The sequence below is a fragment of the Typopeltis vanoorti genome, chromosome 5 (assembly GCF_054136105.1).
Source record: "Typopeltis vanoorti isolate ZY-2024b chromosome 5, IOZ_Tvanoo_1.0, whole genome shotgun sequence".
Classification (NCBI taxonomy): Eukaryota; Metazoa; Arthropoda; class Arachnida; order Uropygi; family Thelyphonidae; genus Typopeltis; species Typopeltis vanoorti.
Window position 1 is genome coordinate 145,744,261 of NC_143553.1, and position 133,574 is coordinate 145,877,834.

Sequence of the window (133,574 nt, forward strand, 5' to 3'; positions counted from 1 at the left end):
TTGATACCAAAGTTACATGTTTTCCATATAGAAATAGTAAAATGGCGTATCACCATACCTTGGATCAGAAATAGTTGTACTAAGTTTTACTTCGTGGTTATAAAGTATATTATACTTGATAAGAAGTTGTATTTTTTTTAATCCTTTACCCAAGCATAAGCAAACAGTTTGCATGTGAAATATGTTTATGAATGGTCTACATTGTCAATCAGTGAAACACTTTCAGAAATGAGAAAGAGGTTGGAAGTTTATTTTGCACTTGGTTAGACTATAATAAATTTAGTTTAATCCTTTATCCAAGTGTGAGCAAACAAAGTTTCACCTGAAAATATCTTCGGGACTGTAGCAAGGATTATAGTCTAACCAAGTGCAAAATAAACTTCCAATATCTTTCTCTAAATCCAGAGTAATTTAATAATAAGGCGGTACACCGGTTGGCAACTCATATGGGTAAATATGACCTCTCCATTGCTTCTGCCTTAGTGTCACCACCTCTGGGTCTTCCTCCCACTGATGAGACTCAATAAAGGTCAAAACCGGTCTGGGTAGTGGCCCTTCCCTCAATGCATAGCAGCATTATACATGTCCGCAAGGACATGGGCTTTGCATGGTTGGGAGTTATTGAGACAAGAAATGATGAGAGCTTGGTCCACCTTTGCTCCAAGTTGCCAACAGTTGCACCACCTTGCTACAGTCCTGAAGATATTTTCAGGTACAAACTTTGTTTGCTCACACTTGGATAAAGGATTAAACTAAATTTATTATAAATGAGAAAGAAAACATTGTAATTTTCTGTATTACATAAGGAAATAGATAATCATTAATATAATCTCAATATAATGTACATGTGCCAAACATCAACTTTCTTTCTTTTTTTTATTTTTATAATTCATACTTAATAATATTGTTATATTTACGACTATTTTGCCTGTTTCTGTTTAGGAGTGCCCCTGTTTAAATGATCATTGGCTTTTTACTCACGGATTCATAGGGCATTGTAGATGTGTATTTACTAATAAATATATGTAGCATAAAGGAAGAGAAATTCACACATACCTTTTTCTGGGTGTTGTGGTTTTTTTTCTTTCTGTGATATGCAAATTACTGTGTGTGTGGGAGGGGTTTTGGTAATGTGGGATAATTAAAATAGAAATGGAAAAAACCCGGGTTTTTTGAATAATATATATATACATATATTTTATATTATTAGGGATGGGCGGAGCATTTTTTTATATTTATATAGGGTGGGAAAGGGTGAAAGGGGTTGAAAACAGCAACTGATTTTTAAGGGGTGGGGTGGGAAAGGGGGTTGACGGGGTGTGGTTCGTTTCGACTATGCTTGGTCGTCGTCTGAACACATGGAGGAAGTGGATGCTATGTCAGGTCGGTTAGGTGCTTCTGCTTTTGAAGTGTTTTTGTTATCGCCTATTGGTCAGGGTTGTGACCTCAATTTTATGTTGTGGAGCTTCCAAACCTCGGAGATTATGTAGGGCCTGTGGAAATTGATAGAGTTCGTGTCACATTTTATGGCTATTGTTTCTGATATTCTAAGCATTGTTTCATTGTCTTGTCTGTCTATGATGACCTTGTCGATCTGCGGGGTATGTTTTTGTTCAAGGGCGTGAACAGCTATTTCTGTTTTTCCTGTGCTTTGTATTCAATTTAGTGGGTTTTAGGAGATTTGTCAATAAAATAAATAAATAAATATAATAGTTTGTTAAGAGGAGTAACATGGGAGTTTTCCCAGAAATAATATCCTTAATAATATTGTTTATATTTGGGTATCTCTGTGGACTCCATAGATTCATCATGGGAGGCCCACTAACATTAACACTGTTATTTGCATAATACCTGTCTTATTTTGCTCTAAACTCATTCACAAACTCATTCACACTAGTCATGTACCAAAAAATTTCCTCGTACATGACTTTCCTCAGTCATGTACCAAAAAAATTTCCTCGTATCAATCTTATAAAAACCCTCTAAACAATTTATGTCTTATCATATCCCTCCCTCTTTTTCCTCCTACCCACCAGATCTGTGCAGTAGTCCAGATGGGACGATATGGCCTTATAAAAATTATAATAGCTTCTTTATCTCTGTTTATCAGTTTATTCTTCATTAATCAAGTGATGAGATTTATGAGATTTAGCCACTTTTGCAACATGATTTCTCAACTTCAACTTACAGTCCATTGGCACCCCTGAATTTCTTGCAGTTCAATTTCACCAATGTAGTAGCAACTGATTTGCAATATTAAACTGACAGACATTCTTCTTTGTCCATATAAATCATCCTGCAAGATCTCTACATCATCCTTATTAACTCAATATTTAGGTAAATATGAAGGTAAATATTGAGATAACTCAATATTTACCTTCAGATCATTTCCTATAGCATTAATGTACAAGTTAAATAGCAGTTGCCTGAGTGCAGATCCCTGTGGCACACCACTAGTTGCACATTTCCTGGCCTCTACTCTTCCATAAACTACTCTCTGATGTCTGTCCATTAGTCTTGATATGCTTATTACAGACAAATGCTTTACTGAAATACTTATTAGATACACATTAAGAAAGAATAAATAAAGAAACACTAATATGTGATTTTCTAAAATAATCTAATATTGTTTTTAATTTTTTTAAAACGTGTTTTATGTATTATTTACTATTGTTGATATCACTCAGTTGTAAGCAATACACAAAACAGATCTCTCACTTAATTTCTAATCTTATAATGGCTCTATTTTTCTGCTCTTTTATCAAAAAATTATTTAAATGTTCAGTTTTCATGTAAACCACTCGTTATCATACAAGTAAGGTTGCAGTTTATTTTATGAATAAAAGTTCATTTTAAAAGCAAAAAAATTTTGCAACCTTGAAGCTAATCTCTGCATTCCTTTTACATTAGTTTTGTGAATATCACTATAAAGGAAAATGAAGTACTGACACTGGGTAATTTTTTCCAAGAATGCAGTCAATGTTTATTCAAAGGCTTGTCCAAAATTTGGAAAGAAAAAATGAATTTCTTTAATGAATTTAATGGAATAGGGAGGAGGAAGAAGGGAACAGGAAAGTGCATAATCTCAGAATATTTTACCTTGATATGTTATATAAGGAATTAATTGAAATTATAATCATGACTGTTTTTTTTTTATATTATTATTATGATTCAGGCCTCCATGTGGAGTCACAAGACTCATTGTGGAAAGCCCATCCTAGAAATACAAAGTCTGTCATATCACTTCTTGAACTCATTGACCATTCATGCTCTCACCACTCTATCATATATAACTATGTGTAAGAAATATTTGACTTTATTACAGTTGATCTAAGCAAGTACACCTGCAAGAACATATGTAAAGCTTTCCTTGATTTGTCTTCCAAAAAAAAAAAAGAAAAGGAAATTCAAGTATAGTGGAACATAAAATTATTAAAATATTAATTATAGTGTGAGGAATATATAGAAAGATTATTATGTATCAGGAAAATTTTGGGAGTCATTCTTAATTAAATTAGGCTGAATCAGTCGTAATTTTATACAATCTTGCTAAGCAATGATGATTGGCTTTTATGTAGCACTTTAGCCTTTTCCCAATGGGCCCTATGTCTAGATGATATAACATTTGTCTGTATCACAGAATTAAGTACTGAATTAATTAAGTAATTATACACAGAATTAAGCTCTAAGTACTGTATATCACTTATGATGGTACACATAGAGTACTAGGATTACATTTTTATATTGGTATTAATTATCGTAATCTACTGCTTACATCTCAATCTTTCATTCTATAATCATGCTTGCTTTCCATATACCGAGAGTAGCTGAGTGCACTGTGAGGTTAACATAACAGATGATGATACTATGATCATCATCTGTTATGGTAGGATGATGATGATATATACTGTTCTGTTTTTGTGTACTGAAAGATTGCTTATGCTATCAAGTTAATCTGCAGTTGCTTCAATAATTTAGTGATGATATCCCAATAAAGATCAAAGCATATCCAACTTCTTAAATAACCTTTAATTGAAAAGTAATACATACTCTCGAGGGAAAATATTTTTCGCTTATAATACTAAGCCAGCTATTCTAAGTATATAACACAATGCTTAGTTAGAAGAAACACACGTATAAACCACAGTGAAAATTATTTAATTGTAAATATTTCATCCTAAGTATCTTAGGACATCATCAGTACAGTATTACTGTACTGATGATGTCCTAAGATACTTAGGATGAAATATTTACAATTAAATAATTTTCACTGTGGTTTATATGTGTGTTTCTTCTAATTATGAATGCACCACAGGTTTCGTTATTTAAAAAAAAAAAAAAAATAACACAATGCTGTTTTTAATCCTTGTATCTTAGAAATACCATTTTGCAACTATTTCAGTTTTTCTGAAGTTAGTTAAAATATGATTGTAATATGTTTTTATATATCAGTCTCATACACAATATAAAAGAAAGAGCCTGTATCATGTTATTGCTGTGGGCATGAAATATACTCACCGAGGTTCAGAATGCATTTTAAGTGGTAGCTTTTTAATATATATGCTTTTAGGAAGCCTGTTTTCCAGTTGTATTAAATACTAAGGCAAAGTGTACTTACATTAAGTAGTGTTTGGCTGTCTGCCTTGGTCTTTTCTAAAATCAAAGTATAGCTTCTCATTGCAAATCATCAAAATTTGCTTCTCACATAAGCACTACTGTACAAACTGCAAGGAAAACCCAGATACAGACAATGAGCCACATGCCATAGCAATAAATATGAAGCTTTCCCTTAAACTGTTTTAATAGTATTATTAAAACTAACATACTATGTGTACTAAAATGTATAATGTGCATTTTAGTAAATATAGTACTAAATGTACAAAAATCTAAAATACTGTATGTATTAAAACTAGTGTACTATATGTAAACATATAGTACATTTGGGGGAAGGGAGGTAGATAATTTAGTAATTCTTTGAGCTGTTTCAGCGTCTAATAAACAAGGTGGTGTGATCTTATACCAGGCAGGGAAATTCATTTATCAACTTTAAGACATTCAGAAATGCCCATGGTCACATCAGAATTGAAATATGCATCCTCCCAATTGAAGAGCAGTAACATTATCCAACCATCTTATCAGGCTGCATGTAATTGTATGTAAAATGCACTTTGAGGGCTGTTTTTTCAGATTCAAGAAGATGTAGATTAATGATACTAAATAATTTTGTTGTTCTTGATCAGCTTCACAAGCATTTTGCCACGATCATGATGTTTTTACTTGTATATAAGGTCAACAGTCCTTATATACAAGTACTTGTCACAAAGATACATCACACACACATAGTTGTATGCTTGGGTAAAGGATTGAACAAGAACTTAATTTCATGTCAAGTATAATATGCTTTTATAACCCAGCACAAAAAAAAAAAAAAAAAAAAAAAAAAAACTTTTTATAACTATAGTATGAACATTTGTTTCCTCTGCTGCTCAAAAATAGACTTAAGCTCAAGTCTACTTGCCAACTAGAGGAACTTTTTCTAAGCCTCTCTTTGACTGGTTCCCGAGTTGGTCAATTTGTAGCATGGGCGAGCAGGTTTTTTGTCCCATGAAGTCTAGAAAATTGACTGTAGAATCCACTAACATATCCTGTTAGTTAGGTATGAAGAGAATGGCAGCACTTGTTTGCCACTTATAATTAGTAATAGTCATGGGCTATCTATCGTTGATTGCTTACTGGTGGAGATTGAACTTCCCACTCAGTCTCCCAAAGCTAGGTAGGTTAAAAGTCCTCACTTACTCCCTGTAAGGGAATAAAAGGCATTAGTTGATTTTGATTTTTTGAGAGATTATAAAATTAGAAAAAAAATCTTACTATGACTTAAGTTGTAGCAGAATTGATATGAAGCATTTTTTTTTAAAAAAAAGAACCATTTTGATTATAATTATATTAATTATAGGATGCAAGATTTGTTACAATTCAATAAACTACTCAAATTTAATGTTTTTGAACAAAATTGGGTGTCATTTGTTAAAGGATCTATATATCATTTTGATATATAGATCCTTTGTGATATGATTTTAGTTCTCATTAGTGATTCATGGTCTGCATTGAAACAGTTTGTGGAGTAACGATATGCTATCTCTCTCTTGCTTGGAATCCCTTTATTTGAATTATTTCACATTCTGACATTTATCTTTCATCATTGTTTGTGAGCTTTTCTACACGTAAGCCTTGAAGTTTCTCATGATATGTAGCTTGTATTCTACTGGCAGTATGTAGTCCATTAGCTTTACTGTTACACTCACACTTATATACTCAGTACAACACAAGCTCTCTTAACTATGACATTTTTATATAATTCTGAAATATGTCCTTATTATTGCACTTATTGAAGTGAAGCTTTTAGTACTATATTAAATGACATTTTTATATAATTCTGAAAGATGTCCTTATTATCACATTTATTAAAGTGAAGTGAAGCTTTTAGTACTAACCCAATCATTATTTTATTTGACTATTTGGTGGACTTAATTACATAAATATATATATATATATATATATAAACGTTTTTTTTTCTCTGCTCTTTATTGTTCCACTCCACAAATATCAGACACGTGTTACTTCAAAGCTTATTAAAATTAACAGTGCTTTTTGTGTGTGTGACATAATCTTGTAATGGCAGAAATAGAAATTTGAGCAATAGGCATTGCATTAATGACATTGCTCTTTTATTTATTTTATTTATATTTGGTATTTTTGTAATATTACTTGCCACATACAGTCACATAGTTGTCAAAATATTTATAACAACAGAAATATGTTAAATGTGCCTGAGAATAAAAGCTAATTTCTGTATAAAATTATTGCTTTGTAAATACATTGTACTTATGTTTTTTTTTTTTTTTTTTGTACATTACAGAAAATTTTAATGTACAATTTTATTGATACTGTTTATATACAACTGTGGAATGCTACTGTAAAGATATGAACCATCTTATGTCATTTTGTTGACTTAAAAAAGAAATAACCAGAAGCTTGCAAATAATTATACAGTTGTTTTCCATGGTACTGTTAATGCATTTTAAATGTAAACAGTCTTCCTTAGAAAGATGAATGTATTATACTTGATGTAAACATAATGCAATTTTCTGATATTTTGTTGCTATTTACAAAATAAATTCACTTATTCAAATGATACTTAAATAAATTATTTTCTTTTAATATATCATTTGAAGGGTGCAGGGGAAAAACAACTTCAGTCCATGATATTGACTTCCAAAAAAAACGTAATTAAATTTTCCTTGTCAAAATGCAAGTAAACATAGCATAACAAAATAAAAAAATAATAGATATGGTACATTCATGTATATTAAGCATAATTAATTTAAATGGTACTTAAAAATTAAAAAAACAAATGGCAAATGGTTGAATTCACAAAAATCGGATTGAAGTTGTTTTTCCCCCTGTACCCTTCATTTGGTATCTATTCATGCACGCACAAATAGATGTGGTAATATGCACGTGCATTTATCTTATTTAGTTTTAAAAGAAAAATATTTTTTTTTAAATTATGTTGTTTAGGTAGTAAGTTGGCATTTTTTTTTTAAATTTTCAATTCCGAAAGTATTTTTATACCAACAAGGATAGATTAAGTATTATTAGAAAGGTTGTATGTGACACATTGTATAAAGTTCTTCGTGAAGAGGGAGGAAAATTATCTTGAATAAAATATTTTATGCTTTTATTTGTGTGGTGGCTTTTTTTTTTTTGGTTTTGTTTTGTTTTTGTTTATAATATCATCAGCATAAAATTTTTAAATATATAATATTGTCAGACGATAGGAATGTAAATTTTGAAAAAATTGTATTCTTAATGTAATAGGAATAAAAACATATGTTTTTAATGTCATATGGAGTAATAATTAAGTCCACTTGGTATGCATTCTGTAGCATTATGAGACCAATGATAAGTTATATCTAAACGTCAGTTGTATCTAAACAGGCGATACATAATGTTTTTTACTGTCTTTTAGCTAGAATTGTGGAAAGTGCAATAAGATGGTTTGATTGTGAAATTAGGAGTAAAACCAAGCTGCATTCTTGTTAATCAACTATATAGATTATTGCTTGAAGGAAAGCAGTATTAAATGTGATATCAAAATTGGAGATGATAATCTCAGCTCTTTACTTTATGCAGATGATGCTATATTCATAAATAAATCCAGTCCAAGTCTGCAGTGAAATAACTGTTGTAACACATTTGGTATGAAAATTAGTAATAAAAAGACAGCCCATGAAAATAGGTAGAAGCATTGAAAGTATTAACTTCATCATGATTTGGAAATCTGTTGAACAAGTAAAACATATCAGCTATTTAGGTACTTCTTTTTTTTTTTTTTAATTTGCCATTACCAACTAGAAATAGGCAATACTATAAGCAAAGCTGGTATGTGGTCAATTGTTGAACAAGTTTATATGGAATAAAAGAGAAATAAAATAGAAAAACACTAAAGTAGCTGTATACAAGATTTCAAACCAATTTTAATTTATGTATCAGAGAGCTGGGTAGAAATAAAACAGTTTCAAAGATTAGAGATCATATGAGAGTTTTGAGAAAAATTAGAGAAGTGAACAGATGACAACAATGGCAGAATCATATTAAAAATGACATTAGGAACTTTACATTGCCAACATTCAGTATGGGTAGAGCTAATCTAAGGCAGGTGGGTCACTTAAACAGAATAATAGAGAGGAAAGGTTAGCAAAACAGGTGTTTGATGTCAGGAAAAGACCCTCATGAAGACCACTATCTAGGTTGACTTGGCAACCTGCCTACAGCTTGCAAGCCACATACTGCTCTTTGAGAAATATTTGTGGTTCTTCAGAGATGGTTCAGTTTATTTTTTTAAATGAATTGGAGGATAATCTGTTATTTATTTTTATTAAAGCATTATTTCAAGGTAATTATGTTGACAGGATGCTAGTGATAATGTAGACCCTTTAATGTTTAATTTCATAGTATCCTGCACACACTCCGTGAGGTTACATGTCAGAAATTTGATGAGGAACATTTGATTATCTCTGGAGACAGTATCTGTTAACGTGTGTGTGATAATGGATGAAGCCAGATGGGGGATGGTAGCAGGAGCCATACACAACTGGTGAAAATATTTTGGAAATGTTGGACGATAAACATAAAACATCAAGTCATTGTCAGATATGTAGTCAGAACAATTGATGATAAAGCAGATAGATGAAGGATCATGAGGTCCATAGACAGTGCTGTCGACAGGGTGTAGCATAGAGGCAGTGTGCCTCACGGTGTGGCTTAATAAAGGCTCTCGTTCAGCCATATTGCATTGGGCCCTGTCGCTACGCTAACAATTCCTGTTAGCATAGCAAGTGCGGAAAGAAGTTTTTCCAAGCTTTAAACTGATTAAAAATTATTTGCAAACAGCAATGAACCAAGAAAGATTGGTTGGTCTGGCAACTATATCGATAGAGGCAGACATAGCTTATAATTTAAATTTAGAAGAGCTTATAAGCACTTTTATTGTGTGATATCCCTGTAGTGTAAACATTTAATTACTATTATTATGTAATCGTTTTGCATTAATGTTTCTCTTGTAATAAAAACAAAATAGTAATTGGAGATTTTCTTATATTTTTGTCTTATAATCCATCAGGGACGATATTTAATTGTTTGCCTCAGGGTGCGACCTAATCTGGCGACGGCCCTGTCCATAGATAATCTGCAGTTGGTCAGACCATGCAGAATAACCAGGGACTGAGTATCTGAATACACTGTGCATTGGATGCTATTCTGAATGGAGTATAACATCACTTAATCATCTAGGATACCATGGCTGTCAAGAAAAACAAGCAGAAAGATTGCGTGCGGTGATTAATCCTGGTTCCTGTGGATGGAAGGACAAGAATAGGATGAAACATTGAGGAGTCCATAACAACAAAGTCATGGACTTCATTTTTGATCAAAGTAACGTATTCCATAAGACTCTTGATACCATTACAAGAGTTGAATGGTGCAACCCACCTGGACATTGTTGACAACTGGGTGTGCTCTTATTCATTTACTCTATGTATCTGAAAGACATTTCCAACAGGATAAACTGCATGTTATGCTCGATGACCTTTCTAGTAAGAAAGTTATTACTTTCTTACCATTATATCATTCTAGCCAAAGGTTATTTAGCTTGTCTTATGGGATATCTCATATATATATATATATATATATATATATATATATCTTTGGGATAACAGTTAACAACTTGGGGTAATTAAGATCAAAAGTCACGCTTGATCTGCACACCAATACAACATTAATAGGGAAGAAAAACAGTAAAAACTGATCTTATCGAAAAGTCATCAGTGTTTCCATATGCTGTTGCAAGGTTGATCTGACATTTGCTCTTAAATTGTAAAGGCCGTCACATAGCCGAGCAATATCATGGTGTAACATTATCCAATTTACTTACCTGCCACTTTATTATAGAAAGTGAGTGAATTATTAAGAGAATGTATCCCTTTGACAAACAAGCAAAGTGTCTTGTCTTCTTCATTCTTAATTTTTGGCTTAACTTTTTCTCTGCTCAGATATTGACTAGTCTTTAGTTGCTACTTGAATTCCTCTCTTATAAATAATGGGACTATTGTTCCCCTTCCATTCACTTGGGAACCTGCATGAGCCAATTCTTTGTCTTCCTCTCTTATAATTTACAGAAATCTCATCTAATTCTGTTAGTGTTCATGATGAGATGTTGCGATATCCTGAGCTCCTCCAGTTTAGCTATACCCATTCTCATATTTCTTTCCATCACATCACATCAGTCACTGCATTATCCCCACCTTGATATAACTATATCAAGCTGGCCTGGTTGGCTGAGTGGTTAGTGTATCTGCTCTCCTGCCAAAAGGCTGTGGGTTCAAATCCCACTGAGGGCATGGATGTTTGCGATTGTCTGTGAAAATGCTAGTGGTGGTGGTCGGCGGTAAATGGTGTTGGTGTAGATGATGAAGGTAGTTGTAGTTGGTGGAGTGCTGGAGATGGAGAGTTGTAGAGTAGGTTCCCTCCCTCGATAAGTCTTTGGCCTCCCTGGAGGTGTTATATAATAATAAGAATAACATTATTATGCTGGCCTGGTTGGCTGAGTGGTTAGCGTATCTGCTCTCTAGCTAAAAGGCTGTGGGTTCGAATCCCGCTGTGGGTATGGATGTTTGTGATTGTCTGTGAAAATACTAGTGGTGGTGAGTGGTAGATGGCATTGGCGTAGATGATGATTGTAGTTGCGGTTTGTTGAAGTTGGTTGGTGAATTGAGTGGTATAGGCAGGGAGTTGTAGAGCGAGTACTCTCCCTCGATGAGTCATTGGACTCCCTGGAGGTATCATGTAATAATAATATATAACTTCACAAAGTGATTGCTGAATCATTCAGATATTTTTTCTGCTACTGTTACTTTCCTACCATATAATTGTTCTTCCCTTTGCTTAGCACATTACAAAAGGATTCTCTGGAATTTTCCTTTGCATGCTTGGTAAATTTCCCTTTATAATCTGATTTTGCAATTTTTGTTTGATTCTTCTTGTTTATGCTTTGTTCAGAGCTTTGCTCATTCATTACATTTGTATTTGACATTAATTCCACAAGATTTTTTTCTTGCAGCTCCCAATTAATGATGCTACTCATTAATTTAGTTCTCACTTGATTTTTTTTCCCAAACTCTGTTAATGTGGTCTGATGTTGCTTTCCTCAGACCACTTAAATGTTTCCCATACATAGCTACTGGAGGAGATTGAACTTCCTCAATCTGCAAAAATTAGATAGGGCTAAAACAGCATTTTATTCCTTCCTGTTATGAATAAATAAGATTTTATTTATAGCTATTTTCCCCTTGAAGTCTCTGTTACAGTTCTGAGCCATTTTAAGTTTGTGATATTCATTTGTTCTGTAGTTCCGAATATATCCTTAAGCAAGTTCTACATGCTTGGCTACTCTCTCTCAAGACTGCATGCATAATTGCTCTCCTTAGTCATTGACAAAATGGCTACTTTGATTATGGTCAAATCCAATGCTGCCACTCGATCCAGTCTTTACCCCAAATCTCTTTCATCACTTGCTATTGGAGGTAGTTGTTATCCATAACTAGCTACACAAATTTCATTTCTTTCCTTTCATGCTTTCTTCCAGTCTATCCCCATAGTTAGATTCTCCCATAATAAATACTCATCCTGTAATCATTCAGTTAATTTGATTCTTCATTTCATCAATATCTTTGGTTGAACCCTCAGGTTTTGATCTGCTGTTCTCTATCTCACCAGATGTGCTGTCTCTGACAACATTACCAAATTTTCATTTCTGTTGGTTTTAATTTTTATAACCATCAGCAGTGTCCCTTAATATTTCTCTTCTCCTCTCAATATTTTCTCCTCTGCCCTCAAAATACTATACCTCTTACATTCTATTCTGTGACCAAGATATAATGCAAGGGATATATTTTGATCTGTTGTCTTTTTTTTCTCACTAGATAGTCTCAACTTATCCTTCTCAGCCAACCAACTTTCACTAATGTTAAAATTTTTGTCCAAGTTGAGCTGACCATTTCCATAAACTGCTTTTCTTTATTCTTAATGCTTCTAGCATGGGTGTATATGTTCTGTAATGTTTCCTTAGGTCCAGAGGTATTCTTCCATCTTTTAATGACTTCCATTCAAACTAGAGACCTGAGAAATGTATTCTGCATTTTCAGTCACTGCCATTCACATGCAGAAGAATTATTGATCATGTTGGTTTGAATGAATGATTTATGAGACAGTGAGAATGTGGTGATATGGGATTGACGAGTGGTGATAAACAAGGAAGCAGGAGAGAGGGAGCTGCAAGTGTTGTTGAGATATGATAGGAACTGAGGAAAAGGGTAAAGATTATGATATTTTATGTGGCTCATTCATGAAAGGTAAACCTATGGTATATTAGTTACCTTTGGCAAGCTAACAGTGTTTTATTTTAAATATTGTTTTTGAGTATTTTAAATTTTTTATATTATCTGAAAATACAGCTCTAGAAACTGAACATCATTATTATTTATATGAGCATTCAATGGAGTCAAAGGACTCATCACAAGAGACCTGTGATAGTTTTTGGATTCCATGGGGAGACACGTTCTATCCATTAACACAATACCTATCATACATCTCCTTAAACCTATTCACTGTTGGGGTACTCACAACCATCTCTTGCAATCCATTCCACTCATAGATCACTCTTTAAGTAAAGAACCTCATCCACACACTCTTAGACAACTTCCAAGTGTAGCCCCTTGTTTTCCTCCACTCCCCATGTATTGAAAATTTTGTGTCAATCTTATAGAGTCCCTTTAGTAACTTATAGAGTTTCTATCATATCCCTTCTCTCCTTTGCCTGTCCTCATAGGGAACAATTCACACCTGTCACCAGCTTGGTCACTCGTCTCTGAATCCTCCCCACCACCTTCCAATCCCCAAGAAACACAGGTGACCAAATCTGTGCACAATAGTCAAATGTGGCTGAATCATAGTCTTATAAAGAGAAATAATAACCTCCCTATCTTTACTTGTCAATGAGTTCTTCAGCATCCAAGTAATCCTCTGAGCCACTTTTCCAAATCTTGCAATATGTCCTCTCAATTTCAAATCTCTATCAACCATCACCCCCAGTTCCCCAAGCTCATCAATTTCATGTAAACTAGTACCATCAATATGATACAAAGTGTGTAATCTTTTCATCGTGAACTGCATTACCTTACATTTTACAACATTGAATTGACAACTATTGTCCTTTGTCCACGTTGCCAATTTATTTAAATTATCCTTTAAGTCTACATCACCTTTATCAGCTATTGCTCTCCCTAATTTTACATAATCGCCAACAACTGAATATTCCCCTTCAAATCTGCTATATCATTAAGGTACAAATTAACATGGGACTTTTCCAAACAACTTCAGATCTCCAATAAGTAGATTAATGTTTGTAATATTAATTAAATTTTGTAATTCAGTAAGGAAGGCAGTGGTCACATACCATGTGATGAATGTAAATCTCTTACGTATTTAGGCTTAGGTGTTGGTTTCCACTCAATTAAATTTAATGAAATAAATACAATTAATCATTCCAATATTTTGTCTTTGTCACCGAGATATCTCCAGGAATACAATATCAAAATTTAATAACAAGTGGAAGAAATTAGATTATTTTAAACCTAAAGTCCTAGGACAGGTGCTCTATGGGTGTTGTTGGCTAGCCTTAGCTGTTGGGCAAGAGATCTAAGAATTAATGTTTTAAAATGTTGGGAAATTTCATTAACCATATTTATTTAGGCTTTTTTTTTTTTCTTTTGAAATGTGCTGCTTATTCTAAAAAGAGTCGTTTGTATTTGCTGCGATGAAGCATAGCATCCCTTGATATGTGGTTAATTAATCCTCGATGGACACTGCATATATCAAAACCGCATTATTCAATGTTATGAATTAATGGGAATAATTATAATGATTCCTGCAAAATATAAAAATTTAAACATCATTTATTTGTGAAGGTGACACATATTTATATATTTTATTTATACATATTTGTTACATAAAATCTTATCTAATGTAAATTGAACAGTGGTAGCTGTTTTTTTTCCCTCTCTCCTCCATGATTTTGTCATAACAATCAATTTGTTTATCTAAACCGTGACTAATGTTCATGCTTCTCTCTACATTTGGATCTATCTCTAGTATAAGTTCTTTTGCCTTCTCAATTCTTCAAGTTCGTTGATAGTGATTTCTTTAGATACATCTTCCATTTCTTCACTTTCCTTTTCTTCTTCCTCCTCATATGCCTGTTGATGTTCGATTCCAAGATCTTCGTTACTTGGGTCTTTCGAATGTGATTCCAATAATTCCCGAATATTTTCTGAATCGACATTCTCAAAGCCAAGAGCACTACCAATCAAAACAATATTATCGATAACTTCGTGATTAATAGAACTACCAAAATTATTTGCAGATTCAGGCAAAAGATTCAAAGATGCAGATGCCACTTTGCCTTGTTCGCGGTACTCAGTCGCTTTATTTAAAATGGCTCATATAGTTGATTCACCAAAGCCTAGAGCTCTTCCGATGTTTGCTTTGCTTTCTCCGTTATCAAACCTTTTAATAATGGCAAGTTTATAGTCACAATAATTTTTTGTGCACTAATCAAAACCGCATATATCAAGGGATATCTGTAGTTTTATTCCATCTGGTCCTATGCAAGGTATCCAAGGCATAATTAGCTAGACCTGACTGACTAACCATAGTAGTGACTGCGGATGTGTTTCTTGAGTTCACTAAGTCAGACGGTAGATCTTCCAGTTTGACTATAATATAAATTGCAAGAACAAGGAACATTGTAAACACCTGGAACAGAGAGGCGAGAAAGTAGCCATCTCTTGCATAAATTGGAACAATAGCTAGAATGTAGGGAAAAAAGCCTTCAGTATGAGGATGCATGGAATAAATTTGAAGATACAATAGCTGTTTGCTAGGGGTGGTTTACATTTGAGTGAGAGTGACAGTGTGAACCAGGGTAGATTGGTGTTGAGAAAAGTGCAGGCATCGAAATGACAGTGGGGTTTTCAATGTAACCTACTGGAATAGGTATGAGACAAATATAAGTATAGTGTGAATATATATAGGAATATAGGAATTTTGGGAAGAAAAGGGAGACCAGGTGCAAGCTATTGTGATTATACACGAATATAAGGGATAAAGGGAAAGAATTTATGGCACTGACTAAATTAGTCTGCAAATTCTTATGTAAGCTAGCCTTGGCCGACAGAAGATGATGAATAGATATAGCATTTTTCAGGAAGACTGAAAGGACAGAAAGAGTAAGGCATTACTGATGATCTCATAATAATTGTATCCCTCTTCAAGGAGGCAGTGATAATGACTTTGAGACGAGTTTGAGATGAGCACAACTTTTAGATATTTAGTGAAGTGTTGCTATAGGCCAGGTAATGTGGAAAGAGATGATTCTGAAATATTCATATGATAATATTAAGTGATTAAGCATCTCAGTAGAAGTGGTATGTGCTGTCTACTGCAATTGATCGCCCAAAGAAAGAGCATCGTGAGTTCAGTTGTAGTCGCCGACTAGTGAAACTTTTACTAACCCATTTTTAGACTAGTTCCGGAGTTAGTCGATCTCTGGCACGGGCAAGCTGAGTTTTTTCTCCCGGAAATTCAGGTTTTTTCGTCTCGTAAACTCAAGAAAATTGACCGTAGGTTCCCACACTATTTTCAGACAGTGAATGTAGTTTATAAAAATCAAGTAGATATTAAATCCAGCATTATTTCAAAGCCAAATACAGAAACTATAAAAGTTTCGTATGAAATTTGACCAGAGAGCTTACGGGAATACACTTGCTGATATTTAAGAGTTGCCCTAGCCAGACCTTATAGAAGGCATGCTCTCTATGACAGCGTTCATATATTCGCCTCCTATTGGTCCATTTTGATAAAGTTTCACTGGCCTGACAGTTGTTTCGAACTGGTTGGTTTTCGTCAGAGACTAGGCATTGTATAAGTAAAGGTCTCTAAAAATTAGGCGATCCTCTAGACAACTCAAAACGAGTGCCTGAGAGATCGTCAAACAGCGTTCCACTCAGTGACAGGCTCACCCCACTGAGAAGAACCGCTCATATTCCAGGGAAAAGCACCCACCAGCACGGCCCACATGGACCACGCCAGAAAGCATTCTCCCTGGAGACTCAAATTGCTCTCTCAGGCAAACCCCCTGAAATCCACCCTCCTCACTGGGAGCAGAATTCCGGAAGAAACCTAAGAGAGCAAAAATTCTCAGTACTAAGGAACTTTAACTTTACTGACCCCAAGTGTGAAGCAAGATGATTTTCATATTCACAGAGAAGGAAAAAGTTTGAGCAATATGCTCAACCTCTCAGGGCACCCTTTCAAAATGAAAAACGTTTTCCTAATATCAAGAAATAATGACGGCTTTAGGTCTTTTGTGTTTGTAGAGATCCGTTTCATTATAGTCAACAGCTTGTTGCACCAGTAGATTGGGATATGTAGATGTTTTTAAGAAGTACTTTGCTGGAGACTGAAGGAAAGAGTAGATATAAGGGATGTCGGTGTCCCGATGAAGTTGAATATTCCTGACAAACCATGGGGCATTCGGAATCATATGTAGGCACTTGTTTTGCACTCACTGCAGCTTGAGTATATTAGTATCGACAGGATGGCTCCATGCTGGCAAAGCATATGTGATTATGGGACGAATCATCAGTTTGTAGATGAGCAGTTTGATTCTGGTGTGTAATTTACTGTTTCTGTTAAGTAGCGGATAGAGCTGGGCGATGGCTTTTGATGCCTTTGCACATGAGTCCTTGATGTGGTGGTTGAAGGTTAGTCTTTTTGTCCATCAGTACACTAAGGTATCTGACTTCTGTTTTCCAAGGAATTTTGGTGTTAAACAGGAAAATGCCCCTTGTACGAGATACCGTTCTTTTGGAGAAAGGCACAACTATGCTCTACAAGGGGTTTACTTGTAATCTCCAACTGGAGAACCATTTTTCTAATATTTGCAGTGTTCTTGAAGTTTTTTGGTGACTAGGTGTGGGTGAAGAGAACTGGTTAGTATGGCTATGTCGTCAGCATAGAGGGCTAAGATAGATGACATTGGGTTGTGCGGAATATCTGCTATAAATATCGAGAACAGAATTGGGGCCAGTAAGGATCCAGCCGAACTCCAGCCAGAATACGGCGCTTGGTAGATATAGTTCCATTTATCTTGATCTGCATAAATTTGTTGTTGAGGTATGATTGTATCAACTGTACCGTCTGTAGCCGGATATGAAAGGCAATGAGCTTGTGGAGCAGACCGTAATTATCGAAGGCCTTGGCCATGTCCAGAAAGCAGCTCCGGTAAGTTGATGCCAATTGTAGCCTGTGGTAATATATTTAGTTAGTCTATAGATCTGTTGAGTGGTGCTGTGATGTTGACGGAAAATCCAAATTGTTCATTTGGAAGGATATTCAGCTGATTTACTGTCGATTGAAGCCTGGTGAGGATGACTTTTTCGGCAATCTTTCTCAGGTTTGAAATCAGGCTAATGGAATGATAATTTTGGGGCAGGTGTGGGTCTTTACCTGGTTTATGAATGGGGGTTATATAAGCAGTTTTCCACGGGGAAGGAAATATCGGAATCTAATGATCGCGTTGATTATGTTGGTAAGGTGCACAATGGCTCTGCGGGGTAGTAGTTTAATGACTTTATTGGTGATGCCATCAGGACCAGGAGCATATTTGTAGTTGACGTTCTTAATGAGCTCGAAGATTTCTGCTGGTGAAGTAGGACCGATTTGATTAGTACAGGCATCAGGAAGTTTGAGTACGTGTCTGACATGACGATGAATTTTATACAAGTGGTTAAAGGTTAGTATTAAGGAACTTCAAATATCGGAAAAGTGTATTTTTCGTAAGCGAACTCTCGGTCGGTGCGTAAAAGTACTTACTAAAATAAAGAGCCAAAAGGCTTCACTTCGGCGATGCAAAATTTATAAAAATCAATTGGATATTAAAACCAGTATTATTTCAAAGCCCAATACAGAAACTATAAAAATTTTATATGAAATTTGACCACAGAGCTTACGGGAATACACTCGCTGATTTTTATGAGTTACCCTAGCCGTACCTTATAGGAGTGTATTCTATAAGATACGGCTAGGGTAACTAGAGTGTATTCTCATAAGCTCTCTTGGTCAGCAGCCAGATCGGTTTGAAAGCACTAGTTCTCGCCTGGTTACTGAAATTAAGCAAACCTGAGCCCAGTTAGTACTTGGGAATGTGCCCACCTGGGAACCCTGGGTGCTGCTGACATTAATTACTTTTTAGAGCCTGTGTAGCTCAGTGAAAGTGAATATGGCATTTGCACACCACAGCACTTAACCGCATGAAGGAAAACTTGGTGTTTCTAATCTAGTCGGCCACTAGAGGAAATTTTTCTAAGCCTTTTTTCGACCGGTTCCCGAGTTAGTCGATCTCTGGCACGGGCAAGAAGTTTTCTCCCCTGAAACGCGGGTTTTTCTTTCCATAATCTCAAGAAAATCGACCTTAGAACCGACACTATTTCAGACATTAAATATATTGTGTTAGGGTTAGGGACCACCAGATGGCGATACTTTCTGAGCTGCCTAATCACTGCGTGCTGCTTAATTAGTGTTAGCCTTGGGCCAGCTATCTCTCATTGGGTACCAGTGGAGATTGAACTGCCCACTCAATCTCCAAAAGTTAGATAGGGCTAAAACGGCCTCACCTACTTGCGCTATGTGAATAAAAAGGCATTAGCTACTTTCTTTATTTTTATTACTTTTATTTTTTCTGTATCCGGCTTTGAAATAATGCTGGATTTAATATCCACTTGATTTTTATAAATTTTGCATCCACGAAGTGAAGCCTTTTGGCTTTTTATTATTATTATTATTATGACGTGACACCTCCAGGGAGTCCATAGACTCATCGAGGGCGAGTTTGCCAACAGTATCGAAGGATTAAATCCCTTCCAACTACTACCGCGCTCAAACTTGCTTAACTTTTTACGAGCCATTAGTATCAGAGGCTCTACCAATCGACCAACCTTTGCTGGCAAAGGTTGGTCGATTTTAGTTCATCGTGTTAGGATTAGGGAACACGAGATGACGTCACTTGTGATCCACCTTTCTTCATCGGATGCCATGTGTAATTAGTGATAGCCTTTGTCCAGTTATCTCTGATTGACTATCCGGCAGAGTTTGAATTCCCCCCCCCCTCACTTTCCAAAGTTACATGATAGAGGCAACACGTGGATGGATTTAGTAATGACATCTTGTGTTATGATAATAGATGCAATCACCATGATGCCACCAGTTAATGAAAGTGATCAACGCTGTTTTGAAATCGGAAGTAACTAAAGAGGTGCAAGCTTCACTGACAAAAGCGATGTGTGAAATTATAGTACAGAGACTGTGACAAACTAAGGAAACAGGTTGGTTACCTAACCATGGATATGATTAGCTGAGAAATCACTAGTGCCTGGGGATCTATCCAAGATTATTTACTAATGGCAAGGTTAAGTTGTATTTCTTGAGTTAGGAGAATACACAGGGTGGAGATAAGAAAGCTACAAAGGCCATGGGAACTGTGAAAGGAGAAGCTGACACATGAAGGATATTATATGTGCAGAAAAACGAAATGTAAGGAATTCTGCAGTTATGTAGCTTTTAGAAGAAATTGTGAATATAGAACACTGATTTTAGTTTGCTAGAGATGGAACAGGAGGCACGTGCATATGCTGAAGTTAAATGTCAGTATTAGACATTTAACTTCAGATGGCGGCACTAGCTTGCCGCCTTCTTCACTGCGTACCAATGAATCAGTGATAGCCTTGGGCCAGCTATCTCTCTGATTGGCTGCCAATGGAGATTGAACTGCCCACTCAGTCTCCAAAAGTTAGTAGGGTAAACGGCCCCGCCTAATCCCTATACGGAAACAACATAGGCGTTAGCTGATTTTATATCTCCGACAAACTACATTCACCAGATAGTCTCCGACAAACTACATTCACCAGATAGTCCTTTAATTAGCTCAAATTTGACGGAGGAGGCCTTTCTCCCGGGATCTATATTTCTAACATGTCCCATACGTTCTCAATAGCGTTCAGATCCGGACTTCGTGGCAGCCACGGAAGATAGTGGAAATCGTCGTCATGCTTGCTGAACAATTCTTGCGTGAATTCTTATAAAAGGTATTGAAATTTTTTGAGATCCTTAAGTGTCGGTTATCATTTAAATTAATAGATTAATTTTTAGATGGATGTATTTTACTGGGTTAATTTTTTACTTTTGGGGAATGTAAAGAATAGTGTAATTCAGTGACAACTTAGACTTGCAGCAAAAGGCTAAACAGCTTTGCCATTCTTTTGTTACATTGATTTAATTAACAAAATACGAATTATCTGCTTGCGTTATTAAAAAAAAAAAAAAACGGGGAAGGGGATGGGAATAGTGCAAAAAATATGCCCAACGTTGATGAGATAGGTTTTGCAATAAATACTGCACTGTTGTCACTCGATATATTTTTATTTTCTTCACCTTCCTAGGTCTTTCCAACAAAGGAGCTTCTTCGAAACCAACTGAACTATGGATACTTGGAAGTTATTATGTAGGAAGGAGAAAATCGGTTGCACATTGACACGGTAAAATCAGTGATAATTATAAAAACCTATTTCAAAGGTGTTGTGAGTTTGTGAGTAAAGGAAAAATAATATGAAAACAAACAAAAACATAGATGCTTCTGAAAAGTATATGAGGTCAGCTGCATCAGCCACAACTACAAAATTCTAAGAAACATAAACTCCTGGGATTTCAAACTGATAAATTTTGAGGTACTCCGATGTGTTTTGCTTTAAATTTAATTTTCTTACTATTAAGAAAAATACAACTTAATTTTCAGTTTTATTTACTATTTATCAAGTTTACTTATTACTACTTAATTAACAGCTACAAACACACAAGTCTTCTTCAATTCTATTCCGACCCATTCGACTCTTATGGAGGGTGAAGTCCCTGATTAGAGATTATTACCGTAAATTAATGCAGCTAATTTATTCAACGTAAATTAATTCAACTCTATGTGAACACATATATATGTGTTCACATAGAGTTGAATTGCCTATTTTTTGGGACGAAAATCTCGAGTATCCGGAAGGGGAAAAACCTCCATCTTCGTGTGACCAGCTAACTCACTATCTCATTAAAAAGACCTGATAAAGAATCCTCACGTCGCAGACGCGGTTCGAATGCTGGTCTTTCCAGCAAAAGGGCTTGTCGATACTAACTGAGCTATGGAAGCTCCTAAACACAGCTTACTTTACATTAAAAGATCGTAACAGGTGAAAAAGATGTCTTAAATATATAATTTTGTTCAATTTAGCATTAAGAATTTTTCATTCAAAATTGTGAATTTTACGTTGTTGAGAATATTTTATTTTATTATTTTTTTTTTCAGGAAATCTCGAATTTGATGTCCAGGTTTATTTTATTTTATTTATTTTAATTATGGGCACCCTAGTGTAAAGTCAGCTCACTTTACATAATGAATACTAGAAGATAAAATGAAAATAACAAATTGATATGAAAAAAGATTTTTCTCCATATCGTCTGTCTTACAATGGCTTGATTGAGAAATCACCAAGACGATAATAGTAATCAAAGATCAGGCACTGCCGATGATATCCAACGATAAAAAGAGTAGTCGTTTACCCCAATGAAAAATAAATAGTCTATCCTTTTCCTTTCCTGGCATCGTAGTTAGCAAAAGCTTTTTACAGTAGCACTCATTATGTTGGAGAGTGAAAGTCTGACAGTTCTTTTACATAAAAGAAATGGCGGATTTCTTTGTGGTAAGTATTAGAACAGTTCGCAGTATATTTTGCTTTAAGTTTATTTCAGAATTATAAGTTGTATTTTATTTATGTTATGCTTGGTTTAGCGGAATGTTTACATTTATCGTCTGTATTTTGGTTATTGTAACCAATTGTCTGTATAGTTTTAAGAAACAAACAGACGATTACCTTTAAGAAACAAGTACAAAAAATAATAATAACAATACTAATAATAAATGCATATTATCGTTATATTTCCCATCATTGCTGTTAAGGGATTATATTAGCTTCTAACTAAATACGATTTAATTATAAATTGGATGTATCGATAATAGCCCAAAGTAGAATTATGTTTTTAGTAGAGTTATCGTTGTTACATCAAACTGAAAATTAATTTGAGAGCGAATAGATTACGATACTTCCGTAGTTAGGCCACGTGGCATGCAATTTAATCGAAAGTTCAAGGTCAGTCTTATTCAGTTAAATTCACGTTCTTCAAATAGATTATGACAGATTTGCAGACCTAATGTTTTTTTTTCTTTCTTCATCACAATAAGATGAACATCAGGTATACTGTATGACTGATTTTCGTGGTTTTTCTTTTATTTATATTTCCTAATGAATAACACAAACCTTTCGCATGAGACTGTCTAGCTTACCTTCAAGCTCAAAGTCCTGATAAAGGTTCTTCACGTGCAGACGGGATTCCGACACAAACCTTTTCAACAAACAGATGAAGGCCGTATTCATGGGTGCGAACTGTGAGGTGGCACAGGGCCCCGCAAAAAATTGAAAAAAAGAAAATCAATTTTTTAAAATTATTATATAAATTAATATTATAATTATTATATAAAAATATTATATAGAAAAATATATGTATATAATTTTACAACCAACTATTGTTGTTATAGTAAGCGAAATAAGATCGTAGCGCTAGAGCGGTACGATCTTATTGAAACTTCTCTAAGATATATAACAATATCGTACAACATATAGGGAAAAGTGGAAAAGTGGAAAAAATAGGGAAAAGTGCATTGTAAAACAGGTGTTTTTAATAATTTTAAGGAGTTTTTTTTATTTTAGTTTATGATTTTATGAACAAGTAAGTATATACACGTACTCTCATGGCAATTTTTTATGTGACATTACTTGCAAAAACATCTTTAAAAATACATTTTGTAAACTGGTTTTTGGTTATCCGACATCAGAATTTTTCTTCAATAGCAGTTTTCAATCTACATTAGATTTATTTATTTTCTAATATTATCTATTTTAGATATATTTTATTTATCAGGTAATTTTGTTTTAATTTATTAACTTATTTTACAATTAAATCTATCGTATTTAATTCTAGACTATGACTAGTCGTGAGAGAGATTATTATGGAAGAAAATACCCAAGCGGGCATGAAAAATGAAAGCGAAAACAAGAAAAAGAAGCTGCTGAGGAACGTCAAAGAAATTCACTGTTTAAATTTATGAAGTTGAACTCATATATTTGTTCAGATATATCAGTTGATAACGGGAGTTTTGAAATAACTACAAACAGTTCTTCGGCTTCAACATTAATTAATAATGAGAGTTCTGAAATACTCATAGGAAGCGGAGAGCATGACGCGTTTGGTCAAACAATGAGTATTGAAGATCCTAAAACTGAGACACCAGAGGAAGGTGAACTATTTACTATTGATGATCCAGCAACATGGCCTAAAATTTTGGACAATGCAACACTAACGCAAATTGTACAACGTGTTCCACCTTCTCCTCTGACTGAAAATGATTTTCCAAAAGATGAAAACAAGAGTTGTTTTTCCACAACTCACTATGTTAAGACAATTGGAAACGGAGAGAAGCAAAACAGAAGATGGCTTGTATATTCAAACTCTTCCAACTCTATTTTTTGTTTTTGTTGCAAATTATTTTCTTCTGATGATAATTTTTTTTTCTAATAATGGCTTTTCTGACTGGCGACATGTAAGTGAAAGATTAAAGTAGCACGAACGAAATCCAGTGCACATGAAATGCATGTATTCATGGACTTTTAAAAGATAATTTAATGCGATGTTCGGGAAAAAAAAATTATATGTAAGAAACAAAATTCGTATCTATCACCCATTGTGCAAAATGAATTAATTGTTGACATGGGAACCAAAATTCAACAAAATATTGTAAATATGATACAACAGGCAAATTACTATTCAATAATTCTCGATTGTACTCCTGATGTTAGTCATCAGGAGCAAATTTCAGTAATTTTTAGATTTTTACATATATTTGAAGCAGATATTGAAATTCGTGAACACTTTTTAACAATTACTGGTAAAGGTATATATGAAAATATAAAATCACTTTTGAATAAATTAAATCTTAAATTGTCAGATTGTAGAGGGCAAGGGTATGATAATGGAGCGAATATGAAAAGAGTATATAAGGAGTCTGTGCTTACATTTTAAATGAAAACAAAAAGGCATTTTATACTCCTTGCACCTGTCAAAATTTAAATTTGATTTTAGGGGATGTCGCAAAATCATCAATTATAGCAATAATTTTTTTTAATGTTATACAAAAAATATATACATTATTTGCTGCCTCAACTTGATGTTGGGACATATTAAAGAAAGTTGTTAAACAATTAACTCCAAAACCGTTATGTGATACAAGTTGGGAATGTAGAATAGAATCAGTTAGAGTTGTACGTTTTCAAATTCCAGAATTTTTTAAAACTGCATCAGATAATACTATCAAAGAAGAAGTGGTTTGAATATATGAACAAATAGATTCATTTGAGTTTATACTAAGCCTTGTAATTATTTCGTATGAGCTTTTGTCAAGAGTTAATTTAGTAAGTAAAGTATTACAAAATGCAAAAATTCCCATAGACGTAGCAACTAAGCTTATTAAAGAGTTAGTGCAGTACTTTGAAGAGCAGAATATCAGGATTTGATAGCTGTTTTGGGATTGCTAAAGAACTGTCCAATCTATTAGAAATAAAAATTTAATTTAAAGAAAGTCGAGTACGTCGAAGAAAAGTATTTTTTTATTATGAAACGCCTGATGAATCACACATAGGTGATAAAAAGATAATTTTAGGATAAATTTCTTTTTTGTAATTTGAGATACTGCTCTACAATCTGTCAAAAAAAAGATTTGAATTGTATAAAATTCACCAAAAAATCATTTGGATTTCTTTATGATATGAAATCAATAAGAAAAATGACAAAAAATGAATTAAAATTTTGCTGCAAACAGCTGTATCAAAAATTGAATATAGATATTGATGAATCTGAATTTTACAATGAATTAATTATTTTTAGAAATATTGTTCCAGAAGATGCACCCATTAATATTTTAAAATTCATAATTGTAAATAATTTGTCGGATATTTATCCAAATATTACTACGACATTTAAAATATTATTGACCAGTGCAGTTACGGTCGCATAAGCAGAAAGGTCATTTTTCAAATTAAAATTAATAAAAACCTATTTGCGATCTTCTATGTCTCAAGAACGTTTGTCGTCCCTGGCAATAATATCTATAGAGCATGAAATTGTAAAAAATTTGAATTTTGATAGCGTTATAATTGATTTTATTGATAAGCGCATTAGGTGAAATAAAATTTAATACATTAAGATTTCTTTAAAATCTTATTAGTTGTTATACACATATTTCATTCTTTATAGTAAAAATGGATATTTTTTTCATATTTTTATATTATTAAATAAATCATTGTTCTGGCGTATTTATATGATAATGTGTACTTACATAATAAAATAATATATCATGTACATACAAACACATTTATTTTTTAACTAATTTTTTTCCTTTACTTAATTTGATGCTAAAGAGCATATTGTTTATTTATGTGCATAAATATTTTTCATATTTGATTTAATTAATTAATTAACAAGATATTCTTCCATTTAAAATTTCCATAAAAGTTAGAACTTTCAGGGGCCCCGCTTTTCCATTTCGCACAGGGCCTCGCAAAATGTAGAAACGGCCCTGAAACAGATTTGTCGAGACCTACTGATCTATGGAGGTTCTCAATATGGTATCACATCCCCAAAGTTTCTTGGGGATGTGATACCATTTTGCACGATTAACCAATGGAATTAATTTGATTTTTCTCGAATATCATACTTTTACATTCAAGATTATAAATAGTTTAAAATGTTTTCTAAAATTCTGAAAATTCATCAGAATCATAATTTTATATTATAAAACCATCTCAACTATTAATATACTATGCATTAAAATTATATATTAAAATAATAACACAATTTTAATTTTGTCCGAAATGTTCTTCTGATAATAAGGTTTCTTACATAAGAATTACAGAACATATTCTTAAATAATTAACTAAACATTTCAAACTACTTTTTTTAATGTCGAAAATATTTCTCGACGAATTTTTTTTTAATTCGTTACAATATAAGAATATGAATTAGTAACATACAATAAATTGGTTAATAGAGAACGAAAATAAAATATTTCTGCTGTATACTATATTTACTATATTGTTCCGTAGAAATGGAAACTCCATTTTTTTTTTTTTTTTGCTTTTAAAGCATCTAAATAGTGTACGTATAAATTATTTCTAATACCGATGTATTTAAACTACACTCCTTGGAAAGAAGCCAGCATCCATGGAGTCCACCTTAATAAGATGTAGGACTCCTTTTGCTGCGATCATTGCTGCAATCTAACCAGGGCCGACTCAGAAGTCGGTTTTACATGCCTCATACCGAGGTCCCCTTATTCAGAGGGTCCCCGCACTTTCAAATTTCTAAGAAAATTTGATAATAGAATTTTTGATGTTTCAGAGATGTATTGATATGGCAAAATATTTTAGAGGTCCTATAGAAGGTGGTCCTAGATAGAAGGTGGCTAGCAAGTGCCGCCATCTCGTGGTCCCTAACCCTAACAGAATATTTTTAATGTCTGAAAATGGTGTGGGTTCCAAGGTGGATTTTCTTGAGTAAAATAAGTTTAATAAAATTATATGATTTTTCGATAAAAAATTCTTTTTTTTGGCAAATATTTTGGGTCCCCACTTATAACTTTTTACCGAGGTTCCACAAAACCTCCAGCCGGCCCTGAATCCATCGGGACATACTTTTCACCAGCGTACGATAGCGATCAATGGGAATTGTGGACCATTCTTTCTGTAGGAATGTAATAAGATCCAAAACTGTTGTAGAGTAGACGTCCCTTGACCTCACTCGGTACTCCAGTTCATCCCACAGATGTTCAATAGGGTTTAGAACAGGGCTCTGTGGATTAGTCAAGTGTGGTGATGTTCATGTCCACAAACCATGCAGTTACAGCAGCAGCCTCATGACACAGTACACTGTATTGCTGAGATAATGGGCAGTTCCGTAGAAACGTCACAAAGTAGGAAACATTGCATTATCCAGAATGTTCAGATACCTCTCAGAGTTCAATTTTCGTGGCACCACAAACAGGTCACAAACAAAACCAGGAAAAACATACCATCACACCGCCACCTCCGAATTTCATAGTTGTGGTTACGCACTCTGGTAAGAGACGTTCATTGGGCCGTTCAGTTGTCCACTGCGGGGTATTTGCAGTTGACTCCCTGCGCTCCCATCTCAGTATAGTATCATTGATGGTTGACCTGGGATGGCCCAATTTGTCAACAATCTGCCGAACAGATAAGTTTGCAATATAGCATCCTATCACAACGCCTCTTTCAAACTCCGTCAGTTCCTTGAGACAACATGTACAAATACATCACTGATCTATTATTCTAGATCTCAGAAACTGATTTTAAATCATTAGTTATTTATAAATTTGTATTATCTGTCTCAGAGAATAGTATGGTCTGTGTTCTTTGTTTCGTGTATGTGCTGAAATACAAAGAGAAAAAGAGTGTAGAAAATTCGGCGCCTTGGAGAGTTCTTCCATTTCGGGACTTCCCGCTTCGAGTTTGCCTTTGCACCCTAGGTTTGCTTAGAATTTCCACTTCATTAGGAATAGAGGAAAGCGAATTGAAAAGAACAATAACACTGCTGATACTCAAATAAACGGAAGAACAAACTGTGAGCTTACGTTGATCTATTTTGCAAATGATGGCCTGATCACACCACTGTTCTACAAATCCTGGTATGCTTAAACGAACTTTTTCCAAGATGAGGAAGTTGAAAAGAGCGTGAGAAAACTTTCCAATAATAGCACTATATAATGATCCTCTACGGAAGTTATATGCTTCCGTAGGTGCTCAGATATGTCCCTTTGCCTCGTCTTCCAAACATGATACTTTAATTCTTTAATGAGGAACATGTAAAGTTTGGTTTCCTTGTTCGTCGAAAGAGGGAAAAAAGGAATAACACCTCATCGATCGTGAAGGTTGGAATTTGTAAAGCCTTGTCTACATTTATCTGTTACGCTAGTGGACAGTCATAAACGGAATGCCTGATCGTTTCTATAGAACCACAAACAACAAATGAGTTTGTTTGCTTTTATGTGTTTCCATTGAACTGGTATTTTTCCATGACTGATTCTCCAAGACAGGTCTTTTCTAAATAGATATCAACGCACTCAAGCCAGATTTTCGAAGAAAATATCAAGTTTAGCTCCTTGATCAGATAGTTGGTGATTATCCAGTATCCGTCTTTTTCTTTGGCAGAGATGTTGATACCTCATATTCCTGCAATTTATACTGGCTACAAAAGCGTGACTCGTTACATGGCACGATGCACCTTGCCAATGGGGGTGGGGGGGGGGTGTCCGTTGACTTCTTTCCAAGCTGTGTAGATTGTTTCTTCTGATGGAATTTCTTAAGGAAAAATTCTAGATTATTTGAATCTTTTTTTTTAGAGATTATTTTAATCAAGTTATTTGTTTGCATTAAAAACAGATTGCATCCCTGCTCGATTTCTTCTTACGTTTCTTCTCTTTTGCGGACTTCTTTTCGTCTATTGCTTACGAGTGAACTTGAGCGTTGCGATGATTGCGATGGTTAACAATTCAGCTGTCGAAAATCACAAAGATCATCATCATAATCCGAAATGCCAGGAATTAAAATTTAATTCTTCTAAAGAATACAATTTTGAAAAGGTAAGTAAAGCTGGAATATCATTAGGCAATTAAACGTATACTGAAATAAAAATAAATAATCTTGCTTGTTTTCGAATCTGTACCAAACTTTGACGAAAATTCACTTTTATAAATCGGACAATTTTTTAATGACGAAATTTGCCATAACGTTTCGAAACAATAACTTCGCTCTTGCCGGATAGAATTTAATAAATATTTATTATAATATTTATTGCATTGAATAAAATTTGTCGAGTTCTCTCAATTTTGATTTGGAATGGACGATATTTAAAGTCATAATTAAGCAGACGATAAGTAAAATAACTGCGTTTTGAGGAGAATATACTCGCTGCGAAAATTTGCAGCGAGTTGATTACTTTCTACGACAAAGACCATTCAGTGTGTGCATTACTCATACTGATAACGAAAGAAGAATAAAACGTATGAGGGAGGTTAAAATCTCTTTAAAAAGAGATATTTTAAGAATGCAGGATGTACATATATATAATCTCTTTCGTCTACTAATAAATTATAAATAAATTATTTTAAACTCAATTTTAAATTGATAAATCGAGTGCGTGTTTACGTTTCTATTTATTTATTTATTATTATTACTGTTGTTTTTTTATTTTATTGTTTATTTATTTTCTAGGATGGCGATTTTACGTGGGATCCTTATACTCAAAGTATCATACTTGGAGCTTTCTATTATGGCTACGTTATCACTCAGCTTCCTGGAGGATGGCTTGCACAGCGGTATGGAGGAAAGTGGTTATTTGGAATTGGCGTTGCAAGTACATCGGCTTTAACTCTGCTAATTCCTCTCGCAGCTTGGTTGCATGTCTCGGCACTGATTGCGGTTCGGGTGTTGAAAGGTCTAGGTGAGGTTAGTTTTTTGCATTTTATTTATTTAAATTATGTGTAATTTCAAGCGAAGCGGAAAACAATTAGTATTTTCAGATAATTTTGAATTTGGTATTTTTCTTGAAATTTATAAAAATGTGTATTGTGAATTGAGTAAAAGAAAACTTCATATCGCTTCATATAAATTTATTTGATATCCTGAGAACTTCAATGTTTCCATGACAACAGGTTGTGCTTAACAACCTGTTGTCATGGAAACATTGAAGTTCTTAACTGAGCGAATGAATCCTACTACTTCTAAATGTTCTGTATTCAAATTCAACGTACATGAAATTTATATATTTTTGAACTTTTTATTATTATTATTATTATTTTAGAGCTCCATACGTGCCAAAGGATATTTTTTATTTGTTTGCTAATATGTAATGAATTCGAACAACCAGTTACTTCCATTGATGTCTAATTGTATTTTTACAAACTAATCCTCTGAAAAATGAAAAAAAAAGAAATAAAAAATCTGGTCAGGTCACCAGTACATTGCACTTGTTCAGTCAAGTATGGCCTCAGCCGTAACAACAGTTGCTGTACAGACTATTATTTACCAGCATCTACACCGAGTAATATTGGAATGATGGCCACATATAATAAAGCTGAAAATCTAAGGGAAAGCGTGGGTGAATTAAGCGCAGAAGACCACTTGGAAGATATCTTTAGCCACTTCAGCAAGTATCACTTCATCTTGAATAAAATAAGTAACTGAAAAGTATCAGCTATTACTTCTAAAATTTTAGCTTCAAATTGTTATTTTTAACTCCTTTTTAGCTCTTTTCTAGCTTTTTTTTTTTTTTTTAAGATTTAGCTGTTTTCAGTAATTTTCATTTGACAACAGTTGTAAATGGATTAATCCACCTCAAATTGTATTGGGAAAACCTGTGTTCCAAAAGTGTGTGTGTGTGTGTGTGTGTGTGTGTGTGTGTGTGTGTGTGTGTGTGTGTGTGTGTGTGTGTGTGTGTGTGTGTGTGTGTGTGTGTGTGTGTGTGTGTGTGTGTGTGTGTGTGTGTGTGTGTGTGTGTGTGTGTGTGTGAATGCGAGAGAGAGACAAAGACAAAAGGAAGAAACGATTGATGAATACAGAAGTAACCAGCCGTTTATTTATTTTCATACAAAAACCTTGAAATCGTTCACGCAGCATTTCCCAAGAATGAAATCAATTCATTTTTCAAATTCGAGTGCTTTCTTTACAGGGGGTTACTTATCCAGCTATGTACGCTATGTTCTCTAGATGGACGCCCCTAAAAGAACGCAGTTTGCTAATAGCCATAGCATCAATCGGTGCTAATTTGGGTACAATTATTGGAATGCCAGCGTCAGCAATCCTGTGCGAATTTGGATTTCACGGTGGTTGGCCTTCAGTATTTTACGTTTTCGGTGAGTTCCAAACTTACTACTAGATTTATTGTATATCAATGGTTTGTGTTTATGACTTTCTGTATGCACACCTGATGCTCACATATATAAATTACTTCCAAGCATTCAGACACATATAATTTATAATACCATATAGGTAGTCTTGGCTGTGGATGGTTTCTGTTTTGGGTTCTATTGGTGTACAGCACTCCTAGTAGGCATCCTAGAATATCAAGAAAGGAGTTAATCTACTTGAAAATAACCAGAGAACCACCTAAAGAGGTAATATATTATTATAATATCTTTTTTTTATATGCAAAACAGTGAATAGCAAAGCACATGTTAATGTTCTTTGCTATTCACTGGGTTAATTTCGTCATTCCGAGGCGGATATATATATAGAGAGAGGGTGGCCCGTAAGTTATGGAACATGCATAGAAAGGCCCCTCTTTGTGAAGCTACTGAATAAGTTTTTTAACATCACCAGATTTTTTTTTTTTTTTTTTTTTTTTTAATTATGAAACACCACATCACGTAAATGCCTTCTATTTTCGGCTTCACAAAGATGAGCCCTTTCTACGGAATGTTCCATGACTTATGGGCTACCTTGTAGGTAGTCTTGGCTGTGAATGATTTCTGTTTTGGCGTACAGCACTGCTGTAGGCATCCTAGAATATCAAGAAAGGAGCTGATCTACTTCCATTAAACAAAGAAACTTAAAAAAAAGTAATCAGTACTAGGTTGATATTGTGTCATAATTATTTCAAACTGAGATCTTGGCATCAAAATTAATTCTCATATAATTTATGCTTCAGTTACTTTGAGATCAAATAACGCATAATTGTATAATTATAGAAATAATAAAAATGTATTTTAATTTAATATTAAATTAAAATACATTTTTAATTTTAACCACTTTTAGGTTCCTCCAACTCCATGGAAGAAGATCTTGACTTCAGTGCCAGTGTGGGCGGCAGCTATAACAAGATTTGCCGGGTTTTGGGGATATTTCACTCTTATTGCTGAACTGCCTTCATTTCTTGAGAAAGCTCTCTATCTCAATATGACCCAGGTAATTGAAGTACGATGAACTATCAAGGAAGACTCAGATTTTAAATCACGAAATGTTTTAATTTTTAATAATTGAAATTTTAATTTTTAATATTTTGTATTATTTTGGGGTGATAAAATAAATTTAATATGAAGTGCGTTTATATTCTCATATGACACGATTAAACCGCTTTCGGCAGGAAAAATTGTAGATGTCTACAAACTACGGCATTAACAGTACTTCACCAATATTCATATCTCCTAAGATTAAGTCATCTTCCTGCAGAATTTAGAAATACATTCAATTAATTATTTCTACTGTTGGTTATTATTTGGTATTTAGATGTATAACTATCAGCAAATCGGATTTTCATTTTTGGCAGATTGATATAATTGTTTTTTAATTTAATTTTTTTAAAACATTATTTTGCTCTAGAGCCCAAACATGGAAATTTTTTTCAAGCCACTTCAGGTCTCCATTAAGCTGGGCAGTGATTTCACAGACGACAAAATTCATCTCCCGTCTAAAGATAATCACAAACTTCCATGTCCCAGCCAGAATTCGAACCCGCAAGCCAGATAATTAATGCTGGTTATACTTAATAAACAAGATGCACAAGACCCAAAGGAGCAATTAAAAGTACGTCCATCAAGGATAACACCACTACATGCACCTCTAGTGCAGCGAAACATATATTTTGATCCTCATGTAAAGTAACAGTTATTACTGTCTAATTTTAACACTGGAATTAAAATTGCGCTAGAACATTTTTTCATACTGTTTTAAATATTTCTGGATGGAGAAACACGATTTTGACGACGATTGGTGCTGTCTCTTCCGAAAGCGCCTACAAACTGCACACACCATTGCACAGAAATGGAGAAGAAATCATCTCTTGATTGATGACTAAGCAAAAAATTGTCCGGCAGTTCAGCTCAATTGAACACGACTGGAGATAAAAGCAGTTTATAGTCTTTCAATTCATCAGCATCAAACAACATTAGATACATAAGAATACTCACTTTTAGTGTGAAATGTTTAGTGCACGCTAAAGGCAACCCAAAAGAATTTTATCGCTATGCTGCAATAAAAGAAAAATGAATACGGAAGAATAACTTTAGTGAATGCAGACCGTACGCTTGTGGTAGAAGCAGATGAAATTGTTCATATAATGAGTGCTCACCTTGCTAAGATTTATCAACCAGGTGTATGTAATACCTGGCAAAATGCTACCACTGCGCTGAATAAATAAATACGAGTGCACAATAATGAGGTTCAAGAGCTGTTGCATAACCTGGATGTCAATTCAGCAATTGGGTCAGATGCTCGGCTCGTAAAAGAAAGTATGATAATTTCGTTGTACAAGGATGGTGCAAAAACTGATGTGTCCAACTAACAAGCTGCCAGTATATCTGGAGTAGTGGTGAAGTTGATAAGCACTCGTATACTGAAATGGGTGGACAAACAAGATGTACTTTGCAAGGAATAGCATGGGTTTACTAAAGGGAACTCATGCCTGGGAAATTTGTTCATATTTTATAACAATGTTATGACTGTATTGGAAGAAGGAAATGGATACACTATGATACTATTAGTTTTTGCTAAGGCATTTGATAGGATACGAAACGAAAGGCTGTTGCATAAACTGGAGAATATGGGATTGGAATATAAACTATTGACTTGGATGAGTGAATGGTTGACAGATAGATATCAGAAAGTGTTAAAGAAGCTGTGAAAAGGGTGCAAAGAAGAGGTACAAAGATGATATTGGATTTATGGAATGTAGATTACGAGAATAGATTGAGACTGCAGACACTGTTAAACAGGAGAAAGCCAAGTAATATGATAGAGGTCTATGAACTTCTGAAAAGGTTATCAACAAGTGAAATTTTTGTTTTATGGAAGGCGGGGAGAAGACAAGGAGCATCCGTATACGTTAAGGTTGAGTGAGTTAAGAAAGGGATGAGAGCTAGATTTTTTCTGGAAAACAAAACAATGAGTGAGTAGATAACTTTGTCTACTGAAGTGCTGAGTGCGTCTGGCATGAATGAGTTTCGAAAAAGGTATGACAACTGTTGTAGGGGATGATCTATGACTTTAGAATACAGAACTTGTATAAATTATTATATATTCAAAAAAGAAATATAAAGTTCCTTCAAGGGCAAGCAACATCCAATTTTTCTCCACTAAGCTGCTTAGCTAAAGTTAGAAAGTGATATAATCTCTCTGAGTAGGCACAATGCATTTTAATGCAATTTACTTATAGTATGTGTTTCTTTCCTTGAATGACTTTAAGCGAAATATGTATTATTATTATTATTATTATTATTATTATTATTATTATTATTATTATTATTATTATTATTATTATTATTATTATTATTATTATTATTATTATTATTATATGACACATCCAAGGAGTTCAAGGATTCATCGTGGGAGGGCACTGAGTGCACTTCCACTGCGCTACACACATCTCATCGTCTCATCTACTACTTGATTCTTCAACTACCATCAGCGCCATCTACCGCTCATGACCACCACTAACAGTATTTTTTGTCTGTAAATTGCATGTGTTTATATTTATTTCTTATATTCCTTATTTATCCCCTGTAATGACTAATAGCATTACAGGGGATAAATATTTTTTGCTTACCGATTTTTGAAATTGCATTACGCAAATAAAGGTGATAAATTTCCATGTTTTTATTGAAAATATCATTATAATTAATGTAAAATAGATAATTAAAATAGTTTCCTTGCTTTTAATATAGAAATGCATTTTTTTTTTTTTTTCGTGTCATAGAATGGGATTGCCAATGCCATCATATTCGCATCACAGAGTTTGGGAATGATTCTTGGAGGATATTTTTCTGATCTTCTACGGTTTAAAACTAACCTTAATATCAATCTAATCCGGAAGATGTTTGAACTAATAGGTAAGAAAGCGGCCAGGTGCTTTGTTGTGTTTGTATCCTGAATACTGGTTTAGTAATTTTTTTTTTTTTGCAAGTTACCACTGCATATATATATATATATATATCATGTTCTTTTTTCAAATAATCCTAATGATGACCAACAAAGCCACTCCGTTTGCTGGAATAGATCAGAAAATATCTTTCGCTGTGATGATGAGTTTGAGAGGAAAATTGTAGATATGTATATATATATATATATATATATATATATATATATATATATATATATATATGGTGATCAGCTTTTACTCGGTTGTTGTACATTTGAAAAAAATATAGATTTAATGAGTTTAACTAGTTTAACTAATTCTGCTTCGGAACCTCGAACAAGCTGATGCTACAGTCTCCCTGGGAAGGGCCGCAAAAACTGTTTTAATTTTATCCATTAACTGGGCTTTTGTATTACTGGAAGTGCGATTGGTGTCTTTTTCAACTGCGCCCCATACGAAATAATCCATGGGGTTAAGGTCTGGGGAGTTTGGAAGCCAAACATTTGGACTGGTGAAGTCGTAGAAATTTTCAGACAAACATTTTTGACTTTTCCCAGAGGTGTGGCAAGGGGCCGAATCCTGCTGCCATACATACGGCCTACCATTGGCTACCCTTGTTATCCAGGGCTTGACTACAGTTAGCAACTCCACGAACAAAGCCCGAATTCCAATGCCAGGGTTCTTCAACACCTGTTCCTGCAGATTTGCGAGGAATTCTGCTGTACGAACGCAATCAGATCGTCTGCTAGGGATCTTTCTTCTTGCTACATCCTCGTAGTCACCATTGCAAGTCTCTAGTTCATGCCTGATTGTTTTTACTGTATTCAGGGAGCATTGGGCAGCAGTCGTAATATCCTTATTTTGATGGCGGGCACGAATCATCATGATACAAGTTATTCTCTTCCATGATTCAGGTGGGTTCCAGCTATCCATCCTTTCTGACATCTTGTATATGAATGAAGAAGGGTCCAAACTTTTAAATGAAGAGAAGTGTGTGTTAATACATGTAACTTAGGGAAAACTATAATTAATTATAAATATGTCAAATTTATCCCGAACACCCTGTATATATATATGGTGATCAGCTTTTACTCGGTTGTTGTACATTTGAAAAAAATATAGATTTAATGAGTTTAACTAGTTTCGGCATATAGCAGCCTTCTTCAGGTATTTATAAAGGAATACTAATAAACATTGAATTATCTAAACAAACTGGAAATTACAGGTACAAATTGCCTCACATAATCGATACATAAAAACGTTGTATTTTTTCAAGTTGTTCCAACTGGCGTGCCATTGTTTATTGCAATTGTGCGTGCAGGTTCACGTGAACGCCAATATTGAATAACTGCAACATGGCTATCTGGGATGTTATAACTTAAATTGTTGTTTAAGTGGACCGGGTTCAGCAGGATTTCCCTTGATTCTACAATTTTCCTCTCAAACTCATCATCACAGCGAAAGATATTTTCTGATCTATTCCAGCAAACGGAGTGGCTTTGTTGGTCATCATTAGGATTATTTGAAAAAAGAACATGATTGGATAACGCAGTTGCATGAGATCTTTTATAAGAGATGTCTCTCTTATGCTCTTCTATCCGTTGTTCAATAGATTTGTTTGTTTGACCAAAGTATGGGATATTGCAATCGCACCACAATTTATATACTCCAGGGTACTTAAGGTTGTGATGAGTAGGTTTTGGATGGCTGATTAGAGAACGGATTTTAGGAAGTGTGGTGAAGAAGGTCCTGATATTATATTTTTTAATGACTTTAGCTATTTTTTTGGAGACTGTGCTTATGTATGGAATGGAGATGCTATCTTTAAAATTAATAGTCTCTGTTGTGCACTGCCTAGGAGGATCCAGAAGAAATTTCTTAATTGTTTTTTCAGAGTATCCATTTTGTTTAAAAATAAGAGTGAGGTGATTCATTTCTTTTTGTAGTTCATCTTGATCATTTAAGAGAGAACGTGCTCTGTCCTAAGGTAGATATAGTTCCAAGTTTTTGTGGTGGAAAATGATGAGAAAGATTATGAAAATATCTATTGGTATGCGTAGGTTTTCTGTACATAGAGATTTTTAATCTTTCCAGTTTGTTTAGATAATTCAATGTTTATTAGTATTCCTTTATAAATACCTGAAGAAGGCTGCTATATGCCGAAACTAGTAGTATTTATCATTAAAATCTTTATATGTTATCTCGGTTTTATAGTCATTAAATCTATATTTTTTTCAAATATATATATATATATATATATGTTTATATTTATTTCTTATATTCCTTATTTATCCCCTGTAATGACTTTTGTTTTGTTTGGCTTATAAAAATAAGCCAAACAAACAAAAAAAAGCAGCTACTTTACTGATATTATTTGAAATAATTAGTGATATTATTGGTGTAGCTGTTACCGCTTGCTACTATGAATACTGCTCGAATTTCACAGGGCAAGTTTACATTCTCAGCAATTAAAACAATAATGGCAGACGAAATAGCAGATTCTAAAATGGAACCAATACGTGCTTCCTCAGTACTTTGCTCGCGTTTTAATATGAATGTGCTTTTTTATTTTGCAGATATAATTTAGTTTTTTAGGTTATGTAAGTAGGCAAACATGGAAATTAGTTGAGCGATTTTAACGCTAGGTACTTTCTTCTCCATTTTATTCTCCCACCTCTATAGTACTACCCTCTAATTTCATCTAATTGTACAGAATTTGTCAAAGTATCCTTGGCAATATAAAAAACAAATATATTCCTAATTTCATTAAAAAATAGTTGAAAGATCCAACTTATAGACTTATCTGCAGAGCAAGAGAACCTCAATTTTGTTCGATTGGGCTGGGTACTTTATGAAAAAATCAGCTAACGCCTTTTATTCCCGTCCAATCTAGCTTTTGGAGACTGAGGAGGGAAGTTCACTCTCCACTGGTTGCCAATCAGAGATAGCTAGCCCAAGACTATCACTAATTTTACATGGCTTCCGGAAAAGAGAGGCGACTGAGAACCGCGCCATCTTCTGGTTCCTAATCATAACACTATGTTTATTGTCTGAAAAGAGTATAGGTTCTACGATCGATTTTCTTGAGTTTCTAGTAGAAAAAATCATCTGCTTGCCCGTGCCAGAAATCGACAAACTTCGGAATCGGTCAAAAAAAAAAAAAAAGCTTAGTAAAAGTTCCTCTAATCGACGACTAGAACAGAGCTTACAGCACTCTTTCTTCGGGCGATCTTGCACCATGGACGGCACACTCCACATCCACTAAGCTTTTATTTGTATAATCAACATGCTATGTACATTCGGAACTATATACAAATATTTACAATCTATACAATATTTACATAGCATGGTTGTTGTTGTTTACATATTATTCTGATATGTTGACAATATCAGTTTGCAAGTATATTTTTTTCTCCTTTTTTTACACATAATATTTTAGATATATATATTTTCATATATGTTACTAACCAATTACATTAGTTCTATATTTCTTTCTTTTTTCTTTTTTTTTTTTTTTTTGTATTTGCATGTTATTTTTACTCTTTACATCATTCATTTCTATTCCCACAGCTATACTGGTGGGTTACATATTTACATCTGCATTCGAATATGCAGGCATTAATTTTATACCTTTAATATACATTGCGTCATTGTAACAAATCTTTGCTAATGGCACATTTAATAATATATCCTTACCATATATATTTATATACATACATATACATACCCATATATACATATATACATTGTTTTACATCAGCCACATCCACTAAGCTATGCAGGCTACTTTATGCTATGTCACAAACATCTGTATTTTAAATTTGATCGAAATGAATTGAACAATGCGGTTTGTAGAGTTGTCTACGAAGGACCCCCTCTCCCCATGCCTCGGATACAGCTCTTCTACCCCGGCAGCGGCTTAATAATTTAATACTTCAATACTGCAATATAACTAGTGATAATACCGAAAAACCGATAATAAAAAAGAAGTTGCGACAATTAATATATGGAACTTTCAAATAACAGCACGATAAATCAGTCATCTACGTTTTTTAAGTATTATTCTTACTTATTTATTAGACCCTATTATTATTGTTATTATTTTGCTTTCTCCTTTTGTCCTTCTTTCTATTGTATATTAATGGAAATTCCACAATAAAGATGACGTCATTCATGTAGTGCTATTGTTTCTCTCACCAAGACAGCCTCCGTAATCTAAGAATTAGCTTCTAAACTCTGGTCATTAGTGATACATGAATAAGAAAGAGCAAAGTGTCTTCCCAACTGGAAAGGACTTTAATTTATGATTTATTATACTTGAAGTTGTACAGCTGTTCTCCGTTGTTCAGAATACAGCCACTGGATGGCGCTCGTGTAATATATAAACAAAGATTGTAAGAATTAATGATAATTACGAAGAATTATAAAAATTAAAGTCCACAACATGCGTTCAGGAAAATTTCAGTGTAATATTTGAAAAGGAACTTCCTAAAACACACTTTTTACTCGTGGCATGCACTCAACATTTACAGAAATAAATAAATAAACTTGTCTAGAAATATCTGACAGAAAGCAGTTTTGTGTTAAGTAGTGCTACCTAGCTATGCAGATAATATGATAAACGACATTTTTTGCAGTTATTGTTTTAGATTACATCAAAGCAATTAAGGTTTGCTATGTTTATTTGTTTTGTCTTTGTAGAATTCATTTCAGCCGAAACAACTAAGACTATGAGGACAGCATTATATCTCGCGTGTGTTTTCCCAGGCCATTTTGCATGTTTACAGACAAAAAACCCGAATTTTCGGGCTGAAAAAAAAATTCTGTAATCTCTTTATGAGACTTGCCAACTTTCCTTCCGTTGAACCGTTGAAACAACTAACAATATGAAGTTACTGTATTATTATTATTATTATTATTATTATTATTATTATTATTATTATTATTATTAGTATTAGTAGTAGTAGTAGTAGTAGTAGTAGTAGTAGTAAAGTAAAACACTTATGCCATTACACAGTTATGCTAAAACACTATTTCAGTCCAAACGACAGAATAACCAGAACAACATCAGATAACAAGACAACACTCAACGAACTGCATATCACATAAGATATACAGGGTGATTCAGAACCTCTTGGGCCAAACTTTAAGGCGTGATAGAACACACCTAAACAAGCACTTTTCGTCATACAATGCATGGTCCGAACTCAAGCGATGAAGCACTAGAGGGCGCTTTCCAGTGAACACTTATAATCGCTGGTTTTTGCAGTCGTCGTTATTTCTACCGTAGAGTGCAAAAAGGATGGATTCTTTCACAAATCAGGAGAAGGCTGCAATGCATTTCATTTACGGAGCTGTGGACGGCAATGTGAGCGAAGCCCAAAGACTGTACCGAGAGCGCTTTCCGACCAGACGTATGCCTGATCATAAAACTTTTCAGCGATTGTACCGGTGTCTGCGCGAAATGGGCTCCTTTGTCAGCGGCATGCAGGATACTGGGCGTGCAAGGAGTGTGAGAATGCCACGTGTTACAGAAGAAATTCTACGTAGGGTTGCAAATCGTCCCGAATGTAGCACGCGAGCAATTTCTCATGCCGTACATGTGCCCCAATCGACGGTGTGGCGAGTTCTACGAGACGAACGATTACACCCCTACGATGCACAAAGGGTGCACGCCTTGACACCTGCAGATTACCAGCCTCGTATGGATTTTGCACAGTGGTTCCTGCAACAGACTGCAGTGCACATGTCTTATTCACTGACGAATGCACCTTTACACGTGAGGGCATTTTTAACACCCACGATTATCATGTGTGGGCTAGCAGAAATCCGCACGCCACACGTCCACATTCATACCAGTGGCGTTTCTCCATAAATGTTTGGGCTGGAATCCTACATGACCATTTGATTGGCACATGCCTTCTGCCAGCACGACTGAATGGGAGAACGTGCCTCGTATTTTTACAAGAGGTCTTGCAGAATTACTGAACCCTGCTCCAGAAAACATTCAAACACGTATGTAGTTCCAACATGACGGAGCGCCACCCCATTTCAGCGTGGATGTGCGGAACACCTTGGATGCAACATTTCCAGGACGATGGATTGGTCGGGTGGTCCCATCGCTTGGCCGCCACGATCGCCCGATCTCTCATGCCTGGACATTTTCCTATGGGGCTATATGAAAAGCCTGATCTACGATAGCCCCATCGATTCCAATGTGGACCTTATTGCCAGGATTTATATTTCCGCTGCCGCTGTACGAGAAATGCCTGGTGTTTTTGCCAATGTACGCCAATCACTGCGTCGAAGGTGTGAAGCCTGTATTAATGTTGGCGGTCGCTCTTTTGAGCAGTTTGTTCAATTTGTTCAATAAAATCCTGTAATTTTTTCAATAAAATTTTTTAATTTATGTTCTGTAATTTCTGCAAATGTTTCAAATCTCCTCTGTCATTCTTGTGTTGCTTCATTTCCTGACACAGTAGTTACTAAGCCCTAGCGCTTCACCGCTTGAGTTCGGACCATGCATTGTATGACAAAAGTGCTTGTTAAGGTGTGTTCTATCACCCCTTACAATTTGGCCCAAGAGTTCTGAATCACCCTGTATAACATAAGATACTCATATGCATAACAGTGTGTACTATGGCTAGTTATTATTATTATTATTATTATTATTATTCGTGACACCTTCAAAGAGTCCGAAGTCTTAATGTTATGAGAAAAGAAGAATTAAAAGTTCTGAGATTAAAAAAAAAAATTACTACTGGCTAACTCATTTTGTTGGAAAAGCCTTCGCAAATGTTCCTTTCTTTACTACTACTACTACGGGAATCGAACCCAGGTATTTCTGGCCAATGGACGTTTTATCATATTTGAGCTAAGATACTTTAAAAATCAGAATTTTCGCGAAAAAAAAAGACTTGGTAGAATTTCTATGTCAGTGTGAAGTTCATATACTGTTTCTTTGGAACAATCATGTCCACATGGTTAGCGTAGTGGCTATGCGCTTCGCAACCATATGCCTGGGGGAAGGAGTGTCCTTGGTTCGATTCCCGCCTTCAACGGCGTGAGGAGCGCAAGGATCTTTCTCAGCCATAGCCAAGTTAGCTGGTCTTGGGCGTGAGTAGTAGGGGAGCCACTTCTGACCAGATCAAGATCAAGATAAGATAAGGAAAGTGGGCGTGGCTTCCTGACGTCATTGTGAGTGACGTCATGAGTTTGGAATTTCCATGTGGGCAAGTGTGTGAATGGCTTCAGTTCTTGTGTTTTGGTTCGCGTATGGGATTATGGGGGATTTTTTTGGTTCGCCTATGGAATTATGGGTGATGATAGAGATAAGGATTCGTGTTGTGATTGGTGGGACAGTTTAAACCAAATGCTTCCGGTGTGCGTGGCTTCCTGAGTCAGGAATTTCCCTGGGAGCATATGTGGTCACTGGCTTCAGTTCTTGTGTTTTGGTTCGCGTATGGAATTATGGGTGATGGTAGAGATAAGGATTCGTGTTGTGGGTGTGTGTTGTTTTCAGATGTAGATAAGTGACGTCATTTGTTATTTGTAAATAAGTGACGTTGTTGTTTTGAATGGAAAGGATGATATTAGTGGATAAGAAATCGTGTCGTGATTGGTGGGACACTTTACACCAGATCAAGATCAAGATAAGATAAGGAAATGTGACGTGAATATTTGTTGTTAGTTGTAAATAAGTGACGTTATTGTTTTGAATGGGAAGGATGATTTTAGTGGTTAAGTAATCGTCTCGTGATTGGTGGGACACTTCTGACAAGATCAAGATCAAGATAACATTAGGATTCGTGACGTGAATGTTTGTTGTTATTGAGTTTGGAATGATAATTTAATTTAACTATATTCTATGTCACACAAACATACAGTTTTTTTTTTCTTCTCTAGATGGTTGTACTAATTTTCCAATACATTTTGGGTATTTCTTTCCTGTTAAAGTGTGGGAATTCTTAGAGAAAGTCGTGATGGCTCTCGTGTTTCGATCTTTTCTGAATAATTAATTATATACTTAAAGTACCTGTCCTTAAACACACACACACACACACATACACATTAGACATAAAAAATCGCTAATGTGTCCATGTTGATACTCTAATATATAACCTATGATTATTCTTATGGAAAAAAAAAAAAACTATTCAGTATTAGAATTACGCTTACCAAACAACATGCGATCAGTTATGTTTAAGTTAAAAAAGTACTTACAGCTTTCCAGATGACTCTTCGAAATTCGATTATTCCAAAATAGTTCAATTTTATATCCACAACACAACACAAACACAAAAACCACAAAGAATGAAATTTCTGTAAATACTGTAACCTGAACTAGTTACTTCGTCCTTTAGATTACGGAGCGTAGATGGTGAGGTTTCGTCATTGCAATATCCCCCAGCGAGCGCTTTTCTTCAAAGGGGATGACATGAGTCACATCCGTAAATTGGGAATTTATTTTCCAACACTGAATATTTCTCATTAAGTCTTTTACAGTAGGTTTTCTGAATATTCCAATTGTTGATTAACATGTATTCACAGAACACAAACACAAATCTGAAAAGAACATTTCACTTTTTCATTATAGCTTACTGTGGCTAACATATATTCACACCACAAAACACACAAAACATAGGAGTTGATAGATATTTCTGTAAATAACCAGAAAAGCTAGTGGACTACTTAATTTACTTTAGTATCCGTTTGGTTCTCTGTATTAATCTTTCCCACGGGTGTCCATCCTCGGTAGGAAGCTCTATGCGCTGTTTTGTTTAGGGTAAGTGTTATTTCCGGTTTCGAATTCCGATTGCTGTTAGAGTATGGAATTCAGACAAGTGAAATTATTATTATTTTTTTCAAATTGATTGGTTATTTTCTGTATTTTACTTTTAAAAGTCATATTCTAACAGAATAACTGAGTAGAATTAATAAATATATAAAGTATATGTGAATTTATTTTCCAACACTGAATATTTCTCATTAAGTTTTTTCTTAAAGTTCCCCAAGCTTAGTGGGAAAGTCTATGCGCCGTTTTGTTTAGGGTAAGTGTTATTTCCGCTTTCGAATTCCGATTGCTGTTAGAGTATGGAATTCAGACAAGTGAAATTTTTATTTATTTTTTTTTTTTCAAATTGATTGGTTATTTTCTGTATTTTACTTTTACAGGTCATATTCTAACAGAATAACTGAGCAGAATTAATAAATATATAAAGTATATGAGAATTTATTTTCCAACACTGTATATTTCTCATTAAGCCTTATCCGGTCGCCTTTTGTTGTATGTAGGTGAGAAGTCGTGTGTTTTGTTTCGAACTTTTGGTTTCCGCTGGGAAATTACCAATATAACTATTAATTTTACCTTCGATTCCTTGTGCTCTTAACCTATTTCTGTAAGTAGAATTTATTTATGAATTATTTTCCCACACTGTTAGTTTTCATTCATTAACCTTGTTTGTAGATAACGAACAAATAAGACTTTTAATTCAATGAATCAAAAAAAAAAATTCTCTGGTTACTTTGTGGCATGAAATTTCACAAGGAAAAAAAAAAAAAAAAATGTTATCTTCCTTCTTAAATTTGTATAACACATCTACGGCACCCAATTTGTTCATTTAATTTACACATTTTATTGAACGAAATATTATTTACAAATTGTATTTACTGAATCTAACAATACAGAAAATAAATAAATTGAAAAATACATCAAAGGTTCTTCCATGGTTGTGGAATTGCCATCGTATGGTTTTGACAATGTGATTCTCATCTGAAAGTTAATTTTCATTTGGTGTTTGTTTGTTGGGAATTTATTACTGTAGTAGTAAAATTAAGGGTTGCATATTTATATTTTCGAATCCAATACGTATACTTCAGAGAATTATTAAAAGCACAGAATCTTTCGTTATGTTTCCAAAAGCATTTAAAAGTACACATTATGTTTTCACGTTTTGGGCATCCAATTTCATTTAAATCAAGAACAGGCCTCCCTATTAACTTCGTTAATGTTTTTGATTTTTCTCTTCCTTTGGCAAGTAATATATGATATTTGCATGTTGATTCTATCATCCAATCTCTTAGTTTGTCCAAAGCTAGTGAACCAATTTCCCACTTCAGCTGATGGTTATATTTTATTAACCAAGAATTCTGTTTTTTAACTCTTTCAGGTAATTCTTTCCAACTACAAGGTGATTTTGTCACTGCATATCTTACACTAAATCCATCAGAAATACAAATTTCTTTAGGAAATAAATTTGAACTCGTATTCAACAAAAATTGTACATCAATTATCCCAATGATAACTGAAAATTCGTATTTTTCACCCACTGTCGATTTTTCATAATCGTTTTCCTTCATTCTTCTTCTTCGATTACTTCATATGGCACCACAAATAAATAGTTATTTATTATTATTTCACTGATTATTAGCTCTGATCGTATACTTTATGGTAACTTTCGTTTACAAAATTCTAAACAATTAGAACTTTTCACAAAGAAACTTTCAATGAATTTGTGGCTCACCCATTATTTTTGCATTACCAAACACAAATCACAAAACAGCAGCTGCAGTGGATGAACTAAAAAAACGCGTTTTTTTATTTTTTTTCCAAAAAAAGTTTTCATAAAAAATGCGTTTTTTCCTAAAAAGTTATCATAAAAAACCAGTTTTTTAAATTTTTTTTTCCCAAAAAAGTTATCAGTATCAATTGGAGGTGACATCACTAAAAGATATCCGCAAACGATGAGCTCACTCATCTCCACTAGGCTGAGCAGACATCTTCTGGAGGAGAGGGGATGGTGAGAGACTAGGGTGATGGGGTTAGGTTGGGGGAGCATTGCAGGGAAGACATCTGTCACCCTCTGTGATATCACAGTATGAGAGACATATGTTCCCCAGAAATATCCAAACACATAACGACATTGTTGTCATGTTTTGTTTGGCTATGGAATTGTGGGTGATGTTTTTGAGATAAGATATCTTGGAATTTTCCCAGGGTGACATACATCCGTCATTGTCGTCATGGTTTATCCAACACCATGTAGAAACATGTCCGTGAATCATCTGCGCAAAAGTTTCATTTTGGAAGGAACGGTCAGGGTTAAGGGTCAGGTAAACAGTACTATAAGGAAAAATAAACGAGTCAAGTGTCTTTGCAGTTACGACAATTCGTTCATCCTGTGAAGTTATCGTATTGTGTTGTGGTGATTGGTATCCAGGAAAGTAAAGTAAAGTAAAATAATGGGTGAGCCACAAAAGTCATTGAAATTTTCTTTCTTCAGGAAAATAGCACGAGACAAAACTCTTCACCTAGCTCTAAAAGGATGGAAACCGATTATTATTTTAGAAGACACGTACATTGTGATGTATTTATCCCGGACCACTTGGGAAAAATTACGCAGGAAGTGGTCTGATATCCTCGGCTACTTGCAAAGAAGAGTTGACTACGAAATGGACCTCGGTGATTGTTATATTCTGAAATGCCAAGATGGGGAACTAATACTTGATGATACAGGAGCTGATGGAAGTAAGGTTTTTTCTATTAGTTGTGAAGAAGCTGAGAGATTTTCAACAAAAATGTACGACATTGATAATCATTTACTATTTTTGGAAACTGAATTACCATCTGTCAGATTAATGGGAAAAATTATCGCTCAACATTTAAATTCATCAATGGTAAAATTAGACTTTCAAGATTTTATCCAATTCGATAAAGATTCTTTATTTTGGGACATTTACGAACATTTTACAAAAACTGTTTGTGTATATTTGCTGACAAAAGAATACACAGAATGTTTAGCGAGGCATGGTGTCATTTCCAGACTGACACAATATCAAACGTATGGAAGTGTGGTTACCATGGTATCTGATTTAAAAATTCTTTTGCGTGACCAGCTATTTTGATGTAATGTAACCAAGAAACAGTGAGTAACAAAAATTTTATTCATTGAACTCTTTGGAAAATGTTAAGAGTCTAAACTAAATATTGTGAAATATTTTTAGGTAATTACATGTTTCGAATTTTTCTCAGTGAATATACTTGTAAATAGTATTTCAGCAAAATAAAATGTGCATTTGTAAACTTAAATGAACAAAGATGTGTGTTTTTGTTGTTGTGTTTTTCCACAGTGAATTTTTACTCAGTTATTCTGATTAGATCTTGATATTTAAATCCACAACTTTATATCTTAATGCAATTCTGTTTAATTATTTAAAAAAAATCACAACTGTGAAATTAATGCCAGGACAGGGGAAAAAAAAGTGTTGAAAACGAAAATCCATGTATTGATTATTTTAGAAATTGTCTAATGCTATCTATTGACATTATTTGAGTTATCTGAAAACAAATCGTTCACATAATCGAAAATCCGAACTGTTAGAATTTGGTTATTTTACAGAGAGAGAAAGAGAGAAGCATCTAATTAAACCAACAAAACGTGACTTTAACACTTCTTTAAAGTTTGGCATAGAGAAAATGTTTGTACTCTACAGATAACACATATACAAATTTTACCTTTCCCTACACAAAGTAAGATAAAAACACACCAACAGTATATCCAACAGCATGTGAAAACATGTCGTTGAGTCATCTGCGCAAAGGTTCATTTTTGAAGGAACAGTCAGGGTAGGGGATGGTAAGTGTAAACAGTACTATAAGAAAATACCAGAGAGTCGAGTGAGTTTGGACTTAAGGTAATCGTTCATCCACTGCAGCTGCTGTTTTGTGATTTGTGTTTGGTAATGCAAAAATAATGGGTGAGCCACAAATTCATTGAAAGTTTCTTTGTGAAAAGTTCTAATTGTTTAGAATTTTGTAAACGAAAGTTACCATAAAGTATACGATCAGAGCTAATAATCAGTGAAATAATAATAAATAACTATTTATTTGTGGTGCCATATGAAGTAATCGAAGAAGAAGAATGAAGGAAAACGATTATGAAAAATCGACAGTGGGTGAAAAATACGAATTTTCACTTATCATTGGGATAATTGATGTACAATTTTTGTTGAATAACAGTTCAAATTTATTTCCTAAAGAAATTTGTATTTCTGATGGATTTAGTGTAAGATATGCAGTGACAAAATCACCTTGTAGTTGGAAAGAATTACCTGAAAGAGTTAAAAAACAGAATTCTTGGTTAATAAAATATAACCATCAGCTGAAGTGGGAAATTGGTTCACTAGCTTTGGACAAACTAAGAGATTGGATGATAGAATCAACATGCAAATATCATATATTACTTGCCAAAGGAAGAGAAAAATCAAAAACATTAACGAAGTTAATAGGGAGGCCTGTTCTTGATTTAAATGAAATTGGATGCCCAAAACGTGAAAACATAATGTGTACTTTTAAATGCTTTTGGAAACATAACGAAAGATTCTGTGCTTTTAATAATTCTCTGAAGTATACGTATTGGATTCGAAAATATAAATATGCAACCCTTAATTTTACTACTACAGTAATAAATTCCCAACAAACAAACACCAAATGAAAATTAACTTTCAGATGAGAATCACATTGTCAAAACCATACGATGGCAATTCCACAACCATGGAAGAACCTTTGATGTATTTTTCAATTTATTTATTTTCTGTATTGTTAGATTCAGTAAATACAATTTGTAAATAATATTTCGTTCAATAAAATGTGTAAATTAAATGAACAAATTGGGTGTCGTAGATGTGTTATACAAATTTAAGAAGGAAGATAACACTTTTTTTTTCCTTGTGAAATTTCATGCCACAAAGTAACCAGAGAATTTTTTTTTTTGATTCATTGAATTAAAAGTCTTATTTGTTCGTTATCTACAAACAAGGTTAATGAATGAAAACTAACAGTGTGGGAAAATAATTCATAAATAAATTCTACTTACAGAAATAGGTTAAGAGCACAAGGAATCGAAGGTAAAATTAATAGTTATATTGGTAATTTCCCAGCGGAAACCAAAAGTTCGAAACAAAACACACGATTTCTCACCTACGTACAACAAAAGGCGACCAGATAAGGCTTAATGAGAAATATACAGTGTTGGAAAATAAATTCTCATATACTTTATATATTTATTAATTCTGCTCAGTTATTCTGTTAGAATATGACCTGTAAAAGTAAAATACAGAAAATAACCAATCAATTTGAAAAAAAAATAAAAAAATAAAAATTTCACTTGTCTGAATTCCATACTCTAACAGCAATCGGAATTCGAAAGCGGAAATAACACTTACCCTAAACAAAACGGCGCATAGACTTTCCCACTAAGCTTGGGGAACTTTAAGAAAAAACTTAATGAGAAATATTCAGTGTTGGAAAATAAATTCACATATACTTTATATATTTATTAATTCTACTCAGTTATTCTGTTAGAATATGACTTTTAAAAGTAAAATACAGAAAATAACCAATCAATTTGAAAAAAAAATAATAATTTCACTTGTCTGAATTCCATACTCTAACAGCAATCGGAATTCGAAACCGGAAATAACACTTACCCTAAACAAAACAGCGCATAGAGCTTCCTACCGAGGATGGACACCCGTGGGAAAGATTAATACAGAGAACCAAACGGATACTAAAGTAAATTAAGTAGTCCACTAGCTTTTCTGGTTATTTACAGAAATATCTATCAACTCCTATGTTTTGTGTGTTTTGTGGTGTGAATATATGTTAGCCACAGTAAGCTATAATGAAAAAGTGAAATGTTCTTTTCAGATTTGTGTTTGTGTTCTGTGAATACATGATAATCAACAATATGAATATTCAGAAAACCTACTGTAAAAGACTTAATGAGAAATATTCAGTGTTGGAAAATAAATTCCCAATTTACGGATGTGACTCATGTCATCCCCTTTGAAGAAAAGCGCTCGCTGGGGGATATTGCAATGACGAAACCTCACCATCTACGCTCCGTAATCTAAAGGACGAAGTAACTAGTTCAGGTTACAGTATTTACAGAAATTTCATTCTTTGTGGTTTTTGTGTTTGTGTTGTGTTGTGGATATAAAATTGAACTATTTTGGAATAATCGAATTTCGAAGAGTCATCTGGAGAGCTGTAAGTACTTTTTTAACTTAAACATAACTGATCGCATGTTGTTTGGTAAGCGTAATTCTAATACTGAATAGTTTTTTTTTTTTCCATAAGAATAATCATAGGTTATATATTAGAGTATCAACATGGACACATTAGCGATTTTTTATGTCTAATGTGTATGTGTGTGTGTGTGTGTGTGTTTAAGGACAGGTACTTTAAGTATATAATTAATTATTCAGAAAAGATCGAAACACGAGAGCCATCACGACTTTCTCTAAGAATTCCCACACTTTAACAGGAAAGAAATACCCAAAATGTATTGGAAAATTAGTACAACCATCTAGAGAAGAAAAAAAAACTGTATGTTTGTGTGACATAGAATATAGTTAAATTAAATTATCATTCCAAACTCAATAACAACAAACATTCACGTCACGAATCCTAATGTTATCTTGATCTTGATCTTGTCAGAAGTGTCCCACCAATCACGAGACGATTACTTAACCACTAAAATCATCCTTCCCATTCAAAACAATAACGTCACTTATTTACAACTAACAACAAATATTCACGTCACATTTCCTTATCTTATCTTGATCTTGATCTGGTTTAAAGTGTCCCACCAATCACGACACGATTTCTTATCCACTAATATCATCCTTTCCATTCAAAACAACAACGTCACTTATTTACAAATAACAAATGACGTCACTTATCTACATCTGAAAACAACACACACCCACAACACGAATCCTTATCTCTACCATCACCCATAATTCCATACGCGAACCAAAACACAAGAACTGAAGCCAGTGACCACATATGCTCCCAGGGAAATTCCTGACTCAGGAAGCCACGCACACCGGAAGCATTTGGTTTAAACTGTCCCACCAATCACAACACGAATCCTTATCTCTATCATCACCCATAATTCCATAGGCGAACCAAAAAAATCCCCCATAATCCCATACGCGAACCAAAACACAAGAACTGAAGCCATTCACACACTTGCCCACATGGAAATTCCAAACTCATGACGTCACTCACAATGACGTCAGGAAGCCACGCCCACTTTCCTTATCTTATCTTGATCTTGATCTGGTCAGAAGTGACTCCCCTACTACTGGCGTGGACAGGTTTTTTTCCCATTTTATCCTGGGGTTTTTGATCCCGCAAAGCAGGCAAACGGCCTTGAGAACTACAGATATAGGATACACTGGGAAGTAGGGCTGACCATCTTATCCTGTGAACGGCTTGAGGTCCGATGATTAATAAACTCTCGACACCGCAAGATTAAAGAGGGAAAGGAAGATGAGATGAGATGGAATAATCATACCTCATGAATAATACGATTTGATTGTTTTGAAGCGTAATATTTTGGACAAGAAAAAAAAATCTTAATTTTTTGGATGTTGAGGAAGCGCTATCTGAAACATGTTTGTGCCAAGAAACATTGGAGTTGGGGTTATTCTAAAAATCTCATCTGACTAGTGATGTGGGTACTGTCAAAAATAAGCAGGAAGAATCGATTAATTTTTGCGAGAAATAAGACAAGATTGCCATAAAAATGTCAAATCACACCCAGCAGTTCAGAGTAAACAAAATAAAAATAAGGAGCCAAGGTTGGGTCTTCGTGATCGAGAATACACTCCCGATCCCATCAGTGATTTTCATTTGTACCAAATGGCTGTCTGCGCACGAAACATGCCATCGATTCGTTATTGTTGAGGAAGTCAAGACGACGTAAACAGTGTTCTACTCCAAGAACTGGGAAGTTATCGTAAAGGGATCAAACTAATTGCGGTGTGAATCATCATGACCGTAGAATATAACGGCTTAAAAAAATAAATTGGGAAATAAAACCAATGCATTTTTATTTCCCAAAGGGAGTAGGAGAAAAGCTTGCAGAATAATCCATGGAAGGCAGCATTCATAACTGCACACGAGAAATGGTTCTTTTCATACTATTGAATATGTTAGACTGTGAGAAATCTTTGTTTGTAGTTGTGCTTCCAAAGAAGCTAAGTTACTTGGCCGTGACAGGCCAAAAGAGGGAGGATGAGATGGGAATGCTTCTATGATTTCTTGGGAAATAAATTTAGGTTCAGATTCCATATTATATGCAGCAGAAATTGGCAATCATTTTTAGGCAAGCAACTCTCTGCTATCAGAGAGTTGCTTGACAGTTGCTCTACATCATAACTTAGGAGAGAATCTAGGTCAGGGGTGGCCAACCTTTTACGTTCCATGCACTAATTTTTTCACGCACGAGTTCAGATGTACTATACAGCTCTTGTATCCTTAAAAGCTCCCTGTAAAAATATGTTAATATAGACATGATATATTTACTTGTATTTAATAGAATCTACTTGTTGATTTTCTAGGCCATGATTTTACTTTCTAAAATATGTCCGATTCTCTTGTTTTTCCATGAAGTGATTCAAGACCAATAAGTTCTTCAAAAACGTTGAAATTATTATCAGAATTCCTCTTATAAAATTGTTTAACTGGGCTACATGACATGTCAGCAGATTCGTCCAAAGCTAAAGAAAAGAAAGAACAAGCGCGGACAAGGCCTTTGAGTTGCTCAGATCATGTCTTTTATTAGGTGAGAAAGTGTTTTCCCAAGCAATGCACAACGGTTTTCCTGACGGATTCGCTATAAATAGAAAAATTCATTTTCCCACTGTTCATTGAATTCACGCTTACTATCACCTTCTGTTTTTCTTTTACTCATTTTCTTTTGTACTGTGATGGGTAACTGAATGTAAAAACAAGGCTTAATTTTCAAAAAAGACTGACAAAAAACCTGTGACGTATCGCTGTTGCTAATACTTGGCTCAGGATCAAACAAGTGAATGTGCCAAAGATGTGCAAGAAACAATAAAATCGCTAAAAATAATTAGTAATTTTTTTTTTTTTTTTAACGAATCGGTTTTTGGTTATTATTGTGTCCAATGCGCCACGTTTGGCGCATCCGCCATAGGTTGACCATCCCTGATCTAGGTAGATTAGATGCTAAATGGAAACTAAGTAGAGAATTAGACTAGCCTGTTATTGATTCAAACGGCATTGAAATTATGAATTTTGAATACCTCTTGATTGCAAAATACGAAAAATGGCTCCAGAATGAATCCAATAACGTTTCATTGCCGTGTAGCTTAGCTGTAACCTTAAAATAGCCAACCAATCAGCTAACGTACTTAAAGTATTCAAATAATTACAATGGCATTCATTCTTTCTTGGTATTCGAAGGTGCTTTTAGCGAAGAAGCAATGGCATTTGATATTTCAGGTATCATCAGAGGCTTTGCAAGATTTTTTTTTCCTGCATGGCTCACAATAAAATATAAGATTTTTTTTTAAAAAAATTATTCCTATGTTTATCAGTTAAGAAAACTTATCATAGCTCCCCACTTAACCAGCAGATAATGTTGAATTTTATTATTATTATTATTATTATTATTGATCAGTTGTATCGGAATACTACGTTAGGTCATACACTTCAAGAAAGTTTAGATGAATTAATCCAGTGTGGACAAATAACTCCACAGTTAGCGCTCAAAGTTCTACTGCAGTTTGATAAAGCAATAAACAACGCCCTTGCAAATCGAGTGAAGACGAGGCTTACGTTTAAAGCTGGCCACTTAAGTACGCACAGATTCTGCGATAATGTATGGACTTTTGTTTTAAAAGATGTAGAATTTCGAGAAGTTCAGGAACTAGTAAAAGTTGAAAAAGTTAAAATTGTAGCACGTGATGGAAAAGGCACAACAAAAGACGAAAAGGAATGATGGTGACCGTTCCAAAACTATTTGAGCAGCAATCATCAGATGTCGCTGTCAAGTGAGAAGTACAGCACCTGTGTTGGTCAGTTAAGTATGACATTTAGGTTCTGTTTGTTACTTTGTAAGGCTAAGATGAGAAAGCGTAATTTTGCATTGTGTACATATAATAGGCTATTTGGTGTCATTATTTACATACATTGAATATTGCTTGTCATGTGGCAATTTTAATCGTTGTTTGTATACCAAGATATATTTGGTTTGATTATGAATTAAAAAAAGAAAAAATGTTTTCATTTGTTTTAGTCTTGCATAAGTATTAAGGCTACTTATAGTAATAGACAAAATATTATATTCATCATTGTAATTACATATCAGTTAAATGAACTTAAAGTTTACTACTTATGAAAAGTATTCAGTTATTTGAACTAATCATATCAGGGGGCCCTGTGTATCATCTCATTATATATAATAAATGCTGCGCATTCCTTATGAATATAAGTTGTTTGACAGTGGTGGTATTTATAGCTGAGCATTACATGTATTCTTGATAGTTTTGTTATATCAAACGTGCTGATTTAATTTATACCAATTGCTTCATACCTATAGGCAGCACGTGTTATGATTATCCTTAAACTTATGAAAATGCTTTTTTTTTTTCATTCATTGTATTTGTTTGAACTATATTCAATTGCAAGTATAGATTACACTACTATTGCTGTAGCTGCCTTTGCAAATTCATAATTGATTTAACTCCAAGTATATAATGTTTTGGATAATATATATATGTACCATGAAAACAATTAAAAAGTGACCACTGAATTGGAAATATCTGTAAGAAAATCATACGAAGTTCGCATATGGGAAATAAATATTTCACAGTAATTTTCAAATGACATATTTTTTTAAAAAATAGCGTTATTATGCTATATTAGCAAGGGTCCTTCAACAACTTGCATCATTTCATATTAATAAAAATTTGTAACTGAGTTAAGATCCAGATAACCTGTTGGCAGTTAAAACAGTAATATAAATGCTGTTAACACTAGATTGTATGCAATTTATCTTATAAACAGCTAATTCAGTGATGTATTAAATGTAACAGCAATAATAAATAATTTAAGTTATTAATTTCTTGTTTAAAAAAAAAAAAAAAAAAAAAATATATATATATATATATATAAGTGGATGTTAGATCCAGCATTATTTCAAAGCCGAATGTAGAAACTATGAAAGTTTTGTAATAGTTTCTACATTCGGCTTTGAAATAATGCTGGATCTAATATCCACTTTACTTATGTAATTTTGCATCGCCGAACTGAAGCTTTTGGCTCTTTATTTTAGTAATTTATTATTATTATTATTATTTTATTTTATTTATTTATTTTATTTTTATTATTTAGTAAAACTATCCTGTCGGCGTATAGTTCATTTATTAAATATTTTGCAGCTTCATTAGGCCCCGCAGCTTGTTTAGCTGCTATACCGTTTGCTGGATGTGACTGGAAGTTAGTAGTAGCGTTATTAACTATGTCTCAAGGCTTTTATGGCTTTAATTCAGGTGGTAGCTTACCTGCTATAGTGGATATGTCTCCTGTCTACGCAGGTGAGGTTATATATCATGTAAATAATAATTACTTTATAATCTTTTAAACTCTTTTTAGTCAATTCTGAAACAGAAGTTAGCCAATAACTAAATAAAGCAACGATGATTTAGATTTATGGAAAAGTAAAAATTAATTTAACATATTCAGGTTTTTTTTTTATATGAATGCAACCCATGAAGGTTGTAAACCTGCAATAAATTACGTGGGTCAGCTAGTGTCGATCGGGAAATAAATTCTGCTGTAGGAACCAAATACTGAGCTTTACTTTATAAGCCAATTCACGCCTCCAGTAAATAAAGTGGGTGTTCATATCAGGTGATGTCGTTTACCACCCTAAAAATATTACGGGTTTCTCACCTATGATATTAATTATGCAAAGTCCTAAACGAACTGAGAGATAAATCAATGGATATCAAAGCCAAATTCTTCTATTTGTAGTTTTCTAAGCTTTATTTCTGAAATATACTAATTGTAGTACGATCATTAAGATAACGGCAACTAACTACGTTATTATGTAACTTTAAATAGTGTTGGTAATTTGTGTAACAGTCAGAAAGGTTACCAAAACTTCTTTATTTATTTATCCATAGGGACCATAACGGGGTTTGTGTTTACTGTTGGCTGTTGTTCGGGATTCATTGGACCAATGACTGCTGGAAAGCTAATGCAAGGGGTAAGTATCCTCACATGAAAATTGTTATAAATAGTAATATAATATAATATAATATAATAATAAGGAAACACGCTTTTATTTATTTATTTTTTAATCTCTATTTTTTTTTTTTTTTTTTTGTCAAATCTGTTGTTTCCATTCTTAATCACCACCGAATTTGCGTTCCTGGCTATTGAAGATTTTCAAGACTCCGAGGCTATTCAGACAGTTACTGCATCTCGTGATCGTAAGCTCACTATTACTCTCTATATTAGTGAGCTTCTATAGTCGACTTTTCTGAGTTAGGGAGTTGAAATCTTGATATTTTGGATAAATGAAAACTCCTTCTAGTCTGTTCTCAGGATCCACTAGCTCGGAAACTAACTGAAGGGAAGACTAAACAAAAACAAAAGAAGGCTCCTGCTAGTTCGTAGAAGCTAACCTATAACAGTCTTTCTTCTGGCAGCTTCAATAGCCATTATGGAAAAGGTAACGTTTCCCACAAGGCTACACAAACCTGTCTTATAGTTGAAAGAAATTCACTAACGCCTTTTATTCTCGAAAGGAAGTAGCCAAACCGTTTTAGCACTAAATATTTTATTTATTTATTTTTTTATCAGCAATACCCACTAAACCCCAATCAACAGCTATCAAATCTTTAGCCCCCAGTGATATCTAGCCACAGACTATTAATGATCCAAAGACATTTAGGAAGGGGAGTACAGCAGATAACTGATGTCATCTTGTTGTCCTTCCCCTGACTTAAACACAATAGAGGATCCTTATATATGACAAATCAATCTGTAAAAAAACTTTAAAAATGTAATTTAGTGATAGTTAATATACACTAAGAGTCATTCGTTTATTTTATTGTAGTTTAACAATTTTTTTCCGTCACCAATTTAATGAAAAACCTGAGGGCAATGCGTTATTTATGGACCATTTCATGTTTTCTGACAAAGCAACATTTCACATTCGTGGTAAGGTCAATTGACATAACTGTTTTGTATTTGAAAACCATAAGAAGTTGAAGAACATGAAAGAGATTCTTCAGGAAAAGACCGCATAATTAGGCCATTCTTTTTTTGAAGGATGAGTTGTTATTAGTGAGAGTTACTGTAACGGTATTTGGACATGCTGCAGAGTTCCTTTATTCCCGAACTAATGCATTTAATAAGGTGATGCAGTGTGTTTCATCAGGATGGATTTACTTTATCACTTTGCTCTCTGTGTTATGCAATTTCTAAATGAAAAATTTCCTAACGCGCGGATGAGAAGTGGACCGATCTCTTGGTTACCACGTTCACCAGATTCGAGCAAAATAGATTTTTTTTCTATGGGAAAGGTTACGGCTATCGTTTTTTCACTTTAGACGATCTGAGAGGATAACTAATGTGATTCGGTTGTATTACTGAAAGCCGACTGCAAAACGTATTTAGAGTACATCAGAACGGCATCTCGGTTTGTATACATAATGGTGAATCACAATAATAAATGTATGTAAAACTGTCATAAATTCTTTCACTTACCCTTTTTTCAGATTGATTTTTTCGTGCACAGAATGAAAGTTATGAAAATTTAAAACTGCACAAGGACTTTATGTTGACTATGTATGTCAGTGTCTGAAAGAGCGTGAGTTCTGCAGTCGATTTTTAGCTATAGGGTTAAAAACTCCGAGTTTTTAACCCCATAGTTCTCAGACCATGGCCCAAGGACCGTGGAAACTACAAGGTCCTTGGGATTTCCATATTATACATATTCATACATATATTACACAGCATTATATAATATAATATAATATAATATAATATAATATAATATAATATAATATATATTATACAGCATTATACATATTCTTTGGATTTTGTCGATGTGAAGGTGTATTTGTCAAAGTAGAGGATAACACATATTTTATTTAACAGTTTGTTAGCTTGATTTATAACTTTTAAATATTTAGACTTATGGCATGTTGCCCTCTATTTATACTCTTCCTAGGATCCAGCAAATGTTAGGGGGCAGCCTTCTGAACATAGGTGTCATTCTCAACGATTAGCAAACGTAAGCAGACATGACACGTTGACAGAAAATTGAGCATACCAATAGCACATCAAGTAGCAAAATTGCAGTCAGCTGTCTCGTATCAGGAGTCGTGGCCGTGACTATTAAGTAAAGTAGCAGGTTACTAACTACTCTTATTACAAAATCCATTAGTGCCAAACACTCGACCTGCTGTAAGTTTATAACTCTCATTCTGAGTCGAATATTATCGATTTGTCACTTTTATCCCACAGGCATGTGGGGCGGATCTATAAATATAAATGACTAGAAAACATTCAGATGCCAAAAAAAAAAAAGGTTGATTTAAAAAAAAAATTCTTTTTTTTTACTCCTTGTTTTCCTAGACATCTCTACAGGTGTGTTGTTCACATGATTTTGACTAAATTCGGACCTCTATCAATTCTCTATTTTCCATCCAGTGTTTCACAGTATAGTACATTTTGCATTCCGTAGTTAACTTATGTCTGATGGACTCGTCCTTTGGTTTCTAGCTGTTGTGTAGTGTTTACATAATCTTGTTTGCATATGATATCTTTAACATGCACTTTTATACGTGGATGATCGATTGTTTTTATACATTAAACAGGATAAGGAATACAAATTATCAAATCCTGTATACATCCAGGTATTTCAGCTGAAGATTTATTGTTCTTATCTTAGCAGCAATTACAACGTAGACGAAGTTGGTTGAGATCTTGAAACGTCCAAGGATTGTATAATATTTTGAAAAAAGTAACTTTATAACTTTTTATGAAACGCTGATTTCCATTTGAATGTCTTTTCTTTTGGTATGCATCTCTGGATATTAAAGTAAGGATATTCTATTGTTCTTTTGCTAAAGCCATTGTCTTGGACTACCGAGAAGAGGGACTTTAAGTGTCCTTAAAAAAAGTCCTCGTTATCGGTGATACGACGACCTTGATGGTTCCAGGATAAAGAGGATGACAAGTTTTGTGACCTATAGTGAAGCAGTCGAGCATTCACTAGCGATTATGTGAGTTTTATTTTTTGTTTTAATATCACCGAGTGCGGGTGAGAGGGTAAAAAAGAAAGAAAGGATTTATGACGTTTTTTGAATAGTTGAACGGTGAGGAAGGCTGTTCCAGAGGACTGAGGCTCTGTTGAAATGAAACAGGAGGGGGGGAGAAGTTGTTCGTTAAGTTTGAAGGTGGATGGTAAATGGATATTAACTAGCTGATGCTCTTGTTCTTACAATTATTGAAGAATGAAGAAAGTAAAGGAATTATAATGGCCAATTCAGCAGAGCATTGGTCGTGAATGCACCTGAGGCAGAAACAGCATCTGTGAGAGAAAAACTGGAGTAATTCTGTGGGATAGGAGAGTCATAGATTAATCTGATTACCTTCTCCTAAATAGTATCAACTAATGCTAGAGGCTTTCGGCGCACCATCCGAAATGTGTGCGAGTAGTTGCATGTTTCAGCGAATTTAGAATTTATACAGTCTTAGCAGTTGTATAGGTGAAAATTAGCGCCTTGTGCAGAAAAATACATCGAGTGTTTTTTCATGAGTTTGTGATGTGATGTACAAGTCAGTCTAACAAGAGAAAGAAATCTAATCGTGTCCGATGTTACGAGAAATAAGAGAAGGATTTAAGGCTTCTAATGATTGGGTACTACAAGGTTTGTCAAATGAGAGGGAAATAGTAGAGTGTGTTAACTTCAACGTAGCTATCGATAATAATTGAAGTCATCAGGAAGAGCATTTCTTTTATGTACAGGAAGAGAATGAGTATTCGTGCATCGTAAAAGGTTGAAGACAAACCATAGAATGATAGTAGCTGATCAGACTTCTGTGCCAAAGTCGATCAAATGTCTTAGAAATGAAAACTCTGCTTCCTGCTGTCTTTGTTGTGGTGATATCTCAGAAGGGTAGGGTAGGGTACCAGTAATCTCATCTTCAATAGCGAATTGCATATAAGAATGTTGGCTATTGAGATGGTTGAAAAATTCTATAAGTGAATTGGGACAGTTTCACCATATAAAGGTGATCATAAATATATATTTTCCAAACTCGGGATTCTAAAATCTCTGTTCAAACGACTCAGGATAAAGACTGGATATAGTTAGCGACTGTTTGTGAGCAGAAATTAATACTGCAATAACAGATTTTAACTTTAAGGATTTCATCATTTTGTTAAGTCAATATGTTGTACTGTATTCTTCCTTCGTTTCTGGCATAAAATTAACTTCTTTTTGTCCGTTCCTGGCAATTCCATACACGATGAACCTGTTCAACTGATAGTATATAAATACTGCTGATGAGAAAAAAAAAATTGAGGGAGAAAAATTGCGATATTTCAGACAAGAAAAGTGTCATGTTTTATATCTTGTAAAGAAGATTTTTATTTCCACGTTACTTGAATGTGGAAATAAAAAGACCAACTGATATCTGTATCTTTATTTTTCTAATAGCAAAATTATCATGCATTTAACAGGTAAGAAAGCATTCGGACATACATTATAAATAAATTAGTCAAGCATAAAATAAGCAATAAAGTAATAATTATAATAAATACTAAATAAATATAATATTTATAAATTCAGTTGTAATCTTATCAAGTGATATTTCCAGGTTGCAGAAAACCAATGGGATTACATCTTCTACATTACTTCAGGAATGTACATTTTGAACGCCTTAGTATTTGTAGCCTTTGGATCTGCTGAATTGCAACCATGGGGTGATCCAGAGAATGCAAGTTTTTATCAACGAACATCTGAAGCGTCCACGGAATCGTCACTATCTCTTGAACCTCGATATTCTTTCTCAAGGAAGGAGTCATGTTTATCGGACATTATACCATCTGTATATGTTATTGATTCTAAACCAACGTGAAATGGCATTTGTACATGTATAGGACTTTTACTTCATGACCAACAAACAGACTTCTTGATCTGCTACTTTATTGTAATACTGTTTAATCTGAACACTGTTACAATATTGTAATATCCATAGCTACTACGCTAGGAATCCATTCCGAATAACAGCAGGATAAAACCAATTACGTGTTATTATCATGTACTTTCCTCTCGATTTTTAAAACCAATAAAGTTGAGATACGTTCTCATTACTATTACTATGCCACTAATATTTTTGACTCTACAGATAAAGCATTTTAAAGGGTTATTGCCTAGCTTTCGCAATTTGTGCCGTCTTTGTATAATCAGCTTGTGTATTGCGTGATCATCATGTCAATATTGTGCGATCATGTCAGCTGTACGAATTCCGAATTAGTAACAAGCTAATTACTGAAAGATTGGAAAGAATTAGTCATTATTCGATGTCCTCATAATCAGAGATAACAACACACGAACAAAATAATTAAAATATGAACAAGATAATTCATTTATCAGTGTGTCATATCCACGTGTCCGTTTACACAGTTTTATTTATTTTCTTTACATATTGCGTAAGCACATTCTCGGAATGTTTTTAATATTTCCATGGAGAGAGAGACTGCAAACAGTGTTTCTTGGTAATACTAAATTTATCGTTCTAATAGAAATCTCTGTCGCCGTTAGAGGGCACTATAATATATATATATATATAATTACTTACAATACTTTGGAGAAAGAAATGCTTACTTTATAAACAATTATGAAAGGTTTAACGAGGTTTATAAATTAATTTATTAATTAATAGCAATATAACGACACATATCATTTCTTTATTACTATTAACATTCTATTAATATTAATATTTTATTGTGCGTAATTGGGAAATGGGAAAAAAAATAAATATAAGCTTTTCTACCATACGAGGGCGTCACGATCGACTTTGTAAGACTTAAAAAATGTGAAATAAATTTAATCCGTGCAACAGAATTAGATATTTCATGTAGAGTTCGAAAGTTATATATTGAATAGCATTTGTAGAAAACATTTTCTTAACAAAATTATGAGTCACATTATAAGTTTCAAAGGTGCCTTAGCTGCTTATTTTTATGTTAGTGATTTCCTGTTTCTAGGGATGAAGAGAAATAGCAAAGTGCAAACACTCTTAACTCCAGTTTTAATTATTTTAATTTTAAACTATAGTTTTTTTTATTTATTTATTTAATTTTAGGCCATTATTGTTTACAAGATAGATGTAACTGTTCGATAACAGGCATTATTTAAATCGCAAATTCTGACTTCACTTTTAAGACTATTTAACGTATCCTCTGCTAATCACAAACTACCATAATGATCATATAAATGTACTAAAAGTTTTTATGAAGAGGAGAGGCAAAATAGTCTACGTATACAGCATAATGGCGATTAAAATATTGTTTCGATTCGATCATTCAAAATAATTTTGGGAACTCACTCAATCTAAATACTGATATCCCCCCCCCCGAAAAAAAAAGAATCCTTTTTACACTTTCATATTCATTCGCTGGTTAAAACATAAAAATGTAAAAATCAGATGCGAAGCTTTTTACTAAAGTAATTTACAATTATAATAAAATGTATTTAATGTTCTTTTTTAATTAATTTTGCTGGGTAAATAGACCTGACGATAATCAGTATTGTAATTATTTCTTGAGTTTCAGTTCTCAGTTAAAAATCAAATACGCGTATTTGATTTTTAAAGCTAGACAAAGACGGTGCTGTTTATATTTCAAAACAGCAAAAGTAAAACGAAAACCTAAACTTTGATTTAAAACAACGACATGTCGTCTGCTTTCGTAGTTTCCTATCTTCCGCATTCTATTGCCCTTGAATCTCATGACGTAATAGTTATCTGGCTTAAGTAAAGCACGTGTTATCTGTCCACTGATATACTGATAGCTGGTATTACAGTAAGAATGCTATTAGCTCATTTTTCTGCGATAATGCCAACATTTCTGTAAGAAAATATTTATTTATGGCTAGCGTTAGGCACGCTTCAAAATAACACTGTCAGCTGCAAGAATTAAAATAATAATAATTACTGAAGTGTTGTTTGTGAGTGATTCTTCTTTTTATTTATTTATTTTTTCTTAATTTTTAATAAGAGGAACGAACTGCAATGTACAACGAACTGTAATTCAAAACAACTTAACAAACACTGCCATTAAGTCAAACACACTGGAAGAACTTTCATCGGGGCGTTTGGAATGAACCCGAGTTAGCCGGTTATAGTGTTGGCAATTTTTTTTTTCTTCTGGAAATTGGAGGTTTTCATTTAGAAATACAGACAAATCTGTCGGAAGAATACATACATAGACTATTAACTCCATAGCTTTTAATTTCTTCAACCATAACTCCAAATAACTCAAGAAATGAAGAACATAATTAAGTAATATAATCAAATCTATTGATAAGTTCCTCGGTAGTATAGTGGTTAGTATCCCCGCCTGTCACGCGGGAGACCGGGGTTCGATTCCCCGCCGGGGAGGTCTATGTTTTGAGCTATTTCATTTCATGATTTTGCATTTTGTAAAATAAAAATCATGATGTAATTCTAAAAGAATTTTGTTCAAAATTAATTTAATAAAACTATTAATAACGAGTCGTTATCAGCATAAGTACGTCATCAAATGCATTATTTTGATAATAATACAGTCTTCTTGTTTTACACTGTTGAAAAAAAAAGTAAATAATCACATTATTCAAATTAAGGGGATATTAAATCCCACATTGTTTGAAAACCGAATAAGAAACTCAAAGATTGGAATCAGAGAGTTTCATGCCGAATGTAAAGTATCGGCGAATTACTAGCGTGAGCTAATGCAAGTAGTCCTAGTACGTAGTAAAATCTCGGGCAACTCGTTGCAAAGGTGGGGGAAGTTCAGATCGCTATTCTTAGGTATTTCCCCCACCTTGCAACGAGTTGTACTACGTACTAGCACTACTTGCATTAGCTCACGCTAGTAATTCGCCGATACTTTATAGTTTACTATATTCGGCATGAAACTCTCTGATTCCAATCTTTGTTTTAAAATTGGAATCTGATTCCAATCTGATTCCAATTTTAAAACAATATGGGATTTAATATCCCCTTAATTTAAATAATGTTTATATCGCCGAAATGAAGCCTATTGGCTCTTTATACGTAAATAATCACATATTTCATGTTGTATATTAAGGCTAAATGCTTCCAAACCGAGTTATGAAATCGTATACCATCTAATAAATAGATGGTAAATTCCTTTCAGAAGACATTATCTGCGTTTGAAGTTTGTATGATGAACAATTACAATGACCACTCCCGACAGAAAAAAACATGCCATGTCAGAGAGCATTTGCCGTCCAGGAATAATGAAAAGAACATTATAATAATGAGTTACCTTAATTACCTTAATGAATCAATCCAGTGCTCACATTTGAGATATGGTACAACGATACGTTTGTGAATGGACCCATTTCCAGCAAATATAATGAACTCCTGAGTTCCTGGAGTAAGAAACCTGTTTCGAAACCGACTCGAGTCGATTCCGCATATCGAGGGCGTTCTGAAAACTACATGGTGGCCTAACATATGTGTTTGACCTTTATGTAGCTCTGATATACTTGTCATTCGGTGTAGAACTTCGTAAAGTAATCATTTTTATTGACATATCATATTACAGTAATACTCACTGATAGGAATAACAAACAAGTGGATGTAAAAATAAAGTTTAATTAAAAATAAAAATAAAATTCTTATGGTTTGATGAAATCTCCCGCATATTGAAAAATCAGAAATCTGCAGTATCTCTAGCATATTGAAAAACACACAGTCGAATTTTAAGCATAAAATGACATTTTGTTTTTTAAAAACAAAATAAGTAGTTTTAAGCAATGATTATCTTCTTTAAATCCTTTTTCTCGTTGGTAAGCTTTGGATTCGAAATCATTTTAATATCATAATTTAAATAAGGGTTACTTGACCCCTCTCCAGTTTTTAAGAGATCATTCAAAAGCGATACGACAGAAAAAATAAAATAAAAATAAAAGGAAGGAAATCCTAACAGCTGTTGTAATATTAATCTGACAGTCTATTGGGCATCATATTATTGTTGAACTCTTAGTTCTCTACTGTGTTTAAACTGTCATGTGTTACTTAATTCCTTTACAAAACTGCATATAGTTTCTGAAATATTTCAGAAAAACATTTTTCTGAATTTTTTTTAATTGTAAATCTACATGTTTTGTTATTTCGACTAAATTAGTAAAAATAGATAATTGTAGTATGCAAGTTTTCAGAGAACGACAGCATTGATATATTGTGAATAAGCATGAAATATATAATCAGAAAAAAATGAAAAGAAAATATCGAAATTATGGGAAATAAAATTCAGCACTTCCAGCGATTTTTGATTATTAAAATAAGTCCATTTCCGGATTATTTGACATTTTAACTTAATCCAAAACAAACAAAAACGCTTTTAAATATGCATTATTTTACTGTTGGAGTCTGTTTCGTTGTTGTAGCTGGCAATTTTACTGTGAATGCTGCTATTTAAACAATAATCATAAAAAAAAATAAATAAATAAAAAAGCTGTGTTTTTACCTTTTGATGTGAAGGATGTATTGCTAAAGCCAGGGATAATGTCTTCTAATCCGAAATGTCACATTACTGTAGAGGTCAAGGTAGGCATCAGATTACCGGTGCATTCTCAAGTTAAATCTTAAGTGTATATAAATTACATTTCCAAGATCATAATTCTGTCACTTTTCTCCCCATGTTCTCCCCCCCCCCCCAACATTATGATATTAAAGACACGAGAAAGAAATGTACGGATTTCACTATCTTTGGTTGTATAAGCATAAAGCATAATATGGAGAACATGAGGAGAAGAACGCTTTCCAACACTCCTGAAGCAGAACAAAAATTATCTAAACTGGGGATCAAGGTGATCGTGCAAGAACCGGAAGAGGAAAAGCAATCATTACGGGGTGAGTTCGAACCATTTATAATATTCAGCAATAGTAATGAAAGAAAAAAAAAACCAAGCCAGACATATTAAGAATTCACACCGATTCATTAGAAGGGAATCCATTCGCTGGCCAATCCATTTATTGGTTAGCTCTGCTATCCATTAGCAAGTGAATAGCTAGTAAGTGGATAGCAGATTGACTTTCTGGTTACCAGAGTAAAGCCAACCATAGCCATTCAGTATATCCGCATAACGAACCAAAGCCATCAAAAACAAGGCTTGGATGCGAATCCTAGTTGCAGCATAGATTATTTAACCCTTAACAGTTCCCTATTAATATCTATCTATAAGTACTATGCCATCCACGAAATATTTATTTACAGCTTTTCTTAGGTGGGATTCACATAAAAGAATAAAGCAACAGCATTGGTTGGTCACTAAAGACAAATTAATCAAAGGAATCACAGGAGGCAGCCCTCAAAATTACCTTTACCGGGATGAAACATTACCGTTATCTACCGGTCCCCCACCTCCTTCAATAACTTAGTTTCGAACTGTGACTTTGGTTTGGGAATGGTTTTCCTCTGGGCGCAACGGTTTTCCGCCTCACAGACAAAATCGACCTTGGACACATTATTAGAAGTTACGCGTACACCCAAGTGTAAATATAAATGTCGTCATTAGTGGAATTCACTGCCGACCTAGATGGACTCTTCCAAGTTTCAAGTGGAAGAGTGGTAATAATAATAATAATAATAATAATAATAATAATAATAATAATAATAATAATAATAATAATAATATGTATTATTATTATTATAAATATAATAATAATAATAATAATAAATATTATTATTATAATGTTTATTATTAAAAGACACCGAACTTTTCGAAAATAGGAGAAACTAGCGGTGCCACCAGTTGTATCTTTTTCTTGTCGGCAACCTTCATTGGTGTTGTGTCAACTGTTTATGATATTTTTCATTAGAAACCGAGTTATAGTGCAAGAATGACAGTGTGTTTTGACGAACGGTCAGTCGTCACGATATTCATGCCGTACGCGACGAATTTTCGCTATCAATCGCTTCAAAACTTCGAGATAAAACTCACCGTTTGGCCAAGCGGAACGAATTCTTTGTGGATAATGCCCTTGGAATCATAGAAACAAATCAGCATTGTCTTTAATTTTGACTTCTCCAAGCGACTTTTTTTTCGGATGTCTTTCTTCTGGTGGTCAGCACTGAGCACTCTTGCGCTTTGTTTCGGGCTCATAATCAAAATACCACGTTTCGTCACCAGTAACGATCGTTTCAAGGATATTTGAGTCATCACGAGTTGTTTTAATGAGGTCCTTGCAGTGTTCAATTCGATACATTTTTTGGGCGTCGGTCAACTTATGGGGGAAAAATTGCGACTTCAGTTTACGAAGGGCCAAACTCTCGGTCGAAATGTTGTACACAGTTGATTTTGGAATCCCCAATTCATCTTCAATCATGCACTTTTGGATGTTAACTTCGCTCAGTCCAGTTTTTGGACCACCCAGCTTTTCGTCGTCCTCAAGCGTCTCACGACCACTTTGAAATCGCTTAAACCACTCGTAAACTTGAGTACGGGATAAGCATTCATCACCGTATGCTTTTTGAAGCATTTGATGCGTTTTGGTAAACCTTCTACCAAGTTTAACACAAAAGTCAATCGCAGCTCTCTGTTTGAAACTCATTTTCCGACCATTCGTCAAAACACACCGTCTCTCTTGGCACTATAATTCGTCACCTAATGAAACAAATGTCATAAACAGTTGACACAACACTAATGAGGTTGCCGCTTTCGACAACAAAAAGATACAACAGGTGGCGCGAGTAGTTTCTTCTATTTTCGAAAAGTTCGGTTCTTTTGGGACAGAGGGCGTATTCAGCATTTCATAACTATTTATTATATCTGATATGATATTTTGTACTTGGTTAAATATAATATCTGATTAAAGCAAGACTCTTCATACTTTTAATATTAGAAATATTTATATCATATCGATATTGAAATGAAAGCGATCAAATTACGTAATACTAAATTGTGCAAGAAGATATTAAAAGGCGATATCCTAGAGTTCTTCTCATATTGCACCCACAAAATTAGGCCAAAATATTCCGAGGAAATTTCTCGGATTAGTATATCTTGAGCCACTATGGTTTACTCAACATTATATTAAGTAATTACCAAGTACTAGCAAGTACTTATTTTATGTAATTTCGTGTGCTCTCCGGCTGGTTGGCGTTTAAGGATAAGAAAAGATCTTAGTTTCAGAGAGCTAAAAATCTCCTTATCTCTATGAGAATGTGTCCAACCTACTTTCAATTAAAACAAATATATTATAAAGGTTTTTCTCGTCATGAAGATTTGAATCCGAGACTTTGGCAATAAGATCAAATGCCCTTACGATTAGGCTGTGGTTGACGTGGAAGTCAGATGAATCAATTGATTAAATTTCATATAGAAACATTTTATTACATAAACTTATATAGCACTTGTTCGAGTTCGTCAGAAAAAAATAATATTGCAATTTCGAACACGATTCTTGCTTTAAAAAAAATGGCTCCTAAAAAATAACAAAGATTCATTAACTTACGTTTTAAAGAGCTTTTATTAAATAAATTCCAAGAAGCTCTTATAAGACCTATTTTCAATGTCTACAAATTATTTAGTTTTTTTCTTTTGTAATGGTAATTCCAAATGTTATTCTATTTAATATTTCAGGAATACTAGGTTGAACTGTTGTTATTCTTAAACTATTGACTATCGAAGGTAATTTTTCCCTAATATTTCTGTATAAGTAGTTTCTGATTTCTCATCTCCTTTCAAAAGACGAATTCTTCACCTCTGTAAGTTGATAAATAAGTTGATGATAATTGATAAATCAACTTGACTATGAAAATATTGCGAAGGTCCAAACAATGCCAAATTTCACATTAACCTTTTTTTCAATCAAACCTGCATTTTCTGTAACTTGTGAGTTTGTAATCAAGATAGAGAAATAAATATTTTATTCCAATATATTTGTTTTTTTTTGTTGCTGTATTACAATATTTGTTGTATTAAAATAATTAAAAGTGAGCTCAATGGAAGTGGCGCTTGCGTCTTCTGTGCTTGGTTGCTTGAAGTCAGACTTAAGTTCAAGTCTAATCGCCGACTGGAGGAACTTTTTCTAAGCCTTTCTTCGACCGATTCCCGAGTTAGTCGATCTCTGGCATGGGCAAGCGGGTTTTTCCTCCCGGAAACTCGGTTTTTTATCCCGTAAACTCAAGAAAATCGACCGTAGTAACCACATTATTTCAGACAGTAAAATATCTTACCAAGAGATGGCAGCACTTGTTTGCCAGCCTCTTCATCGGCGGCTGCTATAATTAGTGATAGACATGGGCTAGCTATCTCTGATTGGCTACCGATGGAGATTGAACTGCCCACTCAGTCTCCGAAAGCTAGATAGGATATAAAGGCCTCGCCTACTCCCTATAAAGGGAATAAAAGGCGTTAGCTGATTTTTTTTTGATGATACACAAATACAGTTTTTATTTGTGTATTTTTTTTAGTTGTTTATTTTTAGTTGTTTATTTGTGCATAATCAGATATCAGGTTGGGGGAACGTGATCTATATAAGAGAGTAGACTGCCGAATAACTTTTATAGAAAAGTAGCTCACATAGTAAAAAAGGTTGAACACCACTCTCATATGCTATTACGTTGGATGGTATATGTCATATGTGCTTTTAGCATAACATTTATTAGAATATCATCTCAGATACAAGGGATTTTAAGATAATTTCTAGGTTGCCAGGTTTAGGATTTTTCTTCTCATAGGATGGCAGGATTTTCTCTTTTCGGAAACTTGGTTTTTCATTCGACAAACAAACGGACCAAATAGTCTCATAGCTTGAGTTGTCTCTGCTGTAATTCCCACCCACTCAACCCAACCTTAAAGCTTTTGACCTAACTGCCTTAAAAAACTTTGGGCAGGGTTATTAACTTGTCTTGCTTAGCCATTTAAATAAGTTAGCAGCTGCAGATTAGTCGATCTATTTAACCATAATCTTTTATGACGAAGCTTTATCAACTTTTTTGTATATGATTCACTCGGCACTCACACGAGACCCTCATTATTGGTAAAGCCTTGATAGACAATATCAAGGAGATCTGTATACATGGTGTACTTCGTTACATTTTTACAGTTAATATCACTGGAAAAGCACGGGTTTTGAATTTGATTAGCTTCACTACCAATTTCATAAAACCTCTGTGCAGCATGGTATATATCGTCATTTTAGTCGATGCCAGTCTATGAGGATATTTACTGCTGAAGGACCTTATCATTTCGAAAACGATCTCCCAAAAGAATAGTTTCCAAGTCTAAAGAGCCTACATAAATAAGGTAGGTTCATTTTAGTTTTAAAGGACTCTAAAAGGACACCCAATAGCATATTACGCTCAGGAGCATAATGAACAATTTTATCTCTCCTTTGATCCATATTTCATTGTATCTTGCGGGTTGTTGATATGAATATTAAGTTGTTAACATGTTAATATGAAAACAACGATGCTTGGCTATAAATGTGTGATCCTGTATTTTATGGAGTAATATATAATGCAACAACGAATGTTTTCCAAGTCGAATTCTTTACATCACTGAACTTCTCCTCTGCTTTCCTCAAGATCCTTGGATCTCAAATTGTACATCACAGATGTATAGGAAGCAGATCAGATTCGTTCAAATGTTTAAATATTTCCTTAGATTTGCTATTATTGTAAGCGAATTGGGAGGGGAGGTTATGTAAACGCTAGAGTAAAGAGAAAACAGGTGCATTACATTACTTTCAATGTCAGCATCTCATGTATCGATCTTTAGTTTGCAGTTTTCTCAGTTGGTTTGCTTATGGCCGGTTTAATGCCATCCATAGTATGCTAAAGTACATTGTTGCTTTTCTTTTTATGTTCATAGAAGATCATTACATAATATGTATAAATTACTTTAATTTTTATGCATGATGATTTTATTTAAATACCCCTGTATTATTCTTATTTATTGCACCTATATAACGATGTAAAATGAATATATATCAAATCAGGATGTGCTAGGTTACCCGAAGGAAGACTTAAGTTCTAGTCTAGTCGCCAACTAGAGAAACTTTTTCTAAGCCTTTCTTTGACAGGTTCCAGTGTTAACCGATTTCTGGTGTTGGATTCTGAATATATAGAGATTGGAGTAATTATTATTTGTTTCAGAATCCAACATGATCTTCCATCACATAGGATAGACTTGTAAATATTATTTAATGTAATTCACTTGTTTATAATTTAATATTCATATAACTACTTTAATTTTATCTAACATTTAATTATTTAATCAAAGATATATGTATTAATAATGAAAAGACTGTATTAAATATTATTAAACTATTTTATTTATTACTATGTTAATATTATAAGAATTTGTATTCAATATTTTAACTGCGCATTAATTGAAATGTTAATATTTTCTATTTATTCCTACTTGTAGAGTTTAGCGTTATGCAATAGCTCAATTTTATTATATTTTGTTTTGTTGTCATGGAAACGTATGTAAGTAAGCGAGCGCGAGAATTGGAACACAACGTGAGGAGAAGAGTTATCGAAAAGAGTTTTAGATCACGAGAACAATTTAGGCGGGAAAAACAGATATATAAGCGACGAACGCTTGAATTATGAATTTGGGCCTGATTTTATTAAAGTTTGTTTTGTGACGAATTCTGAGTTTTGGGATGATTTTGTATAACAAGCGATCTACTATAACCAGTCGCGAGGGATTGTATTAATATATGTATATATAGCTAATGCTCAGTTGTTGATAGGGCATTCAACAGGTTCAAAAAATCAACTTAGTAGGTAAGTCAACCTTTTTTCAAAACAACGGCGATACGCTAGGCCTACTGCCATCAGCATCGCCATTGTTTCATTGCGTCAACTACTGCATTAGAAACTGTCTATTATTACAATACTGTGGAAAAGGAAAGTCATGTCCTGTTCCACAGAACAAAACGTGGGTCCAACCATAGATGCTCCGTATGAGGAACTCAACTTTAAACAGTTCCTGGCAATTTTCAAGCATATTGGAAATCTGCTTCACACAAAATGGCCAGGTAAGGTAGTAGTTCATGAAATACAAAAAGCTGATACAGACGATGCTCAACTTTTAGAACTACTTCAAGACAGCGCTACTGAAAAAGCAACAACGGCTGAAGATCATTCCCTTACTGACCCCACTGATTATCAGGAGGTTTGCGCACGCAAAACTGCCACCTCCGAACCACCAAATGTGGATGTAATGGAAGAAGATGGCTCTCTCCCAGACTCTCCTACCTCCTCAAAGGAAAAGATCCCCCCGATTATTCTGCGTGAAAAGAATAAATGGATGTCACTAAGGAATACAATGAACAACTTAAAGATCTCTTACACAATGCAAAGAATGTCACAGATGGTGTTAAAATTCACCCCAAGACTCTTATGGATTATCGTCGGTTAACATCTGAATTAAATACCAGAGGAATTCAGTATCATACATTCTCACTTGGTTCTGAAAAAAACCTCAAGGTAGTGATCAGAGGTGTACCTGAGGATGTATACACAGACGAAATCACTACAGATCTGCACCTGAATGATTTACCACCAATAAAAAGGTCAGCAGAATGACCAGGAGGGACAAGACTCCAATGCCACTAGTGTTGATTGAGATTAGTCAAACCTACAAACACATATATGACTTGACGACCATCTGTGGATTGAAAATCTCTGTAGAACCGTTAAGGAAGAGAGCTTCTACTGGGCGGTGCCATAGATATCAAAAGTTTGATATCTATGGCACCGCCATAGATATCAAACTACACATTTTTCTACACATTTTCTGGGCATGCCCAGAAAATGTGTAGAGCCGAATTCAAATGCTTGAAGTGTGGGGTCGGTCACCCAACCAACACATGCTTTGAACCAAAATCTACCCCGGTCAAATGTGCCAACTGTGGCGGTCCTCACACTGCCAACTACAGAGGATGTTTGCATAATCCACATAATAGGAAATCTGAAGAAGGAACATTCTCCTCTTCAATTAGCTCACCTACATCAGCGGCTACTTCACAGCCTCCTAAAGTTCAGAATAAAGACTCAGAAGCCCATCTGCTGAAAACGGAGGCTCCCCAAAAAACAACTCAAAAACAGCAGTGTTTTTGAGTTGTTTTTTGGGGAGACATCAGCCAGATGTCCTTTTACTAAATGAAACGCACCTAAGACCGGCTGACAATCCCAAAATTTATGGATATCAATCGTACAAAACTGACAGATCAACCCACAGAGGTGGAGGCACGGCAATTTTCATCAAGAATTTTATCTCTCATCACTCCACAAACATCCCTCCTACCTCCAATCTTGAGGTCACTGGCATTGAGATTCTCACGAGTTCAGTAGGCAAAATTAAAAATTTTTGCAGCATACCATCCCCCACAAAAATCATTATTATTTTCGGACTTGAACGCCTTATTTGATACTGGAGAGCCTACCATTGTGGCAGGTGATTTAAATGCCAAGCATTCTACCTGGAATAGCCATTCCACCAACAAAAATGGACAGATACTACAGAACTATGCTGATTTCAACAACCTTCATGTAATAGGTCCTGGTGATCCCACACATCACAGTACTTATGGTAGGGCTGATGTATTGGACATAGCCATACTGCAGCACATCAGACTCCAATACAGTTTAATGACAATCAATGATTTATCATCAGATCATAACCGAATACGGTTAAAATTAGGAAATCATGAAAAATTATCCCCCCTCACTCATTTATTCCTTGGGAAAGGCTCTTCAAGGTGCTTCCAAAATATATTGGTCCTGTTCCCGTCATTAAATCAAAAGAGGAAATTGAAACAGCTGTCAAAAATCTAACAGAGCAGATTACAGCAGCCTGTGCAGCAGTTGCTATCCCTGCAACTACCCACAAATCCAACCACTTACCTGAAGATATTATGAATCTGATTAGGGAAAAAAATAAGGCTAGAAAAAGATACCACAACACCAGGGCACCACAAGACAAGCGGATTTTAAACAGATTCAATTCTGCAGTGAGAGACGCACTCGCAGCTCATAGAACTCAACTCTGGGAAGAAAAACTGACCTCCATCTCCACTGACAATCACTCTGTATGGAATCTTATCCGAAAGATTAAAAACAGAAATAAACCTCTTCCCCCTCTTCAAACAGATTCAGGTCTCATCCACACTGATGCTGATAAAGCTGAGGCAATAGCAAATCATCTTAAAAAACAATGCAAACCTGCATACGACCACCTTGATATTAGTTATATCTACAAGATCCACCGTAACGTCAGATATTCGCTCAATTCAGCTCTCACACATTCCACTGAAATTGCATCCACCTCACCTGCTGAAATATATGCTATTATTCAGAAATTCAAGAATAAAAAGGCTCCCGGACCCGATGGTATCTCCAACAAAGTTATAAAACTTCTACCTCGTAAAGCTATTGTCCATCTAACAAATATAATTAACTCCATTCTTCACTACAAATATTTTCCTTCCTACTGGAAATTGGCCTACATAATACCAATTCATAAACCTGGAAAAGATCCCACTTTGCCTCAAAATTACAGACCAATCAGTCTCATCTCTAATCTCGGAAAAATTGCTGAGAAGGTAATTCTTACTAGACTTCAAGATTCTGTACTCCGATTAAATATCCTGCCTGAGGAGCAGTTTGGCTTCCGACAGTTGCATAGCACCACACAACAAATACACAGATTGGTGGAGCACATCATCACAGGTTTTAACTGGCGTCAATGCACTGGGGCTGTTTTTCTAGACTTTGCCAGTGCATTTGACAAGGTTTGGCATTATGGTTTACTATATAAACTAATATCATCCGGTGTACCAATCGGAATCATTCAACTCATCAAGGTATACCTCTACGATAGGCGCATGCAAGTGAGATTAAGTGGAGTAGTCTCTACACAAAAAACACATCTTGGCTGGAGTTCCACAAGGGTCCTTACTAGCACCAATCCTATTCTCCTTATACTTGCATGATATACCACACAACCCATTATCTTTAATTAAAGCTCTTTACGCTGATGACACAGCGATATTGGCCAGATCATTAAAGCTAGCCATCAAGAAACTGCAAGAAAACCTACTGCAAATTGAACAATATTTTGCCAAATGGCGACTCCTGGTGAATCCTCTGAAGAGTGTAGCCACCCTATTCTCTAGAAGATCAGTGCTTCCTAAAGGAGAGATTCTCCTATTTAACACAAAAATTCAGTGGAAAAAAGAAATCAAATATCTTGGTGTAGTACTGGACAGAAAACTGACTTTCAACTCCCATATCAAGACTCTCTGTGCAAACACATCAAAAACCTTATCCCAGCTTTATCCGTTAATTAACAGAAACAGTAAACTGAGCACCAGAATCAAACTTCTCATATACAAACTGATGGTTTGTCCAATACTCACCTACACTTCACCGGCCTGGAGCCATACTTCAAACTCGAATATTATGAAATTACAACGCATTCAGAACAAGTGTCTTAGAATGATCCTGGGCGCCCCATGGTTCATCCGAACTGTCCAACTGCACCGGGACACGGAGGTCCCCTATATTTATACTTTCATGCAGACTATAGCAACCAAATTCTTCTCAAAAGCAACTGTGCACCCTAACAGACTGATCCAACTGGCTGCTGACTATGATGCAATGGACTATTCTAAGCACAAAAGACCTAAAGCCATCCTCAACCCCAACACTGAGGATTAATCTCCTAGCCCACTCAGGGCGAGCAATTGGCTCATAAACTCTCTCAACTCACAGTTACTATTAAGATAGCCGGGAATATGTAAAGCTTTTGTTTCACCCGTTAAGCCAGTAATGTTACTAGTTACTATTATGAATTAGTTAGGAGATTAGAGATTTATTAGAGAGAGATTGGCATTAAGTTGGAATCGGGCAGTCGGGAATCACAGTGCGATAATAGCGAGTCGGCAAGTCACTCAAGCAGCTAAATAAAGTCTACTAGTCGAAAGGCGGTTAGCTAATAAGTTGTAGAATAACAATTATAGCTACGGAAGACAGCTGAGTGTCTACTAAATAGACTAGCGATATTTGTATTGAGTTTCAATTTCAGGGCCGACCTTTCAAGGACATACAGAACCTTGGAGCAAAGCACGAAGTTACTAAAGTATAGTAGAGGCTGTAAAATTGAGGTTTACCGTTAGCTGTGCTTAGAAATATATTGCCTAAAGAATTAATTGAATGCTGGAGGAATGAACAACTGTGCATATAAAACCCCAAGTTAAGAATTATTGTGTTCAGTAGTGATCAGTAGTGCTTCATACAAGAACGTCTGATTATATGTATTGTGCCCATGAATTAATTCAGTTAATGCTTAGAGGATTTATTTTAATGAGTGCTGCTTATTGTTAAGTGTTTACGGTTATAAAAAGTGTTTGTGTAAAAGTAGATGAAGATAAAGGATTATCGGTAAGATTATTCCAACCTTAATATTTCTGTACAGAGAAGTGTGTGAGTTTCATCCTAGAATTTCCTTATGTTAACAGTAACTATCGCGAAGATTAACTGAAGTGAAAATTTAAAAGTGTTTGCTTGTAAAGCGATGTTACTGCGATTTTATTGTATTTTGGAACTTAAGGAACTGTGAGAAGACTGTAAAGTAGAGATAGCAGAATTACCATTGTCTGAGTTTGCATGACTGTATTGCCAGGAAGGTTGAAGTGTTTCTAATAACTTAATTAGTGATTTGAAGTGAAGTGTAAAATTTGCGATTTTAAAATTAAATGTTTGTTTTGTTAATCTAAAGTTGTATTTTGCCTGAATCTCTTTTACTACACCATTCATAAAATATTCGAACAAAAGCGGGTAAATTAAGTAAGTCAAATATACTCGGCCAGTATATATTTTAAGTAGTAATAGTTAAGGGTTGATTTATCTTCAATTCTTGAACTAATCCAGATATAGAGTGGCACAGTCTATAAATATAAATTTTCTCTATATTTGAATTAGAAATCAACTCACAACTTATCAATTAGTTAAGAACATCGTAATTGTAATCATGTCGCATCCAAGGTATAGATTAAGAACAAGTAGGATCCAATACTGGCATAGGAAGCAGGTTTTTTTCTCCTGTAAACTCAAGAAAATCGACCGTAGAATCTACACTACTTTAGACAATAACATATTGTGTTAGAGTTATAGACTACGTGATGGTGACACATGACAATCGTCTCTTCATCGGATACCGCTTATAATTAGTGATAGCTTGGGAGACAACCCATCTCTGATTGGCTACCGGTGGAGATTGAACTGTTCATTCAATCTCCAAAAGTTAGGGCTAAAATGGCCTCGCCTACTCCCTATAAGAGAATAAAAGGCATTAGCTGATTTTTTATTTTATTTTATTTATTGATTTATTTTTAATAAATGGAAAGAGCAACTGCTGTAAAAGCTAATGCGGTCATAACAGAAAGTAGCATAAAAGCAGACCTTTCTTTACGATAGATATGATTGATATAAGCAGGCCCATTCTGTGGTGCAATGAACCCGGGCGGCACAATCGAACAGGTTCATAAAAAATAGGGAGTAAATAATACACTGAACTGTTTGTGGAAGGGGGGGGGCACAAAAATTTTGCACCCAGGCTGCGCAAAATCACGGAACGGTCCTGTATATAAGTTAATGATAAACTTAGGTCGAGTGTATTTTCAAAAATAGCCGATTATTTTTAGAATTTGAAAAATGTAGTATGCTCTACGAAATCCGTAGATAATAGCACAATTTTAACATCGTAATAACAAGCTAGTAATAATGAAAAAAGTGGCTTATCTTACCCTGTTTACAACACTTTTAAAATCGTACTGATTACTGATTTTTCTCTGCAGATCGCATTCCTGCTCGTTATGTACTTACATTGCTCACCTTCTTGGGTCTCGGTATTCAGTACACTCAGAGAGTTAATTTGAATGTTTGCATGGTGGCCATGGTAAATTCGACAGCTATAGAAGAATTCGTAAACGACACGACACTTGACGAATGCCCGGATGACTACTTTGTGGAAAACGACACAGAGACTCGATATGACGAGGTAATATGTATAAAATAAAAGTGAAATTTTGAATGTGAAGTAAAGATATGTGACAACTACGTTTTCTTTTTATATTTCACGTAACTTATTTGATATTGGGAAACAGAAAATTTAAAGCGCAAAGGCAGAAATTACAACAAAATTGATATTTTTCCCAATGATAATATGTTGAATCAATCGATAACACCTTATATACGTGATTATATTTTGAAATTGCTTATGTGAATTTGACTAATTTTAGTCGCTTATTTCTTCCATGTAGAAAGAAGTGCATATTCTTATCTTTTCAATATTAGAGCGAGTGGAGTAGTATGGTTAAAGCAAATGTGCTTTTGAATTCCGTTGAATTAACATAGTTTTGTCTCTCTCTCTCTCTCTCTCTCTGCTGTTTACATTTGGGATTCATTATAAATCTTTAGTAGACTTGGCTGCGCTATTCTTTGAACTACAACTCTTGATTTCGCGGTACGGTAATTAGCCATTCCTAAAACACATTTTCCTACACGGGATTTGAACCCAAGTTTTTATCCAAGTAATGCCTGCGAAAACCATCAGTCAGTGAAGCTTGATTGGTTGTGTTAACATAAATTATAACGTATCCTAGTGGATCCAAACTTAATCTGAGTAAATCCTAATTTGCGGAATCAATAGCAAACAAATTAGCCCACCTAACATAATGTTAATTAAATATTTCAAAAATATATTATTAAATATTATTAATGTTCAAAACAAAACCATTGTTTAACAAATCAGATCATAAATTAGCCTAATCTAACTATTTTAAAGAGCTCTCATTGGTTGATGCACAATAACACAAGGATTGCATGTGGCAGACTATCACACAATCGAAGAAAAAGTAGTGGAAACACGATTTTTAAAAATTTATTTATATTAAAGTAATGCCAGTTAATATCATATATTAATAATATATCAATATCACTTTAAATTATAAAGTTATTCTATAGCTACACACACACACACACACACACCGAGAGAGAGAGAGAGAGAGAGAGAGAGAGGCTTTTATTATGAGACTCTACATTCCATACAATACAAGGGATGCTTTGTCAGCATGGAACACATATTTTGTGGCATCATCAGACAAATAGTCGTAACAAAGCTCCGTAAAATATATTCTCCTAACAGTAAAATATATATTCCTAAAACGAAGAATAACCAGAAAAAAAAAAAGTTGCTCGACAACCTTCTACACTCTAATTATCCCAGATGATACAGAACTTACTGATCGTGTAATAATAATATTATTGTTATTACATGATACCTCCAGGAAGTCAAAAGACTCATCGAGGGAGGGCACCTTCTATACAACGCTTTGTCTCAATCAACTAACGCCATCTACCGCCCACCACAACCACTAGCATTTCCACAGAAAATCTCAAACATACATGCCCATTGCGGGATTCGAACCCGCAGCCTTTTGGCTGGAGAGCGGATACGCTAACTATGCTGGCAAAAAAATATACAAGTACTTCTCTTTTTTACCCACTGATTTCACAGGCCAGTAGTTTCTTCGGCATATTTAAATTCGCATCTCACTACGACTTACACAATATTCCAGCTCATTTTAATTCAAATCATGCTAAGTGCTTGGAAAAAGTTAATTATAAGAATAAATCGGATATCATACGGCAAGCTATGTATGTTAAATGATAATTTTGTAAGAATGATATAAAGTCGCTTATTAGACTGATGTGAAATGGTGGACTATTTATGATTCTATGCATCAAATGATTACACAGAGGATTAAAATTATCCTAATTAAAATTAATTAAAAAGTAATGTGTTTATAATTATTCTAATTAGTTTTCGCAATCTTGGAGTTTAAATAATTAAATATAACATTTATTTTAAAACTTGCGTTTTAAAACTTGTATATATATATATATATATATATAGCGCCATTTGTGCGGTAAAGTGTTGCCAACGAGAAAAAAAAAAATGACAGCGTGACAGCTGACAGTTCAGGGTTATTAAAAATGGAGCGCCACACAAAAGAACAACACTTGAATGGATTATGGAACAAGAAGTGGATGCTTATTTTTCGAACAAAATCATCTTCAGCGATGAGGCTCATTTTCATCTTCATGGCTTCGTTAATCGACAAAATTGTCGCATTTGGGGTTCAGAAAATCCACGAGTGATTGTTGAGAAACAAATGCATCCACAATGTCACTGTTTGGTGCGGATTTTGGGCTGAAGGCATCATCGGTCCATTCTTCTTCGAAAATGCGGCTGGTAAGGCAATAACAGTTAATGGTGCTCCCTATCGCGACATGATAATCCCGTTTTTTGTGCCTAAATTGCAATATATGGATGTGGATGACATGTGGTTTCAACAAGACGGTGCCTCATGCCATACAACTTGAGAAACAATTCAATTACTGCATGAGTCATTTCCTGGTCGTGTAATTTCCCGTTTTGGTGATCAGAATTGGCCTCCCAGATCACGTGACTTAACGTCGTTGGACTTTTTTGAAGTCTAAGGTTTATGCCAACAAGCCCACGACCACCCACACCTTGAAGGAGGAAATTGAGCGCTGTATCAACGAAATTCAGCCACATTTATGCAAAACGGTCATGGAAAATTTCGACAAAAGAGTGCGTATGTGCAGCAAAGCCGTGGAGGCCATTTACCCGATATGCTATTCCATGCATAACCCTATACTGTATACTTTATGAATCAATAAGAAATTACAATTTTTAATTAAAAACCTGTGTTTTCTATCAAAATTACTTCTTGCGTGAATTTTGGGACACCCTGTATATATATATATATATATATATATATATATGTACTAGGGGGATCCTCCCCCCTAGCGCCTAAGGCGTCCACCCCCCCCGAGTTCTGGGCTGGTGAGTCAGTAAGCTGGTAAGACAAAAACCTGACATAAAAACGTTTCAAATTTCGGCTTATCTTTTTATATATAGAGAGTAGATATCATTGGCGTCGCGTGCTCATTTCGGTTGGGTGTGCTGTCATGTGGGTTATGCAACCCACGCTTTAACATATATACTGTATATATATATATATATATATGTATGTATGCCCCCGATCGGAGTTCATTATATGACAAGGATCTTGATTGATGAGTTTACTTTTTGTTAAATCGTGGCATATCTGACAGGTACATATTATAGTTATTGTACAGTAAATATGGTATATGAAAAAGCTTCTTTCAGAAATTGATGTTCCATTAGTCTTCAAGTATTGTTATTTATCATTTGAATAGGGAATTTATATGTGGAGTCCTTCAACTCAAGGGGTGATATTAGGAGCATTTTATTATGGTTATATATGCACACCATTACTTGGAGGTCGTCTTTCCGAGCTGGTGGGAGCGAAGTGGCTACTAGGAGGAGGAATTTTATGTACTTCTGTACTTACTTTACTCACCCCTCTTGCAGCTGAACTTGGCGTTGCAGTCATGGTTGCTTTAAGAGTAATGATAGGGCTTGGGCAGGTAAGTTTAAGATCTTTGTGATATAACCAGAACTGAATATTTAGAATTCTTTAAGTAAAATTATTTGTTATTTAAAATATTTTTTCTGCGATTAAAAGTGTAAAAAATGTGGTTTAAACGTTCGAATAAAATGTCATTGTTTCTGCAGTATAGTGTGCTTTAACTTAAATTAGTAATGTACTCGCGGGATCTCCAAAGCACAACATTCATACTTACCCAGTCCATAAAGCTCTTTTTTGAGGAGTCGTAAATAAACGGGAGAAGAGTTTTGCAGAGAAATAAATGCAGTCGAGTTTGCACTGTTGTACCTTCTGTACATGTTTTTTATTTCTAGTATAAATTTAAGATGAAGATTCAGTACAGCGGAGACAAAATATTTTTATTACATATAGTTTTACAAATCAACACCTAATTATTAAAAAAAAAAAAAAAAACGTTAACCCTACCTATTTGTCAGACAAGATTCCATCGTTCTTAAAAACAAGAACTAAATATGTAATATGCTTTCGTCTGCTTTTTTTTTTAGTGTGTAAGGAGCTATTACAGTTGCTCTAATAGCTGGTATCCAATAGCAACGATTAGATTTCGACTCAAACCGAAATCCTTGACAATTTGATTTTAATATATAAATAAGATCCACAAATTTATTTAAAAATAAAAAACACAGAAACTGTGTGGAATGCAAGTAACTTATAGACATTTAAAATAGCAAGGAAAATATGTTATTCAAAGAAGCTCACAGTATTGCAAGTAGTACCTACAATAAATATTTCACTTAAAAGTGAAATATTAATCATATCAATAATAATTAGGAAACTTAAAAGAATTAAAAAGCATCAGGGCTCATTTAAATTTTGTAACGTCTTCAAAAAGTAGAGTTTTAATTAAATTTATTTATTTATTATTTTGTAGTACATCGTAATACATGAAGGAATGCCAAATAGAAAATAATACAATAATTCCTTGTTCAAATTTCTTTCGCACACTTAGTTTGAAGACTTATAAGTAAAATCCACTAGTACACACTTTGATGTTCAACACTAACTTTGTTAACGTAACCACAGTAATCGTGTTGCTATTATATAAGTGCTAGCCTTTCAAAGATTTTATTTAACTGTCCACTTATTCATATTTCAGGGTGTTAACTCAGCTTCCATGTATGCCATGTTCTCTCGATGGGCACCCGCTCAAGAACGTAGTAGGCTGTTATCTTTTTGTACCGTTGGAACGCATATGGGCACAATTATTACTATGCCTGTTACAGGTCTTCTCATTCATTACAATGTGGCTGGAGGATGGCCATCTGGATTTTATGTTTTCGGTAAGTACAGTTGAAGAGTGGTGAAGCATATTTTAATCCATAGGTAGAGATTTGTCATTAATATTCCTTAAAAGATATATATCTGCTTATTTAATATGACGAAGATCTTCCTTGTGCCTGAATACACATTGCTTACACTCTATACTTTTCACAAATCAGCGACATTTTTCAGTTTAAATATACCATAATGTCTACTTATAATATCTTAGATTTATCATCTAAGATATCAAAGTGACTACTCTCTGTTTTTGTTACGGTATTTTCTGCATCATATTTTGATGGAATTACTGGACAGGTACAAACAGTTGTATTTTTGAGAAGATCGATGTTATTTTGCATGTTTCTTTGTTTCTTTTCCGTATTTTGTACTTTTTTACTTATATGCCAGTACAATGAACATAATTTTATTTACATTTTTTTTTTTTTTTTTACTTTGAGAAATAACGACGCTTACGTTATTAGAATTTTGGAAGATAATGTAATTTATGTATACAAGTGGACTTTATTTTAGGAGCAGTTGGCTGCGTTTGGTTCCTGTTCTGGGCATACTTTGTGCACAATAGTCCTGCCGAACATCCTCGCATATCCAAAAAGGAACTCATCTATATCCAACAGAATGTTCCCGAAGTAGGAGGAGAACGAACGGTAATTAAATAAGTCATAGCTAATGCTCTTATTTTTATCCAGGATGTTTTCATTTACACTGATTTACTAACCATAGAATGTTTAGCTAGAAAATGAAATGTTCTGTCTCATTTGCATCAAAGTGTACACTTTAAAGGAAACCTAATGAGAAATCACCTGCAATGGTCAAATGTCACTTTAAGTTGTGAAATATATGTTGTAAGCTATGGATAAACCAACATAGCATTTCAAGTTCACAACATGATGAACTCAGACTTCAAGAAAGGCCTTATTACCAGTGACCCACAAGCAGGGTGTCTTGTATCTATTCATGAGTTTCTGTATCCTGCTACAGTGTTCCTCTAATAATGAACCTGTTGAGATTTTTGTATTTTTCATCTTTCCCCGTAAAAAATTAGGCCAAGTTAATATCCCGTAACATCAAAATAGCTTGGCTTCATGTAAATATAAATATATATGCTAGATTGGCTGTTATCTTTTTTTTTACGTAATATGTTTTACAAAAGAAAGTACTTAGCCAGTACCGTATTATGAGACCGGCTGACTCTCCCTAAACTGAAAGGTTGTTACAGCAGTTCTGGTGTCCTAGACGAAATTCGCACTCGGGTCCCTCCAAAGAGCCTAGTCGCTTGAATTATGGAGGTTCTGGGTGTATATGTTTTACTTATAAATGCCTAACTTCAGTGGATTATTATTTTTTTTAAATATTATTTATCCTGTCACAAGAGGAATTTGGCATTTTACTAGAAAGAACAGTGTAGATCACATGTGAGGGGGGGGGGAAGAAAAAAATCTCAAATTATTACTAAATGACTGTCTATAAATTAGAAAACAAGCTTTAAATTTCAATTTTATTGTATCAAACGAAACCAGCTTTCCAATATAAACATTAATGTCTGTTCCAGAATGCCATTGTTCAGTAGATATTTTGTTCACTCATTACAATTTCTGCTACTAGAAATATAACTATGTTGCTTTATTGGAGTGGTGCGGCTGGAAGAATGACCCAACATATGTCCTTCAGTTATAAAAAACCTGCAGTCAATTTTCTTCGTGAAGAAAATGAATAAATTTATTTTTGTTTGTTAATGAGTGTGTGGTCAGAGACCACACACTCCTTGACAAACAAAAATAAATTTATTGCCTCCCATTATCATTCAGGGATCCAATGAATGCATCATGCAATAACCTTGTAATAATCTTGTTCAAAAATAAGCATATAATCAAACTCATTTAATATTTTAATACAACATATATGCAACCAACGTTTTTCCTTCCGATCTTGTCGTCATCATGCCACAAAATTCTCAACTTAATAATGCTTAAGTGAACTAAAGTGAAATGAAACAAGATTAAAGGCGGCTTACATTCAAGTAAATAATACCCGTAAATTAAACCCTAGGACATAAAAAAAAAAAAATTAAACCCCTACACAATACTGCAAATCACCTTAGTTCACATGTTCACACCACTTTTCACTAGAATTATACTCCAAGATATCGGATTGGTCCATCGCTCTGTTATCTGTTCGCAAACTTGTGAACGTTACATAACGTGCATAAAACAAAACATTTCACTGGAATATTATGAAACTCAACTGTTCTATTTATACGGGGAAAAAAACGCAAGCATAGTGACAATAGTCACAAAATACCTCCAACGGTACACCGAAAACGCATTCAAATAAGAACAAAATTTTAGTTTGCAGATGTTTTCATTGCGCAGTGTTAGATCACTGTCCCCTTAAATGTTCGAAAAATGAGTTCTATATTTGTTTTTTAGAGATGGGTTTTCGGCTTAACTGGAGGTTAAGTAGTATGGAAACTCTTAGGCAACACGGAGCTTCATGTCAAAACATCAGTTATGCAACATTGGTTATGAGTTACCCAAGGAGGATCATTGTCTACAATGGAGTAGGTTGAAGAGCTCGAAAGAAGAAACAACTCGTGAAGGAATTAATGATCGTCTTCGCATCTGAATGACCTGAAATGGAAACTCAAGTCTTTTCATCATTTAACTCAGACTGAATCAGACACTCTGATTCATTCATCAAGAACTCAGTGCATTTTGTTATAAAATTGTCAAATAGGTTAGGTCTTGTGGTCTGATATATTGGTATAGATATAGACTGTCTGTGTACTGGTGTAGATGAAGTATTGATTTTATTGAAGAACTCTACTCACCAGATGTCGCAAGATATTTGAAAGGTTGCCTTGAGTCCAATTTCTTCAAATGGAATAATTGTCTTTACAAACAACTTTTCGGGCTTAGCGAAAAGTTGTTTGTAAAGACACGAGAAAAAAACGGGAAAGCCCATTTTTTTCTCGTGACGATCTCTTCAGAGACCTTTAAAAAAAAAGAAAAGAAAAGAGAAAACATTCTTCACCCAGGTCAAAACCTTCCATATTTGATGAATATATGTTGACATTTTTATTATCGGAGATACTGTTATTTAGGATTTAAATAATTTTTCTGTGTGTAAACTCTTCATCCAAAATTTTAGTTCATATTAGAATTATGGAAAGAAATCAAATTACCTTTCTTGATGTCTTGCTCTAAAAAAAAAAAATGGTATGATGAACTGTGTGTCATAGTGGAACCTCCTACGATGAGTCTCTTGACTCCATGAAGACCTGGTAATAATAATAAATCACACCTTAAAAACGAGCGGTTTCTATTTAAAAGACGAAGATTATTATTTCGTGACACGTCCAGGGAGTCTAAAGACTCCTCGAGGGATGGCACCTACTTTACAACTCTGTCTCTACCACTCAATCAACCAACTACAACTAACCGCAGCTACACCAACGCCATCTACTTCCCACCACCACTAGTATTTCCAGAGATAATCACAAACATCCATGCTTACGGCAGGATTCGAACCCGCAGTCTTTTGTCTAAATTGCGGAAGCGCTAACCGCTCGGCCAAGTCTCTGGATTAACCATTTTGTTCCCTGAAGGGTATTCAAGAAGCACGTCCCGAAAGATATAATTTTATAATCCTCCTCCACATCAAAATCCTGATATTTGTTATGTAGACTCCATTTTCATTCCATATACCTAAAATCTTCTGTTAAAATTGCTTGTCTACTTAAAATTCTTAATAATTTTAAGAATCAGAGTTAATTTCAAGGTATCAGAGTTACCTATAAGTAACCATCCATTCTGACCAATTTTGGAGATCTTATTTGATCTCCAAAACAAAGTCACCCCTTGCTACACAAATCCGGGTCTCTTCAGAATTCCTCGATCCTGTGGTCTTCCATAGCTCCGACTTCTTGCAGAAGTTTTCAATGAAAAGAAATAATATCTCAGCGACATGGCATACAAATGACAAGTAAAATTTGAATTTGCTTATAATTCCTCCAAAACGAATCACGTCGTCCATTAACATAAAGCCTCCATATCCTAGCTTTAAGAAAACTTCCTTTTCCTTCATATCAAAGAATCTAAAACTCATCAAAGAAAACTAGGGACTTATCTTAAGCGATATCTGGATATCATTGGTTAAATTACTCAAAATTACGGAGTTTAACTTTTCTAACAGTTATCACCGAGAAAACCTAATGCCACACATCACTCGCTCCTGGTTTTTCGATTGTTAATACTCAAGTGGTTTAGCTGAGTTTTTAAAATTTTTGTATTTAATTTATGTTTACTTCATTTACCACCATGAAGAAGCTGGTTGGCTGAGTGATTAGCATATCTGATCTTCAGCCAAGAGGCTGAGGGTTCGAATCCCGCCATGGGTATGGTACGATGTTTGTGATTGTCTATACTAGCGGTGATGGTGGTGGGCGGTAGATGACGTTGGCGTAGATGAGATTGCAATTGGAGAATTGGGTGGAGACAGAGTTGTAGAGTAGGTATCCCTCCCTCGATGAGTCTTTGGACTCCCTGGACGTGTTACGTAATAATTATAGTAATAATAATAATAATAATAATAATAATAATAATATGGACTGGATCACCATGGGAGTAGTAGACCTGAAACCTCCCACAAAGGGGGTATTGAGTATTAACAAGCCTTCACCCTGCAGTGGGTAGAAAAAAGGTTGTTAATTTTTTTAAAATATATATATATGCCCATATTGATTTTATAACTAATTAATGTGTTTTATTTGTTGATGATGTTTACGAATTAAGATTTGAATAGTAATTAAAAAAAATTGTATTTCTTCCTCTTATAGAACCGTTCAATTCCATGGGGAAAAATTCTCACATGTAAAGCCGTTTGGGCCATAATAGCAGCGAAATTTGCTGGACTATGGGGTTTTACATCGTTGTTGACTAAATTGCCGGCTTATTTGGCCGATGTACTACATTTCCCTATTAAAAAGGTTAGTATCTAAAGGTGTGTGTGTGTGTGTGTGTGTGTGTGTGTGTGTGTGTGTGTGTGTGTGTGTGTGTGTGTGTGTGTGTGTGTGTGTGCGTGCGTGCGTGCGTGCGTGCGTGCGCGCGCGCATATATATTCGAATCTTAGTTATGATGTTATCTCTTGCACCGGTGAAAGGACTGATTCTTTGTGTTACTTCAAAATTTGTGACATGATCAGTGTGTCGTATCTTTTACGAGTTGTCTATAGCACCTCATTTCGAACGCCAGTAACCTCTTCTTATCTTCTTTTAGAAGGATCCAAGTTTCATTTCCATATAGAAGTACTGAATTAATTAGTGTGTTAGGCGTAATCTAAATGTAATTATAAGTTTGTTATCTGTCCATAATGGTTTTAGTTTTTCGAATGTTGTTTGTTAGTTTTTATGATTTTATCCCTCTTGATCTTCCATCTTTATTAAAGATATTGACTACATATTTAAACTGATCAACTTCTTCTTTAGGTGTATCCTCAAGTAAGATTTTTTCAGTTTCTACCTCAGCACTTCCTTTTTAGTCAGAAATACAGATATTTATATAGATTTTGAAAAAGCTTTTGACTTTGTAAAATGGATAAGATGGTGGAAGTAATTGAAAAGATTGCTATAGATTGGAAAGACAGAAGGCTACTTTTTCACTCCATATGGGACAAACTGCCATGGTGAGAGACATACGGTACAACAGAACCATGTATCATTGGATGAGGCTGTTCTCTGTCACCAATTTTGTTTATCGTGTATTCTGAAGCAATGTTAAAAGAAGCACTGGAGAATTCGGAAGAAGGAATAAAGATTGGAGGTAGACAGATATTTGCAATAAGATACGCAGATGACAAACCATTACTATCATATACTGAAACAGGACTACAACATCTGTTGAACAGTTTACTGGAATCCTGTATCAATTATGGAATGAAAATTAACATAAGAAAAACAAAAGTAATGAAAATAACAAGGAAAGAAGCAAATACGGATATCAGAATAAATGGGGAAAATTGAATCAAGTAAAGACATTTAAATATCTAGGAAGTGTTATCAGCAGTGGTGGAAGATGTAAAAGTGACATAAAAGCAAGAATAGCGATGGGAAGGGATGCCTTTAATAGAAAATGGAATTTATTCAGAAGTAAAATGGATAGAAACCTAAAGAAAAGACTAATAAAATGTTATGTGTGGAGTGTTGCCCTCTATGCAGCTGAAACTTGGACATTAAAGAAAGAAGAAATTAAGATTTTGAAAAGCTTTGAGATGTAGATTTAGAGAAGGATGGAAAAATCAAATGGACAGATAAAATAACTAATGAAGAGGTCTTAAAAAGAGTAGAAGAAGAAAGAAGTCTGTTATGGAGGATAAAAAGAAGCAAGGGAAACTGGATCGGACATATTCTAAGAGGGAATGGAATCATCAGAGATGCCATCGAAGGAAAAATAGACGAAAAAGACCCAGAGGAAGAGTAAGGAAAACAATGCTAGATGACATGCTGAATGGAGACAGGCACGCAACCTTGAAAGAGAAGGCTCAGAACAGAAGAAAGTGGAAGAAACGTTTTTGGTACTAAGAGAACCTGCTCAACTGCAGAATACTCAAGAAGAAGAAGACAGATATTTGTCATTGTTTTTGATTTTCGCATACCTATAGTTAAGACATATTTTTTAAGAGTAAGCTAACTTTGTGGTGATTTCCCGAAGATCTGATTGCTTTCTGCTGGGAAATTAATATCATTAGATAACTTTAGATGGTTCATTCTTCTTCATCCTATAGTCGCTCCAATATCGCAGTTCTCCAGGGCCTCATTTACAACATATACGAGGAAACAGTTAAATAACAATGGTGAAAATTTACACCATTGATTTACTCAACACTCTATTTTAAAAGGGAGTGCTATAATTCCCCTTGATTTCATACATCATTTCAGAAGATGAGTACAGGGATTTAATCAGTCGTATTATTTTGCTATCTATTTTATAATTTGCAGAATTTTCCAAAGAGCATTATGCCATATTGAATCGAAAGTTTCCTGTAGGTCAATAAAACGGGCATATTACTTTGAAGTGTAAATACATGGTCAATTATTCTTTCCAAATTCAGGCCAGAAGATTGAAAAATGGGATTCCATTTTTGTTTAGTATTTGGGAGTAAGAGGTCCAAAATATTTTGCTCGGATGGCTGATGAGATAATTGTCCTAAAATTCGTTCACGTTTTATGCTTCCTATTTTTCTTTCTTTCTTTCTTTTTTTTTTTTTGAATGGGAATAAGAATAACTGTGCACTGATCTTTTGGGATCTCAGTGTTCCACATCTTCTAGCAATATCCCATCAAAACTACAAGAAAGTTCTCCTCTTCTTTAAATATTTCTGATGGAAAACAGCAAAACCGCAATTCCTCCAGTTTTTCCTGTTTTTGAGTCACTGGATGTTATCACTAGGATAATTTTCTCTAAATTTTGTTGGTCAAGCTATCATCATACATGATTATACGTCATACATCTATTATCATCATTAACATTGCTAATTATAATCCCTCATTAGCATTGTCAAGGAGACATTAAATGAATTCTAATACTTGCACGGCGAACTATTTATTCTGTGGCATGCAGACATTAATTATGTGTATTTTATTCCTGCTGAGAGTTATAATTAGTAAGTAAAATTACAGACTCTGAAGGAATCATTGATTTGGACTCCCAGCGATCGTTTATTGTGGATTCCATTTGTAACTTCTGATCCATGCAGTTGTATGTCAAGACAGTTTTGAATTGTATATTGTATGTGCGTTCATCAGTGAGTTTTTTTTTATTATTCTTATTTTTTTTTATGGCTGTAGATATTTGTTTCCTATAGCATAAGCATTTCTAGACAAGCCTGTTATGCAGTGGTGAGGTGTAGCGTATTCTCTAGCATTTAATGTTAGAATTGTTACTAGCTCAGGATTTGTTGTTTTATATTTTGGGTGACACAGAACATTAATCAGGACTTTTTGGTTATCAGGCTACCTGGATTTAAGTCAGTGGGTTAGCGCATACATTCTCTTTCTGAGATTAACGGTTTCTCTTTCTTCCCCCACCCCCTAGTTGGTTCCTTATTTCTTCTAGCTAAGTGATCAGACCGCTGATATCGACGGTGCAATCATATTCTCTGAGCAGATTTTTGATAAACCTCGTACTCTCTCTCTCTCTCTCTCTCTTGAGTAAGCTCTAAGCTGATTAGCTGTTAGCGAGCCTTCTGTATGAAGTAGGCCTGCATTTCCGTTTCCTTTTCGTAACCAGAGAGCACAAGAAGCTTGAGAATCTTATCTCACACTACAGGCTGTTTGGAGAGATCCGGCATGATTGGAGACTGGGGGTCTCTCGTGGAACTTTGATGGTTAAGGTTTGGGTGTTTTAGAAAGCTATCTAGCAGCACTTCCTGTTTTTTTTTGTTTGTTTCTTTTCGCTGTTCAATTGCTTTACTTCGTGCGATTGTTTGTAATTGCTTTTAGATTGACAGATGATGAAGGCAGAGGTACTTCCAAGGATTATACTGATTTTGAACCTAAGGTATTTGGCGGAATGGTTTGCACTTTAGAGGTTTGCCTTCTCCAGGGAAAAGTAGTTTTTTTGTTTGTGTTTTTGAGGTGTCCGGTTTGTTGATGTTGCGGAGTATTGTCAGCTAGTTTCTCGTTCTTCGGAATATGTGAGGCGTGCTTTTATATGACTCTCTTTGTGGCATTAGGAACAATATATATAATTTGGGATGGAGCCGTTTCTGCCAAAGCTCATCAAAGTTTGTCTTCTGAAGCCTTTGATGGGAAAATTCAGGCCTAGTGGCAGTATTTGGACAGCAACCCACAGAAGCATTTCGTGGCTTATTTCCAGTGTGATATTTGAAAAAAAAAATGAAAAACTAATCACCTTTGTCTGTTACTTTGGACCAGGCCGTGACTAACATCTTTTTAGTGATTGGAAGTTCATATGACCTTTGATCAACTCCTTCCGTGGCAGCGCAAATGGTTATTGGAGGTTGTTGGAATAATCTCTCTTCGTCGGCTGCAATCAATTGCAGGGAACATAGAAAAACCATCTGAGACCCAAATGAATTATTTTACGGTGACAAACGAGTTTTGAAATATGATTAATAATTTATTATTGCTATGGTATAGTCGAAACCAACTTAAGTGCTCAGCCAATTTTACCATTTTTTAAAATAATGCTTAAATCTAATTGATCTTAAAAACAGAACTAAAATAATGTTTATTTAGGAGTGACCTAAGGGAAGACCATCAAATTAGGAATATTAAAGCATAAAATAGGACTAAAGCAAATTGATAAAGATGACAGAAAGGATCTCGGAATCACTTTCTGCTACATGAAGCACAATTGACTTCTCTAATTCAGTTTTTCTTTCCTGAAGAACTACATAAATTACAATTGTCTTCTTTAGTTCTTTCCTTGTGATAGTGATATTTAAATTGATAGCAGTAGTATGGGTGACGGTTTGAACCAAATGCTTCCGGTGGGCGTGGCTTCATGGTTTTGGAATATCAGAAATTTCCCTGGGGGCACATGTGTCAATGACTTCAGTTCTTGTGTTTTGGTTCGCGTATGGAATTGTGGGCGATTTTTTTTTTTTTTGAATTATGGGTGATGGTAGAGATAAGGATTTGTGTTGTGATTGGTGGGACACTGAACCAGATGAAGATCAAGATAAGATAAGGAATCGTGACGTGAATGTTTGTTGTTATGAGATGTAGATAAGTGACGTCATTTGTTATTTGTAAATAAGTGATGTCATCTGTTAGTTGTAAATAAGTGACGTTGTTGTTTTGAATGGAAAAGAGAGATATATTAGAGATAAGGAATCGTGTCGTGATTGGTGGACATTTTAAACCAGATCAAAATCAAGATAAGATAAGGAATTGTGACGTGAACGTTTGTTGTTGTCAGATGAATATCAGTGACGTCATTGTTAGTTGTAAATAAGTGATGTTATTGTTTGAATGGAAAGGAAGATATATTAGAGATAAGGAATCGTGTCGTGATTGGTGGGACACTACTGACCAGATCAAGATCAAGATAAGATAAGGAATCGTTATATGAATGTTTGTTGTTATTGATTTTGGAATTTCGCTGGAGCCCTCGTTTGTCGGGGACATCACGTGAATAATTTAATTATATATACTAATGTAACTCAAATACACTTTTTTTTTCTTCTATAAATGATTGTACTAATTTTCCAATACATTTTTGGGGTATTTCTTTAATATTAAAGGGTGGGAATTCTTAGAGTACGTCGTGATGGTCATTGTGATTAGGTTTTCTGAATAATTAATTATACTTGTGTCCTTTAAAAGTAAAATACAGAAAATAACCAATCAATTAGGGGGAAAAATAATAATAATTTCACTTGTCAGAATTCCATACTCTAACAGCAATCGGAATTCGAAACCGGAAATAACACTTACCCTAAACAAAACGGCGCATAGACTTTCCCATCAAGCTTGGGCAACTTTAAGATAAGACTTAATGAGAAATATTCAGTGTTTGAAAATAAATTCACATATACTTTATATATTTATTAATTCTGCTCAGTTATTGTGTTATAATATGACCTTTAAAAGTAAAATACAGAAAATAACCAATCAATTTGGGAAAAAAAAAAATAATAATTTCACTTGTCAGAATTCCATACTCTAACAGCAATCGGAATTCGAAAAACCGGAAATAACACTTACCCTAAACAAAGTGGCACATAGACTTTCCCACCAAGGTTGGGCAACAGTGGGAAAGAATTAATACAGAGAACCAATCGGATACTAAAGTAAATTAAGTAGTCCACTAGCTTTTCTGGTTATTTACAGAAATATCTTTCAACTCCTATGTTTTTTGTGTTTTGTGGTGTGAATATATGTTAGCCACAGTAACCTATAATGAAAAAGTGAAATGTCTTTTTAGACTTGTGTTTGTGTTCTGTGAATATATGTTAATCAACAATTTGGAATATTCAGAAAACCTAGATAGTACCAAGATGTTCCCATTCTGGAAAGAAATGTAAGTTTTTTTGTTTTTTTTTAACTTGAACATAACAATTGATAATTGTAATACAATAATCACTGTTTGTATGTTTTTTGGTAAGCGTAATTCTAATACTGAATAGTTTTTTTTTCATAAGAATAATCACAGGATACATATTAAAGTACCAACATGGATACATTAACGACTTTTCCTGTCTAATGTGTATGTGTGTGTGTGTGTGTGTGTGTGTGTGTTTACAGGACACAAGTATAATTAATTATTGAGAAAACCTAATCACAATGACCATCACGATGTACTCTAAGAATTCCCACCCTTTAACATTAAAGAAATACCCCAAAAATGTGAAAATTAGTACAATCATTTACAGAAGAAAAAAAAAAGTGTATTTGAATTACATTAGTATATATAATTAAATTATTCACGTGATGTCCCCGACAAACGAGGGCCCCAGCGAAATTCCAAAATCAATAACAACAAACATTCACGTCACGATTCCTTATCTTATCTTGATCTTGATCTGGTCAGTAATGTCCCACCAATCACGACACCATTCCTTATCTTTAGTATATCTTCCTTTCCATTCAAAACAATAACATCACTTATTTACAACTAACAATGATGTCACTGATATTCATCTGACAACAACAAACATTCACATCAAAATTTCTTATCTTATCTTGATTTTGATCTGGTTTAAAATGTCCACCAATCACGACACGATTCCTTATCTCTAATATATCTCTCTTTTCCATTCAAAACAACAACGTCACTTATTTATAACTAACAGATGGCATCACTTATTTACAAATAACAAATGACGTCACTTATCTACATCTCATAACAACAAACATTCACGTCACGATTCCTTATCTTATCTTGATCTTCATCTGGTTCTAAGTGTCCCACCAATCACAACACGAATCCTTATCTCTACCATCACCCATAATGCCATACGCGAACCAAAACACAAGAACTGAAGCCATTGACACATATGCCCACAGGGAAATTCCAAACATTCCAAACCCATGAAGCCACGCCCACCGGAAGCATTTGGTTTAAAGTGTCCCACCAATCACAACACAAATCCTTATCTCTACCGTCACCCATAATTCCATACGCGAACCAAAAAAAAACCCCACAATTCCATACATGAACCAAATCACAAGAACTGAAGCCATTGACACATGTACCCCCAGGGAAATTCCTGACATTCCAAAACCATGAAGCCACGCCCACCGGAAGCATTTGGTTCAAACCATCACCCATACTACTGATAGCATATTTTGTAATTTTGTACATAACTCCTCATGAGGTGTTATTTCAACTTTGTGACTGATGGATGTTTGTTATCTTTTTTTGTGTGTTTAATATCAAAATCATAGATGGCCTTGACTCAGACGAAGAAAAAGTTTACATTCTGTAAACTTTTTGTACCAGAGGTCTTCTTGGTTGATTTGCTTGTAAATGACAGAAGCAGCGTCCAAGCATACACGATAATCACTTTGTAGGACATGTCTGTTATGTGTATTTCGAGGTTACCGGCATGTTATAGAAGAGACCAAGATCTGATTTTTTTGAGCTGTAATTTATGGAACTTAGTTGGAGTAAGCAAGATGTATACTAGCTTCCACTGTATTCATGTCTATATCTGTTCTGGTACACTTGATTTTGTTCGGAAGATTCCACTGAAATGAGTGCCATGTGTAGATATGCAGGAGGAGGAGGAGGAGGATGGAGATAGCACTGCATGTGGTGGATACACCTGACTCTAGGAAGTGGTATGTTTTTCTTGATGTTGACAAGAAGTGCTGGTGAGACTTCAAATGATAAATTGAAAAGTTGGGTCATGAGAGTAATTCAGAAGTAATTCAGATTCTTTGTAGTTTAGTCATGTCTGGAAAGATTTATGTAAGGCAGTTTTTCATCTGTTATCAAGAGAGATTGGTGTTTTTTTCCCTCTTGTGGGAGAATTTTAGCTTTAGGTCTTTGAAGATTTTCCACTTAAGGTTCTGAGTCAGAAGGTCTCCTATGATTCTTACTCTTGTCCACTTCTGTGTAAAAAAAGGTATTCTTCCTTTGTGAGGATTATTATGTTTCTGTTTGAGAACAGAGGCCTATTTGGAGAGTTGGTGTTGATCATTTAGTGTCTGCTTAGGTCCTGTCCTGTCCTGTACTGAGATGCACTGCCTGCCCTGTATTATTTCATTTCAGTAGAATACAGCTAGTTTAGAATGTGACGATTCATTACTAACCATTCAGGGGATTGTGAATAGCATGAGTCCTCTGCTGAATGAATATGTTCATCTACCAGAAGTTATTCGAAGCGTTTGAAGTTATTTTATGCCTGATTGGTCTGAAGTATCTTGAGGAAAGAGATGATCTGAAACATGTGATTTCGTTCTCAGACTTTGAATGTCATCAAAGACAGGAATGGAACATTACTAACAGAAGTATTGGAAATCAAAATCAGATGGAAAGAATACTGTGAGGAACTGTACAACAGAATGGATAAGGAAAATTTGGAAGAGTCCTCTCACCAGGAAAATTCCGATTTCGTACTTCCTCCACCTCCACTTAGAGCAGTTAAGAAGATTAACAGTAATAAGTCTCCAGGTGCAGATGGAACCCCAGCAGAGTTAATTAAGACCACTCGGGATGGAGGAATGACAGTGTTTCATAGATTGATACAAAGATATGGGAGACAGTATCATGGCCTACAGACTGGAAAGGTAAAGACATCAGAGATCAGATCCTTTGCCTTAGACAGATCGTTGAAAATATACAGAATTTAGATTCCCTCTGGTAATGTATTTTTTAGACTAAGCTTTTGACTGTGTTCAGCATGTGAAACTGGGAAGTAATGAAAACAATAGGTTTTCTTCAACACACTATCAGGTTGATAGGCTTGTAAGCCTATCAACCTGATAGTGTGCGAAAAAGATGCCACAATAAGAAAAGGTTTTAGATTAACTTATTGGCTTCAGGTTGAAAAGGGAGTTAGGCAAAGATGTTTACTTTCTCCCCACTTGTTTAGTATATATGCTGAGAACATCATACGTGAAGCATTGGATGAGAGCTCAAGACAGGAATTAGAATAGGTGGAACATTGATCAGTAATCTGAGATATATTGATGATACTGTACTCCTCTGCAGTGACAAGGAAGAACAGGGACAAATTCTTGATAAAGTTAACATGATCGGTAATGTCAGAGGACTTCAATTGAATCCTAGAAAGACAAATATTATAGCTCTCAAAAGAAATACAAATAGGGAAGCTCTTGAGAAACAGTGTACCTTAATATAGAAAGAACTGAGGAAGTCAGGAAGTTTGAATACCTTTGATCCATTATTAATATGAAGAATTGCTGTTCAGAAGACGTCAAAAGAAGATTAGGAATCACTAAAACAACAGTTAGAGGCTTGTGTAAAATATGGAAGGATGGTTTTTATCTCCATGGGAAAAAAGTAGAGGAATTTGGATGCAGTTGTTTTTTCCAGCGATTTATGGATGTGAGACTTGGAACCTAAAGAAGTCAGATAAGAAAAGGATAGCTGATTTTGAGATGTGGTGTTACGTTACAGAAACCTGTTGTGGATATCATATACTGAAAGGCGTACAAATGAATCGTTGTTAGAAAAGATCAGCAGAACTTTAAGGCTCCTTAAGGATATTGACAGAAGAAAGTGAAAACATATTTTTGACTCATCGAAAGGAAGGAAGGAGGACTTCTCAGAACAGTAATAGAATGTAAAGTTTTGGGAAAAAGAGGAAGGGATAAACCGTCAATGAGATGGATGGATGGATGGTGGTGGTGGTGGTGGAGTGTGTGTGTGTGTGTGTGTGTGTGTGTGTGTGTGTGTGTGTGTGTGTGTGTGTGTGTGTGTGTGTGTGTGTGTGTGTGTGTGTGTGTGTGTGTGTGTGTGTGTGTGTGTGTGTGTGTGTGGAATGACTGATTTTCACAGAGTTGAATCTTCCAGAAAAAGCATACAACAGGATTACATGAATAGGATGGGTGTGGCAAATCACCGAGCATCGGAGTGACCATACAACATCTGTGGATGCCCGTTGAAGAGATGAAGAGGGAAAAACCAGACCCTGGCCTCACTTATTGAGTACTTTTCAGAGTGCTGAGTAGTTATTTAATTGGCTTTGTTCCAGAAGGAAAAGTGTGATTGCCTTTTGAATCTGATGGAGACAGTCTTCTGGGGGTTTCGCTACTTTGAAGGTGTGCCAAAGACACTCGAATTCATCTTATTGACGATTTGAACTCTTTCCCGACCGAGTGAAGGAGGTGCTCTATAGGCGGTGTACAAATAATTGTACTGTTGCATCCAGTTAACAATATAAAGATTTTGTTCTTCACTTGACCAGGTACATTCAATTAGAGAGTCAGTTCTAGTTTCCATTTACCTACTCGCAAGTGATGCCTTTTGCTGACTTTAATTTTCCACCATAGGCTTAAACGTGTAGTCTGTGTGCCGCATTATTTTCAGTTCTTCATTACATGTTATGATAGTGAAGTCATTCGTGACATCAACATTAACTGATAGACATGATAGAACCATATCGAAGACGTGGTTCTATTATTTCGATTTGTTTAGAGAGTGTGCTGTTGTGTATCTTTTTCCCCAAGTACAATGGCTAATGTTATGTTATTCAGAGAGAGAAGATACATCCTTTCTTAATTCCTCGTGTGTTTGGTGATGTGCAGGCAAGCCCGTTCATATTTTAAAGGAAAAATTCTTCCATGTAGAGTAGTTGGACTGTTTCAGTAATGAGAGCCTCATATTCCAATGCTCTCAAGGCTTCAAAAAACATTCGTGCTCTGTTCTCTCAAAGGTTTTTTCCTGACCAATGCTAATGAATGCCGAGTTTCTATTTTGACCATTTGCGATGTGAATGAAGTCTCTGATTAAATGTAGGACCATACATTGATTTTCCTGATAGTGACCAATAACTTCAGACAGGTGGCTTCAGTGGTTGGCAATTACTCGTACTTTGGAAGTGATTTTGTTGTCCGTGTTAATTAATGAGAATGGATGCCAATTTCAAAGTTCTCTGTGTACCTTTCCTTCTTTGGTATTAGGCGCGTTACTGAGGTTGTGATATACTGAAAACTCATTGGAGTAGGTTTTTTTTTGTATCGTTTTAAGGATAAGTGGTCTATGTTGATCCCAGAAGATTTGGAAAATTCGATGTGAGTCACTAGGCCAGGGATTTGTTCTTTGACAAAGATTTACATGCAGTTTTCTTCCACAGTGATATTTCCTCATAAGCTATTCTGATCTGTTACTTAAATTATTTTTGTCCCTGTTAGGATTTCTAAGATGACCCCTATCATACACCCTCTGTCCAAAAGGAAACCCGTGGATGCCAATCCACGGGTTTCCTTTTGGACAGAGGGTAATATAATATAATATAAAATAAAAAACAGGCTAATTATAATTATTAAAATCATTTATTTCAATCAATATACTCTCCTTCAGCTTCGATACAGCGTTTGGCACGGTCAATTAATTCGTGAAATGAGTTTTTATATCGGATTTTGGGACAATGATGAGGGTCGTGGTTACTACCGCTTGAACGTTTTCAATGGTGTCGTATCGCTTTCCTTTCATCGGCAAATGAAGTAGGGGAAGAGAAAGTAGTCACAAGGTGCTAAATCAGGTGAATATGGCGAGTGATCGAACACACAAACTTAATTTTTGCTCAAAAACTGTCACACAATGTTCGAACGATGAGATGGTGAATTATCGTGCAAAAGTGCCCAGCTGCTTGCATCACGATATTCATGCCGTACGCTATCAATCGCTTCAAAACTTCGAAATAAAACTCACCTTGACCGTTTGGCCAGGCGGAACGAATTCTTTGTGGATAATCCCTTGGAATCGTAGAAACAAATCAGCATTGTCTTTACTTTTGACTTCTCCAAGCGACTTGTTTTTCGGATGTCCCTCTTCTGGTGGTCAGCACTCAGCACTCTGGCGCTTTGTGTCGGGCTCATAATCAAAACACCACGTTTCGTCACCAGTGACGATCGTTTCAAGGATATTTGAGTCCTCACGAGTTGTGTTAATGAGGTCCTTGTAGTGTTCAATTCGATACATTTTTTGGTCGTCGGTCAACTTGTGGGGAACAAATCGCGAATTCAATTTATGAAGGCTCAAACTCTTGGTCAAAATGTTGTGCACAGCTGATTTTGGAATCCCCAATTCATCTTCAATCAATCTGAAGGGGAATTTCGGTTTTTTTTTTTTTTAAGGAAATCATGCACTTTTGGATGTTGATTTCGCTCAGTCCAGTTTTTGGACGGCCCGGCTTTTCGTCGCCTCAAGCGTCTCACGACCATTTTGAAATCGCTTAAACCACTCGTAAACTTGAGTACTGGATAAGCATTCAACACCGAAACGCATTGATGCGTTTCGGTAAACCTTTTACCAACTTTAACACAAAAGTCAATCGCAACTCTCTATTTGAAACTCATTTTCCGACCGTTAGTCAGTGTATACTGTTACTCTTGGTACTATAACTCGGCTTCTAATGATACAAATGTCATAAACAGTGACACAGCACTAATGAAGGTTGCCGCTTTCGACAACAAAAAGATACAACAGGTGACGCCACTAGTTTCTTCTATTTTCGAAAAGTTCGGTTTCCTTTTGGACAGAGGTTGTAGATAGGTACAGGAAGAGTATTCCTTCCCTGATTTTGCATTCCAGTTCGTCTTACATATGTCATGGATTCAGATGACAGCGCTATGTTGGCCACCGCAATGTTTCGATGTTATAACTTTAGATTATGTTTTACATCACAACTTTGTGGCATGGAGCATTAATCGTTGGTGTAAGGACTGGTGTTAGTTTTAGGAATTTCCACTTGCTATGGAAAGCACATACACACATTTTCCTCAATCGATACTGGATAAGCCCCCCTTTAAAACATTTAACTCCCTCGATTCACTCATTATTTTCGCTATATAATATCGGAATGATTTCGAGTCAACTGCTGATTTTTTTTTACACATCAAAAGCTGCATATTTCATAATAGAATCGATATTATTTCAAGGAGGAATGCACAATGAGACTGGAATTTTTTTTTTGTAGAATTTGTGTGGATGTTTGTGTGTGTGTGTTGGTACCCATAGCATTTATTATGTTTTGGAGTAACAATGCTTTTTTCTTCAGGTATGATTTAGCAGGTATGATTTCAATTTAATAATAATATATTCTTATTCTGTATTGAATTTATGTATTCATTTTATTTTTATTTATTATATTTTACTGTAGAATGGCTTAGTCAATGCCATGGTGTATACAGCGGACATAGCTGGCATGCTTCTTTCTGGCTATGCCTCCGACATTATGAGAGAAAAAAATTGGCTTAGTACAACTGCAGTACGGAAATTATTCGAAACACTAGGTAAGGCACAGGTGTATATGTAGGTTGATAATTCACTAGCAGATCGCGTTAAGAAACTCTATGCCTTCAACATAGAAAAAATAACAACAAAGACAGAAAATTACACTTCATAATTCTAAAATGTTGAAAAATTATTGGTCATTTTGATCTTTGTTTAATTTCTTCTTATATGCAACCATTCTATATCATCGGAAAATCTTTCATTGCCATTAATATTTCACATTTCTAGTATTAGACATGTTCTTAGTGTCCTCACATGTGGCCTCTGAATAGATAGCAATCCAGTAATCTCTGAAATCGTTCACACCCTCTATCCAAAAAGAAACCGAAGTTCTCGAAAATAGAAGAAAATAGTGGCGCTACGTGTTGTATCTTTTTGTTGTCGAAAGCGGCAACCTTCATTAGTGTTGTGTCAACTGTTTATGATATTTGTTTCGTTAGAAGCCGAGTTCTAGTGCCAAGATAGTGTGTTTTGACGAAAGGTCGGAAAATGAGTTTCAAACAGACAGTTGCGATTGACTTTTGTGTTAAACTTGGAACGTTTTACCAAAACGAATCAAATGCTTCGAAAAGCATACGGTGATGAATATTTATCCCGTACAGAAATTTACGAGTGGTTTTAGCTATTTCAAAGAGGTAGTGAGATTCTTGAGGAAGACGAAAAGCAGGGCCCTCCAAAAACTGGACTGAGCGAAGTTAACATCCAAAAAGTGCGTGATGTCATCAAATAAAACCCAAAATCGTCCGTGAGATTGATTGAAGATGAATTGGGGATTCCAAAATCAACTGTGTACAATATTTTGACCGAGATTTTGGGCCTTCGTAAATTGAATTCGCGATTTGTTCCTCACAAGTTGACCGACGACTAAAAATGTATCGAATTGAACACTGCAAGGACCTCTTAAAACCACTCGTAAGGACTCAAACTTACTTGATAGCGTACGGCATGAATATCGTGATGCAAGTAGCTGGGCACTTTTGCACGATAATTCACCATCTCATCATTCGAACATTGTGAGACAATTTTTGAGCATAAACGAAGGTTTTGTGTTCGATCACTCTCTATATTCACCTGATTTAGCACCCTGTGACTTCTTTCTCTTCCCCGACTTCATTTGCCAATGAAAGGAAAGCGATACGACACTATTGAAAACGTTCAAGAGGCAGTAACCACGACCCTCAACAGTATCCTAAAAACCGATATAAAAAACTCATTTAACGAATTAATTGACCGTGTGCTAAACGCTGTATGAAAACTCGAAGCTGAGAGAGAGAGAGTATATTGATTGAAATAGATGATATTAATAATTATAATTGGTCTGTGTTTTATTTTCTATTAAAAGTTCGGTTTCTTTTTAGACAGAGGGTGTATGATAGGGGTCATCTCAGAAATCGTTACAGGGACAAAAATAATTTCTGTAATAGATCAGAATAGCTTATGAGGAAATATCACTGTGGAAGAAAACTGCATGTAAATCTTTGTCAAATCTTTGAAGCGATTCGTCGCGTACGGCATGAATATTGTGACGACCGAGCGTTCGTCAAAACACACTGTCACTCTTGGCACTAGAACTCGACTTCTAATGAAACGAATGTCATAAACAGTTGACACAATACTAATGAAGGTTGCCACTTTCGACAACAAAAAGATAAAACAGGTGGCGCCACTAATTTCTTCTATTTTCAAAGTTCGGTTTCTTTTTGGACAGGGTGTATTTAACTTAAATAGTGCTTCAGTTGAGAGAAGTAAATTGTTCTTGGAGCCACGAGTATTTCTAACTACAGCCAGTTCGAGACCAATTAGTACCCTTAAAATAACCAGAATTTGTGCATAATATAGAAATTGTACTTCAGAGACCAAAATGGAAATTTTCAAACAGCTTCAGGCCTTCAATATTCGGGGAGGTAGTCTCAAAGCAGACTGATATTCATCTTCTAAAAGACATTCACAAATACATTTATTGTCATGGAGAAATTTGACCCCTCAGCCTATTGATTGGAGAGAGAGGCTTAGGGGGTCTGACTGGCTGACCACTTGGCCAACCAGACCGATGCATTTAATTTAATGGTATTTATTAGTATTTTTAAATGACTCAAAATTAATTCATTTACTTTTTTTATCATTCTCTCATATAATTTGGGTCACCGAGTAACTGGCATAACAGCAATTGTCGCTTTCTCCCTGAAACAAACTTTAGATGGGACTCATTGAGGTTTTTCTTTTCCCACTTAACTCTTTTTGAGAAATGCTAAGATTTCGGTACTACTTTATTGCAGAGTATTCAGTTATATCATCGGTCAAGGCCAAGTACACTATTCATTATTTATTTTATATATTATTATAATATATATTATATATTATTATTTATCGCCGCGAGAGGGCGGAAGATCGTGCAAGTGGTGAATATCGCTTTCGAAAGATGAGTTCTTTTTGGAAGTTTTAAGCGACAGTTATTTATTATTATTATTATTTTTTTTTTGCATCATTATATTTATGTGTGTTTGTGGGATTCACTGTAAGGGTAGTGTGCTTAATTATCTGATTTTTAAAGGTTTTATTATTTGTTTTATTGTACACTGTATTGTGTGCGAAATGTATTGGAAGGAGAATGAAACTGGGGAACGTATATGTTCAAAGTGTTTAACGAGCGAATGTCATAAGTGTGAAGAGAGTAAGAATAGTGATAGCGGTGGGTTGAAAGAAGAAATGTGTGACAGTGCAGGACCCAATCAACACCTTCTTGGGCCGCCGGTGGGAAGAGAAATGTGAGGCCCCTATCATATATCCTAATGTTCAGTAATAATAATAATAAGATACTCATCGATTTTGAAGTCCCAAGTAATTCCATTGGTGGTAATTCCATCGCCTTCAAAACAAATTCCATTTTGTTTTGAAGGCGATATTCAAAACAAAAATAACACACAATTCACTCCTTCCTACCCACACGCTTCCCCACAGCAAAACTAACACATTATAAAGTGACTTTTCTACATTTTGATGTCGCAAAATCATGTACTAGGTCACCAAAGTTAATATTTTGTAAAATCTCATGTTCAATGATCATTAAACTTAGGTGGGTTAATCGTCACTGTGCCATGCTGTTTCTCAATTATTTTTTAGTAATTTCATTTTAGAAAATGAACGTTCAGCACGGGCATTAGTAATATCATTGAAAGAAAAATCCTCAGAGAGATTTCCATGTTAGGAAATACTGAAAATAAATGTTCATTATGCATATAAGCGTAAATTTTGTTAATGCTAACACAGTCTTCTATATTTGTGATTAAGGTCTTATCACCTAAGTTTGCTTTCTTCACTGATTCTATATCTATCATCATGTGTGACCTAAAGTGGAGACATTCCATGAATAGTTCTGTAAAAGTAAGGTCTTCGCTATAGAAGTTGGCTAAATCATCACAGTGAATTTTTGTCTTGATCATTTAAAGTATGAAGAGTTTCTAAGAAGCTAAATTTATTAAATATTTCTTCGTACTGTTTTTCTAGCTTATCCAAACTAGTTACGAAGGAATCTATGATCGGTAAGTATGTGTCCACTCTATATTTCCTGCTGCCCTCAAGTTTGCACGTCTGAGTCGTCTGCGTTTCTATCACCATCTACAAATGTTAGAGTGCTACTGAGTTGTTTTATTCGTTTATACGAATCTTTGTAGTTCTCAACCCGTGACTTGTCTTTCGCTTGGGATTCATAGTCTTCAAAACAGTTTCTTTTCTCAATTGCAAATGTCTTTAAGGACTTAAGCAATTTCATAGCTGTAGATAACTTCGTGCTTTCTTTCTGGAGGACTTAACTCACACTGTTAAATCGTTTCAGTATGCCATTCCAAAAAATAGTCAGAAAATTTATTTCTAGTTTGTCTCTTAAACCCTGAGCTGTAAGCCGTGTTTCTGATGATTCCTGACTCCCTCCTAAATCATCCACTCGATCTGATTTCTTCATAACCTTCGTATAGAACATTTACTGCATCTGCATGTGCAGACCACCGAGTTCTTGACAATTGCTTTACAACTTTAAGCCGAGATCCCAAATGCGAAACCATTATTTCCCAACGATAAGGCGAAGATGAAAAGAAATTGTAAAGATTTTGAACAAAATCAAAATAAATGCTGACATTTAAGGTACTATTTACTGCATGAACACCTACACGGTTCAAGGAATGTCCTGCACATGGTATATACAATGCATATTTATTTCCATCCTTAATTTTAGCCTGCAATCCTGAATAATGCCCTGACATATTTGCTGCATTATCATAGGACCGACTTCTACAGTTCATTAGTGATATATTATTTTGATCCAAAAAAAAGTCGTGACCACGTCACCGAGAATATCTGCTTTATGCCCATGAATAGGAATAAACTGTAAAAATCTCTCTTTAGGAATACCTCCAGAAACATATTTTCTTATAAATGTCAGTTGGTCTACGTGTGTGATATCAGGTATTGAATCCACCGATATGGAATAATACTTAGCTTTCTCTACTTCAGTGACAATAGTTTCCAACCACTTTAACTCCCATAATTTGTATGAATTCTTCACAAATAGTAGCTGATAGATATGATCGGATCCCCTTTCCTGCATTAGCATACTTCTTTATATGTTCACATAAAAATGGATCAAACTGACTGATCAGTTCCAAAATGCCTAAATAATTGCCAGTTCCTAGGCCAGCCTATGGTTTGGTTGTCTCCTCTTAGCGGCGGGCCTCTAGACACTAAAAATTTTATAACTGCAGTTATTCTTTTCATTACTTCTATCCAGTACTGACGCTCACTGTCGGACTGGATTACCAATTGTGTGTTTATACGCCCTTTTATGCACTTTTAAACAACTGCAGTATGTATGTCATCATGCATTTTCTGTTTTCCTCCCATTTTCATGATGTGAAATGGCTTTTATTCCGTGTTTCTAGTCATTGAATCCGCTCATTATAAATGGGGAATCAGAAGTTGAAAACAATTTATAAACAAAACAATTCTACTGTAAGATATGATTTGCCATTGGCCATATCATATCTTACAGTAGTACTGTAATCTGAATCTGAACTCTTATAATTGCCATTATTTGTACTTACGTTTGCTGTAGCACCAGCGGAGGTTGTTTCTTCCTGTACACTATTACTGCACAAAGACTTGCTTGAAAACAGAATTTGCTGGCGATTCCGTATTTTCCCATTCTCTACGCACTTAATTCTCTCCAACAACTTCACTTTCACTGCTCTTAAAAAATGTTAATTTTGGAAGTTTTTTGAATAGCCTTTGCCTGTTCTTTAATTTTCTTTCGTTTGGCACTGCAATTTTCGTAACGTTTCATACTGAGGGGGGGAGGAGCGTGTTCTCCTAATATCCCTATGACTCGCCTATAACTTTTAACTTTTTCAAACTAAACCAAGACAATAACACAATATACTGATCTACTAGAAATTTAGAGGTGTCGGTATACTTTCCAAGGTTAGATTTGCGTTAGCTTTGGCGCACAAAACGTTTGCACATAAGCATTGTCAACAATGCGTTGGTCAGAAACCCGTGACTGTCGACGCAGGATGCACTAAATCAAATTAATGTTAATTCCATAAAAGTGAGTAACTCATAGCTTAGCACCGAAATAATACGAAGTTTAATAGCAGTTTTTGTTTTACCGGGTTTCTTATAACCGGAGTTTGAAAACGACAATCGACAAAACTAAATTAAGCTTTTCAACATAATTCTAAGTTTCTTTCCTCATAGCAATTTCATACAATACTTTGCATCAAGTTATATTAGGGTTATGTAATATTTTAACCGGCCCATGTCGAGCACTGCAAATTTGTTTGGTTTCTCTATTTTTAAAAATAAGAGAATGGGGCTCCCTAAAGAGCAGGGACCCGGCGGAAGCCAGGTTCGCCGTTTCCTTAAAATGTCCCTGGATAGTGCTATTGGCGTAGTTAGTGTTGCAAGTAGCATGAGTGACTACGAATAACGAGGTGGAAAATGAAGAGAATCACCAGATAGGAATGGAAAGGAGAGCGCACTTATGTGGAGTTCTTCACAGAACAAAACGTTAGATTGAGTGGTTTGAGAAGCACCTGGAGGATGGTATGACACAGAAGCGAAAGACAGGGCATGCAGAGCATGAAAGCACGAAAGCGTGAAATTTAAGATCGGATTCTGATGGTTATTCGTATATGTGAGGAGTCCTTGAGGAGAGTGTAACGAAATCATGTTTTCCTGGGGCTAAGATAAATGACGTCAGTGATACTGCAAGGATACAGAGAGTTAAGTTGGTAGAGATGGTTTTGCTTGATAGAGAAAGAGTTAAGTTGATAGAGATTACTTTTTGCTGGTACAAAATCATTTAGCAGGTGACACGTGTGTATGTAAGAAGACACGAAAGAGTTGCTCGTACATGCGAAAAAGATGAGGAAGAGAAAGTAAAAGTTGTGAGTCTGTTGCCATGGTATGATAGAGGAGAGCTGAGACAGAGAACAGTGATCGCAAATGAGAGTGCACAGATTGTGCAAGAGGAATAGTGTGAGATTTGTGGAGTGAATTTGATGAAAGGAAGTATTTATTTAAAGTAGACGGCTTGCATCTAAATAGATTTGGTGTCAGGAGTCTTGAGAAAGTGTTCAGTGAAAATTCGGAAGTATAAAGTCATGGAAACTAGAATGTTTAGGTAGAAGCAGGTGAGAGTAGATCCGGTCAACTTAGAAGTTAGTAAGTGGGGGAGTGATCACATGATGCATAATGTAGCACTCCAAGTTAGCTTGAGTAGGGTAAGTTACTAAGTAACATAAGGCGTAAGGGAGGTTGTGAGATGTAGAAGGTATTGCATTTTATGTATATTAATGGCAGAAGCATTGGAAATAAGGTTGAGGAGTTTCTGGCATTCGTTAGCACTATTTGGTCAAATATTATAGCGTTTAGTGAGATGTGGTTGACCGAGGATGATATGACCATACGAACAGAATGCAAGGGATAGGTATCTTTCGAGAGGATAGAAGGAACAAGACAAACAGGGCCGATGCCTTTTATCATTGCCGGTACCGACAATGATAAAAGGCGCCAGCAAATACGATGGGCTCCAGTAATAACTTTTTCCTGAGGCTTCCCAAAACCTCGAACCGGCCCCGAGGACAGGGAAAGGTTTTGTTAATACTATTACTATTATTCATTAAAGATACAAAGAAATTATATATTTTATTTTAATCCTTTGCCCAAGGAAGCAAAACAATGGTTTATTCATGAAATATATTCACTTCTGAGCAGCTACTTATCTAATGACCTCACATCACTTGCCTTAGTATGTATCCTATAATTCAAAGCACATTTCAACCTCCACAGCGGGTGAGATACCAAGGTTGAAGCAATACAGAAATCACATGTATATATATATATATATATATATATATATATATATATATATGATTTCTATATATATGATATGATATATATATATATATATATATATATATATATATATATACAAGTAACCAAAAGATGCTAGACCTTATTTTCATAAAATTCTGTGGATGAGAAAAAACAACTTTCAACTTTTAACTTTCAAGTTAAAACTTTCGACATATTACTATTATTATTTGTATGGGTACTCTACTGAGTCAAAAGACTCATTGCAGGAGACCCACTCTATCCATTAACACAATACATATCATGGATCTCCTTAACTGTTCACTACTGGAGCTCTCACAATCATCTGTGATAGTCTGTTCCCCTCATTTACCATTCTGTAAAGACCACTCTTCCAGTCTGCACTCTTAGACAACTCCCAAGTATGACGCGTTGTTTTTTCCCCCTACTCCCCATGTATTGAAAATTTCTTCTGTATCAATGTTATAGAATCCCTTCAGCACTTATAAGTTTTAATCATATCCCATCTCCATCGTTTTCCATCTAAACACTGCAATCCACACACCTTCAATACATCCTCCTAGGAAACATTCCACAGACCTGTCGCGGGCTTGGTCACTTGTCTCTAAATCCTCTCCACCACCTCCCGATCATCAAGAAACGCAGGTGACCAAATCTGTGGACAGTAGTCAACATGTGGTTGAATCATAGTCTTATAAAGAGGGATAATAACATCCTGTCTTTACTTGTCAATGTGTTCTTCAGCATCCAAATAATCCTCTGAGTTATTCTGCCAAGTCTTGCAATACGTCATCTGAATTTCAAATCTCTCTATCAACCATCACCCCCTCCCAGATCCCTAACCTCGTCAATTTTCTGTAAACTAGTGTCATCAATATGATTCGAAGTGTGTAATCGTTTCATCCGAAAGCGTTACATTTTGGGATGAAAAATTTGACATTTTACAACATTGAATTGACAACTATTGTCCTTTTCCCACATTGCGAATTTATTTAAATCATCTTGTAAGATATCTATGTCACCTCTATCAACAATGAAAGGAAGGAATGATAAAGCAGAGAAATTTAAGCCAAAAAGAGCAGAAGTACATCAGGAGACAGTGTCTATTCCTACCCCATAGATTTGGGAAGAGGAATGGTCATGGGCAGGGAAGGAAATGGAACTTATAATCTGCAACCTATATTTCGCAGCCTATCTATGAAGTCCTGTGGGAAATAACATTCCCTCACCTCACATGATACTGGAGTGTTCAAGAAATGCCATTATAGGTTCAATTTATCCCATGATTAGAGAAAATGTTTCTAGGCCTTTATTAGGTCAGTCCCAATTTAGCCGATCTTTGGCAGAGAATTCCTTCTTTCAGAAAATTCTGGTTTTTAATATGAAACTAAAAATCGACTGTAGAACTCACAGTATTTTGCATATAATATGTACCGTTAGGATTTAGAAGCAGGTTATGGCGGCACTTGTGTGTCATACTCTTGCTCCTGAAAATCTTGATTCATGGATAGCACTGAACTCAGCTGTCAGTGAAAGTTGAAAGTTACAGACCGTCTGATAACTGATCTTCGAAAAGTTGGTTGCCAGTTCCACCGCCTACGTTCTCGGGAATCTGGTATTTATAAACTCCGTTAGGTCTAAATAAAATAATCGCGCTAGCTCTTTCAGCATGGTTAGAATGCTTGAATGCATAGTCATTTCATTTTATTCGAAATGACAACTACTTCGAAGTTTCTCACAACTGTGTTGTCTTCTGACCTCGAACATTAAGATATTAAACCGATTGATATATAACGATCGCTTCATTCTTTTTTCCATTGATATCGTAAAAGTTTGCGATCATCCAGTTTCTTTTTCATAATTTTAGGTGGAGTGTAAGTAAAATAAATGAAACATAAATATTGTAGCTTGTTGTTTTATAAACGCATTCTCAATTTTTATTATTTACAGCTCTTCTAGGCCCCGCATTATGTTTGATTCTTGTGCCTGCAGTTGGATGTGATAGGATAATGGTAGTCGTTTTGCTCACGTTGTCTATGGGATTGTTTGGGATGATAGGAGGCGGAGAAATACCAATCTTTGTAGATATGGCTCCTGAATTTGCAGGTAACACTGATTTTGCTATTGATACTTGGATGAATATTTCTGATGTAATGAAGGGAAAATATACATATAAGAAAATTTTCTATTGATCGTTTCTTGAAATATATTAACCTCCATTTTCTGTTATATAAAAAGTGACTAACCAAGGATACATTCTCCTTAAATATGCAGCACCACCTTGAATTCAAACCATGTGCTGCTTGCATTCCAGACATTATTTTTTAAATATTTTTCTTTCACTATAGCTGGCATAGTTCTCAGAATGAATAGATACTCCCTTTCCTTTTCCAGTCAGAAGGTTGTAGGTTGAAGTTGCACGATGGTATGGATGTTTGTGAAAGTGTCCAGAAGATAGGCGATTTCACTTGGAAGCCATGCAACTCAATCAATATAAACGATTCCTTTTGGTTGAAAAGACTTGGGTTCAAATCTTATCTAGATTTCTAACCGAAGAACAATTATATGGGTTTTTCAATGAAAGGTGATTGGTTTCATATAGAAATGAGGGTTTTCCAACCCAGAAATGTAGGCTTTTCATCTCCCAAAAGCAGATAAACTGGCCAGCAGAACATATACAAGAGACGCAAATACATTTACCTCACGCTCTTATTTGCTTCGGCAGTAATTGTAAATACTGATAACATCAGGGTGAATTTCATAGAAATTAAAGACGGAAACTCCAACTTACGTGGAAGTAACTTTAATAGAGGAGAGTTATCGGATTATCTAACTCTTATCTCGTCCATGTATACTAAAGTACTGTAGATTTGGTGTTTCGTGGGTGCGATTTATATAAAAAAAGACTAACTAGTTGGTTATTTTAAATTTGGATATTTCTTCTCACAGAAAGAGAACAATAAATTGGATTTCGTGTTTAAGAGTTAGTATGAACCTCGATCTATTGCATATTTATAGCTGGTTTCTACCATGTGTTCGTTAGTGGCATGTTATAGGATTCATTTAACGAGATGTCGGTAATATTTTGATTACTGGGTGTACAATAGCTCGTATTTGTGCATACTAAAGTGCATGGTTGACCACAACGTTTGCCCACTTTTCGTGTAAAAAAAAAAAAATGAAAAGTCCGCTTTTTTTTTTTTTTTTTTTTGCATTGCCTCAAATTATGTTTTTCCTTTTTATCTCGAACATGGTCTGAACTATTGAGAAGAGATATTCTCTGTTGTGTATGGTTTAATATAAAGCTTAAAAAAATAAATAATAAATAAACGTTCTACTGATTCTAGTTTAAAAAAACGGCACCCATTTTCCTGAGTTTTCATCCAAACTGTTTTCTATCTACTTTCAGAATTTTTCTATTTTGAATGCGTGGTTCCAACACACCAGGTTCCATTTACCAGGTTGGCAGCTGAAGACAGTAGAAGTGGAGTACCTAGTAATGATATGCATGGGAGGGAAGAAATTGCTACTCCAAGAGTTATTGTTTTACTCCTTCCTTTTGTAATTCTTTATTCAAATAGCAATATTGAAGTGGTGATGTTGAATTTTTTGTGCATCACACAGTAATTCATGACGATTTTTTCTTTAGTGTGAAGTTTTCAGAGTGACTTTTGCATATGCCACTGGTACAGAAAATGTTGAGAAAAATCCCTTTTTGTACCTTGGCAGAAATTCCGTCTAAAAAAAACATACTTCTCACAAAAGAAAAACATTCAATAAGGAACATGGATTTTTTTTTTATTATTATTAACAAAAACCCTAATGTTTTCAAGAAATTGAGAAAAATCGTTCATGTGTCACGTTCTAAAATTTTATAACTAATGGTAAATTTCAGTTTCTCTGTTATTGACTGGAGATTATCAGATACGGCTTGTAATCTATTCGGCTAGTAATACTTTATCTGGATCTATTAAACGACTTTTTTTTCATCAACATCTAAAACATGTCACAAGAGGAGGGGAATATACTGGAATATACCTCACTAAGAAACGTTCTGATGATTATCTAGGGTGTTATACTTTAAGGCCAATCCAGATTGTGTAAGAATCGATGAGATTCGTCTATTTATGATAATTATAAATAGTTTTCAACGATTTTCTAAGAATAAAGAACGACACCACAAACTACATTAGTTGTAAAAGCAGATTATGAAAAAAATTTGATTATGAAAAAAGATTATGAAAAAAAAATATATATATATATATATATATGTAGAAAGTTTTTTACCTTAGGTATATATTATGTTAAAGATACCAAGCAATTTTAAAAGCTAGGTTTTTAATCCTTTTTCCCAAGTAAGCAAACAGACAAGTAAGTCGAGTTTGCGGCTGCACGTAGTGCAACACTAGGCAACTCGTTGTAAAGGTGGAGTAAGCTCTGATCACTTTCCTTAGAATTTTCCCCTAATGCAAAGTACATTTCCTTGCGAAGATGTATGATGCTATGCATTAAGGTAATTGTCACTACCCTTACCGGTTTCGACCTTTATTGAGGTCTCATCAGTGGGAGCCAGACCTAAAAAATGCCAAGGGTGAAGTAATACGGTAGTGACCATTACCTCGACGCACAGCATCATACATCTCCGCAAGGAAATGTACTTTGCATTAGGGGAAAATTCTAAGGAAAGTAATCAGCGCTTACTCCACCTTTACAACGAGTTGCCTAGTGTTGCACCACGTGCAGCCGCAAACTTGACTTACTTGGGAAAAAAGGATTAAAAACCTGTCTTATAAAATTGCTTGGTATCTTTATCATAATATATATATATATTATAGAAAAAGAGTTACTGTAACCGTTAGCTATAATAATGAGGGCCTCATTGGATTTTTGGATTTTTCTCCCCATCTTCTAATAAATATATAACTTACAACTTACAGATATTAAACTGTAAGTTTAATGTCTGTTGTGGGTATAATATGTTGTTAAGGAAAGTCTACACGAATGTCTTAAATGCCAATAAAAGTATAAGAGAATCGCAGACATTTTGTTAAAAGTAATCTCTGTTTATTAAATTTAGCTACTACGGAATGAGATGCAAGTATTATTTTCGTGATAGAGCCCTAGTGGCTCAATCGCTATCGAATGCTTTTTGGCTTTCTTCGTCAGGTTCCAGAGTTAGTTGATTTTTGGTAGAGAAAGTGGGATTTTGTCCCGAATAAAACTCTGGTTTTTAATCCCGTTGCTCTTAAAATCGACTGGTATTTACGCAATTTCAGACTTTATGTATACCTGTATTTAAGACCACGAGACGGTGACATTTATCTCTCGTTATCTCTTCCCTGAAAGTCTTGTTTCATTCATAGCCTTGAGGTTCAGTTGTCATTGATGGCTTATGGGTGGAGATTAGCTGACATGACCTTCAAAAACTAGTTAGGCTTAATGGCGCTCACCCTATTCACTTTGGCTTTAGACATTAGAAATTTTATTTCTTTGTTTTTTTTTTCTTTTTACATATTTAGATTATTTCATTTTTTGAAATAATTTACATTATTTACATGCATAATCAAATTTTGAATTACGAAAGTAAGCATTTTTTTTTTTTTTTTTTTAATTTCAGGAACAGTATTTGGTTTCTCCAATGGAATTTCTGGGACAACTGGATTTCTTTCTCCCCTTGTGGCAGGATTATTTCTAGACAAAGATGTAAGTAATAGTGTACGCGGCACCAATAGTCATCTTTTATACAACATGAACTGACAGAAATTAATGGCCTACTACTGTGATGCATATTTTTAAATTGTTTCTCACTTGAACATTACTTTGTACTACATAATGTACTAGATGTTTAGGTGATTAATATTAAAATTCCGGTTTTGCATTTAGAAAACAGAACAGAATTTAATACAAAAATTCATCCAATAGACTGCATAATTTAAATAAAACGTGACATAAAAGACGAATATTCAAGTTCTCCAAAAATATTATAAACTTATTTATTTTTACTTCATCTGAATTATAAATTTCATGAAATTATGAATAAATATAAACATAAATTACGGTATCATAATGTTTATAAAATTCATAAATTTCATAAATATAAATAGATAAATACAGGGTGGCCATAAAATAACTTTCCCTCTTTGGGGGCATCTGTAGCTAAAACCAATAAACGGAATGAGACCAAATTTTATATTGGGACTTTTGAAGGCACGGGGCGATGATTTCCGTGAAAAAAAGATTTAATACCAAAAGTCGCCGATAGAGGAAATTTTGGCGTTGACGGAGCCGAAAACAAGCGAATAATTACATTAAAGGCAGTTAAATGGAATAATAACATTTCAACGGTGTAAGCGACAGCCGCGTCACTCATTCCAGCTGGATATGCGGCGTGTTACAATGATAATAATAAGAAGAAGAATTAAACTAAAACAACAACTTGCGAGAGACACAGAAATTAATTTAGTGATTGAACTCACAGGAAATGATGTTTTATTCATCAGAATCAGGGTCCCCCCTGGACCACATACACGATTTTCAATGTGCTGACCTTTCTTGTGTATAACAAATTGCATCCGGTTTGCGATATGCTCTACAGCTCAGCGTAAGGAGTCGAATTGGATGTTCATAACAGCCCGTTTTATGTTCTCTTTCAAGACATGCAAGTTGGGAACGCCACCAACATACACAACGGATTTCAAACACCCCCCACAGCCAAAAGTCACATGGAGTGATGTCAGGGGATCAAGGCGGCCATGTCATCGGAACCGAAAGAACTGACTGATAACCCTCTCATTACTGAAATGCTGGCGTAAAAGGCGCTGTACTGAACGTTCAATGTGTGGCCGTGGTCCATCCTGCATAAAAATTATGGAGTCCAAACATTGTCTTTGCTGCAATGCAGGAATGACAAAATTTTCAAGCATTCGTCGATAAATTTCCCCAGTAATGGAGCAGGTTACAGGACCTGTAGGGGTAATACGCTCAAAAAAGTATGGTCCTATTATGAAATCGACTGTGAAGCCACACCACACAGTTACTTTTGGAGAATGCAGTGGTACTTGCTGGATCGCTTGGGGATATTCAGATGCCCAAATTCTGCAGTTGTGAGCCTCATCACCCAACAATATTCTCCAAGGCTAGTCATTGTCGACCTCCATTCGGGCAAGAAACGTTAGCGCGAAGGTCATGCGCTTATCATAATCTGCGGTAGTTGGTGATTACACACGACTGAACTTATACGGACAGAAGTGAAGCATTTTCCATAAGATTTTCCAGACTACCATAAGCCATATCAAGTTTGCGAGCTATGGCATGAGGGCTTGGACCAGTACTGGTCCCTGTGTCGTCGAACACCGCGGTAGCAACGTCTGTTACTGTCTCTTCTTGCACTGCTTCCGTCCTCTGCTAGGTCTAACTCCAAGTGATCCAGTTTCTTCAAAGTTCTTAATCATATCTCTCTCTCTCAGTGCTACAGCTGACCTAGGACCTGTACGCAGGTTATGAAGCCTTCTAAATTCCCGAAGAGTCGCTACGGCATTGCACTGTTTAAGGAAAAACAAATTAACAATGCACGCTGAAGCAAGGTAGGATGCATATTGAGCACAATTCATCAGTTATTCGAATAACTGCCTGAACATTCTCAATCCCTTTCTAAGTGGAATTGGTGGCGCTGCTGTCACGTACGCACAGTAAAATTTGCATAATCCTTTTTACCTGCGTTTACAGCAAATATTTGACTGCTTTCGGCTCCGCCAGGGCCAAAATTTTCCCTATCGACGACTTTTGGTACTAAATCATTTTTTTTTGCGGAATTCATCTCCCCATGCCTTCGAAAGTCTCAATATAAAATGTGGTCTCATTCCGTGTATTAGTTTTAGCTACAGATACCTCCAAAGAGGGAAAGTTAATTTATAGCAACCCTGTATAAACATACTTTGCATTTTGTAATATAAATTCCGTATAGCTCAGTGGATGTGGCGTTTGCATGCCACGGCGCTTGGCCGAACGAAGGAAGACTTGGTTTCGAGTCTAGTCGGCGACTAGAGGTAATTTTTCTAAGCCTTTTTTCGACCGGTTCCCGAGTTAGTCGATCTCTGGCACGGGCAAGCGGGGTTTTCCTCCCGGAAACTGGGGTTTTTCGTCCTGTAAACTCAAGAAAATCGACCGTAGAACCCACATTATTTCAGGCAGTAAATATATTGTGTTAGGGTTAGGGACCACGAGATGACGGTACATTTGAGCCGTCTCTCTTCACTGTGTACCGCTTAATTAGTGATAGCCTTGGGCCATCTATCTCTGATTGGTACCAGTGGAGATTGAACTGCCCACTCAGTCTCCAAAAGTTAGATAGGGCTAAATGGCCCCGCCTACTCCCCGTATACGGGAATAAAAATGCGTTAGCTGATTTTTTTTTTTTTTAAATTCCGTATCGTTTAGATGCAAAGTGCTGTCACCTAGTTCATTTATTTATTTATTTATTATTTTATTTATTTATTTATTTATTATTTTATTTATTTATTTATTTATTATTTTATTTATTTATTTATTTATTTATTTATTATTTTATTTATTTATTTATTATTTTATTTTATTTATTTATTTATTGTTTTTATTTTTGAAGTATATGAGTTTGGTGAATATTTACAGAATTTCAGAAGGTTATTATTCTGAATTTCGTTAAATAAAACACACTCACTGACCTGACTGAAGTTTTTTTTTTTTTTTTTTTTTGTATCTGATCTCTATATTGTAAGCTCACATTAATTAGTTTGCTTTCATTAACTAGTGATCAATTACCTTATAAATAATTTTAAATGCTATGATATGATATTGGTTGTAATTTTCGACCCTCCAGATGTCTGGAATGATCCAGTGGAGCAAAGTATTCTATACCACTTGTGGAATCTATGCCGCAGGAGCAGTGATCTTTTTGATCTTTGGATCTGCTGAACCACAACCGTGGGCAGTAACCGAAGAGCCATTACCTACAAGTCACATAACGGATTCCAGCATTTCACGAAGGTCATCAGCATCAACCGAACTTTCAGTCTCGCAAGCAGTAGAAGGACAAAAACCATTAGATTAATTTGTTTTATGATCGCTTTTGACATTTTTTTTAATCTAAGAAATTGCTTAATTAATCACCAATTTTGAGGAAACAAAAGAGGCATTCCGTGATATTTTTACCAACCATGTGCTAGTTTTATATTTAATTTTAATATTTAAATTGGAAAAATATTTTATTTGAATTATTATCCAGCAGTTTAAAATCGAGTTCCGTGACTTTAATTTAAAGAAATACATAAGTTATTGTTTTATTATAAACGAGAAAGTATGTCCTTTATATTAAATCAAATTGACGAAAAGAAATACAAGTGCAGGTGTGTTATCTTTTTGCTTCATTATATAAATATTCACTTTGCCTTTTATTAACTATGTTTAAATTACTTTTTTTGTGATGTGATGTGGATAAACTGATCCAAAAGATAATCAAGAGTAGTAGCAGTATATGAAGAAGCAGAGAAAAAGAGAATGAAATGAAATGGGGTCCATCACAGGGTATTATCGTTGATTTAATATTCTTTTATATATTAACGGTGTGAATGTTTTTCAATGATATTGTTTTCTAATGATGCAAAGCTAAGAAGGGTAATAAAGAACACCAGGCATCTTTATAAGATGATTCGAATAGTCTGCCTGTTGTGGACATAGGAGAAGAATGCCGGTTAAATTTTTTTCAGTATTAGATTTTACATTTTCAATGTAGAAAATAGCTAGTATATTATATTATATTAAATTTAATGGGAAAAAGAGAAAACAAGTAAAGAATTACAAATACCTAGCGAGTATAATAAATGAAGAAGGAAGATCAAAAGAAGACATAAAGATAAGAATAAGCATAGCAAAAAAACAATTCAATAAAATGGAAAAGATATTAAAAGGAAACTTATGTCTACAACTAAGGGAAAAAACTTCTAAAAACTTATATATGTATAGAGTATAGCACTTTATGGCAGCGAAACATGGACAATGGGAACAGGAGATGTTAGAAGACTGGAGGCATTTGAAATGAGGTGTTGGAGACGAATGCAAAAGATAAAATGGGTAGACAAAAAATCTAATGAAGAAGTGCTTAAGGAAGTAAATCAACCCAGAATACTGGTAAAGACCTTAATAACAAGAAGAAACAGGTGGATTGGACATATCTTACAACATGAAAGTCTGACGAGAATAATAATAGAAGGAAAAATCAAAGGAAAAAGAGAAGGAGGATGACCAAGGAAAAGTTACTTTGATCAAATAAATCAACGCACTGGACTAAAAACATACTACGAAATAAAGAGGAAAGCAGACAGAAGAGAAAAGTGGAAGGAAATGCTGCTAAGCTACCAGTCATAAGACTGATGCAATAGAAGAAGAAGAAGATATTATATTGGCGGAATTTTTCCATATGAAATTGAGGACGCTATGAGAGTAGCTGTGATAGTGGAGAGTGAGTTAAAATTCAGGAACATTACCTACGAGGATAGACGGTGCAAAGCTTAACAGAAAGGATGGAAGGAGGAAGTTATGATAAAAAATATGAACACATTAAAGTTCTAAATTCATTAAGTATCCAAATATCCAAAACGTTCGTTGAGTTTGAATATACGAATACTAATTTCAAGGTGTTTCCTTTTTCTTTTTTCACATTTAGTGTTTTGTTGATCATTTAACATAGCAGGGTTTTTTCTCCCGAATACTCGCGTTTTTCAACCCGCATACAGACAAATCGGCCCTTCAGAACACACCCAATTTACAAAAAATACTAGTTGTGGTAGTGGTGAAGGTGGGCGGTAGATGGCGTTGATAGAGATGATTCGTAGTAGAGGTTCGGTGTAGTGGTTGAGACAATCGTAGGTGTCCTCCCGCGATGAGTCTTCGGACTCCTTGGAGGTGTCACGAATAATAATAATAATAATAATAATAAATTATTTTGAGGTAACAAGCACGTCAATAAATTTCCTTTTAAAACTCGAAGCTTACCTACAGGAATGTTATTTTGAATGTTATTTCGGAGCTATACCAAAAAAGAAAGATCCATATTCGTATTCTGTATTAAAGTTGTAAATAGGGTTTTGTTATAATATGTACTAAGTCTGTAAATAAACTTAAATAAAAATAATGGCTTCTTCTTTTTCCAATAAAATGTATATCACCACATTTATCATCTCTGAGACTTTAATTTTTTACCCTTTTTTTCAGCGAAATTGAACTTAATAATTATTGAATGCAGGAAGAAGCACAGAAACATAATCTAGGTGGAATTGTATATTATGGATTATTTAATGAATAACAATTTTAACTTTTTTTGCAATTTTAATTGCAAAAAAGGTAAATATTGATGAATAAAGAAAGCAACACACTGTTCCAAGTGTATAACAAAACTACATTAAATAATACTTCCACCTATTACTGTCCAACTAAATTTTACACAAGTACTAATTTTGCAATGTGTGCAAAATTCAAACAAGTGGTTCCGTAGTGTAGTTGGTAATGACGAAGACCTTCGATGGGAAACATGCAAGAAATATAAGTTTTTAAGCTGAAAGCGAATTAACAATCTCATAGGACAGAAGGGTTTTCCATTTGCAAAACAATTTGATCAGACAACATACTCATTAACAGATTCTAGTAAATTATTAAATTAGGAAGGCTTCTGTGGCGATGTAGAAGTAAAATATGCATCCATAGCACTAGACTACCATATTAAACCCATTCTAAGTTCGATTCTAATCGCCAACTAGAGGAACTTTTTCTAAGCCTTTCTTTGACTGCTTCCCAAGATAGGTCATCTCGTTTTTCTCCCTGTAAACTAAGATAATCGACCATAGAACCTATACTATTTCAGACTATAATATATGTTGTTTTAGCGTTAGGGGCCACGAGATGGAGACGCTTGACTACCATACTTTCCTCACCGGATGCCTTTTAAAATTGGTGATAATCTTTGGCCAACTACTTCTGATTGGCTTCCCCTAGGCTCTAAACGTTAGATATATGCTAATACAGGCTAGCTTACTTCCTACGAGAATAAAAGACATTAGTGGATTTAAAAGAAATAGAATTAACCGCCATGACATGATCAAAATTATTTTTATTTATTTTTATTTTTGAAGTCAAGTTACATACTGTACTTATGATAAGGTATTGGATATAACTATAAAATAATGAAGGTTATTTTAAAGATGGGTTCCACATGTAAAGACAGGAAAAAAAAGATCTTGGACAAGACAAATACAAAGCTGGCTTTTGTAATAGCATTCTTATATACTGAAGTCACTCATTGCCACAACAGCTTAGAGTCATTTTGGCATATGCACTGCAGACGTATAGCACATAAGGAATTAGGTTTTGCATAATTTAGCTGTTCAAATGGTCCGATTGTACGCCAAAATTAACATAAGTAAACAACTTTAACATAAATTCGAAATGCCAAATATCATTAACTGAATCGGATTTTTATCCTCAAAAAACATGCAAAATCATCTATAAATATATTCAATTAATTGCTCAGCTACGTTGTATATTATCATACTAACCCACACTCATCGTTATGTCGACTTCGTTGTATTTGTTCAAGTTGTTTAATTCTTAAAAGATTTTAGCATTGATCGTAAATTGAGTTTTCATAAAACTCAATTCAGCTTTATTGAATTGGTAGCTAAATTTATTAATGCTCCACTCATAAATGGTTAGGTGCTGAACTACAAAGCAGGATATTGTAACCAATGAGGAATATCCTGGATTCCGTTTTATGGTATCGGTTGCTTGATGCAAATGATATCAACAGTGCAAGGGAAGCATTAAAAAATACTTAAAAGATGTAATATTAGATTTCTTGAGTTTACGGGACGAAAAACCGAGTTTCCGGGAGGAAAAACCCGCTTGCCTGTGCCAGAGATCGACTAACTCGGGAACCGGTCGAAGATAGGCTTAGAAAAAGTTCCTCCAGTCAGTGACTAGACTAGAACCTAGGGCTAACTTCTAGCGGCCAAGCGTAGAGGACGCAAGCGCCACATCCACTGAGCTACACAACTCAAGAAAATCGACCATAGTACCCACATTATTTCAGACAGTGACATATCTTGTTAGGGTTAGGTACCAAGACATGGCAGCACTTGTTTGCCAGCCGCTTCCTCGGCGGCTGCTATAATTAGTGATAGATATGGGCCAGCTATCTCTGATTGGCAACCGGTGGAGATTGAATTCCCCACTCAGTCTCCAAAAGCTAGATAGGGTATAAAGGCCTCACCTACTCCATATTAGGGAATAAAAGGCGTTAGTTAATTTTTTTTTTTGTAATATTAGAATGTGTCCTTAGAGTTCGAAGAATAAATAAGGTATGAGTGGAATGGATGTGTAATCTTATTAAGCAAGAAATTTGTAAGAAAAAGATGATGTCCAAGAACTAAAAGAAGACGTTAGTTATGCAAATTATAAAACAGGCCACGAGAGTCACAACTGTTGGATTATTATTATTTTTTTTTATTGTTCTTTCAAATATTTACATATGTACAATGATCATCTATTCAGTATATTATTTTACAAGGTTCAGCACTTTGTGCTACATATAATGAGATTTAAATAGTAATGATGATAACAGTTTTTTTTATATATAACAATAATAATAATAATTTACAATTATATTGTTCAGAGTTACATAAGTTGTATAATATTACATGTTGTGGTTTACTTTTTTTTTCAAGTTTGAAAAGGTGCGATTATACAACAGTATTTACAGATATGCAATCTGAATATTATGTGTCCTTATTTTCACAAACATACGGTGTAAACTCATGATTTACTTTTAAAATAATTTTTTTTTTACATTGCATACATTTGTTACAGTTATTATGTACATTACATACATTTGTTACAATTATTATATACATTACATTCATTTGTTTACATATGATACATTAATTACATTTGTTTACATGTGATATTTACAATACGTACATTGGTTTACATATAATACATACATTGGTTTTCTTATGATACGTACATTACATGCATTTGGTTACATATGATACATCTTGGATGAGAACTAATTTTTTTTTCCTTTCATCCTCGAAGCTTAAATGTAAGCTTATCTGAGGATGACACCAGTTGGTTATTATGTATTGTTTTTTTTTTTTGCTGTGTTAGGATGCTACGGAATCTATGATTGAGAAATTCGCGCACGCGCACTCGCACGCACACGCACGCACGCTCACACACACGCGCGCCCATATCCCCGCACACAATAAATTGGAATGTGCTGATGCGTTGCTGAACTGGAAGCCCTGAGCGAATATATTGTGTTTCATTAAGTTTGTATGATATTTTGGGTGCGTGTTTCTTGTTCGTAGTATGTCCTTAGAGCTCTTTTCAGGCTATTGTAGTTTATAAGGTTTCTGTATTCAAAAGGTAATTTGTTTATCATGTCTGGGATGTAGAAGTTTCGCGTGGCCTTTCCGTAGTGATTATTGTATTTATATGTGATATAATTAGTAGTCTGAGGTCTTGTTATACGGTATGTATTTCTAACTGTCCTGTAGTTGGTATCGAAATAATGTTTTAGCAAGGCTGCATAGTGACATAAATGTTTTGCTGTCAGTATTTTGTGTTCTGCCATTGCAATGTTTATAAGGTCGTGATTTTCTTTGTTCCCAAAAGATCAGTTTTGTCATTTTGTACTGTAGCGACATTAATCTATTTAATTTGTATGGTGCACAGAAAGCATACGTTGTTATAGCGTATCTTAGTATATTTTGGCATAGTGCTTTGTATATTAGTGTGTATATTTGTATATTTGTATATGGCTATTCCAGTTCATAACTGCATCGAGGTAAATTCCAAGGTATCGTATTGTTTCAACCTGAGTGATTGTAGTGGTTTTGCTGTTCTGTGTGTTTTTTGTGTTGGAAAGTGGATGTTGGATAGTTATATATTTGTTATCAACTGGTAGAGTCAGTGGATTTCTGAATATCATTAATTTTGTCTTTTCTGCGTTTAGATGTATGGAGTTTTTCGTGAGCCAGTCTATGATCAGATTTATATCATGTTGCATATTTGTTTGGGCTAAGCTTGCGTTATTATGGATGGATATTATTGCTGTATCGTCTGCGTACTGGAATATCTTACCTTTGAGTGGTAACTGATTAATATCGTGAGTGTAAATGTTGAATAGAGTTGGGGAGAGTACCGCTCCCTGTGGCACTCCACAGGTTACTGGTAGCTCTCTGCTTCGGTTTGATCCGATACGTGTGATATGCTTTCTATTTTGGAGGTAGTTTGTAAACCACCTGTGAAGAGGCCCGTCTATTCCAACATGCCTCAGCTTTTCTAACAAGGTTTGATGTGTAAGTGTATCGAATGCTTTGGTTAGATCTATAAAGACTACCATGGCTATTTTATTTTTGTCTAAGGCGGTATTAATTAGGTCTGTAAAGTCTTCCAAGAGAGATGTTGTTCCCTTATTTTTCTGAAAACCATATTGTGTTTTGGGGATAATATTAAAGATCTCAGTGTATGCTGTGAGTTTCTTCAGTATGATCCGCTCCATAATTTGATTGATAATTGGTAATGTTGCTATGGGTCTGTAATTGCTGATTAAATTTCTTTTTTCTTGTTTGTATATGGGCGTAATTATGGCGGTCTTTAGCATACTTGGTATCTGTCCTGTTTTAAATATTTTATTTATTAGTTTTAGTAGGATTGGACTTAAACTAGTTGCATGTTGCTTTATATCTTTAGGTCTGATACCATCTATTCCTGGGCCTATAATAATAATAATAATAATAATAATAATAATAATAATAATAATAATAATAATAATAATAATAATAATAATAATAATAATAATAATAATAATTATTATTATTATTATTATTATTATTATTATTATTATTATTATTATTATTATTATTATTATTATTATTATTATTATTATAAGCTAATGTCTTTTATTCCCTTATAGGGAGTAGGCGAGGCCTTTTAACCTCTTTAGCTTTTGGAGACTGAGTGGGCAGTTCAATCTCCACTGGTAGCTCATCAGAGATAGCTGGCTCATGACTATCGTTAATTATAGGCGGCCAGCGATGAAAAAGACCCGAAAACAAGTGCTGCCATCTCTTGGTAGCTAACCCTAACAGGATATGTTACTGTCTGAAACAATGTGGGGTCTAGAGTCCATTTTTTTTTTAGTTTAAGGGAAGAAAAATCCGGGTTTCTGGGCTCCCGTACCAAAGATCGACTAACTCAGGAACATGTCGAAGAAAGGCTTAGAAAATGTTCTTCCTCCAGTCGGTGACAAGAGTTGAACTATAAGTCTATCTTTGGCGGCCTAGCACAGAGGAGCAAGCACCACTTCCGCTGAGCCACAGAGGCCTACAACTGTTGTATGGAAAGCTAAATCTGAGAAAGAAAAGAAAATGGCTCTGCAAGATAAAGACAACGCAAAAGAATTCTATCCTTATTATGCAAGTAAAAGAAAGCATGAATACAAAAAAATAACTTTACTGATTGTAGGTGGTGGGTGGATGACAGATGCAGCAAATATTGTTCAACTAATGGGTTCCCACTTTTCCAAAAGCTATCAATCTGTTGTATGTAAACTTACTCTCACTGCTATCTCTTAATTGGATGAAGAAACTCAGATAATGAGGAGGACATGCTAGATATGCACAAACCGAACAAGAATTCAGCAATAGAAAGGGATGCGATATCATCATAATCAGTGGTGCACTCAGGATTTAATCTTGGGGGTGGGGACCGAGTTAAGTGGACGATTTGAGAATACACACTACGCATTGCTTGCGACCTATGACTGAGCATCTGCAGTGATCGCCAATACATGATACCCGTGATCTCCTCTGGCCCGGCTCAGGCAAACGAAGTAGCGCTCGGTCTGCTAGAGCACTACTTTGTTTGCCTTGCGTTCACAGCGGCCGTGATTCCCGAAAGCTATAGGGTATTTTATGTGATTGATAATTCATAAGTAATGTAGAAATAGAAGACACGACACAACATATATAAAAAAATGAATTTTAATTAGGAAAAGATTTTTGGAAAATTTTTTAGTCTATTTTCCTTTTTCTTTTCTTCAGGGGACGTCCGGGCCCCTTTGGCTTCCTTGAGTGCTACTGAGCACAATTGCCAAGAGCGTTCAGCTGAATTAGCTACCTCTTCGGCCAATACTTATATAATTTGGGTCTGAGACTAGGTAATATTCCACAGGAGTGGACAGAATGAATGGTAATCCCATTACACAAGTGTGGTGCAAAGATGTATCCAACTATGGACCAATCAGTATATCAGGAGTGGCAATGAAGATTTTGGAAAAGTTGGTTAGTGCTCACATTCAGAAATGGGCTGACATAGAATCTATACGTTGCAATGAACAACATGGGTTTACTAAGATAATGTCATGTTTAAGCAACTTGCTCTCTTCTATAATAATGTTATCATTGAGTTAGACAAGGAGATCGGATAAACAATGAACTTTTCGAATTTGAGAAGTATTTGATCAGAATATAACATGGAGGACTTTTGTATAATTTGGAGAATATGGGACAGCATTATATAATATTATAATGCTGTCCCATATTCTAAGAGGTTGGATGAGTGATAAATACCTAAAATGGTATGTCGTGGGGAGGGGGTGAATCTGCAAGATTTAAGGTAACAAGTGGTGTCCTGCAAGGATTAGTCTTTGGTCCATTATTAGTTAATCTGTATATTAATGACATTGGGAAGGATTTGACAAGCCACATACGGCTATTTGCTGATGATGCAAAGATAGGCAGGGTAATCAAGAATGAGACGGATATTGTAATTTTGCAGAATTATTTGAATGGTAGCCTGGAATTGTGGATATGTCAGTTTAATGTTAATAGATATATTTCTCTCTCTCTCTTAGGGTAGTGCAAAGCCATTGGATGTTGTGTGTACAAGTATTGTGAACGAATTCAAGAACAGGTGTGACAGTTAGTGAAGGAAGTATGTGACTTCCTTCCATGAGTTCCTGACTGCCTGGGGATCTGGCATCTGATTATGCAGATACAAGACATAGAAAGACGCCTCTTATCTCTTAATTAACCTATATTAAAAATATTTGTTTCACCATTATGAATGCTCGCTTAGCCTCCTGATAATGTCTTGACTAGATCGAGAGAGGAAAGTTCTTATAAATTCCATTCTAATCATAGATTAGATGAACTTCTTTTCCTTTTTTTTTTCAGCCGGCTTTACAGTTAATCGATCTTTGATACGAAGAAAACAATTTTTCTCCCATCCGGAATAAATTTTGAATTTATAATCTCCGCAGCTCACATCAAATGGACCATAGAACTAACATACGATATTTATACAATAATACTACTTAGGATGGAGAATATAGAGTGAGGGTACAGTTGTGCATTGTATTTTTGTGTAGTTTTCTTCATTGATCAGCCGTCCAGCAATGACGAAGGTTAGAGATCCGATTTACATGCCAACCAACTTCCATAAGTGTAGTGCAAAGGAATACAATCTACTCTTTTTGGCGAAAAAGAAAAAAGCTATAAAGAATTTCTTCCTGTTTTTTGTATTATGTACATAGGATGGTGTCCAAACAAAAGTAAATCTGCTAATGCCTTTTATTCCCTATAGAGAATAGGCAAGAACATTTCACTCCTATCTAAATTTTGCAGAGTACTGGGACACCATGTAAAAGACTCTTTCATAAACTGCAGAATATGGGTTTAGAATATGAACTTTGACTTGGATAAGTGGATGGATGACAAACAGTATCAAAAAGTGGTGTATGACTGGTGTGATTGTGCCAGATTTAAGCTGATCAGTGGTGTTTAATGTATACATTAATGGTATTGGAAAGGATCTAATAGGAGATGTTCAATTGTTTTCTAGTGATGGAGAATATAGAGTGAGGCTTCAGGGATGCTACTGATATCCGACTCTTATGGAATGATTCTAATAGGTTGGAAATTTGGACAAACGAAAATGGCTATCATTTCAGTATTAGTAAGTGTAAAGTTATGCATTTCGGCGTGATGAAATTTTCAACGGCGTATTATATTAGCGGAGTCATGTTACAAGAAAGTGAGAGAGCTAGGGATCTTGACGTTATGGTGGAGTAGGAATAAATATGTAGACTACAACTCTGGTTAACAGGAGAAAAAAAGGGATGATTTGATAGTGGACTATAAGCTTCTGAATGGGTGTTATATGATATGGCATGATGAAATTTTTAGTAATATGGAAAGTAGAGACAGATCCCTGGGCCATGTTAAGTTTCTTCGTAGTTAAGAAAGTACCAATAGCTATATTTTTCTTTCCAGAGCAGTGAATGAGTGAGCAAAACAATTTGCTTCTTGAAGTGGTGAGCGCATTTAGTGTGATGAGTGTAAGAGAAGTGTGGTTTGAGTATATATAACTTCCCTTGACGAGTCTTTGATTGGTCGCTCGAAGTTAAAAAGGTTCAAGTCTAGTCGCCGACTAGAGGAACTTTTTCTAAGCCTATCTTCGACGGTTCCCGAATTAATGGATCACTGGCACGGGCAAGCTGATTTTTTATCCTAGAAAAACTCGAGTTTTTCGACCCGTAAACTCAAGAAAATCGACCGCAATACTCACACTATTTTAGACAGTAACGTATCTCGTTAGGATTAGGTACCAAGAGATGGCACCACTTGTTTGCCGGTCTCTTCATCAGTGGCTGCCTATAATTAGTTATAGACATGGGTCAGCTATTTATGATTGGCTTCCGGTGGAGATTGAACTGCCCACTCGGTCTCCAAAAGCTAGAGAGGGTTTAAAGGCCTTGCCTACTCCCACTCCCTATAAGGGAATAAAAGATTAGCTGATGTGAAAGAAGTTATCCATATCGGATCGGTTGACGCCAGAGTCAACAAGGACTGCGTTTCGTGCTATAGCACCTGGGGATCGGGCGATAAATACGCTAAAGGACTCAGACCCTTTTGCTGAACAACCAGGGCAAAGAACTGGAATGGGATGGAAGAAGAAGATTAACAACAATTGAAACGAAAGAAATGGACTCTGTCTGAAAACAAGATGATTATGCAAGTTTATTATAAATCAAATCCATCATGAAGAGAATATCAAAAACGAATGTATGAAATTTGGAAACAGGAATTTCATGATGCAAGAGTTGATGAGCAGAAATGAATGTACCAAAGAAGATTTATTGTAAGAAACAAAGTTCTCAGTGATGCTGAACTTGAAGAATTGTGAAGACAGATTGGCATGAAATCATGGTAGGAACTTGAGGCAGCTGAAAGACGTATGGAAGAAACAGTTTAGGTAAATTTCTTGAATTCATATAATTCAAGTAATAACCATGAGGATCACTTAAATGCTACACAACAAGAACCGAGATATATGATTGCAGGACAAATGCAGAACACCAGAGAACGATAGCGACTGCCAACACTGAAAAGTCGAAGACAATATCTAGCTACAATAATGAACAATTGACTTCGCCAATGTCATCGGCGATTTTGCTAACAGAAAAGCAAGAAAAATAACATTTTACAATGTTGGAATTAAAGTTTTACTTCAAAAATAGCATATTGTTTTAATTTATTTCACTGTACGTCGTTTTGCCTTTTTGTTGTATTTTTGATGTGTATCGAGAGGGCGGCAAACTTAGGGACCGCCCCGGGCGGCAAAAGCTCTAGCTACACCATTGAATACTGAATACGTTGAACACCTAAACTCAGAAGAAAGCCTGAAGTTTTGGAACCAGCTTTGGGATAATCCAAAAGAACATAATAAAAATGCTAATTGGATTAAAGATGTTGAAAAACAAGTGAACTGCAATCTTATGACAAAGTGTTTCATCTGATATAATCCAAGAAATAATCCAAAGATAATCAAAGAAAGTGAAGAACTGGAGCGCACCAGACAAAGATAAAATGCATAGATTTTGGCTCAAATACTTGCCCAGTACTCATACTTGATTGGCTCTACAATTTAACAAACTATTGCAAAGAGGATCAAATGAAGAGTGGAGGACAATAGGAAGAACAGTTCTGATTTTGAAAATTTAAGAAAATGATCTGTTCTAAGTACTAGACATCTAACAACTTCGATTAGTCAATATTTACCATGGCACCAACTTCTACCTACTGAACAAAAGGGTGTAGAAAATCCAGAGGAACAAAAGACGAATCGTTTAATTGATAACAATGATTTTGAAAAATTCTAAAAGCCGAAAAACCAACTTATATGGCATGAATTGATTACGAGAAGGCATTTGACTCTGCCATATTGCTGATTATATCATGTTTAGTCATTTCTGGAGTGAGTAAAAACATAAAAAATTCCTAACAGCTGTTATGCTCACTTGGAAAACTCAGTTAATAATCAATGGAGATGATCTGGGTATAGATTATCTCCATTGATTATTAACTGATAATCTGGAAAATCATCCAAAGAAATCGAATCACTGTCAATATAGTTCAAATCTTCAGCGAAGCTATTTGTATGGAATTTTGTACCTGAGAAATGTACAACATTCTATAATTCGAGGGAAAATAACAGACAATATGTTAATCGCATTTGCAGATGGAAGCAAAATTAAAAACTTGCAAGAGAACGAATCCTATACATATCTAGGAATTCTTGCGGCAGAACCCTTTTAAGTTCAGAATTCCAAAAGAAAACAGTGTAAATATCTGAAAAGGGTTATAGAACTTCTAAAGTCTAAGATGAATGAAGGCAGCACTGTAACAGCAATCGATACATGAGCCATCTCTGTAATCAGATACACAGCTGGGATAATTGATAATTGACTGAACACAAGCCGATTTGGATGCAGTTGATGATCGTAAAACAGGAAAATTAATGACAGTGAATCATGCTTCGCATCACGTAGTGATATACATCAGTTATATATAGCCAGGAAAAGTGGAGGACGTGATATTTTTCAAGTGAAACAAAGAGTAGAAGAACAAATTTGTTGCTTTACTTGATGAATGATTTCACCAAGTAAAGCACAGAAAGATGTTGATCGAAGCTTACAAACAAAAAATGGTGAATGTAGTCGATTCATAAAAGCAGAAAGAAACAACAGTTCCAATTGTCATATGGGGACATCTCACATTTTACGACGATATCGATTCCTAGGCCATTGGATAAAGCCTGAATTGGACTCATTTGCCAGTCAAAAATTTCGTTATTCTATTTCATGTTTCGTGTTACTGTTTGAATGTTAACTCTATTAATTGAATATAATAATAATAATAATAATAATAATAATAATAATAATAATAATAATAATAATAATAATAATAATAATAATAATAATAATAATAACAACAACTACTACAATAATAATGATGTGGTACTAGTAGTAGTAGTAAGTCTGTGTTGCAAAGTGGAAGCAGTGTTTTTTGCTTCAGCGATAGGCAGACTGAAGAAAACGGAACTTTTTCCAAGCCTTTCTTTGACTGGTTCCTTAGTTAGTCGACCTCTTCCATGGGAAGGCGGGATTTTTCTCCGGGAACTCGGATTTTTCGTCTGATAAACTCAAAAAATTCGACCGTAGAAACCACTCTATTTCAGAAAATAAGATATCGTGCTAGGGTTAGGAAAAGAGAGAGAGAGAGAGAGAGAGAGAGAGAGACAGAGAGAGAGAGAGAGAGAGAGAGATAGCAGCAGTTGTTTCCAACCCTCTTCACTGGATGTCGCTTAAAAATAGCGATATCTTGGGCCAGCTATCTCTGATTGGCAACAGGTGGATTGAACTACAAACTCCATCTCCAAAAAGTTACAGAGCGCTAACATGACTATAAGTAAATAAAAGGCGTTAACTAATTATGAAAATTAACAAAAAATTATATTTTCATAATATTAAAACATCAAATCAGTCTATAAAATGGCACTGATAAATTGCATGACCATTTATCCTATCCTAAACTGTGATGTATTGGTTTTTGGTGGAAAAATATTATTATTATTATTATTATTATTATTATTATTATTATTATTATTATTATTATTATTATTATTATTATTATTATTATTATTGTACTTAAACTTGCATTTAACAAAATATACAACAAAGCATTAACAAAAATAAAAATACGCCCCCAAACGAGACAGAATCCATGGATAACAGACAACATACTAACTAACAGACATACAAAGAAAAGATGCCCTATGGAAACAACTTAAGAAGTCACCGAACAATATCGCTTTAAAAGCTGAATACAAAAGACAACGGAATCTCCTAACAACCCAGATTCGAACGGCAAAAAGAAACTATTACAGCAACAAATTAACAACAGCACAGAATGACATAAAGGAAACCTGGCACCTGATTAATGAAATGCTGGACAATATACACAGAACCACTGCCACAGAAACAATAAAACACAGCTTTGCCTGCGACCCCAAATCCCTCAAACAGTTGGCAAACAACTTTAATCAGCACTTCGTGAACTCTGTCCAAAAGATACAAGACACAACCTTTCCTCACACATACGAACTTTCTCCACTAGGTCCACGAGCAACCCAGTCGATGTGGTTCCCCACAGTTACAAAAAAAGAACTATCACTGGCAATTCAACAAATTAATCCTAACAAAGGACCGGGGATAGACGGAATCAGACCAAAAGACATCAAGAAACACTCAACCGACCTACTTCCAGTTATACAAAAACTGTTAAATAAAATCTTCGAAACGGGACACATACCTGAAACACTGAAGACTGCATTAATCACACCCATACACAAACAGGGAAAAAGAAACATAATAAGTATTTACAGACCTATCGCCACGCTGCCTGTAATCAACCAAATCATGGAGCGCATTGTACATCAGAAACTCTCCACATACGTTGAAAAATTTCAAATCATACCCAAAACATAATATGGCTTTCAAAAAAATAAAGGAACAGCAACACTCCTGGAAG

General features: G+C 34.8%; 1 protein-coding gene, 1 non-coding gene and 2 pseudogenes across 2 annotated transcripts; all 4 read left to right on the forward strand.

Moving 5' to 3' along the window:
• Nucleotides 1-18,797: 18,797 nt before the first annotated feature.
• LOC150106911 (5S ribosomal RNA) lies at nucleotides 18,798-18,916 on the forward strand (annotated as a pseudogene).
• A 3,429-nt stretch (nucleotides 18,917-22,345) lies between these two features.
• Nucleotides 22,346-120,774, forward strand: LOC150106912 (uncharacterized). Its single transcript, XM_090393504.1, has 20 exons — nucleotides 22,346-22,475; nucleotides 29,340-29,539; nucleotides 30,171-30,404; nucleotides 31,627-31,810; nucleotides 31,947-32,071; nucleotides 32,712-32,861; nucleotides 35,647-35,779; nucleotides 56,071-56,226; nucleotides 56,818-56,900; nucleotides 61,532-61,788; nucleotides 66,672-66,802; nucleotides 78,770-78,972; nucleotides 82,224-82,454; nucleotides 83,592-83,775; nucleotides 84,287-84,420; nucleotides 88,611-88,760; nucleotides 102,092-102,224; nucleotides 111,562-111,717; nucleotides 115,229-115,314; nucleotides 118,466-120,774. Exons 1-20 carry the CDS (start codon nucleotides 22,415-22,417, stop codon nucleotides 118,694-118,696), a joined length of 3,222 nt encoding a protein of 1,073 aa, XP_090249630.1. The 5' UTR covers nucleotides 22,346-22,414; the 3' UTR covers nucleotides 118,697-120,774.
• Nucleotides 41,724-54,629, forward strand: LOC150106913 (transcription initiation factor IIA subunit 2 pseudogene; annotated as a pseudogene).
• TRNAD-GUC (transfer RNA aspartic acid (anticodon GUC)) lies at nucleotides 64,247-64,318 on the forward strand. The gene has a single exon. It is a non-coding gene; the product is annotated as a tRNA-Asp (tRNA).
• Nucleotides 120,775-133,574: the final 12,800 nt, after the last annotated feature.

What these genes read in the sequence shown, in the direction of transcription:
- LOC150106912 (XM_090393504.1), top strand. Translation starts at nt 22,415, where the DNA reads ATGTTGGAGAGTGAAAGTCTGACAGTTCTTTTACATAAAAGAAATGGC. An exon ending in AAATGGCGGATTTCTTTGTG is followed by an intron (nt 22,476 to 29,339) that starts GTAAGTATTAGA and finishes CATTAAAAACAG; the next exon opens with ATTGCATCCCTGCTCGATTT. An exon ending in GATTATTTCTAGACAAAGAT is followed by an intron (nt 115,315 to 118,465) that starts GTAAGTAATAGT and finishes TCGACCCTCCAG; the next exon opens with ATGTCTGGAATGATCCAGTG.